Genomic DNA, 142,452 nt, shown 5'->3' on the forward strand with positions numbered 1-142,452 from the left:
ACCTTCTGGATCACACCTACACTCTCAGCAGCGTGGGCCCCCCCTTCCCACCCCTGCTCTGGGCACGGCCAGCTCCCTCCCTCGCGGGCAGCAAAGCGGGTGGGGGCAGTCACCAGTCTGCCTGGCAGGGAGCCTCCCCTACGCCCGCTTTCTCTCGGACACCCATACTACCAACTCCTCTTTCCGCAAAATGTGCTTGCAGGCGTTTCCTCTACATCGAATGGCTCAGAAGGCAAAGTTTGGCTGCAAGGGCTATGGCCGTGGGGGGGACCTGGTGAAGGAAAATGGGGTGCTCACTGGCTAACTCCTCCCTCAGCTGTCCGCTCCCAATTGCGTCTCAATGTCCACCCGGCAGATGGGGCATTTCTTGCTCATGGCGAGCCACTGATCCACGCACAGCTGATGGAACAGATGCATACAGGGTAAGCGTCTGGAAGAAAGAGGGGGGGGGGCGGTCAGAGAAGAGGCCCGGGCGGCGGGTGGGAGCTAGACTGCACTAGAGAAGGTCGGGGTGGCAAAGAGGAGGTGCTGAGGGGACCGGAACACATACATGCAAGGCCCCTGGAGGACTGACCCAAGGGCGTCTTAGGAGGAATCCTTGCGGTTGAGGTGAGAGAGGCGCAGCAAGTGGCACTCAAAGCCTTCTTCCTCCGCGGTGCCCTTTCAGACCCACCCAAAGCACTTGAGGACTTCGTCCCAGTCCCGTCCAAGGACAGCACCACACGTACCCTTGGCACCCACAACACGCCCTGGGCACCACACTCCATCCATCCCCCTTCACAGGGCAGCCAGGCAGCCCACTACTGTCCACTGGACGCACTCACACGGCCGAGCCAGCGAACGCCCGGCCTCGGTCATGGTGTGCTGATGGGCACCCACGGGCGAAGGGAGAGAGCGTTGGAGAGGCTGGGCTCCTACCTCACGTCCTCTCCATCTTCCAGCATCGACAGGCAGATGGTGCACTTCTCATCAGTGTCGTACTCCTCCCCCTCGTCCTTCCTGCCCTTGGCATCCTGGGGTCTTCGCTGCGAGGAGCAGAGAGAGGAGGGGACTCACCCCGTGGCCACTGTCTTTCATACCCAGCCTCCTGCCTCTTGGGCAGGGCCCCGGCTCCCCCGTGCGCCTGATTCTTATGTGTCCTTGACTAGAACCCAGACTCCCAGCTCAGCTGCAGGATACCTATTCCCCACCCCACCTCAGCCCCCCAAAACCCGCCAAACCCCCTGCCATTGAGGCGATCCCAACTCCCTAGCAACCCTCTAGGATAGAATCGTTCCCGAGAGTGTCCGAGACTGTAACTCTTAGGGGAACAGAGAACCCCGTCTTTCTCAGCAGATGGCAGTCCAGTGCCCAGCCAGGGCTCCCTGCTGCAGAATAGACGGGGTTAAGGTCAAGTGAGGCACCTCATTGGAGCAAGGTGAAGAAAGTAAAGTTCCTGAGCCTGGCGCTAACTCCTGCCATCTGTTCCACACTGCTATGAACTTGCTTTCGCTTATTTTCCAGAAAGTTCCTCTACCGCGGGCACCAGAGGATGCACTTGGAACCATGCGGGTGCTCTGTTTCTTCTCGCTGACCGGATTGTCCTAATGATGTGGACACCGCCAGCCTCTGAGTAGATCGCTCCACATTCTTCGACGGTGGGGACGACGGCGGACACCACACCTGGCAGGTGTGGTGCAGATCATATCGCGGGTGCCTAGTAAGCAGGCTGAGAGGACGGCATCTCACCAGAGTGGCTTCAGCCCTCCTCCGGAGCTGGCCCCTGTCTGCACGCCAGGCAGGGAAAGGCCAACTGCTGAGGATGCCGAGGGGGAAGACAGCTTCCCACCCTGGGTCCTCTCCAGGGACGAACCAGCTGAAAAGCCATTTTGCAAAGAGAAAAATCTGAAGGGTACCAAACCCAGCTCCCGGTCTCTCAATTCTGGGCCCTGCCCCTCAGCTCTGGCGTGGCCTCTAGTCTGACTTAACCCGGGGAGCCCTGTAATCTCCCAGCAATATCCTCTTGGATATTCAAGTTCACTGCTCCTGCTCTCAGCCTGACTGGCCTGGACACTGCACTGGACACCATGCAGGGCTTCGGCAATGTCTCCTTGTCAGAATCCAGGACACTAGAATCACATCCACCCAAAGGCAAAGCCTACTGCTGTCAACTCAGTCCTGACTCACAGCATCCCGCAGGCCAGAGCAGAGCTGCCCCCTCGGGTATCCAAGGCTGTAAATCTGCAGGGACGTGGACGGCCTCTTCTTTCTCCCAAAAAGCAGCTGGTGGTTCCACCACTGCTCTCGGCGATCAGCTCCCACGGTCACCACTGCGCCTTCTGAGCTCCCCAGCCCCATGTGATTGCCCCGGGGTCTGACTCTGCTGAGCGTCGTGGTAATCTGCCAAAGGAGTGGCCTCCCTCGACTGGTCCTGCTCATCCCCAGGGATGGCCAGTAAAGTGACAGCATCCGCGCTCAACTATTGCCTACTCCCCACGATGTCTTTTGCATTAGTGTTATTTTTCAATTGTGTATTTTTTTCACGATGTCTGATTTCCTGGTTATCATTAAGCATTTTAGCTTAAGAGCCTCACTTTCCTTACTATGTCTGACGTACATCTCTTTAAGCGACTCTGCCTTTTCCAACCCGCCCCTCCTCTTTCTAGTTCCTAGGTCTAAGCTGATAGGTGTTCTGACTTGTGATCTTCTCTTTTCGGGATCTGAACATGGAGCTTTCTCCAAGATCGGAGATTGGACTTGGGATCCATTACTTTCTGCTTCTTCTTCTTCTTCTTCTTTAATTAAAAGATCATTTTTGGGGGGTCCTTATAACTCTTATTACAATCCATACATCAATTGCATCAGGCATATTTGTACATATGTTGCCATCATTCTTTTCTAGACATTTACTTTCTGTTGAATCCTTGGTATCAGATCCTCTTTTTCCCCCTGCCTCCCCCACCCTCATGACCCCTTGATAGATTATAAATTATTATTATTTTCATATCTCACACCGACTGCTATCTCCCCCCCCCCCATGTTTTCTGCTGTTCTTCCCCCTGGAGGGGGTGGTGGAGGATGGTTGCGTGTCGATCATTAGGCAAGTCCTAGCTTTCTGTGCACGTGCCCTTCAGCCAGCTCCTCGGGTACCAGCAAGCCTGCACACATCATGCGTCATGTCCACGCTCACAGGTCAGTAAGCACACGCAGGAGCCCAGGCTCCCTTCCTTATCGCCCCTCTGCAGAGACAAGTGAGAAGACACGGCCCTCACCCCCACCTCACACACACACACGAAGGTATCAAAGCTTCAGAGCATCGAACTTGAGCAGAGGCTTCTAGGTTTGGGGGTAACTCTGTCTGAGAGCCAGGCCTGGGTCTTGGAGGCACCCCCCCCCACCAGGTCCCGCCTGCAGACTGACTTGCTGGCCGACTCACCTTCTTGTACTTGTGGGGGAAGGTGAACCTTTCTATGGTGTTCTGCACAGCTCCCCGAGTCACAGTCCCCAGCCGGTCCTCGAGCTGCAGAAGTTCCTGCAGAGGGACAGCGTGGGCCATGCCGGAGGGCTCCTTATGCGCACGCACATGCATGCACACAGCAGGGGTGGGGTGGGGGTGTCACGGGCAGATTCGAGCGCTGAGCATTGACAAAAGCCATCAGGAAGAACTCTCCCGATGCAGAAAGACCACAAGGCATTCTCTCCCTCAGTCTCATCCCACCACCCCACCCCGAGACCACCCACCGCTCACCCCGACCTGGCAGCAGTGAGGTGGGACAAGGTGGCCTCTCCCCCAGCCTGGTCGCTGTAGGACTGGCAGGAGGATGCCCAGACGGAGGGACGTACCTCGTAGCTCTCCCGCACGGCAGAGGCATGTCTGCTGGGGTTCAGGCCCTGGAGGGCCAGGAAGTGCAGCTGAGGGTAAGGGTAGTTGCGGATCTCGTGGACCACCTATTGGTGAGAAAAGGCCTTGGAAGGAGCTGCTCGGCGAACCCAGGGTGACCCCCCACCCACCCACGCAAGCTATAGCATGATCTTTTCCTCTTGTGTCTCTCTGTGTGCCTGGACTGGCCCGGGAAGACTAGTGGGATCAAGGAAGTCTTAACTAGCTCTGACTGGGCACTGCCTTGGTGGCAGACACCGACCGAGCTCCACACTTCCCGTGACTAATGGACTATCTCACCTGATCTACAATGGCTGTCAGGCTGATTTGCTCTCGAGGTGCCCCTGACCCATAGCAACCTTGAGTGCCAGCAGAACGAAGCTCCCGGGCCTGTCCTCCTCACAACCGCGGAGCTGTCAGAGCCCATTGGTGCAGCCCGTGGGTCATCCTGTTGCATCGAAGGCCTTGTGTTTCATGGCCCTTCAACATGATGTCATTCTCCAGCGACATGGGTCCGACCAGAACCTCCATTGGACTGGTGGGGTGGGGTGGGGGTGAGGACACAGAGGGATAAAGTAGCGGGTGTGGCATTGTGCCATCAGATGGCAGAAGCGGAATCTCAAGTCCAGGCAGTTGGACTGTCTCACCCGCGCCCCTAACCTGCCTCAGAAAGCAGCCCAGACAGAGGGCAGCCCAGACAGAGGGCAGGAGCTTGAGCCAGAAGTGGGGCAAAGAAAGTGGGATATAAAATCGAGGGGGGCACCCAAAATCTCAATCATCGAGATAAACAATCTCTCCATGTGTTTGCCCTCAACATCGAGAGGAACGAAAAATGAAACCCTCAGAACATAAAATATCCAAACGTTAAAATAAAAATAGACATTGGCTCTGTGCCTGCCATGGCCCTGCCTGGCTCCCGTCGCCTCACTGCTGCTGTGAGCAGGGGGCTTCCAATGTCCTTGTGGCCCCCAGCCGCTAACTTCACTGCTCTGACTCAGGGTACCCGTGGGTGGGGGGACACACCTTTCCTTGTAGATAACACGAGGGGCTCGTTCACATTAAGTGCTTGGAACAGTGCCTGGGGGGTAGGAACTGCTCAATCAGTGGTCGCTTCTAAGGAGGGGGGCACCGTGGTGCAGACCACAGCCCATCAGCCAAAACCAAACCAAATAAACCTAACTCCCTGCCATCCAGTCAACCCCGACCCATAGCAACCCTGTGGGATTCCAAGACTCCCAACTCTTGGAATCCCAATGCCTGGGAAGCCTCACTGTTTCTCCAGAGGAGTGGCTGGACATTTCCAACTTTTGATCATGTGACCAGCACCGAGGGTGTCACCACTCTGCCCCAGGGTTCCCGTGAGACCTTCAACGGACCTCATCCTGCATCAACGGACCTCATCCTGAATCAACGCCCCTGAATTTGCTGATCGTGAAACGGGCGGACTAGGTGGCTAAATCAGGTGAACCTCGGGTGGGCCAAGCCCCAGGGGCTTCTGGGATCTTCTTGGTCCTCATACCAGTAAGCTGCGTGAGGCTGGCATCGTCATTCCAATCTCACGAATCAATACAGCCCAAGCCCAGGTGCCAGGCCCCAGACTTGAACTAAACGAGACCGGAACCTTCCCCCACGGACCGCAGCCTGCCACACAGCCCTCCCCACGCCTCCAAGTCTGACTCCTGCTCCCTTCAGCAGTTCAGCATCGGGTGCAGCAGGTTGCCTGCCTGTCTCCCTCAAGCCAGGGTGGCAGAGGGGCTGCGAGGGGAGAGGCCATTGGCCTGCCTGGATGCCAGGGCACCAGGGAGCCACCAGGTCCCCCGTGGGCACCAGCACAGTCGGTGGCGGGCTGCTGGCCGGGCCACTCACTCACCATCTGCGTGGAGGAGGAGTTTCTGGGGAAGTGGTGCATTCGCGGCGTCGCTAGGTAATGCTGATAGTGCTGAGGGATGGGCCGCACCTGGAACTGCGCGGGGTTCAAGCCGGCGTCCACACTGAGATCCCTGCGGGACACAGCCACAGTGAGCACGGGCCTCCCTCTCCAGGCAGCCGCTGGTCGCAGGACACCACCCCGACGACGTCAAATCCCAAAGTGCTGCAGCGACCCCTGGCCATCCAGCCCCTCCCCACCTCCCTCCGGCTGCGCAAGGCTGAGAACGGGCTGCAGGAGCTAGAGGTGACTGGAGAAGACAAAACCAAAACCAAAAAGCAGTCGCCACGGGATTGCATCTAACTCGCGGAGGCGTCAGACTAGAACCGTGTGCTCCAGGCGTTTTCAGCGGCAGCGCTTTTTGTTGTTGTTGTATTTTCCCCGGAAATAACTTGGCCTTGTTTCGAGGCACCTCTCGGTGGATTCGAAACACCCACCTTTGTGCTCGAGAACCATTTGCCCCACCTCTTGAGACAAACAAATTGCTCAAGACTTAGCCCCAGAAAGTAAGGTCAAACGAAGACCCCAAGCGGAGCCGTCAGGGAAGAAGGCAAAAGGAGGAGTGGGAAGGTCACGGCAAAAGCGGAGGAGGGCAGCCAAAGAGGGGCGTCTACAGCTGCGAGGCCAGAAACGCTCCACCAGGCCGCCCCCAACTCCCGAAAGCCTAAAAGTAACCGTACTGCCATCAGCTCCATTCCGCCCGAGAGGCCAGAGTCGAGCCGCCCCCGTGGGTTTGGGGGACTGTTAGAAAACCTCATCTTTGTCCCAAGGAGTGGCTGGTGGTTTTGAACTGCTGACCATACAGTGACAGCCCAGTGAGAAAGCCACTCTGCTGCCAGGGCTCCCCTAAGTGTAGGAGCATTCACTCACTTCAAGCCAAGGGCCTGGGGCTCCTTGGAAAATGGCCAGTCTCAGGTCTGAGGCAGACAACGTGCATGTGGGTTTGAGACCTCTTGTCAGCACCCAAAAACAAGGCTGCTAATAAGAGACCCCCAAGAAGCGTGCCAAAAGACGTCTGGGCCTACCCTGACGCCACTCCCCCTGGCCAGAGTTGGCACGATTCGCCTATCAATGAGCCGTAGTGCACAACCGGAGCACATCCAACATGTTTAAACCCGTGACAGGGACATTATGCAAAAGAAAACGGGTCACTAGGAAAGGGTGCTAGGGAGCCAACTCTGTCTTTGGAAAACTACTAACCCCAGGAAAAGCAGCCAGGATTGAACGGCTCCTCCCTCTTAGGGCAGTGCCAACCCCCCCTCCCCCAGCTGCTCTGCGGGAGAAACACGGGCTCTCTGCTCCTGTGAAAAGAGGGACAGTTTCAGAAACTCGCAGGGCAGTTCGACCCTGCCCTGTAGGGGCGCTAAGAGTCGGCATTGGCTCGTGGGAGTGGGATTGGTTTGGGTTTCCCCTTATTAATGGCATTTCCAAGTACCCAATACTTTGTGAGGGGGAAGCCTCGGTTTAACATCATCCGGCTTAAAAACAAAACAACAACAAAGCAACCAAAACACCCCACTAAGAAATGAAGGGGGAGTCATGGAAATATTGGTCTCCATTCTGCATCCCAAGCAGTCCCAGCCGACCGGCTGCTCTGCAGGAGGACGTTGAGGCCGAGACCTCGGAGAGACCCACAGCCTCAGAACCCCGCGGCAGTCCTCCTCTGTCCTCCTGGGTCGCTGCGAGTTGGAAGGGGCTCATTGGCAGTGGGAGAGAGGAGATGGAATGAGGGGCATTCATGGTGGTGGAACGATTTGGAAAGGGATATCAATACTGGCTGTACAGCACGAAGAGCATAATCGATGGCCCTGAATTAGGGGTTGTTGAGTGCGTCGATGTTTTGTTGTGTATATTTTTGCCAAAATTGGAGGGGAAAATTCACACGGATAACAATGAATATTGGGGGGAGGGCGGAGAAAATGCTCTCAAATTGACTGTGGTGAAGATTGTACAGCTCCTCTTGATATGGTTGGACTATCGAACTGTATGATATGTGGATGAAGTGCCAATAGAACCGTTTCGAAATTTTTAAAATCGAGGACAAAGATCATCCAGGCAAAAATCATTCATTGCTGTCATCCTGGTATACAGGAGCCACACGGATGGTGAGGGCTTTCTGGGGGAAGAACACAAAGCCACCCAGAAAGCCTTTTTTTGGATGTCGGCAAAGGAGATACAGGAAACTGAGGCGCATGTTCAAAGATAGCATGGAGCGATTCAGCACGATCCAGATACACGCCAAGAAAAGCACGTCCGTTCCAGCCAACAAGTGGGTAGTGGTGGTGCTGGGTGACTGAACTGCACGTGAAGAAGAATGTTGACACCAGTGCTTTGTCACATATCTAGTGACACAGGAAGAAGGACAGTGCAGAACAGACATGTGGGCAATTCAAGGAAGTTTTGCTTCCAGTTGTGACAAAGTGACAGGAATCCGATCGGCTGTCACGCTGGAAGCCACAAGAAAACTGGACAAAGCACACATGCAGACTGGGGCCAAGGGAAACAGTGTGGGTGCACCCTACACCTCCCTGCTGCCCCTTTGCCTGGAGGAGTGTTCCAGGTCGTGGAACGGGGAGGGGGACACCTAGCAGGGGCCCGTGAGCTTGACAGGTTGGGGATGGAGGAAATTCAGAGACCTCGGGGGCTCCGGAGTTTGCAATTATGCTCATTGGTGTGCAGGTTGTCTGCAAAGGTTTGCAGAGGATGAAGCTACGAAGAGTGAGAGCCCCAGAAAGCTGCGAGGAACCCCCCCGGGATCTTTGCTAAATCTGCCGATGAACCTGCACAGCACAGGCCAGCAGGGAAAGCCAAGAGCTTCGGCACAACAAATGGGCTGGGGACCCACTTGTGATCATCAGGCCACCTGGCGGAGACCCTTCCAGGATGGCCCATATGCTTTATTAGGGCAAGTCTACAGTAGGCACTGCTCCAGAGACACTCAAAACCAATTGGCACCGAGCCCTTTCCAACGCATGGTGACGCCGTGAGTGTCAGGGGACAACTGGCTCAGAGATTCTCTCTAGCCCTTTGCTGTAATAACATTGGAAAGCAAATCTCAAGATCAAACGGAACTGCAAGTGGGGCTTACACATAGCAGAGCCTGAGACTGACGGAATAAGACGCTGCTTGGCAACCATGTCTGCTTCACAATGTCCACCATGCGGTGCAAACCGACCAGGCACACCAAAAGCAGGCCCGCCCGTCTCCCAGTCAGGGGGAAGATAGACTAGCCACTAAGAGATGTCAATGGCAACACTGGTGAAGACCAGCCATAACTACCCCTTGGGGGTCTCCACACTCCAGGCTGGCCCTAAAAACACCCCTGAGAGGAAGCCCAGGGCCGCTGAAGGCTCAACCTCAGATCCCGAGCGGGTGAGAGGGCAGGGACTCAGGGACTTCCCTTCCACAGCTTGCCTTGGGGAAGGCCTGACCGTGAACGCTCCAAGCCCCCACTATGTCAACTGCTACACGGGCTACTGGTCCCCACACAGACTCAGGACCATGGCTGCTCCTTATGCAGGACAATGTCCTCCTCTCAGACAATTCTGGGACAAACAAAAGCCCCACCAAGCTCACTGCCACTGAATCGACCCCAACTCAAAATGATCCTACCAAGACAGAGAAGAAGCGGCCCTGTGGGTTTCTGAGGCTGTAAATCACGACTGGAGCAGAAAGCCTCATCTCTCTCTGCGGGGCAGCTAGGGGTTTTGAACCACCGACCCTGTGATGAGCAGCTCAAGTTGTAACTCACTACGTCATCAGGCCTCCCATGCTCCGAGGGTGAAGGGCCAGTAGCTCTATCAGTCTTCCGTGGGGCCTAAACTCTGTTCCCTGAGTCAGTGGTGTTTGTGAGGTGGTGATCTAGCAGGCCTGCTGCAGGAAGGCAGGACTGGCCAGTATTCTCACAGGCTCCATGCACCCTTGTCCTCCCCTCAGCTTTCCGCACAGGCTCTCCGCACACTGCACACCATTCTCCGCATCACCTTACACACCGAGCAGCCGCAGGAGCCCCTTGCCAGAAGACCCAGATCCTGGCTGCACTTACCCCTCCTCATCTGGGCGAGGCCACCCCAGTATGCTCACCTCCTCCAGCTCTCTCTAGACCAGTGGTTCTCAACCTTCCTCATGCCGCGATCCTTTCAGACAGTTCCTCATGTGGTGGTGAGCCCCCCTCAACCATAAAATGATTTTTGTTGCTACTTCATAACTGTCATTTTGCTACTGTTATGAATCAGGTGACCCCTGTGAAAGGTTCGTTCGACCCCTAAAGGGGTGGCCACCCACAGGTTGAGAACCGCTGCTCTAAACCAGTAGGGGCAACATCTCCTTACAGCGGCGGGCGTTGGGTGGGCCAGAGGAGGAGGCCCGCACTTACAAATGCAAGGGCTAAGTCTTAGCCCAGACCCTAGCCGCGCCTCCTTTGGAGTCTGTCATTTGGAAAGGAGCTTCACCTTTGGGGTTCTTTGCACGCAAACTCAGAAACTGGCTAGTCTAGGCCTTCGTGCTTTGCAGGGCTGGCCAAGGCATGAAGATGAGCTTTGTCTTATTCAAGAGCCTTGGCCAGCAAGGTAGGGCCATCACCTTGGTTTCTGAGCCTTATCTCAGCTCACCCCACTCTGCCATGTCAGGGGAAGGAGCTCCGTGGGACACCCGCATGTGGCTGAAGCTCTGACTTCCAGCCATCCCCAGGAGCCCCAGAGGTCAAGGGCAAAAAGCGCTGCCCAGGGAATCCCATTCAAAGACAAGAAGCAAAGTTGTAGCACTGGGAGCCACCCCCACCCCAAGAATGCTAACCAGAGATGTCAATGGTATCTTGGGTCTCAGATGGGTGGGTGGTCCTCCTGGCTGAGCTTGGCTGGCCTCTGGGGTTCCCCCTATTAAGTTCCCATCAGAGAACTCAATGGGGGTACAATTCTACAGAACCCCAAGAAGTCTGGGTTGGAACTCACCCCGATAATACAGCAGCTTCTCCCACCTCCAGCCTGTGAGAACCTGGCTGAGTTTGGGTGCGGGGGCTTCCAGAACATCTCCAACAGGTTTAAAGCCTTTGTGTGGAGAGTTCACCCCAAGGGTGAGCCGGAGTGGTGTTTGGGGGATTTCCTATAGATATTGTCAGTGCCCAGTTTCCCAGGTTCTGTCAAACCGCCCAACCTTGTTTACTGCTGTCGGCATTCCTGCAGCCTGCTGCGGTCTGGCAGCTATGCATCCCCTTAACTCCTTCCCAAAGACATGGACCCCAAAGTGCCGGGTGTCATCCTGTGGGTGAGTCCAGACTTGCAGAGTGAAGGGTGTCCGCGGGGAAGGACAGCAGGGGCCTCTCATCCTCCACCCACTTTCTGTCCACAGGTGTCTAAGGCCTTGGGTGGAACCAGGGCTTCGGCTGAGCAGGGGGTCAGCGTTGGAGCCAGGATGCCAAGGTGCAGACAGAGAAGGAACATGCCAAGGACAAAGGCTGTGTGCAAGGTCTCGGGTTGTGCTATTGGACCAGAAAAGGGAAGCATTTGACATTTCACTTGTAGATCAGCTTGAGGATGGGAACTGATTATTTTTTCCATTGTCTTTTTTTGGGGGGTAGGGAGGGAATCTTTAATGCCTCTCAGCACTCTCAAAGCAGGAGGCTCAGCTGGGAGAAGCTGCTTGGGAAAGGCTGAGATAATGCCATGTAAAGCCCAGAGACCAGGGCGGTCCCCACTGGGCTAGACAAGATCTGTGACCCAATACCTGGAAGGTGCTAGGCCCCTTCTGCCAGCAGATGGGCAGCCCGGTCACTGGAATAGGAAATGTATTAGAGAAGGTCTGCTCGTACCCTCTGCGAGAAACCCCTGAGAGGGAGAAAGGGGAGGGTTGGCAGCTCTTCCCCAACCCCCACCGGAAGCCATGGAATCCTGCCCTGGCACCTTCCAGGTCCTGACTGGGTCACAGGGAGGCCTTCTCTCTCTCTCTCTCTCAAGCCCCATGTCTCATTCTGAACTGCTGCCCCCAGGTGGTCTGCGGGTGTGTCTCTCTCCCCTCTCCCCTCCCCCCTCCCTGCTTCTTGCTTGTTTCTTCTCTTTCATATCTCAGAGGGGACTGACCCAAGACACACCCCACGAATCCTGTCTCATTAACACAAGGCAGACAACCCATTTCCTAATGGGATTATGTCCTCAGGCATACAGATTAAGATTTATAATATAGCACTGGGGCGGGGGTACAACTCCATCTGTAGTGGGCAATCAACCAGAACTACCTTTTTGCATCATTCCATGAAAATTCAACCCAAATCCAAACCCACTGCCTCAAGTCCATTCAGATTCCTTGGGAATCCCTAGGGCGGGGCAGAATGGCCCCCATAGGTTTCAAGGTGGTAGCTCTTTTTTTTAAAAATCATTTTATTGGGGAACTCTTACAAATCTTCTAACAATCCATCATTCAATAGTATTAAGCACCCTTGTACATATGTTGCCATCAACACTTCCAAGGTGGTAACTCTTTATAGGAGTAGAAAGTCGCATCGTTCTCCCAAAGAGCAGCTGTGGGTTCAAACTGCTGACCTTGGAGTTAGCAACTCAACTCTGACCTTGGAGTTAGCAACTCAATTCGTCACCACTGCACTACCAGGGCTCCTCAGGTCACAAAAGGGGCTTCCAAAACAGCTGGCCTTTTAAGCAGCTGGAAAGTAACACACCTGCACATCACTCTTTCAAAATAGACTTTTTTTACTCCAATGATTTTTCTTTTTTTTTTTTTTTTTCCTCTTCAACATTCTTAAAAGCAACAACCTCAACAACCTGGTTTTGTTTTTCTTTACATAAAATTAGCAAGAAAGAACAGTGCCAAGAACCTCCAGGTTCCCTTTACCCAACCATTGCTGCCACGTCAATCCCAACCAGAGTGGCCGGAATGACGGGGTCAAACTGCCTAACAAAACTTCCAAGCTGCAGATCTTCACAGAAAGTGACCGCTGCACCATTCTCCCTCTTGAGGAGCAGCTGGTGGGTCCAAACCACCGGCCTTCTGGTTACCAGTTAACCACGGCACCCTAGGGCTCCTGACCCTTCACCCAAGTGTCCCCAAAGATTCACACATTTCTATAACCATCTCTCTCTCTCGCACTCTCTCCACACACACATGCGCACGCACAGCTACACCTCTGTAGGGATGTATATATAGCTACATAGATATTAGTTATAAATAGAGATATATTCTCAGCTATACATATTTATATTTATCAAAATGCTTTCTGAATCATTTAAAAATAAGTTGCAGATTTGATGCCCTTGACTGCCATGAACTTCCGTCAACAGTTAAGTAGTTGAGTGTCCAGCTTAGATATTAACTTAGATCATCCCTTACTGAGCTAGCTCCAGGGCGGGGGAGGACCCAAACTCCACTTAACTGCATCCCTGGCCAGCAAAGACCTCTGTCCTGAATGCAGGGGGCGAAGGGAGACTGCAGAGGGATCCCATTACCCACAAAGACACACGAGAGAATTCCCCATCTCTCTCCTGCCCATCTCGCTCCTGTCCTGGTGCTTCAGGAGTGACTTCCCAGCACTGTCTCCATGTAGCTGGGTGTTCAGGACCTCCCCATCCTGAGGGCTTGGCTGGCGTGCCCTGCCATCTCTCTGTGGCTCATCTAAAACCCATCTCCTCCAGGAAGCCTTCCCTAACCATCTAGCCCCTTGGGACTGAGCACTGAGCCCAGGTTGGGCACAAGATGGTATTCATCTGAGTTGTGGCTGGTACCAGCCCCAGAGGGAGGTACCCTAATGGGGGGATGGAGCAAAGCACAGGGCCTGGGGTCTGGGCCTCCAGCACTCTTCTGCGTGAAAGACAGAGAAGGGGTAAAGAGTCAGGTGAGGGCTTCCTCCCCAGAGACTTACCAGTCGGTGCCCTCAGCCAGATACCTGGGCTGAGGCGTCTGCAGTTGGTGGCCGAAGTCAAAGCTGGGGTGCAGGCGGTGAGGGTGGACAGACACACGCTCCTGGCTCCGCCTACACCCAGGGAATAAGGCCCGTGGTGTCAGGGGCCTCTCGGGCCAGCCCACCTCCCAGGAGTGCTAGGTACCCCCATCCAGTCTGAGGGTGCCCCTCCTGCAACCCCCCCCCCAGTCCCACAGCAATGCAGCATTGGGTTTCACCCCTCCTCCCACACCCCAACAAGGGTTTCCGAGCTGGACAACACTCTGGCCCTGCCCTCTCTCCTCCCGCTCTGTCCCAGCAGGGTGGTCTACAAGGCACCCAGGCTCACCTCCTGCTGACCCTTCCCCCTCCTGACCCTCTCTACAATCTCCCCAGGGCGCATGGGCCAGTTCAGCACCCACCTCCCCCACAAAGGCCTTCTTGATACTCTGAATCATGGTGGTCTCTTCCAGCACTCTCCTCTGTCTTCTGCACCCCAAACCCCTACAGTTGGGGTCCTCAACACATTTGACCGGCCCTGTAGGACCCCGGCCTCAGAGGCGGGTGTGCCCCTGCTCCCAGCCCCACCCAGCAGCACTCACCTGGGGTGCGAGACCAGCCTGCGGTGCTGGGCTTCCAGGAGCTGCTGCTGCAGGAGGTATTGCTGGTGCAGGGCCTGAGGTAGGAAGGAGGGGCCTGTGACATCCTGGAACTGGAGGGTGGGCAGCGGGGTCAGCGACTGGTGCAGGGCGCTGCTGTGCTGGTGGGCCGGGGCCATGTGGGCGCTGAGGCCTGGCTGGGACTGCACGGGGTGGGCCAGGGGGAAGTCGGGGGCGAGCGGCTGTGGCTGTGGGGGGCCCAGGTGGAAGTGGCGGCAGGAGGTAGCGTGAGGATGCTGAGACCTTTGGAAGGGGGCACCTGAGAAGGCAAGGACAGAGAAGACACCGTGAGACCAGCCAGGCCAGTCTGGCTCACTCTTACACACAGTGCAAAAGGTCACCTTCAGCCCATCACCTGTGTGCCACAAGGTACCTGCTGGGTGGATGATGGCGATGACCGAAATGCTGGAAGCTAGGCTCCCAGTCTTCAATTACCAGTAGGGTGGCCCGTGGTGGACAGGTGTCAAGCAGAACGTTCAGACTAAGACTGGGAAGAAAGGCCTGGTGATCTAAAAATGACAACTTCATGGGCCGCAACACAGTGTTGCAGGGTGTTATGCTGGAAGATGAGCCTCCCTCCCCCGGGGTGGGTGGCCCGCCAAACACACGCCAGTGGCCTCAACAATCGTTCCGTTGCGTGAGTCGATTGGCATGCCCAGCAGCCCTGCCCATTGGGAGTTTCGGGGCTGTGAACTTTCACACGCACATCCCCCGGTCACTCTCCCACGGGGTCCTGAGTGGGCGAGAACTGCCAACTCTTCGGCCTGTTTGCTGAGTGTCTAACCATGTCCGACACCCAGGGCCAAAGCAATGAACCAAAGATGGTGAATGCCCGCGCAGCATTGTCGTCGTCCCCCCTCCCCATGGGCTAGCGGATGGCCAGCATTCGGTAGTGCCTCAGCAGTAATGAACAACGGCCTTCCATGATGCCAAGTACCGGCTCTACCTAGGTGTGCGTGTGTTGGTGTGGGAGGAGTGTGTGCCTGAATGAGCAGGCAAGAGTCCTTAAGCAGCACGTGTGATCCCCGGGGGAGAGAGAGGTTAAAGGAGGTTTCTGGTCCTTGGCTACAGTCCGGCTTTCTTGAATTAGTTCGACCCCACCCTCCTGCGCTACCTCATCAGCCTCCCTACCCACTTCACACAGACACAAGGTAGAGAAAATGGTCTTCATTCCAGCCAAGGTTGGCATGTCTCTGAAGCTTAGGTGAGCCAGGACCCGGGCCAGAGGGAGCCCATTAATCCCAGGTTGTTTCCACACTCGGTTTTAGGAATAAAGTCAATCACACAGAAGAAGATGCCCCAGGGGATTCATTTCAGAGTAAAACATTTCCTGGTATAGCTGGACTCAGACACCACGGGCTCTGTTCTCCATCACTTTCCTAAATAAAGCTGAGCCTGAGGACAAGGGACTACCGTTCTCCACGAGCAAAGATCCAGATCTTGGCACCGGAGTCCCTCAGAGGGATGAGCCGGCCCATCAGAAAGGTCTGCAAGACATCCTGCTCCACATGTCTGCTCACCCCCTCCCCTCCCTCCCTGCCACTGAGTCTATTCTGACGCCTAGCCACCGAGGACTCCTGCAGGACCGAGTAGAACTGCCGCATGAGTTTCCTAGACTGTCACTCTTCAGGGGAGGAGAAAGTCTGGTCTTTCTCCAGCAGAGAGGCTGGTGGTTTCTAACTACGAACCGTGCAGCTAGTGCCCCCCCCCCTGTAACCACTATGTCACGAGGGCTCCCTCCTAGCCCCACTGTAACAAGAGCAAGGGGATAAGAGGAAGTAGGAACACACAAGGGTGGCGAGGAGAGGTGGCGCCAGCTGGCAACAGATGTCAGCAGATTTGGGAGAAGATGGAAGCAGATGGAGGAATTAGCAGAGCCAAGACACCTGAAACCAAGTACCTACAGAAGAGAGAGTCAACAAGCAGTGGCTAAAGCTCCCCGCATGAGGCCGCAAGGGGCAAGCATGACCGGAGCTGGAGGGAAGGCAGAGCTGTGGTGGTGGCTGTTAGCTGCCAGTGACTTGTGGCGACCCAAGGCACCATGGAATGCAAACCTGCCAGGCCTTGGGCCCTCCCCATGCCTGATTGTTGACCACTGCAATAGTTGATAGTTTGGGAATTGGGCTGTGGTGATCCACAGGGATCTCAGGGGCTCCTTTGTCCAGAAATCGATGGCCAAGCCTTTCTTCCTGGTTCATCTTGGTCTGGAAACTCTGCTCAAACCTGTTCAGCATCAGAGCAACATGGAAGCCTCCAGGGAGAGTGAGTGGTGGCTTCCTGTTGCCCACAGTCAAACCCAGGTCTCCTGTCTGGAAAACGGGAAGGTCACCCGGGGTGCACCAGGAGGAGTAGGGACTGCCAGGTCTCCTCCCCTCTCCTGGGAAGCCCACTGCCCCCCCTCTAACATTAGAGAAGGGGAGCCCTAGAGGCATCAGTGGGGGCAGTAGGTAGAAGAGGACAGGAGAGGTGGCCAATATGGATCAGCCCACTCATGGAAACTTTGGAAAGCCCATTGCTTTCTAGCCTTTGGTTCGGTGCATCCTGCTCCCGCCCCTGCCGCACTCCAATGCGGAAACGAACTGACACCAGAAAGAGCTCTGCAGATATTGCTGGATGGAAACATCCCCAATAAAAGACTGGAGTCCGCGACTGGTCACCCTATAATGAAGCCAAGATGCTGACAGATCCAGCCTCACGCATACTCTTCTGGACAGTGTGTCCTCTGTCCTACTCTGAAATCGGGGCGCCCTGGTGGAATGGACGTGGGATATCAGGCTGCTAACGGCAAGGTCAGTGGTCAGACATCACCGGCCACTCTGTGAACGAAAGATGGGGCATTCTACTCCCGTCAACAGGGCAGTTTCAGATCAGACGGCCATGAGTTGGCATCGACTCAATGGCGGTGAATGGTGACCAGTCCCACAAGGACGTTTACAGAATGAAAAGAGAAAGGAAACAGCCATAAAAATGATGCCATTTTCAATATGAGCTCTGCAGAACAGAGACAATGCAAGAAAAAATAGACTCCAAAACACTCATTAGCATCCTCCGCGAGATGAGATGTTGACTCAACCAGCCACAGGAAGCCCTGAGGGAAGGGGCGAGGGGAGGACAAGGCCCAGAGCTCGAGGAAATTAAAAATATAAGAGGTGGACTTTGAAGTTCAACAGAAGGATTGGGAAATAAAGCCCGGGGAACTTCCCAGGAAACAGCAGACATGGAGATGAGGAAGAGAGAAGAGATGCCAACAGTGGTGTTGGCATCACCGTGAGCAGGAGAAGCCCAGAGGACACAATGAGAGGAAATCAGGGTGGAAAGGGTACAAACAATGCCTTCCTGGAATTCTGTATTTCAATCTAGTTGTTTTCTATATTCTCAATCTAGTTTCTATATTTAAAAGTCTTTAGAATATCCAGTAAACTAGATGAGTTGGGGGGTGGAGGGAGAAGTTACCCACACTGCGGCATCTCACTGTGAAAAGTCAGCATGATTGGGGGATAGGGGTGGGGACGAAGGGGTGATTCTAAAACCTTCCGGAAGGAAAAGGCAAACAGGTCCCATATGAAGGATCAGGCACCGGAGCACATCTTATTCCTCACTTATCAACTGTCTCATTATCCGACATTTTGCATGTACAATAAGGATACAAATCTACAGTCCAACTACGTGGTGTGTTGACAATCTACATCTGGCACTAACTAAAGGCGAGGTGAGACAAGAAAGCAATGCTGCCATTATTCCCAATAGCAAGATGGAAGCAACCTGAGTGTCCATCGGCCAAAGAATCGATAAACGCCCTAGTGCTTGCATCCAAGGTTAAAGGACAATTATGAATCTGTGTCACATGGCATAACATGATGGCATTATGCTGAGAGGAATTAATCGATCACAAAAGGACAGGTATCATATGGCATCCCTGCTCCAAACAAGTCAAGAAAAGGTTTTGGATTAGAAGAAATATGTTTGGATGGTTACCAGGGGTTCGCGAGGAAGGGGCTTGAGGGCTAACTTGACAGGGGGGCAAAACACTGCAGGAGGGAGAGGTCTGCCAAGAATTGTGGAGACAGGAGAGACTCTGGGTGGAATGCAAGGGTTAAAGGCAGCAAAGTCAGTGTTGCTTTTTACAACCCTGCAATAGCAATGGTGAGGGAGACCTGGTGGCCTACTGGGCTAGGAGTTGGGCTGCTAACCACAAGGTCGGGAGTTCAAAGCCATCAGCCACTCCGCAGGCAACTGGTGAGGCTTTCTATTCCTATTAATACTTACAGCCTCGAAACCCACAGGGGCAGTTCTACACTGTCCTAGGGGGTCGCTATGAGTCAGAATTGACTCTGGCAGTGAATTTGTTTGGGGGGTTTTTGTTGTTGTTTGGTTTTTATTTTTTATGAGTAGATGCATGGATGGATGTGCAGGCTGATGGGAGGGCAGAGTGTGAATGCACCTAGGAATATATATTTTGTTGTTATTAGGGGCCATTGAGTCAGTTCCGAATCATAGTGGCCCTCTGCACAACAGGACAAAACACTGCAGGGGGCCTGCCCCATCCCCACCATTGTGCTTATGCCTCAGCCCATTGTTGCAGCCACTGGGTCCATCCGTCTTGTCAAGAGCCTTCCTCTTTTTCCCTGTCCCTCTTCTTTCCCAAGCATAGTGTCCTTCTCCAGAGACTGGCCTCTCCTAACAAGTCTCGCCATCCCCGCCTCTAAGGAGCATTCTGGCTGCTTGGCAGGGGGTATTTGTTAAGTGTGTTCACCTTGGCTGCAAATAAATGCACGAATGCGGTGGAGCATGAAGGGGTTGAGGTATAAAAACTTCTTAGCCATAACCAAGCCCCTTGAGGGAATGAGTGAAGACTCAGGACCATGGTCTCAGGGGACCCCAAGGTCAATGATCCCAAGACACTGTCCACTAAGACAATGTTCTACACTCTAACGTCGTGATGAAGGACTGAGATCTTAAAAGCTTGTCCGTGACCCTGCAAGGGACACCTATTGGTTTTTGCCCTTTGGGAAGAGAGAAGAAAATGGAAGACACATGGAACTAATTAGCCCAGTATGATAATGGACCACATGAACATTGGTTTCCATGACTCTGAGGCCACCACTGTGACCGACTTTAAAAGCAGTGACAAGATAAGGTCCCGGATAGAATGGAAGCAGAACTCAAACCCTATGGGGACCAAGCTTATGGTAGAACAGAGACTGATGGGACCCCCAAACTACAGCCCTCGTCACCCTGCGAGCCTGGACTGGATCTCACGGCCCTGCCTCAATATGCAGCCCAATAACAGACCTCTCTCGGGAGCGATCGCACCAGTGAGGTCCGCACACCTTAGACTAGGCAACCATTTGAGATCTCAAGGGAAGCCACGGACAAAGTTCAGATGGGATCGGAAAGGAGGAAGAATAGAAACAGGAAACACAGGGAAGGGATGGGAGAAGGGGGAGAAACGTGGGAACTGCAAGCCATGAGATGAAACAACATATGTCTGGATTAGTGAAAGGAAAACGGATGTGCCTTGTAAACCTTCACCCAGTTCAGAATAAAACATAAGGCATTATATATATATATATATATATATATATATATATATATATATATATATATATATATATATATATATATTAGTGAATGAAGGGGGAAGCGCAGAGTGGAGACCCAAAGCCCATTTGTTGGCCACTGGAGATCCCCTCACAGAGGGGTTTAGGAGAGGAGACGGGTCAGTCAGGGTGCGATGTAGTACCGATGAAGAACACAGCTTTCCCCCAGATCCTGGATGCTTCCTCCCCCCAACTACCATGATCTGAATTCTACCTTGTAGGACTGGATAGGGCAGAGGTTGTACACTGGTGCATATGGGAGCTGGAGGCACAGGGAATCCAGGGTGGATGATACCTTCAGGACCAGGGGTGTGAGGGGCGATGCTGGGAGAGTGGAAGGTGAGTGGGTTGGAAAGGGGGGACCGATTACAAGGATCCACATGTGACCTCCTCCCTGGGAGACGGATGGCAGAAAAGGGGGGGAAGGGAGACTCCGGATAGGGAAAGATATGACAAAATAACAATCTATAAATTATCAAGGGCTCATGAGGGAGGGGGGAGAGGGGAGGGAGGGGGAAAAAAGAGGACCTGATGCAAAGGGCTTAAGTGGAGAGCAAATGCTTTGAAAATGATTGGGGCAAAGAATGTACGGATGTGCTTTATACAATTGATGTATGTATGGATTGTGATAAGAGTTGTATGAGTCCCTAATAAAATGTAAAAAAGAAAAGGGGGGCGGAGAAAAGAAAGTAATGCTGGTTAAGATGGTGTGTCAACAGCTGGGCGATGTTTGTCTTGGGTTCATAATGATGTGTGATCTGGAAGTTCTGTCCCGGCCCGTCCATCCTCCACTTTGTGATGGGCTTCTTCATTTTTTGCGTAGCACTGAATCTCACCCATCAACAAGATGCCTAACCATGCCGAAGAGTGAGGCGTGGGCAAAGCACATAGATGTCTCCATGGCAAGTTCGGAAGCTTAAAGGTAATACAATAATTGTCTCCTCAAACCAAGATGCAGATTCGGGGAGCAGCCTGGTGGCATAGGGGTCACACGTTGGCCTGCTAACTGCAAGATGCAAAGATGTTGTGTTCTCCAGTTGAAGGTCACCTGTGCTGCAGAGTCGACTGTCCCCGTTGGGCTTTCTCGGCTGGAATTGTTTGAAAGCAGATCTCAGCCTTTCTCCTGGAGCACTGCTGCATGGGCTGGAACTACCAACCTTGTGGGTAGTAGTCTTGGACAAATGGCTTGTTACCCAGCGTTTCTGTCACCCCAACTGCCTTGTAGAGACTAAGAAAAACATTTGCCAATGGATGATTCCATGGCCACCCAAACTATTCATTAAAGACCAGATTAAGATAGACATTTTCAAACACGCAAGGTCAAAAAAATAAAATCAGCCATCTTAGTGAACTTTCTCACGCAGGTACTGAGGTGAGCCAAGACCGGTGAGCCAAGAAAAGGCTTTGTACCCAGAAAAGGTGGTGGTTGGGGGAGGGGAATTCCCAAGCACAGTTATGCAGGGGCGGCCATTCAGAGAGGGATGGGATTGTGGGGCTCTAAATAAGTGGGGGGACCCGGTCCCTTTTCCTCCTTGCCCCTCCACTTTCTTCCTTCCCAAGCCCAGCCCTTGGTGGCCACTGACCCCTCCCCCACCTGTTGGTGTGGTTATTCCATCTGTTAGATGTGGCTGTTTTGCGTAGCATCGTGTGCCGCCCCCGCCCCACCCCCCTATGCCCGGCCCCCCTCCCACATTAATAATTTATATATATAAATATCTAAATGATGCCCTTTAAAATGCATCCCAACCAAAACCAAACAAGCAAAAACATTCTCCCGACTCCCCAAGAACAAAAATAGTAAGTGGGGGGAAGGGAAGTGGAAAGGATAGGACTACTGGTATACTAGACCTGTGACAGTCATATGTCAGCGTTTATAGGAATTTTATCAAGAATTTAATAACTATTTGTAAAAATATCATAGAAAGAAAGACAAATCCGTCCAGTCCAGAGTGGCAAGCAGCGCTGGGTCATGACAGTGGTGGGGTGAGGAAGCCTCAAGGAACCAGAGGAATCTTGCGTGATTCGTCGATGCTCTACTGCACCCCGAGTGACTCATCCCTTCCCTGCGACCCCGCTGTGGGGGATGGTCCATTGTCTACAGATGGGCTTTGGGTCTCTGCTCAACCACCTTTGTCCTCAACAACGCATTTTTGTTTGTTTATTGTTTGTTATGAATCTTGTGATGCTTGCTACCTGGTCCTGATGACACCTCGTGATCGCACAGGCTGGTGTGCTTCTTCCATGTGGGCTTGTTGTTTCTCTGTTAGATGGCTGCTTGCTTAACTTCAAGCTTTTAAGACCCCAGACACTATATCTTTTAATAGCCGGGCACCATCCTCTGTCTTCACCACATTTGCTTATGCACCCATTTTGTCTTTAGCGATCGTGTCAGGGGTGGTGGTGAGCATCACAAATGCCATTCTTTTAGAACAAAATGTTCTTATATTGAGGGAGGGTATGAGCTGAGGCCCAAGGTCCATCCACAGTCTCAATGCTTTACCTTATAAACATATATACATAGGCCAATACCTCTATTTTTAGGGATTAATGTATTTACAGGCAAGAGATAAAGCTCATGACACACAGAGCCCAGAAGCAGGAATAGGAATAGCAATACCAAAAGGGTAGGGGGAAGGTGGGGATAGGAGGGCAGGAAGGGGGGCACCAATTGCAATGAATGGTACATAACCACACACATCCCTCCAGGGGGGAGGGGGGAACAACAGATACCAGAGGGGAAGGGAGACAGTAGTCAGCGCGAGATATGAAAATAATAACAATCTATACTCTTTCAAGAGGACACAAGGGAGGGGAGGGAAAAAAAGAGGAGCTGATCCCAAGGGCTCAATAGAAAGTAAATGTCTAGAAAAGAACGATGGCAATATATGTACAAATATGTCTGATTCAATTGATGTGTGGATTGTGACAAGAGTTGTAAGAGCCCCCAATAAAATAATATTTTTTAAAAGAAAGCAAGATAAACAAAAGCATGGAGCACTTATTACCTGCAAAAACTATCCCCCACCTGTCCCCACCCCGAAGCACACACAGGACAACCTAACGTTGTACAAGGGAGGAAGTGCAATGACTTGGCTCAACAAGGAGCCCTGGTTAGACACCGGGCTGCTGACCGAGACACCTGTGCTTGGAACACACCAGTCACTGCCAAGAAGACCGAGGAAGCTGTCTGGTTCCACAGAGACATGCAGCCTTGGGTGTCCTATGGACGAGTTCCACTTTGTCCTACAGAACCACTGAGTCAGACTCAGCACGATGGCAGTCGATTTAGCTTTAGCTATTTGGCTCAGCGGTGAATAATATATATTAACAGTAGAATAGAAAGGATCATTTCTTCCACTAAATGGATAGGTAAAAAATAGTGACAATATTTGAAAAGTCAACAGATAGCAGTACAACACTTTATTTAGAAATTGTCTTGGTTTTACACACACACACACGCACACACTCCAAGAAGGATCTACACTCAATGCTCATGAAAGCAGCAGTCAAGAGATTAAAAGACATGTTGTGTTAGATAAATCTGCTGCACAAACTCGCTGTATTGAAAAGCAAGGATGCTACTTTGAGGACTGAGGTGCGCCTGACCCCAGCCATGGTATTGTCCATTGCCTCCTATGCATGCGACAGTTGGACATTGAATAAGGAAGACTGAAGAATTCATGCATTTGGATTATGGTGCTGGAGAAGAATATTGAAAGTACCATGAACTGCTAAAAGGACAAACATCTGTTTTGGAAGAAGTATGGCCAGAGTGCTACTTAGAGGCAAGGATGGTGTGATAGGCAGGTTTATTGTGCCAACCTGGCCAATAGGAATATGTGGGATTAATCAGGTCACAGTTTGATTGGAGGGCAAAGATAAATGGCTCCGCAAGGTCTGCCCCTCTCTCTCTTGCTCTCTGGTGATTGGACCAGCGTGAGGCTGCTTTGGCTAATTCTCTGTCTCAACTTGTGAGCTACGCTACCTGTGGGACAGCCAACCCATAGGTCATGTTGCTAGAGCAGCGGTTCTCAACCTATGGGTCGCAACCCCTTTGGGGGGTCAAATGACCCTTTCACAGGGGTCGCCTGATTTATAACAGTAACAAAATTACAGTTGTGACGTAGCAATGAAAATAATTTTGTGATTAGGTGTCACCACAACATGATGAACTGAATTAAAGGGTCATGGCATTAGGAAGGTTGAGAACCACTGTGCTAGAGCTTGAAATTCCTTTGAGACCTGCTTCTCCATGCTGCGGATCCTGTCATCTTGCATTGTTTGAGTTCAATATCCCATCCAGACCTGCTTCAATAAGCTCCTGAGCTGCTGACTGTTGGTGACCTGCCCTGCTGTTTGCTGCCTGTGACAGACTGCCTGCATTGCCCTACGGAAGACTCAACTGTTGGACTCAGAAGCCCTTGTGAGTTGACAGACTTCCAGTATATTAACTGTTCCATGGAAGTGAGTTGAACTGAGCCCTCTGTACTGCTGTGTGGACTAATTAGCTGTTATATTCCTTTGAGTAGTATCTATCTATCTATCTATCTATCTATCTATCTATCTATCTATCTATCTATCTATCTATCTATCTATCTAACGTGTCCTGGTTTTGTTTCTCTAGAGAACCCTGTCTAACACAGATGGCAAGACTTTGTCTTAAATACTTTGGACGTATTGGCAGGAGAGATCAGCTCTTGGAGGAAGACCTCATCTTAGGTAAAGTAGAGGAGGAACAAAGAAGAGGATGGTCCTCAAGGAGATGGATTGCCACCACGGCTGCAGCAATGGGCTCGGGCAGAGGCACAATTGTGAAGTTGGCGCACAGGACCGGGCAGTGTTTTGTTCTGTTGTGTATGGGGTCGCGATGGGTCAGAACTGATTCAATGGCATCTGACGACGACAACAACAACAAAGAAGGAAACGCCGAAGAAAACTTAGAAGTGGTGACCTTTAAGGACTAGCCCTAGCAGGAGGGGGGCGGGGAGGGTGGTGGTGGGGGGATGTGTAGACCACTCTGTTTTTCTTGCTGGGTCGCACACTGTCCCTGGCTTTGAAAATTATGTGCATGGACTACAGTGACAGCTTTTTTCCCCTTCAATATGTATCTTCAAAGTGAAATGAAGGCAAAAAGAATTCTGACCCGACCTCCAGTGAACCTGAAAAGACTAATCTAGAATCTTAACTGCCGTGAGCATTCTGGGTAAGCCGGCTTCTCTGCCTTGTGAATTCAGGCTTTGCTGAGGTCAGAGACTTGAGGGCTGAGCCAGCTCGGGGTCCCTCCCCTCTTCCTGTATCCCGGCATGGGGCATCCTGGGCAACACAGGAGGGAGGGGCCTCGTGACTGAGGAAAGAAGAGGAAAGACAGATGGCCGCAGGGGAAGGTCCGGGTGAAAAGAGAGAAAGGGATGAAGAGTCAACCCGCGCTGTCCGAAAGAGCGATGCCGTGAGGCACGCGAGCCAATGAAACGTCCTCCCGGAGCCACACCGCGGTGAAGAGAAACAGTGACAGTAATTGTCCTAGACTCGTATAAAGCCACGCCTTGTCTGTCCGTCCGCCATACGGTGGCGGGGCGGTGTTGCAGTGAGGCGGACGGCGATGTCGTTGGTGTTTCAAATGCCAGCAGGGTCACCCCAGGCAAACAGGTGTCAGCGGAGCTTCCGGACGAAGAAGGACTCAGCTGCCGCCCTCGGAGGAAGCTTACCCATGGCCGGGCATCTTCCGACCTGGAGGGCCTAATGAAGGGAGACCCCGAGGGGCAGAAAGCCCTCGGAGTGGGACGCACAGGTTCTCAGGGGAGGGCAGTCCCTGGAGAAGGTTCTCTCGCTTGATCGAGTAGAAGGGCAGCGACAAAGAGGTCGGCCCGCAACGAGGTGGATTTGCAGTGGCTGCAGCCATGGGCTCAAGCGATGCCAGGCAGAGGGGGCACCACAGGTCGGGGTCGCCCTGCTGGCTCCTGGTGCACAGAGATTTCTGCCAAGCTTTCTAGCGGGCCTGCAATGGGAGCCCTCTAGTCTCATCTCAAAGCCCTTACTTCCTAGGTCTCCACCCAGTTAGACTGCTCCATCCCGCCACCCACGCTCCCACCGGGGCGCCTTGGCTCCTCCACCAGCTGCCTCCCCCCCTGTGAGAGGCCTACGTCACCTCTCCCAACTCCAAAAATGTCTCTCCTGCCTCTCCACCACCCACCTCCGGGCCCCCAGGGATGCGTCCCTCCTCTGAGCTCCTGTGAGCGCCCTGTCACCCCCACTCATTTGGCACAGGGCAGCGACTACCATCCAGCTGCTGCTTCACACTTGCCGCCCCCGTGGGACTGGCCCTGTGTGTGTCACGGCTTCTCGAGCAGATGCGCGGTGGCTGCCCACTCAGCGGGCTGGCTGATGGCCGGGGAGGCTGGTTGAGGGCTGACGGGTTTGGCGCCCAAGTGGGAAGGGAAGGGCAAGTAGGGTCCTGGTGAGCTCTTGGGGGTCCAAAGCTGTGGCAGGGACAGTCCTCTCCCACCTCCGGGAACTGCAGCCACCTTCTTCCCATACATCCCTCCTGCCATGAGGGCCTTCGCTGGGTAGCCTCCAGGTTACCCCAGAGTCCATGACATAGGGGACCCTCTTCTAGGGAGGTAACCAGAGAGAGCAAGACCAAAGTGGCCATGTCCCCATCGTCTTTCAGTCTCTCCTGCAAAGCCTCTCTTCCATTCTGGAGTTGGGTGTCCTCACGCCTGCCAGCCCCTCCAAGGGGGTTCATCCTGTCACCCTGCTCAGGGGGTCTCAGGAGCTAGGAGACGGCCACTCTAGAGCCCCTGGCCCTGGCCCCAGCCCCGTGAAGGCCTCAGGTAATGCCTGCTCAAGGCCCAATGCTCAGAGGAGTGTTTGGTTCACTGAAACCCAAACCCACTGCCACAGTGTCCACTCTGATTCATAACAACCCTGCATAGGGCTTCCAAGACTCTAAATCATTACGGGAGCAGGCAGCCTCATCTTTCTCCCTCAGAACAGCCAGTGGGTTTGAACCACCGCCCTTGCAGTTGCAGTCCCACGCTTACTGAACAGTACTACCAGGGCATTTAAGTTTAATGAAAAGCAAAACCAAAAATCCCACCTCACTGTCATTGAGTAGATTCTGACTCATGGTGGCTCTATGGAACGGGGTAGAACTGCCCCTGTGGGTTTCCAAGACTGTAACTCTTGACAGGAGTAGAAAGCCCCATCTTTCTCCAAGGGAGAAGCTGGTGGTTTCAAACTGTTGACCTTGCCGTTAGCAACCCAAGCTGTAACCACTCCTGCACCAGGGCTCCTGATTCAATGAAAGATCCCCCAGAAGCCTCTGAGAGACGCCCAAGGAGTGATGCCCTAAGGGTGGGATACGAGTCCAGGACAAGCCAGGCCTCAGTGATACCTGCACACTTACACCCCAGACTGCCCCCATAAGTAGACAGCCTGCACACTTATACCCCACACTGCTCCCCATAAGTAGACAGCCTGCACACTTACACCCCAACTGCCCCCATAAGTAGACAGCCTGCACACTTACACCCCAGACTGCCCCCCATAAGTAGACAGCCTACACAGCTTTCCAATAGGGGCACTCCTTTGGGTTACAAAAAAGGCGTGGTGGTGCAGTACTAAGGCACTCAGCTACTAACCAAAAGGTTGGTGGTTCACACCCACCCGCCTCTTCAGGAGAAAGAGGAGACAGACTGGGTCTGTAAAGAGTTCCAGCCTTGGGAATCCTGTGGGGGCCCTGTCTACCCTGTCCTACAGGGTTGCAGTGAGTTCGCATTACTGAGCAGCTGTGGGTTTGAGTCTGGGGTTAAACATAATCTCAGAGGTGCTTCAATCACACTATCACCTATCAAAGTTCCCCAGAGCTAGGACGCCGTAACTTGAGAGATTCGTCTGGAGCTAGCTGACATTGCTAAGGAGCGAGGAGAAGGGAAAGTTGCCTAGAAACAAAGGAGACTGAACACATTGAGTGCATTGATCATTAAGACCCGGATTCGTTTCAGAAATATCGGGGCGGGGGTGGGGGTGGGCATGTGCATCTTCGGATGCTAGGAACAGTTGCCAACTCTCCACACCTACTGACAGCTGGCAGGAACAGTACCTTGATGCCAGGGGCCAGCGCATGAGCCAGATGGGAGCAGGGCTGGGACTATGCATGGCTGGGCAGGGGAAGGCTAGCATGCTGTGGTCGCAGCAGGGGCTCTGAGGTGCCAGGGGACTGGTGGTGATGGGTGCTTATGCATCGGAAGGCTGAAAAGGCTGGCAGCTGGATAGTGGGTGGGCCAGGGCAAGGTAAGGGAGAGGCAGTGGGCTCCGGGCCAAAGGCAGTGGGGAAGGTAGAGGGGTGGAGAGAGACCAAGGTTTACAGGGGACTTTAGAGTTGCTAGAACTGTGCTGGCACAGGGTGAAGCACGCAGCAGTCAGCAGTTTGAACTCACCAGCCACAATGAGGAAGAGGCAGTTTGCTTCTGTAAACAATTGTATCTGAAGCTCTGCAGGGCCATTCGACTCTGTCTACAGAATCGCTGCGTGGAAATCAATACCACAGTAAGGGGGTTGGTGCTGGAACTGGTGGTGGTGATGATGGAGGTGGTGGTGATGGAGGTGGTGGTGATGGTGATGGTGGTGATGGTGGTGGTGGTGATGGTGGTGGTGATGGTGGTGATGGTGGTGATGGTGGTGGTGGTGATGGTGGTGGTGATGGTGGTGGTGGTGGTGATGGTGGTGATGATGGTGGTGGTGGTGGTGATGGTGGTGGTGGTGGTGGTGGTGGTGATGATGGTGGTGGTGGTGATGATGGTGGTGGTGATGGTGGTGGTGGTGATGGTGGTGGTGGTGGTGGTGGTAGAGGTGATGGTGGTTGGAGATGGTGGTGGTGGTGATGGTGGTGGTAGAGGTGATGGTGGTGGTGGTGATGTTGGAGCTGGTAGAGGTGATGATGGTGGTGGAGGTGGAATTGATGGTGGTGGTGGTGATGATGGTGATGGTGGGGGAGGTGGTAAAGGTGATGGTGATGGTGGTGATGATGGTGATGGTGGGGGAGGTGGTAAAGGTGATGGTGATGGTGGTGGAGTTGATGGTGGAGTTGGTGGAGGTGGTGGTGGTGGTGGTAGAGGTGATGATGGTGGAGGTGATTGTGGTGGAGGTGATGGTGATGGTGGTGGTGATGGTGGTGGTGGTGATGGTGGTGATGGTGGTGGTGATGGTGGTGGTGGTGATGGTGGTGATGGTGGTGGTGGTAATGGGGGTGGTGGTGATGGTGATGGTGGTGATGATGGTGGTGATGGTGGTGGTAATGGTGATGGTGGTGATGATGGTGGTGGTGATGGTGGTGGTGGTGATGATGGTGGTGATGGTGGTGGTGGTGATGATAGTGGTGGTGGTGATGATAGTGGTGGTGGTGATGGTGGTGGTGGTGATGTTGGAGCTGGTAGAGGTGATGACGGTGGTGGAGGTGGAAGTGATGGTGGTGGTGGTGGTGGTGATGGTGGTGGAGGTGGTAAAGGTGATGGTGATGGGGGTGGAGGTGATGGTGGAGTTGGTGGAGGTGGTGGTGGTGGTGGTAGAGGTGATGATGGTGGAGGTGATTGTGGTGGAGGTGATGGTGGTAGTGGTGGAGATGGTGGTGGTGGTGGAGATGGTGGTGGGAGAGATGATGGTGGTGGTGATGGTGGTGGTGGAGATGGTGGTGGGAGAGGTGATGGTGGTGGAGGTGATAGTGATGGGAGTGGTAGAGGTGATGGTGGTAGAGGTGATGGTGTTGGAGGTGGTTATGTTAAGTAGCTGCCACAGGGCCTGGGTGGTACAAGCAGTCATCATGTTCAGCTGCTAACTTTATAGTTGGAGGGTCCAATCAATACTGACGTGCCTCAGAAGATGTGCCTGGAGATCTGTCTGAGAGCCCTGTGGCATACTATCGATCTCCTCTGGCCGGCGCGGGCTTGCCAGCGTTTGGGATAGACTCCATGGAACCTGGTGTTACAGCCAACAGTCCACCTTCCAAGGATGCTCCTTTCCAAAGGCATTGTGTTTCTGGAAGATTCCTCCAAGTAAGTGCCCAGGGCACTCAACTGGTCGAGGACTGACTCGAGATTTGAACCCAGGACCTTCCTGAAAGCCAAGTGTTACGGGAAGGAGGCAGCAGAGCTCAGGGGACGGGCAGCTGGATTCAGTCAGGGGGTTGCTGCAAGGGAACTTCCAAGTGGGAGCTACTTCCCAAGGCAGAGGATCAAACTGCAGCAGGAGTCAGGACAGCTGAGAGTGAGGACACCAGGTCACAGCTGGAGGAGCCTCGGACCAGCGCCTGGGCAGGGCCACAGAGGAGTCAGTCAGGAATTAGGGCCGCCGGGGCCCTGCAGCACAAGGCTTCTCCACAGGAGGCCCTGCTCCTGAGCAGGAGGGCCCTCCATTCAACACCGACCAGCATTTTCCATTCTGACCTGAGTGGCCACCTTTCCATACAGTGGCTTGTCATCCCCAGGAGCGAGTCTGGTCTGATCGGCCCTGCTTGGCCCTGAGGAGAAGAGGGGCTGAAGAAGGGGAAGGTCAATAAGAGTGGTCACCTGACCTCTCTTCAGTCTCTCCACCCCCTGACCCGGCTCTTCCTCGTGACAGACAGTCCCTCTGTTGGTGCTTCAGACACAGGGCCTACCCAGGCCACTGGACCACTCGAGCCAAACCTCCCGCTGTCTCCTCTCAGATCAAAAATCAATGAAACTCACCATCACCAGGTCGATGCCAACTCATAGCCACCCTCAAAAAACAGGGTAGAACTGCCTCTGTGTGTTTCTGAGGTTGCCCACCTTTATTGGGACAAAAATTCTCATCTTTCTCTCAAGCAGAGGCTGGGTTTGAACCACCAACCTTGTGATGGGTGGGTAACCCACGAGGCTACCAAGGCTCCAATGAGGACAACAGATCTCAGGGGAATCAGTCATGAAGTCCCATCCTCCAGTGTCTGCCTGTCTGGTCCCTCTGCTTCCACATCCTATCACCCAGCAAAGCCCACTCCCAGGGAAGCCGTCCTGTCAGGTCAGGGAGTGTGTGAGGGGACAAGGGGACAGACCATCAGCCCAACTACACGTAGGCCTTGTTTGGACAAAGCTACCTTGACCCTGGCAGAAGGGGGTCATTCTGTCATCCAAACAGCTGCCTACCCTCCACCCCCACCCCACACACCTTCCAAAGCAGCCTGATTCCCACTGAGCATTCAGTCCAGCCCTCCAAGAGACCCCTTCCCTCCCAGCAGGGAGGAGTCCCTTCTCAGGTGAGCCACAGCAGGGCTGTCCTGCCCCACTCTCCCTCTCAGCCAGCACTCTGGCTCCACTTTCTGAATGGCAGCCAAGCCACACTCTCTCTCCCAGAGCACTGAGCTCTCCAGTGCGCAGCACCCTCCCAGCCTCTCCCAGCTCTGCCCTGTGAGACCCCTCCTTTGTGCCCTCGCAGACCAGCACTTTCCACCTAGCTGAGTACAGGTGAATGCTGCCCTCCACTTGTATTTTGTACCTGGACAAACCTTCCCTCCACCAATAACCTGGGAAGTGAGTATCTGTAGGGCCAATAGCACGGATGGAATGTCTTTTTATTCTTCAAAGGGGCTTGCAAATATTGGTGGGAGAGAAGCTGTAGAGTGGAGGGGAGAGAGAAAGGAGGAGGCAGGAGGGAGAGATGGAGAGATGGAGAGGGAGGAAGGAAAGGAGAGACAGGGAGATCTTGCATCGTGGTGGTGCCGTAGCTGGGCACTGGGCTGCAAACCGCAAGGTCAGCGGTTCAAAACCAGCAACTGCTCCGACAGAGATTGACAGGCTTTAGACTCACATCAAGAGTTACGGTCTCAGGAACTCACAGGGGCAGTTGTGTCCTGTCCTATAGGGTCACTGTGGGTCGGCATTGACTTGATGGCAGTGAGTTTGGGGTTTTGCTCCGTTTGAAGGAACTGGGATTCTTCCCACTCAGAAAGCAACCAAGCCACGAGGTTTTCAAGGTCAACAAGGCTCAACCACCAACAGTCTGAAATTGATCCCAGCTCCTGGTGACCCTGCAGGTGTTTGACCACGGCTGTGCTCCACGCCGTCTCAGAGGCTGGTTATTCAGACGCGATCCTTCACAGACCTACCTCCACCGTCTCATAGCAGCCAACAGCCCCAACTGTGTCCACCTCCCAAATGGACAAGCACCCCCAAACCACCATCATTCCATCTTTTCAGACTCATAGTGACCCCAGATTGGGTTTCTGAGTTTATAAAGCTTTATAGGAGCAGACAGCCTTAGCTTTCTCCCTCGGAGTGGCTGGGGTGTTTGAACCATTAACCTGGAGGTTAGGACCCTAATGCCTAACCCACAGTGCCACCAGGGCTCCTTGGGTACCCCCCCCCCCCAACTCCAAAACCCTCTCTGCCGTGGAGTTGATGCCAATGCACAGTGAGCCTACAGGGCTCTGAGGTTGTCGATCTATGCAGGAGCAGAAAGCTCATCCTCCTGCCTCAGCATGGCTGATGTGTTCAAACGGCTGCACTGCTGTTAGCGGCCCAACCTGTCACTCACTGAGCCAGGTGGGCTCCTCAGCCATCATTTTCACCCTCACTGCCCCTGAGTCTATTCTGACTCATCGCGACCTTATAGGGCAAGGTAGAACCTCCCTTTTGGGTTTCTGAGACTGTAGCTCTTTATAAGAGTAGAAACGCCCTGTCTTCCTCCCTCGGAGCCTCAGGTGGTTTTGAACCGCTGACCTTGCAGTTGTCAACCCAGTGTGTAACCATATGCCACCAGAGCTGCTCCCCAAACCAAACTCGCCGCCATCAAGCTGATGTCCACTTGTAGCAATCCTTCATGGGAGTAGAGAGTCCCACCTCCCTCCCACGGATCTGCCTGTGGGTTCACACTGCTGGCCTGCGTTCCTAGCCCGATGTGTGACCACTATGTCACCAGTAGTTCACAGGGCTCCCGTTTTCAATCATTTTGGTGGGGGCTGTTACAGCTCTTATCACAATCCACCCATCCATCCATCCACTGTGCCAAGCCTATTTATGCATGTGTTGCCATCATCATTTTCAAAATATTTTCTTTCTACTTGAGCCCTTAGTATCAGCTCATTTTCCCCCTCCCTCACCCTCCTTTACTTGCGAACCCTTGATAAATTATAAAATAGTATTATTTTCAGATCTTACATTGTCCGCTGTCTCCCTCCACCCATTTTTCTGTTATTCGTCCCGCTGGGAGGAGGGGGTTGTCTGTTGATCCTTGTGATCAGTTCTCCCTTTCTTCCCCCAACTTCCCCCTACCCTCCTGGTATCGCTACTCTCATTATGGGTCACAAGGCTCCTGCTGTTGTGGCTTTGGGTGCCGTTGAGTTGGTTTCGACCCATAGCAACTTTACACACACAGAAGGAAACACTGCCCCGCCCTGCACCTTCCTCACGATGTCCGAGCCCATGGAAGGCACAGTGCCCGTCCCTCTCCTGGAGGGCTTCCTCTTGTTCACCGCCCCTCCACTTTACCAACCCGCTAAATGAGCCTTGGGGCTCGTGACCCTTCATCCCACAGGAGAAGCCACCACGGCCTGAAATCAGGTGACTTGCCTGTGGGTCTGAGGCCAAGTCTGCGGCCAGGCTGGGCTACAGGCTGCAGAGTCCCAGCGCGAGGGGAGCTGAGCCCGCACCGCCTTCCCAGCCTGCAGCACATTGACACTGGCGCATCCACGGACAGACTCACGGACAAGCACGGCCCTCCACCTGGCCCGACTTGGTTGGGCCTCTGAATGGCCACGAGGTGCTTTGGGCCTGGTGATGGCACCCCCCACCCCTCCCCAAAGCTGCCCCCGGGAAAAGCATGTTTATGCCGCAGGAGACAACCTGCTGGCTTCCTTGGGGACCTATTTGGACCCTCTTCGGCAGAGCATGCTAAGGACCGCCCTTGGCGAGTGTGACCCCAAACTGACATAATCTGGTATCAATTTTGGACTTGAGAGGATTCGGGGTAAAGGGGTGGAGTCTAGTCTGTCAATTGGGTCAGAGCCAGGGAGGCCTCTGTGTGGCATGGCCTTCTCCTGAGGATTCTGGGAACTCTGGTATTTCCACACTCTCTCTGCTCACTCCCTGAGAGACGCTGTACTGACAAGACACATGATAGAGCCCGTGCCCTGGGAGCTGAAGGAACCACGTGGCGACAACCCCTGCCAGCGCCGAGATGCTCACAGCACCACTGGATCCACAAGACTTCCCACCCACCGGCCTGTGATCTTCCTGCATTCTGCATCATCGCATGTGTTTCATGAGTCTGAAGAGGACTTTATAGATTGGTATCGGACATTTGGGCTGATATCGGACTTATGGACTTGATCGGGACTGGGCTGGGATGTTTTCTCAATATTCAATTGCACTTGTATATAAAGCTCTCTCCTAGACACATATCTATGAACTTGTTTCTCTAGTCTACCCGGACTCACCCAGAGGGTGAGATCTATAAACAGGGCAACCCTGACCAGTACCCCCAAGCCTCCTCCCTGGTTCAAGACTCAGCCCAGGACAAGCCGGTGTTTCTAAAGCTAGTCAGAGTTTCTAATCCAGCCCTCTGGGTGCTTGTGTAGTGGGGCAGTTCCTACGGAGCCCTCTGGAAATTCTCCTGTGAAAGGCTTTGGACCTTCCACTGCCTGGGTCTTCGTGGGGGAAACATTTCGACCACTGGCACCAGTTCTGGGCACCTCAGGCCAGTCAAGGTAGGCCTGGTGCTAGGGAGGGAGGCTGTAAGGGCATGGGAGAATCGGGTGTGAGCAGAGCAGTCTGGGGCTGGGTAAGGAGCGACGGAGCTCTTTCTGACAGGCAGGCCTGGGTCCCCCGAGACTTGTGTCTCCCAACTGGTCACGGGGATTCGATACTGTGCGGACACAGGGGGGTCCTTTGGTCATGTTGACAAGTCATACCGGAACAGGGTGGGCCCGAAACCCTGACCACACTGCGCAGTGGTGTCCTCTGAAAAGAACAGAAGAGTGGACGCAGAGAGACGCGAGAGGAAGACAGCTGCGTCCACAGATCCAGCAATGTCAGGGAGTACCCAACGCGACACAGAACCCCCTCCTCCTCCTCGGGACTGTGGGAAGACATGGGTTTGTGCGTTCATGCCTCCTGCCGTGTGGCGGTCGGGGCCTGCAGACCCAGCCAACGGAGACGAAGACATCACTGGTCTGCATCATGGGAGACGGGGCTCAGAGGCTGCCCAACCGCCCGCAGGGAGCATCACCAGAAAGAGCCGAGCACCTCTGGGTGCCTTTCCAGCCTCCTCTGAGATGACACGCCTGGTGGTGCAGTCACGAATGTGCTCCTGCTGGCTGCTCGCCCCAAGGTGGCTGGCGGGCTCACTGGCTTGCTTGTTTGTTTGTTTGTGTCGTTTGTAATGAGAGGATGTGCACCTTTCCCATCATCGCCCTCAAACTCACTCCTGGCACCCCGTCTGCCCGCCAGTGGCCCAACTGCCAAACCAGTTAGCCATTCTGTGGGGACTGTGGGAGAAGGCGGGGCAAGGAGCCGGCAGGCCATGAGTGTCCAGGAGCCGCTGACCAGAGAGGCAAATACCGACCCACAGTCTGCTCACTCGGCCCTCCCAGAGCCTCCTCTCCCCTCTGCAGCAACAGCGCCCCAAATTCCATGTCCTGTACCTTTTGAGTTCTCCCATGGCCCCCTGGCTGCTCCAGCCTGGGAGACGTCCAAGCCCCACGTGGCTAGAAGTGCACCCTCTGTGGGTCCCTCAGATGCCAGAGGTTGAGGGGGCAGGGGAAGGGAGAGGTGGGGGGGTGAAAGGAAAGAGTGGGAGCCTCATGAACTCGCTCACTACAAACCAGGGGTGAAGGATTGGAGAAGGGGGCCATCTGTGCAGAACCCGGCTCCATCCACCGACTCTACTTCTGCTTTCCGTCCTTGTGTAAGGTGTGATGCGTTCCCTGCAGTTCACCGCGACCCTAGGCACATCCACGGAACACCGCCTGGCCCTGAGCCAGCCTCACCATTGTGACGTCTGAGCCCGTCGATGCAGCCCCCGTGTCCATCCACCTGCTTGAGGGCCTTCCTCTCTGTCACTGACTCTGTCCTTCACCCAGCAGGGTGTCCTTCTCCTGGGACTGCTCCCTGCTGATAGCTCATCCAACGTATGACACAAACGTGCTTCATCTGCTCAACCCCCAGAGGCCTGTTCCCCCGGCTCCTCCTCCTTTTCCTCTTCCTCCTCCTCTTCCACTTCCATGCTCTGGTCCCGGGCCCAGAAAGGAAGTGATATGCCCAAAGGGATTCTGGGCTAGCAGAATGCTCCCCATGGGCCAGCCTCTGCTCTAATGAAAAGCTTGGCTTCTCCAAGGAACTAAATTCCTGGCTCTCAAAATGCGGCTGGGAGGGGACCTTCCATCCCCTGCCCATGGGTACGATGCAGTGAAACCGCGAACTTCCAGCTGGACAGTCATGGTCCCTCTGAGCCCCAGCTCCCCCATGGACTGGAGAGGCGGGGCTCGGGGACAGGGGGAGCAGGCAGGGGCTGTGGGTGAGAGACAGGATGCAATGAAAGAAGCAAACCCCGGGGCGGGGCGGGGGGGGGGAGGAGGGGAATGGGAGAGGAAGCAGCAGCTTGCCAGGAGCCTTGGGAGTGTGCAAAGGGAGCCCCAGGGCCACACACAGACACACGGTGCTCAGCTGCTAACCACAAGGTTGCCTGTTGAAGTCCAACCAGAGCTCCCTCGGGGGAGAAAGCAATCTCCCAAGGACCACAAGCCACTGGAGACCCAGCGGGCCGGTGGGCCGCAGCCGTCCGTCCATCTCCCAGCATGGCGGTTCTGGGTGGACTGACAGCAGAGGCGGAGCCCTGGGCGTGTAGTGGTGCGTGTGGGGCTGCTAATCACAAGTGTGCAGATCAAAACCACCCACTGTCCTCTGGGAAGAAAGAGGAGGCTTTCTATTCCTACAAAGATGGATAGTCTCAGAAGCCCGCAGGGGCCAGCTCTACCCCGGGTACATAGGAACCCTCGATGGCAGTGAGTTTGGGGTCTTTTCAGAGCCGCACAGCACAAGCCAGTGAGCTCAGGGGAGTGCCAGGGAGAAGGCGCACAACCTGGGGCGGGCCGTGGGGGTCCACAGACAGGAGCAGCGGGGGGGGTGGGGGTTCAAGCCCGGTGTCTGCATGCTGACTTCTTTGGCTGGCTTCTGTGAACCACGAGTAGACCCTCCTGTAAGACTGGAGCTGAACCGGGAAGCCCGGCCACACTGCACCCGTCCAGAAGTGCTAGCACAGCTCCCCGCCCAGCTGCTGTGGCCTGACGTTGCCCAGCCAGGTCCCCAACCCCGCTTCTTCTGGGACGCTTCCTCCAGGCTGGGTACGCGCGTGTCCAGCCCAGGCCCAGCTGAGGAATACGATGGACAGGACTTGGGGTCACCTGGTTCCTCTGCCCTCCATTTCCCCCAGGAGAATTCCATTCTTCCGCCTGCCCCTCAGGTCTGCTCCGAGCCTGGCCCCCAGGCCAGTCCACTGTGAAGAGAATGGCCGAGCAGAGTTCAGGGTGAGTGTGTCTGGAGTGTTGCACGCGTGGCAAGTGTGTGTGTGCGCGTGAGTGGTGCGTGTGTTCTATGTGTGCATGTGGTGTGTGCAGTGAGTGTAAATGTGGAGAATGCATAGAGTGTGTGTTGAGTGTGTACAGGCAGGCCTGCAGTGTGGGAGGCTGCGTGTTATCACATGTGTGGCAGGTGTCGTCCCGTGAGTGTCATTATGGAGGGAAGTAGTGAGCATATGCACATACACACACAGGATTGCATGTGTGGTGAGTTTTGTGTGTGTGTGTGTGTGTGTGTGGCGAGTGTATGGTGTGTGTGATGCGTGGTGCATATGTATGTGTAGTGAGTGTGTTGGTGTGTGAGGTGTATAGTGTGTGTGTGGCATGTATGGTATGTGTGTGTGAGTGTGTGTACTGATGTGCGGGTGTGGTGAGGATGTGAGTGTGTGGTATATATGGTATGTGAGTATCTATGTGTGGTGAGTGCATGTACCAGTGTGAGTGAATGGTGAGGATGTATGTGTGGTAAGTGTGTGCATGTGTGTGTTGTATGTATGGTATGTGAGTATGTACGTATGGTGAGTATGTATGTGTACTGAGTGTTTATGTTGGTGTGAGTGTGTGGTGAGTATGTGCATGTGTGTGTGGTATGAATGGTATGTGAATATGGTATGTGTACTGAGTGTGTGTATGGGTGTGAGTGTATGGTGAGGATGTGAGTGTGTGGTGAGTGTGTGTGCATGTGTGTGTGTGGTATGTGAATATGTATTGTGGTGAGTGTGTGTACAGGTGTGAGTGTGTGTATGGGTATGAGTGTGTGGTGAGTGTGGCTTGGCCCGGGACTGCCCCTGCCTCCCTGTGCCCTGTGGCCTGCCCTGGGCACCTGGTCCGGCTCTGCTCATCCCAGCCCCTGGCTCTGTCCCACAAAGGCACCATCTAGACCCATGTCTCCGTGGCCAAATCTGCCTATCTCCTGCTGCCCAGGGCTGGGCTGCTCCTGGGGCGAGATCCCCAGGCCTTCCAAAGAGTGGGTGGGCACCTCTCCTCCCCTCTCTGGATCTCAGCTTCCTGATCTGCACATTGAACACACAGTTCTTCCATGCCTGCCTGGCAGGTGCTCCCTGGCAGAAGAAGACAGCACCTGTGGAAGTGCCTCCCCCAGCACCAACACTTCCCCCCACTGTCCCTCCTCCTCGCTGGGCCTGGCTCCAGACTGAGCTGCGGGGAGTGGAGTCAGGGACCTGCTTGAATGGGAGACGTGCTCACATTCCAAAAAATGCCCACCACTCCCAAGCCACCTCTCTTTCCATCAGAGCCGAGGCCTGGTCACTAGGGACACACAACCAGCCCCAACCGGGGAGAAATACCCTGCAACAGGCCGCCTGGGTCACAGCAGCACAGGCCAGATCCCATCCTCTTGATGAGCCCAGCATCCCCCCCTTATCCTCCCCCTCCCAGCAATTTCAGGTCTGAACCCAAAGCTCCCCAGGAGGGAGTCAGTGCTGTAGATTAAATTGTGCTCTCCTCCCTTCTGCTTCTCAGATGCAAACATCCCCAAGGGGGCAGCCCAGCAAGTCCCTAATGGCCAGTGTGGGCAGACTGCAAGTTTTCCTTCAAACTGGAAATAATGAAAAGCCAGGAGAGTGCTGGCTGAGGGAGGAGAGGCTTTAAGAGCAAAGGCAGGCTTACTCCCTCCGCCGCCCACCAGTGGTCCTGAGGGGGACACAAGCTCTGACCATCCGGCCAGAACCCTGTGCTCTTTTGTCTTTTTACTTTCCTGAGGTTGCTATCTCTTGTATTATATTTCTACTGACAGCTTTCAGTTCTATACCATTGGCTAATTTAACAGCACTTGTCAATAGAATTTACCTTATGCCCCAGGGGATGCTTGATAATGTTCTCCTACATAAAATACAATGATGTCTCTGAAGTGAACCAGACACACATATAAGCCATATATATATATGAATGGATTGGGGCTCGCATTTGATTCCAGCCCCATTGAAGAGCACTTAGTTCTTATGACATGGCCCTGCTGATGCTCACCATAGGAAGGGATGACTGAAGATATGGGTGCTTTAGCAAAGTGTGGTGAAGAAACCAGCTGGTTCTTTAACAGTTCCTCCCCTTACTATTATGGTCTTAGTTTGACCTCATTATTCTTGTGAGACCTGTGTAGGTTCATTTGTATAATAAAGATCATTCGATGCATGAAATCCAAGATAGATAAACCCTTCAGAAATAGTAAGGGGAGTAATGATTCCCTGAGGGTGTGGGCAGAGAGGGGGGAGGGGGAATGGATAGCAACGAGGACTATGTAACTCCACTCAAGGGAAATGAGTAACAGATGGGTAGGTGAACGGATACATTGGATGGTGTAAGACGGGCAAAAAACTGATAATATATAATATAATAACAAGTGTTCCTGGGTGGGAAGGGAGGGGGTAAAGGGGAGCTGATATTAAAGAGCTCAAGAAGAAAGAAGATGTTTTGAAAATGATGGTGGCAGCAATCGTACAATTATGCTTGATCTGCTTGAACTATGGGTTGTTATAATAGCTGTAAGAGCTCCCAGTGAAACTTCTTAATTAAAAAAATAGCTAGATGGAAAATTCATAACTGAAAAATACATTATCTTTCATATATATTGGCAAGTAGGAAACTCATTATCTCCAACTTTATTCAAGGTAGGCAGAATCCTGGGTTATTATTCCCTAGAAAGATTTTACTATGTTGAAATTCAGAATCTTTCATCTTTAGGAAATCCCTTGTTGGAGATTACATTTTCTTTTGCTGTTGAAATTTTACCTTGTGAAATTGCGAATCAAACCTGTGATCTATCATTCCTCCTGGGTTTATAACTATTTTGCCTAAGTATACTTATTGATACCATCGCAATGTCTAGAAATATTAAAATGCTTGGTCACGAAAAAAGAAAGAAACTAGGTGGTGCCCAGCTACGAGAAAGAATAGCATCTTGGGTCTTAGAGGCTAATTCTCAAACAAGCAGCCGTTTAAACGAGATGTCAACTAAATCCACACGGAAGAAGTTCACCAGCCTGTGTGCTCCAAGGATTGTAAACATCCCAGATCCAGAGGCGGGAACGGTGTCAGAGCTTCAAGTATGCACAGTCGGTGTGGAGAGGTGTGGATGACAGTGGAAGCCCCCAGTCCATCGCAGGGTCCTCACCTGGATGAAGCCTCTGGTGGATTTCCCCTGACCATCCCTGAGGGGTGTGACAGCCTGTTCTCAGCAGAGAGCATTGCAAGCCGGTTATCACAGCTGTGGTTAGGTTAGAACCGAATGCCTTTCACGTGGTTTCCCTTTCTGACTCGTTGAAAAGTCGTTTCAGGGTTGTTGGGTTGTTGGTTTGTTTTTTTTAAGGGAAGAGGAAATCCATGGGATTAAGCCTCCACGGACTCCCCTCTGACCATAGGCCAGGGGTGTGAAGAGTCCTGCTCCCATCCACAGTGCTTTGGAAGATGGAGCACTGCCTCTGCAGTCAGGTTCAAATTCAACACCTTGTCATGTAATCTCTTTTTTGACCCATTTTAACTTTGTTCTCGTTTTTAAGATTGTCTGCTTCCTTTTCCATCGAGGTTTTTCTCGGTTTGCCTTGTTATTGTCATTGCATTGTTGTTGTTTTGTATGTATATGAAATCCAGATCAGGTAAATCAGGATTAATAGCATCTTGGGGGCATGGCGGGGGAGGAGGTGTAGGTTGGGGAGAAACAGGGAGCTGATACCAGTGAGGACAAGAAAGAAGAAAATGTTCTGGGATGGATTGTGTGATGATTGCACAGTTTTTAAAATATGATTGAACTAGTGAATGGTCAGAGATGTGAATTATGGGTCAATAAAATTATCCAATAAATAAAAGTACATGTATGCCTTTTGCATTATATTCTACTGACAGTGCTGGGCTAGATAATAAGCAGATGTATAAGAAAATGTGTGGCTTGTTGAAAATAATGATGATGGGAATTGTGGAGAAATTTGAAGCAGGGGAGAGGGTGAGGGGGTGCTTTAATTTGGGGGTGTCAGGCAAGCCCTCACTGAGAAAGGAGCTTCTGTGTGAAGACATGAGGGAGGGGAGGACTGAGCATGCAGACCCCCTGGGGAAGAATTTTCCAGGCAGGTGAAAGTCCACATGCAAAGCCCTGAGGTAGGAGCCAGCCTGGTGCTGGAGAAATATCAAGGAGGCCAGTGCGGCTGGAGCAGAGTGAGCCAAGGGGAGAGTGGTAGGAGTTCAGGGTGGGCGGATATTGGCAGGTTGAGGTGGGTGGGCAGAGTGTGCAGGGCCTCCTTGGCCATGGCAGAGTGCTGGCTTTTGCTCTGAACAAGATTGAGAGTCACAGGAGGGTGTTTGAGCCGCGGAGTGACAGGATTTGACTTTGGCAGCTGGGTTGAGAACAGATTGTAAAGGGACTAGGGAAGAAGCCAGGACCAGACGGCCCAGGCATGAGATCATGGTAGCTTGGATCGGGGCTCATGAGGAGGAAGTTGGCAGAAGGAGTGGGAGGACATGGTCAGATCCTAAATATATTTCAGAGGAAGCGCTGACCAGATGTGCTGATGGATGGGCTGTGAATGTGAGAGGCAAGAGACAAGAAGGGCTCTGGAATTTTTGTCCTGGGCAACTGGAGAAGAGTGTGCTGGACAGTTTGCCAAAATGGCCCCAATTCCTCCTCTCCCTATAGGTATCCCTCATGCAGGGTGGCTTTGTAGCTCCTCCTATCAAGAGGCAGCGTCTACCTCCGCGCCCCCTGAAGGTGAGTTGGTTTCATGAATGTCCTTGGGCAATAGAACGTAGTAGGAGTGACATCACACCAGTTCTGAGCTTAGACCTTGAGACCTTCCACTCTCAACTCTTTCTTTCCAGCCCTGCCTCGACCATGTGAGCAAGCCCAGGTTAACCATCTGGAGGATGAGACACAGAGATGAACCGTCCTCGCTGCGACCACCCTACGTGAGACAGTCTCGGGTGACCCAAGAGCTGACTGCAAACGGATGAGTGGACCTCTCACTGACATCCCGTCCATGCTGGCTCACAGCGCCCCCTGTGGGTTTCCGAGACTGACTGTTTATGGGAGAAGAAAGCCCAGTCTTTCTCCCAAGGAGCTGCTGGTGGTTTTGAGGTGCTGACTATGCACGTTGCAGCCCGATACGGAACCATGACATCGCCAGGGCTCCTAGGAGTGAGAACTTTCCAGTTGGGTCCTCCCAAAATGACCAACCGATGGAGTTGTGTGCAAAGCCAATGGCTGTGTTTTAAAGATTATGTTTGGGAAATGAGGCATTGGTGATTCCCGTGCTGGAATTTTCCACGTCCCTGGAGGAGACTTCGATTCCCAGCCAATGGAGCCCACACGTAGCCACCCCCCCCCCCCCATGTCAGTGGAGGGTTGTTCGAGCCTATGATGAGCAGGTTTCAGCAAAGCTGATGGACTACAGTGGATTTGACAGTGCCCATGAAAATCTAGTGGTCCAGTCTGAATAGTCTGACCCACATCAGATCACGAGGCTGGCACAGGACTGGTGCCCTTGTGCAGGGGTTGCTGGGAGCTGACTGGATGGGAGCTAACCATAACAAGTTTTGCATACGCTAACTGATATACACGCCACCATTTATGGAGGCAGGGACATGATTTTGAGTTACTCAAGAGTGAGGGTGAACATGTAGAGGGCAACAACTCTCTTCTCACCCTGAAAATCCAAGAGCAACCTAGGACAGGGCTGGACGCAGTTTGGAGACTCAGTTAACGTGATTTGTTGGATGGATGGATGGATGGATGGATGGATGGATGGATGGATGGATGGATGGATGGATGGATGGTTGGATCATGATAGGTGGATGGAAGGAGAATGGATGGATGGATGGATGGATGGATGGATGGATGGATGGATGGATGGATGGGCAGGCAAATAATGACTTATTACTTGGCTCTCTAAGCAGGAGCCAGGTCCCTGAGTCGTCCGTGCCCTGACAAAGCCAGGGGATCTTTATCTGCCTCCTCTCTTGCTGTCTTGGGAGTTTGCAGCTAAGCCTTGACTTCCTGAAGTATTTTCCAGCGACAGCAATAGAAAATTGAAACCCACAGGTCCGTGTCTTTCCTTAAGTACTCGAAACGCTGATTCTTAGCCTCAGTTTTGACCTCCCACACCCAGCCTTTCTCCAGATGTGCTGGCAAGTAGACAAATCAATTGTTGGCGTTTTTCTTCCTCTCCACCCCCATACCGTGGTAATTAGTGGTGGAAATGCTAGGAGCTAAGTCAAGAAGGCTGAGGATAGCCCAGCTCTGAAAAGCCAGCTGGTATGGCCCTCGGCGCCCCTTCCCAAGGTTGGTTTCCATTTCCAGGGCTTCTTGCCTCTGATTGCTGCCTCTCTGCATCCCTCCTTCCCACCCTGGCCCTGAGATGACCCCGCATGTGTGGTCTGGCATCACTCTGCCTCTCCCAAAGGAAACTGGGGGGATCCGCCCCTCTGCAGAAGCTGAGACTCCAGTCTAGAAAGACCTGGCCTAGCGTCCGCAACTTTGAGCCTGCCTTTCTACTCCACATTCGTCACCGTGACAGCATCTTCTCAATGAAGGGCCCCGCTGCCCAGGACGGGGCTCCTGATGAAAATCCCGAGGCCAGGCAGGCCAGGCAGCACACATGAGGATGAGGTTCGGTGGTGGAATTCTCAGCCTGCGGTGGGAGGCCCTGGTTGGATGCCTGGCCACGTCCGTCAGTGGAGGCCTCGTGCTGCTTTGCTGCTGAGCAGGTTTCAGCAGAACTTCCAGACTGAGAGACCAGCAAGAAAGGCCCGGCACTGGCTTCCTAAAACAATGCTGTCTCGTTTTCCACCTGTACTGCCTGGCTGTGTAACTCTACGGAGGGGTTTCCAGCAATAAAATCATTAAAAAGGTAAAACTAGTCAAATGGGAAAGGCGGCCCTGCCAACTCTTCACCCCACCCCCACCCCACTGCCACCGCCCTTCTCGGCGGAGCCTGGCCTCTTCTCCACCCATTGAAGAGGTTAGTCAGCGAAGACTCGAAGGTAAATGACACTGTCGCATGGTCTGGGTCGCAGAGCTAGTGGTGGGGAGCGTGAGTTGGCTCGGGGGGAGGCCACCTGAACTGACACCGCTTCTCAAAGACAGTGAGGTGTTGTCTGAACTTGAAGGCCCCTGCTTCTTTGCATCTGAAGGCCTTGGGGATCCTATGGGTGGGGAGGGGGGCTTTGAGAGTCTGCCAGTGACTGATATTGGGGGACACGCGAGGTATTCGATGGGTAAAGCTATTAGCAGGGTCCCCTTTACAGGACCACACGAGGACCAAGCAGCAATTGCCCTTCAAGCCTTCCATGTCCCCCCGAGGGGAGACATTTTACAGACACTGGGATGGGGGCCTCCCCCAGGGCTGCAGGCTGCTGGGGACACCGGGGAGCAAAAAGAACCAAACTCAAGGGCAGTTTCACCAGCAGCGTGCCTGAGCCGCCACTTCCCGGGGCTCCTCTGCCCCGCACCCAATGGGACACAGGACGGAAGGGGGCCTGCTTTCGGCTCTGACTCAGTGTCAGCAGTAGGGAGCAATACCATGTTTGCGTTTAGGCTGAGTGGTGAGCCTCTGAGACTGCCAGGCAACCAAGAGACCAGGGCCAGAGGGGCGGGCATCTCCATCCAGGTGTAGTTCCCCCCTCACACCCCAGAGTTCACCCTACCAAAGGCCAGGCAAGTGTGTGGCTGTGGCAGGATTCATGGACAATTGCCCGGTTTGTGCACTGGATTTTGGAGGAGGAGGGTGCGGGGTTTGGGCCTCGGGTGAGGGGGCTAGGGGGAGGCCTCCAAGCTTTGATCCCTAGAGCCGGGGATGAACCTCTCTCCCACTGCGCCAAGCTCTGCACTGGGGAAGAGAGGGCGTTTAAAAATAGCAGCGACTGACTCCACACCTCTGCTCTCTGCCTGCTGCAAGTCAGATCCAATTACTCTGCTGACAAGAGGCTCTTAGCCCAGGGAGGCTGGCAGCATGGGTGCCACTCCAGGGAGCAATGCTCTGTGGTCTCCAGGCCCCTCCTCTGCCCACTGGGCAGCGCCAAGTCCAGGAGAAAGGGACAGAGGGATGGGAAGATCATAGGGACACAGAGCCCAAACCTCTGCACACCCAGATACTTGCTGAGCCCGTCGGTCCAACACCCACGTCCACGCACCAACTCTGACCCAGCTCTGAGATTCTACCCACCGATCCTTGCCTCGCTGGGATGTAAAATCTTTCTCAAAGTCCCCTGATAACATGCTCCTGCCTGAGATGGGTCCTTGGTCACGGATGGGGATACAGAGCTAGCTCTCCCAGAAGATCAACCCCAGGAGGCAAGACCCCTAGCTGTCTGCCTCTCTGACGGCACTCAACAAACGAATAAACCAAACACCCGACAATCACCCTGTAGGACAGGACAGACGATCTGCTGTGGGCTTCTGATACTGTAACTCTGCATAGCAATAGAAAGCCTCATCTTAGTCCTGGGGAACGACTGGTGGTTGGACCCGCTGACCTTGTGGGTAGCAGCCCAATGCGTAGCCACTATCCATCCGGGCTCCTCACGCTCATGGCACACAATCAGCATTACCACATGTCAAGCGAATGGATCTTTAAGCAAGAGACTTGGCATGGAGGCAAATAGCTCCAGGCAAGCCCCTCTTAACTCGAGGAATCAAAGCCAACAGCCGCCTGGGCACAGGGGATGGCACATCTCTTCAGCACAGGCCAGCCATGGTAGCCCCTAGGCCACCTCATCTCTGTCTTCCCTCCAGTCAACCCCCCCCCCCCAGCCGGGGAGCCTCTCAAACTCGCACATGCCTGTGCGGCCTTGCTTGCCTCCCCACGGGGCTGCCCCCCGTCTGCTTGGCTTCTCTCACTTCGTTAGACTCCTGGAATTATCCGATAATCAGGGGAGGCAAAGGCAGAGAGCTGTCATTAGGGAGGTGTCTGAATCCATCGGGCAGGTTTCACCTGCCTTGTTTACAGCACTTGTCACTTTCCATCCTGGCCTTTGTCCCAAGGAGCCCGCCACCTGTCTCAGCAATCTCCCCGAGGTGACAGCAGGGTCATCTGCCCCCTCCTGTGCATGGCCAGCACCTGACACTCTTGCACGAGAGAGCCTGGGTATGTCTGATTAACGGGCAGACGTGAGAACGAGAAACCTGACGCGGCTCCAGGGAAGATCTGAGGCATGACTCACTGGCCATTTCCGTTCTCCTGGACAGTGGAGGGAAAGTGGTGCGTGAAGCGAGTTTACCACTGACCATGGTGGGGAGGACCGCAGGGATCAAGCCACCCCGCCAATCACTGGGGCCAGTTCACACGTGGCCCGCTTGTCTGCAGATGGGTAGGCCCAGGGGCACCTATGGGTGACAGGTGTGAGGGGTCTTGGGCAGGGTGAGGTTGCCACCAAGTATCAGGAACCTTGCTTCGGCTAAGGAATGATGCTTCTTCCGCGGAGACAGTAAGCAGGCCCGTGGGTGTCGAGGTTGCCCACGGGCACACAACCTGAGGGGCTCTGGACTTCTGGGTAACATACAAGGCTGGTTGGCAGCCCCCTCCTGCACCCTGACTGGGAAGCCAGGGGTGTGCACAGGGAGCTGGGTGGAGGGTATTGTTGGGAGAGTAGCTAAGACATTGAGCCCCTAGAACAAGATCTCTCTCTCTCTCTCTCTCTCTCTCTCTCTCTCTCTCTCTCTCTCTCTCTCTCTCTCTCTCTCTCGTCATGGTAGCTAGAGATCAAAGAAGCTAGGGTTGGAGGGGTGTAAGGATACACACCTGACTGTGGATGCTTAGTGTCCTCAGAAGCCAGGGCAGAACGCAAAGGGCACAAACTTAGAGGTGCAAGATGCGCTGAAGGGGTCTCCCAAGACATCCCACCCACCGGCAGCCTCGTCGGCCCCGAAGTAAACAAGCCAGCAGGGCCTGCAGGGGAATGGTTGGTTGGTGCATCCTGTGGGCTGAAGGACTTGGGCATGTTCAGGAAACCCACAAACACACGCACTCCGTGAACTGGCAACTCCATATTGCATGAACTGGTTGGCACAGCTCCGTCGAGCGATTGGCACAAAGACATAGCCTGTAGCTTGGGAAGGAACTGGTTGAGACTTGGAACGAGCAGGGGGTGTGCCTGCCAGGGGTGAGGGAGCACAGAGGTTGTGTGGAAGAGAGCACAGGGTCGGAAGGCTCCCCAAAGTCTTCGCGTCGTGGCTAGAGATTGGATCTAGGAAGTCTCGTCTTGTGAATGACGTGCTTAACCGCTACATGCTCACTGCCTCGCGGTTGCCTTCATTGGTACCAGAGGTGAGCCGACTGTAGTCCGCTCCGCCTGGTGCTAATCAGCTCCGGTGCTGGATAGCACGAAGGCCCAGAGGAGAACAGGAGGGACAGAGAGCCTTCGCTCTGTGGCTCAGATACCAGGCCTAGGTTGCCTGACCCCCAGCCCAGAGTTCTCTCCACTGGCTGCAATGCCTACCCGGGATGTGTAGCCAAGACTCCACTGCCTCAGCCTCCTCCACCGCCAGGATCCAATCCAAGTTCTCCAGGCCACTAACATAGCATAGCAAGACGTGTGCCGTCACCTTACCTGCTAAACTGTCCCCAAACCTCAGTGTCCTCTGATCTGTTTTCCTGTCCTCTGTTCTGGGTCCTAGCCATTAGACAGGACTCACTCATCCGGACGGCAGCGACTGCTCCCGTGGACGGCGTCCTGTGCTGGGCAAGGTGGCTCCTATCAATGCCCCGCTCCCTTTCTCTCCACTAATAAGCTTGCTGATGACCCTTTCTCTGGGGGCAGTCGAGGACTAGTTTAGTACTCCCGGGTGCCGGGCACTTCACTTCACTCCTTTCATCCCCTGGGTCCCGCAGCCAGTGACGGTGCCTATTAAAACCACCGAGGAAGCCAGAGCCTAGGGAGGTCGAGCAAGCTGCCCCAGGACACACTTCCAGAAGGTGGCGGCGACATGGAAACTGGCCATGTGGGCAGCGAGACATTAGCTGGCCCTGCTCGTCACAAACACAGTGCCTTGACTCAGTGCCTCGACTCAGAAAGCAGAGCACCCAAGCTACCAGGTGCCTGTCATCACAGACGGCAGAAGCTCAGTGTCTCTGACACACGCTCACTCACACCGTATGTTCCGAGCTGGGCCCCAGACACACTGGCCTCGCAGGAGTCCCATCGAGGCGTGTGTGTCCGATAGATAAGGATGTTCCACGACCTCCCAGTTTACAAACACTGACCAAGACCGGGCTGTAACTCACTTCAGCCACAAGTCCAGCTACCCGAGTCCCCCGAGGGGAATGTTCTTCCTCGTCCCAGCAAGCTAAGAGCCCCCAGATGGGTGTACGTTCCTGGTGGTCCTGGCTGGTGGGCTTTCATACGATAGGCCTGGTCATTGAACCTAGGAAGTCTGGCCCTGTTGGCAGAGGTCAGTGAGATCAGCTCTTGTGATGGTGAGGGAGGGTGTCAACTAGAAACTTCTGGGTCAGAGTAGGAGCAGAGACCAAGCTGTCGATCGGGTCATGGCTTTCTGACAGCTCCTTGGCGTCTTAAGTCTTTTTTGTATAAGAGAGAGAGGCCAAGCAGAGTCTACTCCTTGTTAGCCCTTTGCCTTCTGCCAGACGGGGATTTTATGTCTGGTTCCAATCTGCTATTATACAGCCTACCGATCCCAGTAGCTGTCAGCTGACGACTCACGGAGGATGCATTCAGCCAACTCCGGACCTCTGCATCCACCAACCTCCACTCCCTGCAGTCTCTACTCCATCATCCTGCTTCCTGCTCATCAGCTTCCATGAGTCAGGAGAAGCCTGACTTGAACCACACTGGACTTCCCTATTTCTACAACCGTGTAAGCCATTTCTTGATACAATTCTCTTTTGATCTACAAACCCAAACGTGCGTCTCTGGAGAAGTCAGCCTGACACAGTCCTGGTACCAGGCAGCAGGGAGATGGGGCCAAGAGGTGGCAAGACACGGGCTGCTTGTTGGAAGATCCCTAAACCAGGATTCCTCTCCACACCTTCCCTGACCTTTGTGGATGCGGCCTGTGTCCACTCCCTCCACAGTGCTCTACTTCCTCCAGGTCAGACCTCTGAGCAGAGTGATCTCAACCCTTCACTGTCCAAAGCCCACCACCTCTTTCTGCTGGAGCTACTTCCAAGCCCCTTGACACTCCAGAACCTTCCCTCCACATCCCCAAATCTCTCCTGAGCTCTTTTTTTTAGTCTGTAACCTCCCACCTGCCTTCCCAAGCCTGATCCAGTCATCAGAACTCAGCCACTATCACACCTCCCGCAGGCAGCTTCCCCAGCCCTCACAGACCTCGGCCACCCTGGATTCCAAGAGAAACTACTCCGTGCTGTCTTCTCAAGAGGCAACTCACCCCTGCCCAAGCAGCCATGTGCCAGACCCGTGATGTCCCCTAACTTTGTACAGGGCCGCTCATGTCATCCAAACCGGAAATGTAAGCTCCTCAGAGGCAGGAGTCACCTGACATGCCCTGATGCCTCTCACCTGGTGCCAGCTACAGGCAAGAGCTGCCCTTGATTTGTAAATCCCACCTAGGAGTAGCAGCTGGCATCCATTTCGCCCAGGCAAGCCCTGCTGTAGCCGCGGGGTTGAGAGAGGATTTACCTCCAATTTTGAAAGTCCGACCCTCAACAGGACATCTCCTGCATGAGGGCCTAGAAGGGAGGACACCCACAGATTCCGGTGGTCCTGTCGGGCGATGGGGGTCAGAATGAGGTCGCTCTGGGTTCTTGCTGTGGGATACAGCACTGGGAAGAAGCAAAGGGGCCCAGGCCGGCGAGCAACACGGTGGAAAGTGACATCGGGAGACCTGGTGCCGGCTGTTGTGGGGTGACTGCAAAGGGCTGGGAAGTCCTATGCCAGAACTGGTCTCCCTCCCTGGGGCGGGATAGGGTGGGGTGGTGGGGAAGGGGCCGCACGAGTCCTGGGAAGGGAACAGCGGTAGCCCTTGTCACTGCTCGCAGGCACTTCAAATAGACCTCAAACACAGAGCACTTCAAGACAAATCAAAGGAGGTCCGACTGCAGGCGGTGGGGTGCAATTTATAGCACAGTACCCGCTTCATCCCAAGAGGGGGTGGTGGCGGGGGCAAAAGTCAGGTCCCAGAAGGTCTTAGATAACTCTTAAATAACAGCTCCAGAAATAGGCTTTTTAAAAGAGAAAGACTGCTTAGGGACCTAATGAAGGTGGTGTCAGGACAGACACCCCTGCTTTTGTGTGTCCCCATCACGGTCTGGATTGGCAGTTAGGGGGTTCTGCTCCTGGGCTGCCTGCCACCTGTCCTCATGACCATTACTGCCCCCTGGGAGGACAGCTTCCTTTAGGACAGGCCAAGGGGTGCAAGGGGCTCCAACAGTCAAATGTCTGGCTCCCCTGCTCCCTGTAGGAGCCCCAGTGGAGCTGTCCGATAAGCATTGGACTGTTAACTACAAGGTTGGCGATTCAAACCTAACGGCTGCTCCTTGGGAGATGGTTGAGGCTGTCTGTGCCCATAGAAAGGGACCCTCTACAGGTCACTCTGAGTCGGAGTCAACTCGATGGCCATGGAATTGGGTTTGGTACCTAAACTCTAACCCTTGCCCCACATCTGGACCCCTGTGGCCAAAGTTGTTAGAGGAGGCACACTGGGAACCTGCTGTCCCCCAGCTAGAAGCAGCCAGGGGTTCTAGTCCCAGGCCTGTCATCGAACGCTGTGTGACCCTGCGTCCTCATCTAGACAATGGGCCAGGTGAGGGACTTTCTGGTTGTCTAATTCCTGTCCAAGGACTCCCTGGGCCTGGACCTTGAATGGCCAGAAGGGTTCATGTCCCTCGGAGATTCAGCTCCAGCCAGCCAGCATCTGCAGGGTCGGTGCAAAGGGCAGTAGGGAGCCATCCGGTGGGGGTGGCCAGAGTGTGGAACTGTGAACACCTGTGGCACTTGGCCCCCTGCTCATGCACTTTCATGGGAGGCCACGCAGGGGCTGTCTGCTCATGGCTGGAGCCGTGTGAGTGTCAGTGGGGTTGTGTGACGGTGTGTTCCCATACAGGTACATGAGTGTGTATGTGAGAATCACAAAGAGAATGCAAGTGGAGGAGTCCTCGTGACACAGTAGTTATGTGTTAGGCTGCTAGCCACAAGGCCAGCAGTTTGAAACCACCAGCCGTCCCATGGGAGAAAGATGGGACTTTCTACTTGTGTCTAGAGTTACGGTCTTGGGGCAGTTCTACCCTGGCTGTGGGTCAGCATCGACTCGATGTGTGTTTGGGAGTCTGAGTGAAAGTGAGAGTAAGTGTGTTTGGGCATGTGAGACATGAATATGCACATGCGTGTATGAATGTGAGAGATGTGTACGTGTGCGTGAATATGAGTGGGAGAGTGCATGAACCAGTAAGGGCACATGTGTGTGGAGTGCACATGGGACGGTGTGTGTTTGGATGTGGGAGCTTATAGATGGGTGGGAGGGCAAGAGTATGAGTAGGCATCTTGGAGTGTGAGTGGCGTGGATAAGGGTGTACCAATGTGTGTAGGTGGGTGTGTGGTTCCTGCTGGGCAGAGAGTTTTGTGGGCATGTGTGGAGGTGGGTGAATGTCTCCGTGTTTGTTACATAATCTGTTGTCTATTTGAGACTTCAGAGTGAAGGGGTGGAGTTTAACCTGTCAATCAGGTCGCAGCTTGATGACCTCATTTGGAGGCGCTAAGAAGATAAATCGCTCACTGGAGGCGGGACACACACTCACTCCCTGTGAGGCATTCCTGTTAAGATGACACGTGGAGACTCCTGCCAGCGCTGAGATGCTTACACGGCCACTGGATCCACAAGACTTCCCACCCACTGGCCTGCGATCTTCCTGCACTCAGCACCATTGCATGTGTTGCATACATCTGAAGAGGAATTTATGGACTAGTATTGACATAGATGGGCTAATATCAGACTTATGGACTTGATCTGGACTGGCCTGGGATGTTTTCTTAATGTACAATTACCCTTCTTATATAAAGCGTTCTCTAATACACATACATGAGTCTCTATGAATCTGTTTCTCCAGTCTACCCGGACTAACCCAGGCTCCCACTTAGTGGAGCGTTTTGTGGGCGTGAGTGTAGGTGGGTGAATGGCTCCTAGCTTGCGGAGCGTTTTGTGGGCGTGAGTGTAGGTGGGTGAATGGCTCCTAGCTTGCGGAGTGTTTTGTTGGCGTGAGTGTAGGTGGGTGAATGGCTCCTAGCTTGCGGAGTGTTTTGTTGGCGTGAGGTTGGAAATGATGAGCACTAAACGCAATGAGTGTTGGACACGAAATCAGTGTCTGCCGTGCGTTTTCCTCCTGCTCTGACCTCCACCCATCCACATGGCTCCGTGAGACTTCATTAGACAACATGAATGAGAGGCAGAGGGCTACGGGGTACAATGGACCCCCCCCCCACTTCCAAAGATGTGGAATCCCAGTACCTCATGGGGGAGGGGGGTGCTGGGTGACCCTGGAGGGGCTGGGAGCCGCATAGAGGTGTCAGTGTTTCGGTCCCTAAGTTGTACTTGAAGTTCCACTTCCAGGAAACCCCGTTTTCCTGTGGAGCTTAGAATGGTGTGTGATCATTCGAGGGGGATTGGGCTCAGAAGGGGAGCAGTCATCCAGCTTGCTGTCCTACAGAATGAGCCTAAGTAGGGGGACCTCATTAAAAAGTACAAACTTCTGGTCACCAGAAGACCTCCCAAGAGGGGATCTGGCAACCTACCAACAGCTGACTCACAGAGACCCCACAGGACAGGGTGGAACTCCCTCTGTGCGGGTCCAAGACGAGAACTCTTGACAGGAAAGAAAGCCTCGTCTTTCTCCCATGGGGGCTGGTGGTTTCAAACGTCTAACTTTGCGCCTAGCCGGCCAATGGGCCACCGCTGTCACCAGGGCTCCTACCAACAGGGAGATCTTAGGGCATCATGCAGGTAGACAGCTCATCATTGTGTAGGCATTCAGAATCTAATACCCAATATAGAGCCATCTAGAGCTAAAACTTGGGAAACTTCTCAGCAAAAAAGACAAATAACTGCATTATCCAGGGAGAAAAGGTCTTGAATCAGTATTACACACACACATTCACTCACTGCCATCGAGCTGACGCTGACTCAGGACGGGGTCACTGGCACGACCCCTGTGGGTCTGCGAGGCTGTAACTGTTTATGGGGTAGAAAGCCCCTCATTTCCCAGACCTACTGCAGACCTTTCAAATGACAGCCCAACGAGTAAGCACTGAGCTGCCCCTCAAGGGGCCGCCAGGCCCGTGAGACATGGCATGGAAAGGAACAGGCAGTGTGGAGGGCCCGGCCATGTGCTCAGGGGCCAAGGCGCAGAGGACGGGGTTGGTGGGAAGGAGGTGTCATGGGGGTCTGGGGCATCCAGATAACACGTAGACAGACCTCAGAGCTGGGGCTGAAGAAGGAGACCTGGACCCTCACCCCCACCCACCAACCCCACAACGAAGGTGACAACGTAAGGCTGGCCGAGGGAGAGAGAGAGAGGAGGGGAGCGCCCCCGGAGCATCTGCGGTCGACCCACCGAGTCTTTGGGTCCGGCCCTGCCAGCCCCTCGCCAACCCTGAGCCTCAGTTTCTGTGTCTGTAAAGTGGAGGGGGGTTGCTTCCCCTGACCACCTTGCTGGGCCTTGTGACCTCACATGATGCTTTAGAAAAGCCCCACAGTGCAGAACGGGAGGGGCTGTCTGTCCTTGGGATGCACAGGGAACCTCACAAGACAGAGAATTGGGGAGAACAGATCCCAGGTGAAGAAATCCAGAAGGGAGCTGGGGGACAGAACCAAAGGTGGGGTGCTGCGCCGATGGAGAGCAGTGGGTCTGGCCTTGAGGTGGTGGGGAAAGAGTGACATGGGACCCCCAGCCAGTCCAGCATCAGAGGTAGGCCACCAGGGACCCGGTTGTGGTGAGGTGAAGAGTGCATGGAGGGTGACCGTCCTGGGACAGCAAGAACAGGTCTCTGGGGCCCCTTGATTGGGATGGAACGGAGAGAGAGGGCAGTGGCCAGAGACGTCGAGGGTCACGGAGTGCTTTAGGGGCCGGGTGGCTGTGACTGGAAGCTCACTGAGCCTTTAGAGCAGTGATTCTCAATCTTCCTCATGCCGCGACCCTTTAATACAGCTCCTCATGCGGTGACCCTGCCCCCCAACCATAAAATTATTTTCATTGCTACTTCATCACTGTCATTTTGCTACCGTTATGAATCAGGCGATCCCTGTGAAAGGAACATTCGACCCCCAAAGGGGTCGCGACCCACAGGTTGAGAACCGCTGCTGTAGCTGCTGCAAATGGCACAGCTGGCGCCATGCTGCCTGTGGCCACCGCCTGCAGGCCCCTGTGCCTGGGACCTTCCTCGGGGGCTGCCCAGGCTCCCCCAAGCACTTGGACGTGACTTTGCCTCCTCCTGTCTGTCCACCAGGTCTGCAAACCCAGGGAGAAATAGCTCAGGCAACTAGAGATCTGTGTCCTGGGGCGCTGGTAGGTTTGGTCACGGGGGGCGGGGTGGGGTAGGGGTGCACAACATGGGTCTGTGCTGTACAGAGGACCTTCCGAAGGGCCCCCGGGCCCCCGGCCCTCAGCCCCAGCCCATCACTCCCCTAGAGGGCCAATACAGGAGCTAAATGGGACAGCCCAAGCCTGCCTGGTATACTCAATGGCAGGGGAGGCAGGGGGTCAAGGAGGGGCCCCCAGAGCGATTTAGAGTGGGGCTGGGGTGGAAACAGGAAGGGTTCAGTGACCAAAGGGGGCAGAAGCTATGGAGGTGGGGAGGGTCGAGAAGGAGGTGGCAGCAAAGACAAACGTTTCCCATTTCAAACCCCTGGGTTGCTTCTGAGTCCTGGTGAGACCGGAACTGTGTATGTGAACCAAACGGAGCTCTGTGGCTTTGCAGGGGCTGGTTTGGGGAAGCAGGTCGCCAAGCCTTTCCTCCGTCTACCTCACTAACCTCCCAGACCAGGCTTCTGTTCTGCAGGGCAATCCTGGTCCTCCGTGGGTGAGGAAACCTCTCTGATCTCGCTTCCTCGCTTGTGAGCTCAGGACCAGGCCTCCCTCCCAGAGCCGCCGGGCCAAAAAGCACATTGGCGCTTCATGCTGTCGAACCTGAAACGCAGACTCTGAGCCCTGACCCGACTCTCAGTGAGTGGCATGGCCTTGAGAGATGCATGTCCCCTCTGGAGATCTGGGTCCACCCGCCTAGGAGGTGAAACGCCTCCCGTTTTAACAGCCTAAGTTTCCAACAGCTGCGGGCTCTCCTCCCAGCAGTAAGACAGACAGGAGAACCAGGCAGCCCTGAACACTGTCCCTTCCTCCATCCCCTTGCTCTCTCCTTCCTATGCCCCAGTGCCCTGACTCTTCTCTGGCACCAGTCGGTAACCATGGCAACACATGCTGACCCTGGAGACTCATGTGCCTTCAAAATAGACCTTGCCGTCAGGTCAGCTCCAACTTAGGGCGACCCCACGTTTGCCGCCCACGTTTGCCGGAGCACAGCTGGGGTTCAAAGGGTCTTCAGTGGCTGATTTTGCTAATTTAGGTCTCCATATCTTTCTTCAGTGGCTCCGCTAGGTGCATTCAAAGCTCTCAACCTTTCGGTTAGCAGCTGAGCATGATGACCATTTGCACAACCCAGCGGCTCCTTGGACTGGTTCAAAAGCACGTTTTCCCTGGACACTCCTTCCCAGTCTGGGGCGGGGGTCGGGGGGGTGGTGGAGGCGGCGCAGAGGAGGAGGTTAGTCCCAGCACCCACCCCTGGGTCACATGCAGTCTGTTTACTCTGCCCCTGCACCAGGCTGGTAACTCCTGCCCAAACCCAGGCTCTGCCCAGGTGCCAGGAGTCCTCAGCTCTACCACGTGCTCACTGCCTGTGTGGCCCTGGGCTAGGCCCTCTGCTTGAAGGTGGCTCTGTTCTCAGAGAGAAAGTGGCCGTGCCTGCCTCTGCTTGGCTGACCTCCCGACTGAAGGGGTTTTCACCAGCATCATAAGACACACAGGCTGTTTCTCAAGGCCCCAGGGACCTTGTTAGGCTGAAGAGTCCTGGGTTCTGGGGTGGTGCACCAAAGCCATGGTCCTACCCAGGGTCTGCTCCCCAACTTGCTCCCAGGGACACTTTTGCACATAGTCCAGAGCCACCTTCCCCCACGTGTCCCATGGGGACTATAGAGACGGGGACAAGAAAAGGAAGGGTGGAAGCCAGAGGGAAGGGGGCAGGGGGACTTGGAGATGTGGCCTCTCAGTCACCAGCGTCACGCTGACATGTCAGCAGATGTGAGCCGCCATCTCCACAGAGTCCCTGGGGACTGAGCCCCACACACTCAACTTCACAGCAGGTGAGCCACGCAGGACCCTCGCAGTTCAAACCCTGCTCTTCTTCACACTTGCCCTGACCTCCCCACTGTCCTCCTCTGTGCCTAAAGTCCCGGCCACGCCATCTGACGTTTCACGCGGCGTCACACAGCATGGCTGGCCAGTGCACTCACTAAGGTCAGATTGTGTCCCTGTGGTCAGCAGACACCTCAGAGACAAGGAGGCAGGGGCTGATGACTCTCCTGGACCAACCACAGCTTCTGGCAAAGGCTCAGGTCGCCTAAGACACCCTCGCCATCAACTAGCTGAACAGCAAGTTTGTGCGCTTCCTGCCTGCCTCCTCTTACAGCCCTTCCACCTCAGTGCAACCACACACACTCACCTGCATGCACACACTCACAAATACACATTCTAACACTCACCTGCATATGCACACTCTCACAAGCACACACTCACACACACCTGCATGCACACACCCTCACAAACACACCCACCTGCATGCACACACCCTCACAAACACACACTCACACACACTGGTACACGGGCACTCTCATTCACACACACTCACACACCATCATACACACAATCACACACACACACACACACTCCCTTCCCAATGCCCTTTGGCCCTCACTGAGAGACCCCAGCACACTGGAATCTCCTGACCTGGAAGGAACCCCCGCTTCACCTCCTGACCCATGGCAAGGCTGCGAGGACTGGAGGGAGCTTCCTGGATGCCTCCTTCAAGGCCCAGTGGGGGTGACAGGAAGCAGGGAGGCCTCTGGGGTGCCCCCCCACACACACACACACAAGCTAGGCCGGCCACAGAAAGCCCTACTCAAGGTCCCCCTGGGGAGGTGACTCTCAGGGCTTCCAGAGGAGCAGCTTCCGGTTTCTAAGACTTTGGGTCTTTGAAGGGCCCACAGCCACCCCTCCCCATCCCCATCCCCTCACCCCCATCCCTCCCACCGCTGCAACAAACAGCAGGTGCAGCAGGCGGCCCTGGAGCTGGCCGAGTTTCCCTTGGGAGCACGCAGGCTCCACTCAGAAGGGCAGCCAGCAGGCCGCCAGGCCACCTGCTGCCTGTGGCTGTGTTGAGCCCGTTGGAAAGCCAGCGGCAAGTCCACCCTGTCCACGTTGGGAGCACCTGGGAAGAGCCCCGCCTGTCCTAGGATGGTTCCAGGGATGCTGGTTTTGCCAGGCGAGCACTCACTCCGCAAATGGTTTGAATACTCTCGTTAGCCTCCGGTGCGTCAAGCCTGAACCAAGCTTTGTATTCGAGCTTCAAGTCTGAGCAGCCTGGTTTGCAAAAGGCTAGGGATGGCAGTGACAGGCCACATCCATGTGCAGAGTCCCCACACAGAGTAAACCTCCATCGAACGCCTTCTGCTCAGTAACTGAGGCTGCGGGTAATCTTGCCCTCCCTCGGGCAGCGTGCCTCCAGCCTTCTCTGGCCAGCCCTGGGTGAGGCAGTCTCTCTCTCAGGGGCCTGCCTAGCTGTGCCCTTGGTGGAGGCCCCCATACTGGGTCCCATCGTCCTGAGCCCTGCCCTGACTGCCTTAGTGGGAAGGCCCCGGGCCAGTCTTGTAACCCTTCTCTCTAACGATGCGTGTGTCCTGGTCACGGTCCCACGCCCGCTTCTGGCCTCCCGCCTGTAACTGTGATTTACTGATCTGTCACCAATCAGGCTCTGTGAGTTTCCTTTGCCCACCCTTACCCCCTTTTAAAGCCTGTTACCTCCACAAGCCCTGGATGCCATTTCAACCTTGCGTTGGTGGTCTTCCTCATCCGGATGATCTGTTTGTGTCTTTGTCTTTTTCAAGACTGAATGAATGCTCCTTTTAAAATATGTGAGACAGGGTCTTGCTGGTGCCTCAAACAGACTCCGGTCCTGACTTCAAGCTGACAGCACATTGAGGACCTCGAGCTTTCTTGCAACTACTGGATATGGTGGCCCAGCCCTGGTGGCTTCATGGTTACGAGTTGGGCTGCTCACCGCCAGGTCAGCAGTTCAAAACCACCTGCCTCTCTGAAGGAGAAAGTTGAGACTACCTACTCTTGAAAAGAATTATGGTCTGGGAAACCCACAGGGGCCATTCTCCCCTGTCCTGCCAGGTGGCTATGGACCGGGATCCACTCGATGGCAGTGAGATAGGCTGCGTGTATTCATGGGGACAGCAGCCAGTCAGGAGACCAAAGGACGAGTTGAGTCAGGCAAATCTGCATGTGGCACAACCCCGACCTCTTTAAAGAATTGAAGAGCAACGAGGTCACGTTGAGGACAAAAGTGGCCTGGCCCTAGCCAGGGCATTTCCAATTGCCTCCTGTGCATGTGAAAGTTGGACAGTGACTAAGGAAAAGAAATTTGCGCAGTTAGATGTTGGCGTTGGTGCAGAACCCTGGATCACGGCAGCTGGTCCTGCAGCTGATCGGGGCCACGGTCTGCACTCAGCAGCATTTTATTCCACCGTGCATGGAGCCAATCCGAGCATGGATTGAATGCATTCCATGTTTTACAATTATTAGCTGAGTGCCTGCTCAGGGACTCCTCACAAGCTGGGTTCTTAGGATCCAGGGGTAAAGACTCCCCATTTTGGGAGGGGACCGGAGAATTGCTCTGTGGCTGGGCAACTGGGATATCTCTGCAGACACCAGTTAGATCCTGTTACCATTACCCTACCCACACTCTCTGCATGGCTCTGGGCTCCTAGTGCCTGGGCTGGAGGCCACAGGGGCACTAGGAGACACCAGACCCAAAGGGTTCTCCAAGCTCCCTCCCACATCACTCCCCTGTAAGTTGAGAGGTGGATCTATTTCCCCATCTCCCAAATCTGAACTGGCCTGCTTAGACCAGAGGCAAGGAATGTCCAGCCCAAGGACTGTGTAGGGGCCATGAAATCAGTAACAGCTCACACCACAGGCCTCACCAAAGAGAAGCTGTCCCAGCCATCATGTGAAGAGTTCATTAGCTGTTTGGACAAATACCGAAGGCTGAATTTTAAGTGATGGTTTTCCATGTTCTGAGAATGGTGTTCTCAATATCTAAATGGCCCTTGTCAGAGAAAGCTTCCACACCCTTGTTTGAGACAATAGAAGTGACAGTGTCCCCATACCCGGCCATGGTCTCAGGGGCCCTTCACCTTCCTGTCTTTCTCATTCAGACTGCAGGACCCCCCACCCCCCCCCCCGAGGTGAACAAGCTCAAGGTAACCTTCTGGAGGATGAGAGACCATACGGTACATAGCCAAGTTGGAGCAGCTGTCCCAGCCACGCCCACAGATGTGGGAGATCCCAGACAAACCCAAGTGCACGCGTGAGTCCGCTGCGTTCGCACGAGACAGGATGCGCTCTCCCAAAGCCTACCAGCCTGCAGACTTGTCACTAAACAGTTTCCGACCATCTTCTCCAGGCCCCAGAAAAGCCAGGAAAAAAGAGAATTCTCTGGGTGGGGGCTTTCTATGAACACTGTTATGGATTAAATTGGCCACCCCCACCGTCCACAAAAACTCAAACATATGCGATGTTCTGACATCTGCACCTGGGGAGGTGACCTGGTCTGGAAGGTGGCCGCTTCTTTGAAGATGTTTTCTGTTAGGTTAACGGGGTGATGATGGCATAAGGGTACTCTTAGCCCTCTGATTTTCCAGGAAGGGGGGTGGGGTGGAGAGAAGTAGTGGGAGGAGGTGTGGTGCTGAAACCAGCTGTCCTCCTGCCACCCCAGAGTCTCTCTACCTCATACATGCCTTCTGAGGGGTGCCTCATATTGAAGGGGGACAGGACAGAGTCACACAAGAGGAGAAGTCATATGAAGTGCATCTAAGAACTGAGAAACCAGGGCCGGCCAGAGTCTGCATGAGTCAAGGTGGGCTCTTTGCCCAGCAGAGAGCTTGCCCCCTCTGACACACTGCAGACAGACGCTCCACCTCCACGGCTGTGGGCCGATAACGAAACCACCCACTTTGGGCTCTTGTGTTCAGGCAGCCCAATGACACCCGGGCAGCTGCCTGCTGGCGCTGTGCTGCCGCGCCCAGGCTGAAGCCTTTCCCAGGCAAACACTGGCGGAGGTGCTGGGCTCCCCGGGCAGTTCTCAGCCCATACAATCTTCCAGGAATCATGGTTAAAATTGTGCGCCTTGGCATCAGATTTGAGTTCTAGTCCTTCCTTGGATATAAGTTAACTACAGACAAGTGACTCGGCCTCCCTCCGCCCCCACGATTCATCTGTAAAGTGGGGATGAGAGTAAGTACTGATTGCTCAAAGGGGACCTGTTTACAAACAAAAAGCAAAAAACAAACTCACTGTCACTAAGTCGATTTTGACTCATAGTGACCCTAGAGGATAGGGTAGAACTGCCTTTGTAAGTTTCCAAGACTATGATTCTTTACAGAAATAGAAAGCTTCTTCCTTTTCCCATGGGGTCACTGGTGGTTTTGAACTGCCGACCTTGTGGTCAGCAACCCAAGGCCTAACCCACAATGCCACCAGGGCTCCAAGGACCCCTGTAAGGGTTGTATAAGATGATACATATAAAGCAGTGGTTGTTGACTAGGAGCTATTTGACCCCACAGGGGGCACTCAGTCCTGCCTAAGGATGTGTTTTGTGATTGAAAATATGAGCCCCTAATAAAATGTAAAAAAAGAAAAGAAAAAAAAAGAAAATGATTAGGGCAAAGAATGTACAGATGTGCTTTATACAACTGATGTATGTATATGCATGGATTGTGATAAGAGTTGTATGAGCCCCTAATAAAATGTTTTTTTAAAATGTGTATATTTATATGCGAGATTGAGGTAGCAGATTGCTACTGGAATCATAGACAGAGGCATGGCTCTGTAACTAACCATCCTACAACGCACAGAGCAGAGTCCACAGCCAAGAAGCAGCTGGCCGCAGACGGCAGTAGTGCTGCCCTGGAGAAGCGGCACTCACGGCCCCTGCGCCATGAGCCCATGGGAAGGTACGAAGACAAGGAGTGAGAGGATCCCTGATGCCCAGCCAGCCGCCTTCCTCCCTGAGCCTCTCCACCCTATAGACCAGCTCGTGGTGACCCCATGCTTGTCAGACTAGACCTGGGCTCCCTAGGCTTCCCAAGGTTTAATTTCTAGGTAGATTACCAGGCCTTTCTTCTGAGGTACCTCTGAATGGACTCAAACTTCCAGCCTCTTCATTAGCAGCCAAGTACAGTAATGGTCTATGTGAGTACTATAGAGCAGCCCTGATGGCGTAGTGGCTATGAACTGCAAGTCCCGCAGTTCGAAACCACCAGGTGATCCACAGAATAAAGAAAAGGCTTTCCACTCCCGGGAGGAGGTACAGACAGGGAAACCCACAGGGGTCGTTCTACCCTGTCCTGCAGGGTGGCTATGAGTCAAAACCAACTTGATGGCAGTGTTGAGTTGAGCGAGTGGAGGTGAATTGAGGGCGTAGGAGGACAGCCCCATAGATTTAAATCAAGGAGTTCACCTGTACAGAAGCAGACTGCCGTATCGCTCACCCAGAGCACTTAGTGGATGCCAACCACCACCCTGAGATTAGCAGCCAAGGCTCTAGCCACCTTATCAACTCTGGAGGGGAGTGGAAAGCCTTGTTGTTCTCCCTGGGACAGCTGGTGGATTTGAACTGCTGACCTGGTGGTGAGCAGCCCAATGGCTAAATAATATACCACCAGAGCCCATAAAAATGGGAGCATCCCCTGGTCTGGACTGCCTAAGCTTGCATCTCAGCAGGGGGTGGACCCCACGCTAAGTCTGGGTTTCTAGCAGCCTCTGGGTTTCTAGCAGCCCCTGGGTTTCTAGCAGCCCAGAGGGGTCGAAAGGCAGCCGGTGGCAAGGTCTGTAACTCCTACAGAAACAGAATGGACAGTTGGCCTTGCCCAAGGCTGGGGAAGGAAAGAAGACCTGGCCTGGATTTCCAGCTCGTTTGGATTGGAGCTGGCGGACTGAGAGCTCTCTGAGCAAGCGCTGGAGAAAATCACCAGGGCCCTGGCTCCATCCAATCAACCGCCTGGGGGTGCGGTAGCCGCATCACTGGTGAGCGGAGCGCAAAGGCAGGTCCTGGCTGTGGTGAAGTGGGAGTGGGAGGGGGCCACCGGCACACAGCGTCTCTCCTAGGACCATGAGGGCATGGGAGAGTTTGGGAGGTAGGAAGGAGGCATAACATTCCCAGGCATGAACCTTCACAGTGCCATGTCAGGAATACTTGGCGTCTAGAACCAGGGATGTGGGGTGGGGGGTTATCCCAGTCCTGGGCTGAGGACGGGCCGCAGTGCACAGTGGGCTGGTGCTGGGCTGGGACACAACTCCGGGCTCAGAAAGGTGCTGCTTCCATGAGGACTGGTGGTGGTTTGGTTTTCACCCTGGTTCAAGTCTAGCGCGCACTGGGCCGTTAACCCCAAGGCCAGCAGTTGGAAACCATCAGCCTCTCCTCAGGAGAGAGCCGGGGCTCCCTACATCTGTAAAGGGTTATTCTCTGAAGCTCACGTGGGCAGTGCTACCCGGTCGTTTAGGGTCACTATGAGTGGGCCTCGGCTCGGTGACAGTGAGTTTGGTTTGGGTTTAACGTCTCCGAAGGGAGAAGCAGGTTCTGGAGGAAGGACCATCGTGAGGCTGGCTTGCTGCAGGGCAGTCATAACCAAGGGCAGCAGGAAGCTAGAGGGGCGGGCTGGGGACACCACGGGCAAGCCCTGTGCCATGTCCATTGCCTTGGAGCCTCCCAGGCCCTGCCCGGCAGGTTGAAGGAAGGTGGGAGGACCTGGCGACTCCAAGGACTCTGTCCCCACAAGGGCCAGCCCCACAGAGACCCGGAGTCCCAGGCCTGCCCAGAGCAGAGATGGGGGAAGACCGAGCTGGTCCCCACGCCTCTGGACAAGGTGGAAACTTACAGTGAAACGGGAGCCTCAGCGTCGGCGTTGCCCTTTCTACCTTTCACCAGGCCTCACCTCGAATTCGCCCACCCGTGGCATTATTCCCATTGCGCACACACAGAGAGAGGGACCCACCGGGAGTCGATCAAATGCACTTGCTGTGGGTCACACACTACACACGGTGAGCGTGGGCCCCAGTCTCCCTCCCAGAGGCTACATGAACTGACTCCTATGTGACAGGAGCATCCATGAGTGCGAGCTCCCAAGTCACAGGTTGGAATCAGCGCACCGAGCAGTGGCGGTTCCCAGGTGTGGAGCAATTACAGGTACCAGTTTGTTCCCTGTCCGGTGAGGTGGGCACTCTCAGCCAGCACCACTTGGCGGCCAAAAACTGAGCCAGCAATTCAAGCCCCGTTGGTACCCCCAGGCCAGGGGGCCCAACTCTGAAGGTGGGATACAAAGAGACTGTTCCCCAACTCACTCCCCAAAATATATATGTTAGTCTTAGGACACTGCTTGCAACTAATGGTAAATGATTGTCAAGTTATCTCCCTGAAGACTCCAGCCATCCAGAGCAAGCAGACACCATTGTTTCTCCCACAATAGGTAGGGCTCTCTCCCTGGTGTTAGGGACAGTGGATTGCTTCCCCTGAAAGCTTAAGCTAAATAGTCTCCAGCTCCAGGGCAATCAAGACTAGGCTGCCATCCTGAATCGAGGATCTGCCCATATTGTCACATGTGTACCGCCAATCCCTCCCCTTCCTATTGTGTGTACACCCCTAGATTATCCCCTTCCCATTACTGTAGTACCTATAGCACTACCCCTTCCTGTGGCGATGTCTTTACCTGTAATGAGGAGGATTGCACATCCCGCAAAAGGTATATAAATCTTGGTTAGTAATATCTCTCTCTTTCTCTCTCACCCTGTACCAAGAGGAGCAGAGGTGAGCATGCTACCATGAGCTGTGTCTGACTCCTTCGTTTTACTCTCTCTCCTAGCTCTCATGCTCTCTATGACTCTACTACAATCTTTACATATTATCGCTGCACAATTGTGCCTACTGGACCTGTGATGATTGGTTAGGGGTGGGCTCCCCTGTTTTCCAGACTTCCAAGGACCAGCGCCCCTTGGGTGGAGTAAGGGCTCCAGGTTTCTTTAGGGCTTTCTAAGCAATTTGTACGATCCCCTTTGATCCTCACAGATCTCTTAATATCCTCACAAGTGAGGGGACTGAAGTACCCCCAGGCCAGGGGGGCCAGCTCAGAAGAGTGCCACTGGAACAGCCTGAAGGACTGAATGGACATGCCCTGCCTGTCCTCCTGTCCCTTGGCCTGGCATGCCAGCACCTCCCCTCCCCCAACCGTAAACTTGTGACGGGGGTGGGGGGACTGAGAGTTTAACTGATCTACAGAAAAACTAGTAAGAGAGGAAATCGGCCTCTTTACATCTCCCCAAGAAGGGGAGCGCTCTGACAGTTAGCTGGGACTCCGTGAAGCTGCAACCTCCAGATCCACTGGAATAAATGCATCTATACGCCAGGGCCACTGTGAAATCAGCCAGGACACTTGAGGACACGGGAGCAATGACCCATCTCCGAGCACTGTCCTTTTCCTCCCTGCTGCAGGGCCAATGAGGACTGAGAGCCCCACCCTGCTTCATTGCCCACAAGCCTCTATTCTGGGCCCGCTCCACCAGGAAGGTGCTGTGGAAGACCCCAGGGTTCAGAGCGTGTAGGGGATTCCAGGAGACTGGGGAGGGGGGACAAAGGCTCAGGTCAGGGGGAGCCAGCTGGGCAGGTGGGGTAAGAGTCAAGAGCAGGGCTGAACAGTTCCCACAGGTCAGCAGGTCACAGGGCGGGGTCCACGGGAGTCATGTTGGCCAGGGGCAGAGACAGGGAGAAATGGGGAGCAGCAAGCTCCCTGGTTGGAAACAGCCCTTGTGCTTCTTGGGAAGAATGATATGGTCTGAGTAAGTCTAAAGGAGATTCATAAAGGGCCCCTGGGTGAGCCCCTACTCCCAGCCTCTGGGTGGAAGGGCTCTGAGGGGCAGGTGTAATAGTCTGACCCCACTGTTGCCCTCCCTGCCATGGAGTCAATTTCAACCCATGGCAACCCTATAGGACAGGGTAGAACTGCCCTTTGGGTTCTGAGACTCTAACTCTTTATCTTTCTCCCACAGAGCGGCTGGTGGGTTCAAACTGCCGACTTTGTGGATGGCAGTCCAATGCATAGCCCACTGCACCACCAGGATTTCTGTAGACAATAGTAGCAAATGATAGGTCAGGAGTGAGACAACCTGCCTGCCCCAATCAAGCTGGGCCTTTAGCTGGTAGTGGGGGTGTGGGGAGCACCCTCCAACCCCATGACGTATCCTGCTGCTTCTACAAAATGAGGAGCTTCAACCAAGTGTGGCTAATCCTTTGTCTCCCACAATGTATTGTGTGTTTTCTGGCGAAATGGCCCAGAGGGTGACGGGGGTCCTGTACCAGCAGGGCTGGGCATGACTCACCTAAGGGAAAGACTCCCCCTAGAAGAAACCTACCCGTTTCTTCACCAGCTCCACCTCGTCTGGAAACCTTCCCTATATACTCACACACCCTCCCAACTCCCGAGACAGGGGTCTTGGTTACCATCCTGAATTACCCCTCTTCTCCGTTATTACATCTCTGTCCCCAGGCCGGCCAGCCCTTCCAGCTCACATTGGCCGTCTCCCACCTGTAACCTGCCAGAACTCTGCACATGAAGAGTCACCATGAGGAGGGGAACTCTTACTGGCTGTAGGGGTTCACCAGACCGGGCTGCTAATGGAAGGGTTGGGAGTGCATCCACCCTGAGGCACCTCAGAAGAAAGGCCTGGTGATCTTTTCTTGAAAAGTCACCCACTGGTGACCCGATGGAGCATAATTCGACTCTGACGCACACAGGGTCACGATGAGCCAGAGCCAGCTCACCAACACTGGGCAGAGGGTATAAACCACGGGGGTGGGGGGACCACGAGGAAACTGTGCCACAGGATGAAGTGAATGAGGCTCATGGCAACAATGTCAATGTGTCTAGCCTTCCCCTCACCCTCAGTTACACCAGCATCCTTAGCTCTGTTTCTGACTCCGCACTGCGCTGACCACAGGAAAGCATTTCAAAACCACTAGCCACTCCACAGGGGACAAACGAGGCTTTCTGCGCCTGTAAAGAGCTGCAGTCCCAGAAAACCACAGGAGCGATTCTACCTGGTCACTAGGAGTCAACCTTCACTCGGTGGCAGTGACTTTGGTTGGAAGAGGGGTGTGGGTCTCACATGTGTCCCTCACACCCACCTCTCCACACCTTACCTCCCACGGTGGTGTTCTCGGGTGACTGCTCATTCTGGGAAGCGGACTGTTTGATGTGGCCTAACAGTGAGAGTCCTGGTTAACAGCCCTGGTTCAGGCACTTGGCTGCTAACCAAAAGGTCGTCAGACTCACCAGCCCCTGCGAGGGAGAGGGATGTGACACTCGCCATCCCTGAAGGTTCATTTGTACTCTGACCTGTAGGGTCACTGAGTCGGAATTGACTCCCTGGCAGTGGGTATCCAAAAATAACCTTTCCCAGAGAGCCGATTTTTCCCATTGACTGTGATGGGGCGAGCTGGCCCACCATCCCCACCCCCTCCCACTTATGAGAGCTAAGCCTACTAGCAGAAAGGTCAATGACTTGGAAGATTTTCAACTCAGCTCCCTGGGAGCTTCTGGTCCCTGGACCATGGCTGGGGGCCGCCCTGGAAGCAGCAGGGACTCGCTCTAATCTCCTTCTGCCCAACTGGCCGGTTTCACCATGCGTTGCAGGGACAAATTGTTCAATGAGACCAGACAAGGCCGTGAGAGTCTGGGGACCAGATGCCTTAGGAAGCACCAGTCACCTAGTGGGTCATACATTGAACTGTTAATCACAAGGTTGGCAGTTTGAAACTGCCAGTCACTGTGTAGGGAGAAAGAGGAGGCTTTCTACTCCGGTAAAGAGTTACGGTCTCAGAAACCCACGGGGACAGTTCTACTCCGCTCTATAGGGTCACTGTGAATTGGGATGGACTTGTTGCCAATGAGCTGAGAATTTTTTGGCTCTCTGGGCTACAGATCTTCAAGATAAGAAAAATGTTACAAACCAGATTTCTCACCCTTAGCTAGCCAGGGAGCCCAAGCTACCCCCTGAGAACACTGTAGGACTAGGGGGCTCTCTCCTTTCTGGATACCTGAATGGCTGGAGGTCTGAGTCCCCCAGAGGCACCTTAGAAGAAGCGACGACTATCCTTCTCTGAAACACCTGTCTTTGAGGAAACTGTGGGGCACAGTAACACCGCCGACACACCTGGACGCCTAGAGTCGGAATGGACTGGACAAGGAACTGTTTGCTTCTTATTCCTAATTGTTTTAATTTCCTTTCACCTCCTAGCCCTACTGCTAAAGAACCACGGCCTTGAGCAAGCCACTTTGCCCTCTTGGGGCCCTGGTCCCATCCAGTATCACCTTGCTCAGTTCCAGACCTCCTCGTTTCTTCTCCCCTTCCAGACCTGCATTCCCGTGGTGTGAGGATGGGAGCTTCCACGTCTCTCCCAGCTCCCGGGGCTTCCGGGGGAATTGGGCACCCACGTTGGGGCACGTTTCTCCCTTCCAAGCCCAAGAATATTGCAAGTTCTGAAGCAGTTCAGAGACCCCAGGGCTAAATGCTGCCGTGGTACAGACGTACTGCATGTACCCAAAGGCCTCCGAGTCCCTTCAGGGTGGCCCACTGTGCACTGCACCAGACTCCCTGGGGGAGAGAGGACTTGTTTTAACACAGATTCCCACCCCCCACCCGGCGTGCTGAACCAGACCTTCTGCAGGGGGAGTCTGTTGGCCATACTTCCTCACTCAGTCTCGGTTGTATCCTCAAGCTTCAGCACTATGGGATGGAAGAGCCAAACTCCCTCAGCGTGTGTCTGCTAACATGGAGGGCCTGGACCCCATGCTGACACACCCATCAGGAGGTCACTACCGTGAACCGCCAGAATTGCTGCTGCCAGTCTGACTCCCTTCCCCAGGGGCCTCCTCACTCCCCTGCTGCCCACTGCCCCTCAGGAATCAATCCTGAGGTGTGTTGGCAAAGTGCCTCAGGGAGCACCTACACCCAGAAGTGTCTTTTTCGTTTCTCTGCTACCATTTAGCCTCTCCTCCACCCACCTATATATAGCCTGCTCACCATGCCACAGGTTCCCCAGATCAGAACATGGGGGGCTCTCCAACTGGCCTGAAATCGAATCTCTGCTGCAGGCAGAAGCAAGGAGGAAGTGATGGGAAACGACCACAGGGGCTCTTCCCAGAGCTCCCAGGCCAGGCTTCCTACTACACACACCCGTGGCTTTTCCTGCTTACGGAGCGAGCACCGCTTCTGGGAAGAGAAGCTGACAGCTCACTGGACAGCTGCTGGGGCAGGGATGGGCCCATGTTTGTTCACCCCCTCATCCCTGCCCGCATGCCTGCCATGAAATAGGGACTTGATAATTATCTGTTGGATGGATGCATGCATGGATGGATGGATGGATGGATGGACTGATGGATGGACAGACGGATGGATCTGGGTTGGGGCATGTTGCTGTTAGCTTTGTAAAGTCTACCCTCCCTCCCCTATTCATGGCAACCCCAGGCACAATACCGTCACCAGCTGTCAGTGATTTATAGTTTCTATTGGCTGGCTTTCCAAAGTTGATCACCAGGCCTTCATAGCTAGTCTATCAGAGTCTAAAACCTCCACTGAAATGCACATGGGGGGGTGGGGCGCGGGGGAGGGCTGCATCTAAGGCACATTGGCTGGAAACTGTACCAACCAGCCATCAGCGGCCTCTGGTCAAGGGCTGCGAGGCCAGAGGAAGAGATCCATATTCTAGGGAGCCAGGACTTCCTGGGCTTAGAAAAGAGGTGTGTCTCACATAGGATGACTGTGGCAGTGCTGGTGCTTGGTAAGCCTTTGCGGTGTGAATTGAAGATGATGGTGATGCTGACGACAATATTAGTGGGTAAAGAGGTTGGAGGGCCAGGTCCTGCTACCTGGGTGGGAAGAAGCATTCCCTTCACCTGTCTCTCCACGGAAGTAGTGCTGCTAAGCCCTGCGGACATGCCCGAGGTAGGGGTTTGGGCCTTTTGCCGCCAAGGCTTTGTGAAGCTGTGGGTGAACCCCAACCTCTCCTCCCTGGCAGCACCCAGAGGGGCCAGCAGATGGTCTGAAATCAACTTCCTCCTGCGGATGTGGGCACAGTTCACCTCGAGGTCATGTGCTGGCTCCCTTCGCTCTCCCAGGCAGTATCACAGCCTTCTTGGCACATGTCATAAAAGCCCCAGACGCCTCACTTATCACTTAGAGAGGGAAAATAAAATCACTTTCCAAGAGGGCGGCGAGCACTGATTTATTCATTAATTGCCTCCAGGGGGTCCTTCCAAAATTGTTGGAAGGAGCCATGCGCTGGGGGTGTGGCCCATGGCCCAGGAGCAAAGGAAGGAGCTTTGGGGGGCAAGCAGCCTGTGGGCTCTGGGGCAGGGGCACTGGGAGGGACTTGGCGTGGCTGGGGAACCCTGAGAGGTGGCAGGGGGCAAGTTCAATGAGTGATGGGCGGGGCCCAGAATCCTGATAGCCCCAGGGTGAGGGTGAGCGGTGAAGCTATGGGGTGGATGCAGGGCTCAGGGCTGGTGGTTGGATCTTCCATAAGCATATTAAAACAAGGCTTAGCCCTCTTCCCATCTGTCAGCAGAGAGGCGCAGAGGAGGGCATGGGCAGGGAGGGAGGCCTCCAGAGACGGGGCTGCTGCCAGCTAGCCTGCAGTCCTTCGGTCTCAGGTCCGCTTCCCGCACACGCACATGCGCGCGCACGCACGCACCATTTCTATATGGCCAATACAAGGCCCCTCTCTCTCCCCAGAGACCTTTCCAGCGGCATTCTGTTTCTGCACTCTGATTTGGAGGCCCAGAGCAGCGCTGTCTTGGTGGGGCAGAAGGGGCTTCCCCGTGGCCCCTGGCATCATACTATCATCCCAAGAGACCAGAGCGAACATGTCTGGTCAATGTCGAATTCCGCAGTCAGCAAGGGCTACCTGGGTGGACTGATCTGCAGGGAAGAAGTTCACTTTCTCACCACATCTATGCTTCTGCTTCTGGGTCAGGCTGGCCTGAAACACCTTCCTACAGAATCGAAACCTCTTCTCAGATTCACAGACCCTGAGAGGGATGGAATGAATCCCCAGGAAACAAAGTAAGCAGGGGTTTGCTTGTGCTTGCTTCTCTGTAGTGAACACGTTCACATGAAACCCATGTGAAATTTCACTACACATAAGCAAGTAAGCACAAATAAGCCTGTGCTTACCTTGCTTCCTGGGTAACCTGCCCTTGGTTGGACTCTCATCCAAGCGGACTTCAGAAAGGTTGGTCAAGGTAGACAGTGAAGGGACCCCTGGGTTACGGGTTGGCAGCCTTGAGGAGATCGAAGTGTGTACCTGTGCCAGGCACCAAGACACCAGTAAGGGGCACGTGGGGCTGAGCCAGCCACATGTGAGGAAAACAGGAACTTGGTCATTGCTTGGGGGGCTGGGGGTTCAGGGAAAGAAGGGGTATGGAGATCAGTGTGTGACCTCAAGCAGGTCACGTACCCCTTCTGGGCTTGTTTCCTCATCTGTAAATGGAACCCAGAAAGTAGGGGCACCTGGTGGCTTAATCATTTATGTGTTGAGCTACAAGGTCAGAAGTTTGCGTCCATCAGCCATTCCTCAGGAGGAAAATGAGGCTGTCTGCACTCATAAAGACTTAGAGTCTCTGATACCAAGGGCTCAAGTAGAGAGAAAATGTTTTGGAAATGATGGTGGCAACATATGTATAAGTGTGCTAGATACAATTGAATTATGTATTGTTCAAAGATCTGTAAGAGCTCCCCAGTAAAATGATGATGATGATGATGAGAGAGAGAGAGAGAGAGAGAGAGAGAGAGAGAGAGAGAGAGAGAGAGAGAGAGAGAGACTCAGAAACCCACAGGGCATTGACTCGGTGGCAGTGAGTTTAGAAGTGAGGGGACTCTCAGCATTTTCAGGCCCTGAAAAGAAGCCCTGTGCTTTGTTCTGAGTCAACTTGTCCTTGTAACATGCAGGTTTGGAGGCAAGGATTTGTGTTTGTCAAGGAGGATGAATGCTGTCAACACCCCCATAACCAAAGGGCTAAATAAACACCCAGCAGTGAGTGAAGAGGGTCTCTCCGAGTGAATGGCCAGACAGGACAATAAGTTTCCCAGCTCCTCTCTTCTTTCATGGGGTACATCGAGGGGAAGGGGTAATTGGAGGCCCAGCAGAGGCAAGGAGGCCCCATAATTGTCCCTTCCCTATGCTGCCTGGTCCACACCCACACGTCCTGGAGACCAGATGCCTTGTGCTGTCCCTCACGCCGTCACCGCTAATTGGAATCAGGTGAATCCAACAAGAGGCGCTGGGGTCACCCACATCGACATATGGCTAGCTTCAGCTGCTTACTCATCTGAACCTGGCAAGGGGACTGGCGTTAGAGACAGTCAGAAGCAAAGACTCAGAGCTTCACCCCGCGTTCCTCAAGCCCTTTCCAGATTCAGGGCATGGCCCCTCCCAGAGTGTGCTTTGCGGGATACGTGCCCGAGAGGATGAGCCCCAGGGCCCTGACATCTAGCCCTTGGCATTCAGCACCCAGTCAGCCTCCATGGTTTCATCTGTCGTGATTGGCTGACCTCAAGTCGGCCCCAAATCATGGTGGCTCCGTGCACCTCAGAAGTGAGCGTGGCCCGGCCCAGCACCGTCCTCAGGATCGGTGGTTGAGCCAACCATTGTGAGCCACAGGGTTTTCTTGGCTGATTTTCAGGAGCTTGCCAGGTCTTTCTTCCTAGTCTACCTGAGTTCAGAAACGTCGCTGAAAATGCTTCAGCACCCTTGCAACACGTGAGCCTCCACTGACAGACAGAGGTGGACTGTGCATGAGGTACACTGGCCAGGAATTGAACTCGGGTCTCCTGTATGGAAGGTTGAGGTCTACCCCTCAACCACCACAGCCTCATGTCCTCATCTTTATATGGATGGGGGCGGGGGGTGGTCACGGAGGGGGCGCTTTCTATGTGCTGTGCAGACTCAGGGGCCCCACACCCTCAGGCTTGCTCCCCTAACACAACTTGATATATAAATCACTCTTCATTTGGGTCTGGCAGAGCAGGTCGCAAACCTCAGGGCCAACTGTCACTGGCTTCTAACTACCACATTGATCAATTGCCAAGACTTGCCCACCTCTTCCCAAGTGCTTCTTGAGCCCACTCTTTCTCTCTATTCCTGTGTCACCTCCCTCGAGCAGGCCACCATCACAACTAGTAGTCCTCTGACCCCAGAGCAATTTTCTCAGACCCAAGCCCCATGTCCCTGTCCCAACATCTCTGATAAGAGCCCACCTCCCACCATCATGTGTCCTTGGTACTGTGAATGGAACCTTCCACCCAGAATAAACCGGACACTGCCCGGTTCATGTTGCTCCCTCTGCCCCAGAATGCCGTCAATCTGCTTTGCTTATCAAACTCCTATGCATCCCACAAAGCCCCAGTGAAATACTCACTGCTCCCTGAATCCTTTGCCTATCCTGCATGCCTCTGTCCTCAGCAAAATTAATAGTATCCTTCTCCATCACGATCTGCGGGGTTTGGCTACAGGCAGCTTTTAGACATACCCTTCTCCCACCTGGCCCCCTGGCACAGCTCCCTTCCTCCACTCTGTGTCCTTCTCATGCCCCCATCCACCCACCGCCCCGTGGTTCTTCAGCCTCCAGCCCTTCCCTGCCCCAGCCTGGGTGGAGAGCCTTCCTATGGTTCTGTGACATCTCTTCCTGTCCAACATGTTAGTCTCTCATCAAACCGAGAGCCCTGAACACAATGGCTGGCACATAATACCAAACCAAGCCCATCAAGTCAATGCCAACTGAGAGCCACCCTGCTGGTCAGTGTCGGACTGCCTGCCTCTGTGTATTTTTGGGACTGTAACTGCTTACAGGAGTGGAAAGCCCTGTCTTTCTCCCTCAGAACCGCTCGTGGTCTTGAACTTCGGACCTTTACGATCACAGCCCATCAGCAACTACACCACCACCAGGGGTCTTTGACACATAACAGGTTCCAGTGAGTGTTTTTTGAAAGGAGGGAGGAGGGAAGGAAAGAAAGGGGGGTATGGAAAAGGAGAAGGGGGGTGAAGGAAGAAAGAAAGGAGGAGGAGGACTACAGAGAAAGGGAGGGGGTGGGCGGCGGAAAGGGAAGATCCAAGGAGGACAGAGTGACATTAACTCCACATCTCAGACTTTAGCTCCTGTTGGATGAAACATGATTCTTTTCATTAAAGGCTATTTACTCAAGATGCAATTAAATGTGATATATTTTATACCAGCTTAAGACCTTTCCTTGATCCACAATTTTGAATAATCCCTGGCCAGCCCCTGTGCTGGTTTGGAGGTGTGATAGAACCTCTCTTGGTGCATGGCTAATGTCTGCCGCCTCCTCCCAGCAGCCTGAGGCCTCCCTGGGGACAGCTGGCTTTCTGGTCTCTCTTCGCTCTCCATTCCCCCAGTGCTTGCTGGGTGCTCTTCAAAGGAACCGCTTGGAGCACACACCCCCTTTCCTGCCCAGCTCGAGTCATAATTTGCCTCACCCCACAGCTAACCTACCAGCTCACTGTACAGTTGAGGTCTGCGCTCCCCTCCAACAAGCTTCCTCCCGAGGGGCTCTGCTTCCGTCTCCTGTAAGCCTGCTCTCTGCCCTCTCACCCACCAGGAGCACAGCAGACTCACACTGGGCAAACCAGGGCAGGCGGTGGCAGCGACCCTGTCCTGGCCATGCTGTTCAGGGTGTGTTTCTTAACCACCTTGAGCCTCAGTGTCCGTGTCTGTAGGGCATAGTGGATGGGCTGCTAACCTCAAGGTCAGAAGTTCTAAACCAGCCAATCATTCCATGAGAAAAGATGAGGCTTTCTGCTCCTGTACTGAGTTACTGTCTCAGAAACCCACCAGGGAGGTTCCGCCCTGTCTTATGATGGCAGTGAGTTTTAACACATACTTCTCAGAGACTCTTAACACAGAGATGGTGCCCGGTGAAGACTGACTCCTTTCTTGCCATGTGTTGACTTTAAAATTGAAGGCTCCCTCCGAACGGGTGGTGGCATAATCTTTAGCTAGCAGGGCTCCACGTTAAGATCTCAGAAAGGTCAAATTCTCATGGGCTCCTGACATTTTAGAGGCCTAGTGACTGTGTGAGTCTACCACCTCTGAAGCCATCACCCTAAGATGGTCTTTAAAAAGCAACCCAAAACATTGCCCGAAGTCTTCTTAAACCTAAGAGAGCATTTACCTTAGCCCGTAAAAATTCTAATCCTTGAGCAGTGTACTCTTTTAGGAACTGTCTGTGTGGGATCAATGTGAGAGATGAACTAGGAACCTCGTTAGATTAACTAGGACTAGTGAGTCTCTGCTGATCAGGGAGAGGCAGGTCCAGAAAGGAGGTGGGAATGATTATTTACGCAGAGGATGTGACCACGTGCCGTGATTTGCATGTGCAGGCGCTCTTGAATTGGTGGGTGTTCTGGTGTATGGTGTATGTTCTCAACAACAACAAAATAAAATATTTTTTTTAAATAAACTAAAATTGAGGGTTTAATCTGTTTTACTTTGTTAGTGTTGCTTATTTTTAAATGCTTTTCTGTATGAAATCCAGGATAGGTAAATCTATCGAGACAGTGCCTGAATGAATGGTCCCTGGGGGAAGTTTAGGAGCAGCAGGGAGCTAATAACAATGAGTACAAGAATGAGGAAGATAGAACACTGAGGAGAGAGAGCAGAAGGGAGGCGAAAGAGAGCCATTTACACGGAGCATTTAACAGCACATTGTTGGTGGTGTAATTCCTCGAGATGTGTAAATATAGGCGGTATATTTCTTTTAAAACAAACAAACATCCCTCCAGACCCCTTGTCCCTCCACCTAAATAGTGGTCAGAGCGGCTACAAGAAAAGGAGGCGGAAAGGTGAAACGGAAATGGGCTTGGGGTCTTTAGTGACAAACAAGTTCATCTCAGAAAAGAAAACTAAATAAAGGGAAGGAGTGTTCTGATGCCGATTGTGATGGTGGTTGTACAACTCTTCTTGCTGTGGCTGAGCTATGGAACGGTACGATGTGTGGATGCTCGGCGAATGAAACTGCTTTGTTGCTGCTACAACCCCACGCGTGGAGAGGAGCCTGCGGGTCTCCAGCCGCAGATGAGGCCCCACTCGGGAGGCACTGAGCGCAGCCCCAAGCCCCATCTCACCGACACCGTGAGAAGACAACTCTCTCCTTTGACAGATGGAGATTCAGAACCTTGGCCAACGACACACCATCTCTCGGGGCAGGGATAGGGCCTGCTTCATTTTAGGCTCAACACTTAGCCTGGGCCTGGCACCTGGTAGGTGGTCCACACCCTCAGAGCCAAACACTGCCATCAAGTCGATTCCAGCTCATAGCGGCCCTTTAAGGACAGAGTAGGACTGCCATAGTGGGTTTCCAAGCCTGTGACTCTAGAAGGGAGTCGAAAGCCGCATCTTTCTCCAACGGAGCAGCTGATGGTTTCGAACTGCTGACCTTGTGGTTAGCAGCCCAATGCAAAATCCACTATGCCACCAGGGCTCCTTGGTTAACAAACGGTTGTTGGATATTAGCAAACTCAGTGCCATGGTGACGGATTTTGGAGACACCCCAAAGCTACTGGTTGTGAGGCCCCCATGCCCGAGTCTCTCCCCCACCCTGCCTGTCATGGGCCTGAACTCCACGCGTGTGTGAGACCTTCCCATCAGCCTGTAAGGCAGAGCCGTGTGGTGTGAACACAGACCTCCCAGGGTGGGTAAACTGCAGGGCACATTATACTCAATAGGAAAATGGAAGTGGAATTGGGGGCAAGCGATTTCCGATGAAAGGAAAAATCTTGAGCCTAGATACAGATGAGACCAGTGGGAAAAGCAGAGGGGGCCCTGATCCACTGAGCTGGGGGCTCAGTAAGCAGAGGAGAATCGGGGTGGCAGGGAGGGGCCCAGGGGGCACTGGCAGACAGATCTGGATAAAGATAAGCCAGCATGGGAAATATTTACAAGAAGAAACTCCTAGCAAAACCTCCCGCAAAGCAAGTTTGTGACTTTCTCTGAATTTCCACTTGTATGACAAGAACGTGGGGGGTTCCGCTGGGTTCCCAAGAGCTCCCAGAGATGGATCTCTGGGGAAGCAAAGGACAGTATGTGGGGCCCCAGTCCCCCACCTCTTCAGCTGGAGGCCCGCTGCTAAGTTTGCTTTATTGACTGGGCCTCCAGGTAAGATTTTGTCTGGGGGGGAAAATAGGGGGAGGGGAGGGAATCCATTGCTTGTTTGTTTTTAAGTTTAAAAGCCAAAGAAGCGCTGAAGAGTAGGCAGACAGCAGCTGCCGGGTCCCTGAGCCTCTTGCTGTCGGCTGGGCCTTCTGGTGTGTGAGGAGAGCTTCCTCAGGGGACACTGGGAGTGGGGGGTGGGGGGACAGGGGGCGGAGGCGACGACAGGCCAAAGCACAAGAGAAAAGAACACCAGGAGCAATTAGAAGCTGAGGGGCCCGGGTTTGCCGTGGGAACTCCGCCAGTCCCCACACATCCCCTTTGTCCAAGCCACTGTCCATCTGCTCCTGGGGACACGGGCAGCTGCCGAGGGCGGAAGGGCATGGGGCCCGGGCTCTGGGGGCAGGCAGCTCAGCCTCACTCCCCCTCCACCACCCCTCACTCCCTGCCTCCAGCTGAGGGTCCTGGCTCAACACTGAGCCGCTCTGGAGCTCGGAATCTCTCACGTGCGCCCGGAGAGAGCAGGACCTCCCTGGGGCCCAGGGGAGGAAGGGAAAGGACTATGAACCGTCTGTCCTCAGGTGTCTAGGGCACTGGACTGAGCCCTGTTCCCTCTTGCTGCCACATGACTTTCAATTGGGTCATCCTTGCAAGGAACCCAACTGCAGTGACCAGCTCTGGAGGATGTGTGTGGCTAGGCCTGCGCTTCTGCCCCTGGACACAGGAGGCGACACCGGGGTGAGGAAGGCTGGGAGAGCTCACCCCTGGCTGGGCGAGTCTAACACACACACACACACACACACACACACACACCTGTAGGTCTTGTTTTCTCCATCTGACCACCAGCACTTTCACGGGCTGGTTGTCAGCAGAAAAGATCATTACGGGGGGACCTGAGGGATGAGTCCTAACTCTTGGCTGGCTTTGCCATTCCCCAAAAGCCAGGCAGTAGTCACGCTAGCCTAAGAGTCCAGGGGTCAAGCACAATTCCCTGGAGGCCCCCGAGGAGATGACATTCTCGCAGGGCCTGGGTAAACGGGGCGGAAGAGGTTCATTCAGGGGCCCCCAGTGTATGGGGTGAGAGGAGGGAAGACCCCTCTGCTGTGTGTCACCTTTTTTGAGTTCTAAGCTAACCCTGTCGATTTCTCTGGGCACCGTCACGCACTCTGCGTGTACACACACACACACACACACACACACACACACACCTTCCCCCTCCCTCTCCCTGGGGAGGAGGGCCTGAGGAGACCTTGGGAAAGAAGGATCAGTGGGACTGGACGGGCTGGAGGTGAGAAGGCTGGACATGGTAACTGTGCCTCCCGAGGCTTCTGGCCCCTCGCAGCCCTTATATAACAGCACCGCAGTGGGTTGACTATAAAGGAACGTATGGATTTTGTCCCTTTCAAAGGGGACCGGGCTTGGAAAGTATGGATTAAATCATCTGGCCAAAGGCAACAGCCACTTTGTGTTCCGAAGCAAGGGGAGGCTCAGTTCCCGAGCCCTGCCCCCACTCCTCTGAGGCTTCACGGACCCCTCAAGAAACAGAAGAACCCCCCAGCCCCTCAAGTCAGTCCTGCCCTGCTCTGCCCCCTTTCCAGGCCCCTCCATTCACTCTCCTGTTACCGTGGTAACATGGGCTGCAGCCCCACACCAAGTGTTCCCCACTTCCAGCCCCGGAAGAAGCCAGCGTTTGAACCAAGCTGGGATGGGCAGTAAGGGATGGCACAGGTGGCATTGAGGCACACGGCAGACCACTTGGCCATTGGCACCTCACCCCGGCCTCTGGGAGGTGGTGCTCCCAGCTGAGGCGGTGAAGCGGAGTCAGGAAGATGCGATGCGGAGCATGGCGAGTGAGAGGCCGGGCAGCGCTGAAACGTAATGTCCACATTCTCACGCGGGACTCTCGCCAACAACTAGGCTGCCTGCTCTGACCGCAGGACCGGATGTGGAGCCCACAGAGTGCCCTGCGTGTGGTGCTCCTGACCATGGCCCACAAGGCACTTCTGTGTGGTCACCGGCCCCTTCTTCCTACCCTACCGGCTCCTGGAGGAGAGGCACACCACCTCGCCTCCAGACGCGCCCATCAGGACTTGACCCTGAGAATGGGGCATGGCCCCTGCCGGATCCACTGTGAAAACTCGGTCAACTGATGTTGGTGGAGAGGATCGAATCCAACAGATGAACGAACGGTGACCCAAACTGTCTCCCAACACCCCTTGGAATTGCAAGGATGCAGGGCTTGCCAGCAAGGGCACTGAGCTTAGGTGGGCCCCTGCCACCCTTCTTGCTGTCTGCTCTGGGCCTCTTCAAGCCTGTTTCCTCCTCTGCCAGACAGGGAAGTAAAACCTACAGAGGAGCTCAGACACTGCTTCAGGGTTATAAGCACTGATGCTACTCCAAGCTGGTGGAGGGCTTAGCTGCCCATTATCTCAGGTACAAATGCCCAGAGAAGACCGTGCGTAACACTAACAGTTGCTGACTGCTGCCTCTCGGGACTGGGCGGGCTTCTAACCACGGCATCACCCAACCCTGACAAAGACCCTAGGTGTTTGATCCCCCCCCCCCCAAGGAACTCTCAATCCTTCTTTTGGTTGGAAGTTGTTCCAAAATGTGTGACCTCCCTGAACCCCTGTTCCCTTAACCAGAACACGCCCTCAAAGCTTCCTTGGAGTCAGAAAGCACACTAGGGCATCACTCAGATGGAGTTTCATGGTCCTGCAGGAGGTCCCAGTTTGCCTCTCTGGCTCTGAGTGGGCCCTCTCCATGGCCAAGGGCAGGCGACATCAATTCTTGTCTTCCTAATCCCTTCCCCCCTTCCTGTACCCAATTCCCATGTCTCCCTTAAAGTTGGCTACTGCGATCCCTATCTCCAACCACCAGTGGGCTGGTGGCCTCCTGGGTCTACCCAGAGTGTCACTCTGCCACATCTGGGCCTCTATCACTTCACCTTTGTCCAGTGGGTTGTGCTTCCTGGAGGGTAGCTTGAAAGAGAAAGGACAGAAGCTGTCCCTTCCTGCTCCTACATCTTGCTTGGCACCTGACAGGGTGGGAGGTTCTGGGGAAGCCTTACCCACACCTCCAGTTGTTGTCCAGGGTCAGAGATGGAGAACGGGTGGCAGGTAGAAATACCTGCATTCAGAGACCAAACACACCTTGGATCCCAACTCTTCCCATGACGCTTCCCTTACAGCTGAGCACACAAAGGTATTCCTGGCTGGGGACTGGCCTCCATGAACCTCAGCCACCAGGAAACTGGTGGAGAGCCTGAGTCTGCTGCCTGACTTCCTGGATCCCCAGCTGCCTTCCGAGTCTCAGTGCTCTTTATCCGCACATGGGGAATGAGGGTGCTCCTACGGGGACCCTTAGCACGAGGCTCTGCTCATGAGAATCGCCAGAGTTTTCAAACTTATTTGAGTCCTCCCTCTGGCAGAGCAAGAGAGGACCTGGGAACCCAGCAGTGAGGTGACTCTGGGGAGGGACCCTAGGGTAACAATGACACGGTCTTTCGGAGTTCTTCACCTGAATCGGACAGGGAGCAGCAGGGCAAGGACAATAACCCCCCACTCCAGGGGGTCTCCAGAGTCATCGCCCAGTCCGAGGGAGGCATATGTGTGGAGGCGGGGCTCCCGTTCTGGCCTCGGGGTGTGTGCTTTGAAAATGACTAGGGCAAAGAATGTATGGATGTGCTTTATACAATTGATGTATGTATATGTATGGTTTGTGATAAGAGTTGTATGAGCCCCTAATAAAATGTTTTTTAAAAAATGAGCTGGTACCAGGGGCTCAAGTGGAAAGCAAATGTTTTGAGAATGATGATGGCAACAAATGTACAAATGTGCTTGATAAAATGGATGTATGTATAGATTGTGGTAAGAATTGTACGAGTCCCTGATAAAATGATAAAAAAACGAAAGAAAATGTTTAGAAAATGATGATGGCAACTTATGTACAAATGTGCTCGATACAATTGATATATGCATTGTTATAAGAGATATAAGAGCCCCCAATAAAATGATCTCTGACCAAAAAAAAAAAAAGAGGCGGCAAGGATCCTGCTCTGTAAATATCAAGCCACGCCCTACGTCCCAGCAGAGGACTGCTGACGACATGGTCATTGACCCCACCCCCACCCTCGCTTCAGCCCTAGGCCTTCAGCCTCCCTGGAATCTGCCCTATCTCACCCCCTTCCTCCGCCCACGCCTGCCTCCACACACCTAGTGCTGCCCTGTGCTCTCCCACCTGCAATGCCCACACCCACCTTCTTCTTCTTGCTGGTCTCGCAGCCCCTTCTCCCATCCCCAAGCCCACCTTCCTCCTGCCCCTGGCTCCGTCCAGCCCTCTCTGGTTGGCTCGAATGTCTTTCAGCAACATGTGCTGCCTGAAAAGCTCTCCCTGGTTTTCCACAGAGGACTCGCTGGCCCATTGGAAAGAACAGGCAGGAATTGGCTTGCCATTTATGCGCTGTGCGGTCCTGGGCGAATCGTTTTAATTCTCAGGATCACGGGTTATCTCAAGACAATACCACTTAAACTTCCCATATAAATGATAGCAAAGAACCCAATAAGTACTCAATCAGGGCCGGACACAGACTTAAGTGGCTGTTGTTACGTGTCATTGAGTCGGTTCCAGCTTGTGGCGACTGTTTGCACAACGGAACAAACACCGGCTGGGGCCCTTGGCGTCCTCGCGATTGTTGCTGGGGTGTAGCCCCTGTGTCAAGCCGTCTCCTGGAAGCTCCTCCCTCTACTTTACAAGCACAATGTCCTCCAGGGATTGGTCCCTCCTCAGAGGTGGGGTTCAGCCGGTCCCCACCGCTTCGGCAGAACCGATATCTAATTTTTGGTTGAGCTCATTGAACCAGTGGTCCCAATGGCATGGTGATCCGGGTTCTCTCTAAGGTGCATGGAAACCACACAATTACCTTCCTGACTCCTTTAATGTTCCTTTGTGCAACTTTCTTATAATCAAGTTTTGTGTACCTCTTTTATGATTCTGAGTAGGCATATGTAATAATAACTATATAAAATAATAAACTACTTTTTGGTATATGTTTTTATATACTTAAAATGATCGTTCACGAACCAGGTGTTAAATTATTTGAAGCCTCCCACTAATAACAAGTCCAAAGTAGGTAAGACCCATTCTCGCTGCCCTCGCTTGATTGAAGGGGCATTTGGGGTGTACTTCTTCTAAGATACATGCGTCCCTTCTTCTAACGGCCCGTCGTCTATACGTGGACTCAAGCTTCTTCACCGCTGCCACAATTCCACAGCATCGGCCCTTCTCTGCTCTTCCTGCTTTGTTGCCCGGCGGTCTCATACATCTGGGGCGACTGGCGATGCCACGTCTTCCTCGTCAAGGTGGCACTTTGGGGAGCTCTTTTGCAGCAGATTTGGCATTTGATTTCGTGACTGCTGTTTCCATGGGTGTTGATGACGCATGACATGAAATCCTTGCCACTTTCAGCCTCCCCCAATCGTCCAGGATGATGCTTGTTGGTCCAGTAGGGAGGGTTCTGGTTCCTTAACATTGAGTGGTCATCCATACTGAGGACCGGTGGCTTTGATCTTCACCAAGAAGTGCTTCAAGCCCTCTTCACTTTCAGCCAGCAAGGTCGTGTCGCCTGCAGACAGCACGTTGCGAACGAATCTTCCACCAATGCCGCTGCTGCTGCTACTTCACAGAGTCTGGCATCTCGGGTGATGTGCTCGACACACGGCTTGAAAAAGCCTGGTGAACGATGCTGACACACGTCTTTCTTGTTCTGTTGAAAAGGCCGCCTCGTGCTCTACACTGGGTTCCACACAAGCCCAAGTAAGTGTTCTGGAATGCCACCCTTGATCATGCTGCCCGTGACTCGTTATGACCTGCAATGTTCAATGCCTTTGGCGTCAATGAAACATAGGTCAGCATCTTTCTTGTATGCTCTACTTTTGGCCGGATCCATCCAATATCAATTTGATATCGCTCACATACTCTTCGGAATCGGACTCTGCACCTGCTCGTTGAAACATCTCCATCGGGAGTCCGCGCATCCCTGGTGCCTGCTTTTTCACCAATGCCTTCAGAACAGCTGGGACTCCTTCCTTCAGCATCGTGACTTCTTGAACTTATGCTACCTCCTGAACGGGTTGAAGTCCAATCAATTCTTTGGGGTACAGTAATTCTGTGTGCTCCTTGTGTCTTCTTTCGATGCTTCCTGTATCGTTCAGTATTTTCCCCATAGAATCTTTCAGTATAGAAACTTGAGGTTTGATATTTTTTTCACTCCTTTCAGCTTGCCTTTCTAACTCGAGGTCTCTGCACATTTCATTATAACACTTTATCTATGTAGGAGTCCTTTGAAGTGCTGCTAGTGAACATTCACTAAGAACCACGTGGCATGCACTGTTCTAAATCCTACCTGGATTAATTCACTTAAGTTCTTCCTGTGAGGTAGGCACGACCATCCTCCCCATTTAAAATATGAGGATCCCCACACAGTGCCCTTGAGTCGCATAACAACTCATAGAGACCCGGTAGGACAGAGTAGAACTGCCCCTGTCGGTTTCAGAGACTGCCCAGCTCTGCTGGAGGAGAAAGCCTCGTCTCCCTCCCTTGGAGAAGCTAGGGGTTTTGGAACTGCTGGCCTCGCAATTAACACCTCAACTTGAAACCCACCAGAGCAGCAGGACTCTTTAACCAGGAGGACACTGTGGTTCAAATACATTAAGTGAATTGCCTAAGGTCACAGAAGTAATGAGCCAGGGAGTCTCACTCCAGGCTCCAGGCTCCAGGCTCCTGGCCCCCAACCACCAGGCTAGACTCTGAGTCTGTGATGGGCATTCCTTATTTGCTACCAGGTCTCGGTAGATAGTACGTGCTTCACGACCCCTGTGGAACTGAACAAAACTCATCTCCACGAGTTGACCTGCAGATAACAGAGCTGAATTGCTTCATAAGAATGATCTTTGCAATGAAATTGCCTGACTATGAGGACACTGGGCAATGAGTCCAATCTCATTCACTCACTGCCATCGAGTCGATGCTGACTCACAGGACAGGTTAGAACTGCCCCTGTGGCTTCCTGAGACTACAACTCTTTATGGTCGTGGAAAGCAGCTGGTGCTTTCGAACTGCTGACGTTGTGGATCACAGCCCAATGGGTACCCACTAAGCCCCCAGTGCCCCTCCATGAGTCCAATACACGGGCTGAAGTAATCACTCAAAGGCCAACGTCGCCCAGCTTCAGCCTGGCAGCACAAGGCTTCAGCACAGACGCGTGGAACCAGCACCATTTTCCTTCCAACCAAGACCCCGCTTCCTTTCTAGGCCATGGCTATGGACAATTTGTCCCCCACCACCCACACTGGCCATCAATGCCGTCCTTCTCTGAACTGAGCCAGAAAACAAAGACTCCACACTCACGGTCATCGAGTCCACCCCCCATTCCCACTCACAGAGACCCGCTAGCACAGAGCAGAACTGTCTCAGTGGGGTTCTGAGATGGCAACTTTTTGTAATAGGAGAAAGCCTCATCTTTCTCCTGCAGAGCAGCTGGTGGTTTTGAACTGCTGACCTTGCGGTTGGTTAGCAGCCTAATGCATAATCCACTACACCATGAGGGCTTCTCAGTCTAAACTCAGATCCTAGATGATCCAGATGGTGCTCTCAGAGGCTACTGGTCAATCTGACATCTGAAGAGGCAGAGAGAGGAGCCAGAATGGAAGAGGAGCCAGGACTGAGCCAGCTGAGTAGGAACTCAAATCCCATAAGGCCTTTGGAAACCCCCTCCCCCACCTTGTTTTGTAAGAGGAGACCTGCATCCCCAGCAGATGAGTAGCTCAGAGGGCGGGGCAGGGGGCAGAGACTTTCCTCCACCAGCCAGTCCCAGGGTCCTCCTGTCACGTGGGCTTTATGAGATCACGGTGCTAGTTTGCTTAGTGATTTATTTGCTTTTTCTTGGAAATTAAATATATGATTAATTTCCTTTTGGTGTGAATCCCAGAAGCCCAACCAGAGGACTGGGCCCGGAGCCAGTGTCAGAAACTCATTCTTTGCAGTGGGGCCCAGAAAGTCTTTTTGCTAGCCATGGATTTTCACCGCCCAATCTGTGCTCCATCTGCCTGCCATTGCCTCCCTAGGGCCTGGAGCAGCGGCTGGCAAAGGGCCAGCAGTCCGACCCCCTTGAGGGTTGAGTTCATCACCAGGGAATGATGGGTTTCTTCTCTCAGGACTAGGGAAGGTAGTGAGAGGTCTCACGTTAGAGCTATCGTTAAGTCATCTTAGAAAGGGATGCCTTGCTCCCAATTTAGAAGGTTTCAAAGACCAAAGTCGTGGCTCCGGCATTTAGTAGCCACCGTGGCTTCAAGGAGCCCTGGTGGCATGTGGCCTAGGCGTCGTGCTGCTAAGCCACAGAGTTGGGGTTCAAACACGCCCCCAGCCACCCCACAAGAGAAAGGCTGTCTGCTCCAGCAATGACTTACAGCCGCAGAAACCTCCTCCTGGGTCGCTAGGAGTGGAGAGAGACTTGGTGGTGGGGAGTGCACATTATCAAGAGGAGCCCTGGTGGCAGTGCAAGGTCAGCCGATCAACCTACCAGCCACTCTGGGAGAGAAAGACGTGGCCATGTGCGTCCATGAAGATGTCAAGCCTTGGAAGGCCTATGGGGGCCGTCCTGCTTTGCCCTGATCGGTCCCACGAATCAGAAGAATCAACCTGACCGCACCGGGTTTAGTGTTATCAAGGGAGTTGCTGGCTGGTACCAGTGGTTCATACAGTTGGCTGCTAACCACGTGTTGGGGCTTCTGCCCGCCCCCCACCCAGAGGAGGCTCGGCATAAAGGCCTGGTGATCTGCCTGTGAAACTCAGCCCTTGAAACCCTAAGGAGTATCCTTGCACTCTGACACACCCGGAGTCCCCTGACAGAATTAGGAGAGCTCGTCACCAGGGTCACGTGCCCGCAGGGTGGCGGGCAGAGAGCCAAGTAGATCCAGGACTGGTTGTCATGCTCATTCGACAGACACAAGCGGGGCTTGTGTCCTCGGGAAAATGCCATTCTGGGTGCAGTCTGAACGTTTAGAAGCCCCCTCAGTGGGTCTGCAGAGCCCACGGCAAGCCACCTGGTGGCACACAAGGCTAGTGCTCCACCACGAACTAAACGGTTGGCTGTCAGAAGCCACTGCACGCTACCTCCAAAGAAAAGCCGGGCGGCCTGCATCTGGCTGTCAGTCACTGGCCGGCTCTGGAGCGCCATTCCCGTGCTGACACATGGGCTGCCAGGAGGTGGAACTGACTTGACAGCAGTGGTGTGGCCTCATGGTCATTTGGGGGAGGAAGGGCTGGGGGCTACTCTGCTGCACTGGGTGGGAGTTGGGAGGGGGACACAGCAGAAACAAACAGGAAGTGCCTGCCCGAGCCAGTGCCGGCGCCAGAGGCCGGGGTTGACGCTGCAGTTTCCTTGTAGGCATGGGAGGCGCTCTGTGACTCTCTGTCTCACCGTTTGCCGCAAGCCCGTTATGTGATTTCCCCCCTTCTGGTCTCAGTTTCCACCTCTTCAAAATGGACAAGGCTCCTTTAGGCTCCAGTGTGAGGGGCTTCTGGGATGCAAAGAGAAGGGTAGGAGGGGACGGCTGACACAGAAAGGTCAATAATCACCCTGAACGCATCTGTTGGGCTTGTTGTTCTTGCTGTTGGGTGCCTTTGAGCCAATCAAAACTCACAGCGAACCCATGAGACCGAGTCAAGTGGCCCCTGAGGGTGTTCTTGCCTGCCTTCCTTAGGAAGTAGAGAATCAGGTCTTTCTCTATGGGAGTCCCTGGGTGGGTTCGAACAGCCAAACTTGTGGCTAGCAACTGAGCAAACGTTTAACCATTGCATCATCTAGCCTCCCTCCCCGGATGCTGCAGCTCACTTCCATTTGTTCCCCAAGGCAGGCTCCCAACGTTTCCTAGGCACGGCTGAGTTTCCCAGCATCTATCTGCCAACGGCAAAGCCTGAAGGGTTCCGTAAGACCGAAGGAGTGAGGCCCCGTCCCTCCACCATCTGTGTGGGTGCCGTGAGCAGGCAGGAGCAGAAAATGAGTCACCAGCCTGATACCCAAGACGGGATCCCAGGCTTTGCTGAGGAGCAAGCGGGCCATCCCTGGCCCTCATCTGCCTGACTTCTCCAGCACCATCATCACCCCCATACCAGCACCTGTCCAGCAGCACCTGAGAAATGGGCTGTTATTCCTTTCAGAGGTGTCTGGGGACTCACCCACTGGCTCTAAGGCAGTTTGCCCAGGTCTAAGGAATCTTGGATAGAAACCAATCTTGAGCACTCCTGAGGGATTCAGTTAAGAAGGTGAGGGATAGCTTCTGAATTGAGAACATAAGACTGGACTGTGGTGGAAGAGCCACTGCCTTTGACCTCCTCGTCCCCATGGACTAGCCCCCCACAAACCCAGAACACTCCGCATTTCGGTGGGGCTGGGGGTTGCCTTTGGTAAGCCAGTGGCAGCTCTATCCAGGTTCCATTTTGCTTGCAACCGATAAATGCCTTTGAAACCTTGGGAGGGCGAAACTGAGCTGGGTACTGCAACACTGCCGGACTCCCCAGTTTCTTGAAGGGAGGAAACGGGGCATGAAGTAGGTAATAGGATCATGGAAACTAGAGCTCAAAGGGATCTTCTTCGAGCGCATGATGCTCAGCACCCATCCTTCAGAGCATTAGAGACCGAGGGGAAGGGAGGGTCAGAGATGCACCCAAGAGCACATAGCCAGCAGAGGTGAAGGTGAGAAGAAAACAAACCACCTAGTTTATGCCCTGCTGGGGGACCAGCCTCAACCCTAGGCCACGATCCCACAGGCTCAGTGGGACAGGCTCCTCCTCGGGCCCGTGTGCTGGCCACCGTCACTAATAACCATGGGGAGACGGCTCAAAAGGAACAGGAAGATCACATAGGAGGATGGAGACCATCTGAGAGAGTCCAGATGGGGCTGCAGAGGGGCATGGGGTGACTGGGTCAAGGGGAGGGCAGGAAGCCTTGCTGTGCTGTGTCTGTGCCTGTCACCTAGTCAGATTTACACTTACACACACACACACACACACACACACACAAAGATCATAGTACAGAGAGGAGCCCTGGTGGGGGAGTGGGGCCGTGCTCAGCTCTGAACCAAAAGGTTGGAGGTTCGAACCCACCCAGGGGCTTCGAGGCGCAGAAGCTGACCATCTGTCCCCATCAAGGTGGCAGCCTAGGAAACCCCCAGGGGCGGTTTGGGGCTACAGGAGCTGGAAATCGACCCCTCACCCAAAAGAGGCCTCTCGTGTACACCACACATGTCTTCTCCCTAGTGTTTAAAGGGACTAGGGTCACAGGGATGGAGCTGGGATCTCACTGGACGAACCAGAATGAGAGCTCGCTGAGCTTGCACCAGTGCTAAGGAGATCAAGAACTGTGAGGCAGGGGGCGGGGGCGCATCAGGGAGTGGTGTGGCCCTAACCCCTTCACATGGGGCGTCAGGAGACACGGGTTTGCAGAGGGATGGTCACTGTGTGGCCGTGGACAGGGAGCTCTCTGGGCTTATATGCTCCCAGCCTTTCCCAAAGGCTTGGGGGGGGGGGGGGAGTAGTGTCTCCGAGGGCTATCTTCATTGGAGTACTCTGTACGAGCCCACTCTCAGAGCCTCCAGTGGGGAAAAAGCGCTGCTCCTCATCACTGCCACAGCCCCAGATCTCTGCTTCCAGGGGTCCCCCAAGAGCAGCTCAAATACCCCTAGGCTGAATGCATTTAGCTCTGTCCAGCCGCAGCCCCTGGGGACCACCTGCACCTTGTCTGCAGGCTTCTTGCCCTGGAGAGACCCGTGGTGGATGCTGGCCTTGCGGGCAGGGCAAGCTCCCATGCCACTTCCACCTCCCAGGCAAACTCACAGCCTTTCCTGATGCAGGGATCTTTGGCTGGGTACTCCCAGCCAAGCAGAAGAGAGGATAGAGGAGGGCAGGCTGGCAGGCAAGGTTGCCATGGAAATGCCTTTACGGGGGGGGGGGGGGGGGAGCGGGGAAGGACAGGACAACCTGGGTCTCCAATGCTTGCTTGTAAATGAGGCATTTTGAATTCCAAACACATTTCCCTCCCTACTCCCCCGTGAAGCCTGGGGGTTCTCAGGTTAGCCCTCAGAAGTAGTAACCGTGGTTTCCCAGCTGGTCCTGACCCCCAGTTTAGTCCACTGTCCATAGTGGACCACCCTCTGGACTCCCGTCCTCAGCATGGAGAACACGCTCATCTATTCTCACTCAAGCAGCGAGAGTGAGGAGGGGCCCTCGGCTTGCTCAGTGCCAGTCGTGCAGAGAGGAGGGTGGACCTTGAAAGAACCCATGGGAGGAGGGAAGAGAGAGGCAGAAGCCCCTCTGGTCTGGGACATGGTCGGCTCCGGTGTCCTGACCGAGCTTGCCCCTCATCAGAGGAAATCTTAGCTGGCACTTGGCTCTGGATTAAGACTCTTCCCTGGCTTCGCGTGCAGCTAAGTGTGACCGTGTGACTTAAAACGTGTCCAGCAGGACTGAAGTGAAACCAGGTCTGCACCAGAGAAGACGCTTGCTGCCCCTCATGCTGTTTGCCGGTGTGGACACAGGGCTGTTGCTTTAGGCTGCGTCTTGGGCCGTGAGGGACTCGAAGGTGGAATCCAGGAATGGCTGAGGGTTAAGTAGCAGGGGCTGGGGTCCTGGATACCCTGAGACCACCCCCAGCCCTCTTCCTATTCCGGCAAGAGAGGCAAACTGTAAGCTTTAGAACCGAGCTAAAATCCTAGACTAACTTCAGAGGGAGTCTGGGCGTCCCGCCTCTGCCAGAGGAAACCAGCCTCCCACAACCGAAGGGCCGGAAGGCACCATTGTACGGCGATGATCTATGAAGAGCATAGTAAAGTCACAGAGGATAAGAAAGGTAGGAGAGAGAGAGAGAGAGTAAAATAAAGGAGTCAGACACGTTTTATGGACGCGTGCTCACCTCAGCCCCGCTTGATGGTCCACTCCGGAACGGGGAGGAGAGCCTTTACTCTCTTGGGTCATTTATAGGTAGCCATGAGACCTGCATGTTCAGTAGTTACATGCGTCACGAGGTGGGTAGTGTCTACTAAAGGTACCTGAGCTCACTGGTAAGGAAACCTAATGCCTGCATTGGGGGGAAGGGACAAGGGGGGTTGGGTGTCACAGCGGGAAGAGAGATTTAAGGCAGCAAACCTGTTAGGGGAGAATCTGTGGGAACGCTATTGAAAGCAGGATCATGAACTTGGACTTTACCTCTAACTTCCCGAAGTGGAGGCTCTCCTACGGTGGAAGACCAGCTTTCTAGATCCCCTCTGTGAGATGTGAGGGGATATAGTGCCCACCCTATTCCCCTCACTGCTCATTTCCCACAGGCCTCCATGCTCACCGCCTCCTCCCTCTTGGCGTTCCAGTCCCACCAGACTGCTCTGTTTCTTGGACGGCCAGTGAGCTCCAGCCTCCAGGAAGCTGTTCCGTCTGCAGGCAATCCTTCTCCTGACCTTTGCCGGGCCAATGCCTCCCAACCAGCCCCATCCCCGCTGACACGCCGTCTCCCCGGGGCCAGCTGAAGCTTGCCTGCTTCTACCTCTGGAGAGCTGCCCGCCCTCCCTCAGCAGAGCATTCACCTTTTTACGACTGCCAGGTTTGTTGTGGCGAGAGATACACAAGGAGACGCCATTGCTCAGCAGCGCCCATAGGTAGGATGAGGTCCGCCTTTTCCAAATGATTCTACCACCACAAATAGAAGCTCGGTGCCCCCAAAGTAAAACCACCCCATGCCCTTTGCTCCTCGGCCCTGGTAGCTGCTAACGATCTCTGGTCTCTATGGGTTTGCTGAGAGCGTGTGCGTGGGGTCGTGCCCCATCCGTCCTTTGGGGACTGGCTTCTGTGGTCCCCGTTAGCTTTTCTAGGCTCCTCCCGTGCGGCATGTGCCAAGGCTGCACTTCTCCCCCGCTGTGTTCCCAACTCCCAGCCCACGGGCCAGCCCATAGTGCCCCCTCCCCCACAGCAGGAACCACTCCTGTCTTGCTCACCCCGGGTCCCCAGGGCCCAGCATAGAGCTCAGTGTTTCGGGGACCTCAGACTGTGAGATGGAGTTGGACTGCCTCTTGACGACTTGGGCACTTGACCGGATGCGTGTGCCCTGAGAGGAGGGAATCACTGCCTGGCCCTCGGTGGAAAAAGCAGCTGACTCCCAGGAAGAGGGAGGGAGTGGCCGGCCCAAGCTTTTGTGTCCATGCACAGCCCAGACCCCTCACCATGGTGGTGCGGACGAAGGGGTGTGGGGCCTGGGCACTGCAGGGACAAGATTCAGGGTGTGACTGGCAGGTGTCACCTTCACTCCCAGTGGAGAGCTGGGGGAATGTGGTTGTCCCCCAGAGTGCATGGGAAGGGGAGGGGTGGGAGGAGCAGGGGTGGGGACAAGGAGGGGAGGGAGAGAGGTCCTGGGCATTTGGATCGTGTCTTCAAGAGGCAGGGACTCAGGGTCTGATGTAAAACTGAAGGGAGCTGTGGGTCAGTTCATCCCAAGAGCCCAAGTGGCGGTCACTCCTTCTGCTCCGCAGTCACCCTACCTGAAGGCGAGAGCCGGCAAGAGCCCGAAGGGCCACCAGGAAGGCTGAGCCCCAGGGCATCCCCCATTGCTGCCTTTGGGAGAGGAGCAAGTGGATGGGAACCTCTAGGGTGTTCTACCAGGTGGAAGGCTCCCTAGACCGCTCGCTCGGTGCCCCAAAAGGAGGAGTGTTAGAGTTGTGTGAGGTGGCCCTGAGGAAGTCCCACAGCTGGGGCTGCTTTGTGCTCCTGTCTTCCTGCTGTTCACGCGCTCACTCACTCACTCGCACACTGCCTCCTCTCCTGGGCCTGGAGCTTCCCTCAGCCCCTTCCCTCTTGAAAGGCCACCTGCCCCACCTGCCAGCCCTCACATCTGTCCCACTCCTGGGGGAGGGGGGGCAGCATCTTGATCCTATACCCGCCACTGATCCATCTCCTAATGCAAGGTGACCAACCGCCTCAGGAAGGGCCTTCCCTCTGGGTCCCAGCACCTGGCCCAGCGCCCCCATGGGGAAGAGAGAAGAGGACCCACAGTTTCACCCAGGGTCCTGGTATCCGGCTCCCTCAGCATCTCCCAACCACTGCACTGCCATCGAGCCGGTCCTGACGCTAGTGACCCCAGAGGACAGGGTAGAGCTGCCCTTCTGGGTACCGAAGACTGTAACACTTTACAGGGGCAGAAAGTCTCCTCTTCTGAAGGGCCCTCCCCCACCCCCACCCTCCAAGCAGTTGCAAATGGCCAACTGCATAGGGAGCAGCCCAGCCCGTCACCCATGGCTCTGGGCATCACCGGACAGCTCTGCACAGTGACTTCCTGGCAGGAAGGCGAGACCCGCTTTGACTGCTCACCTCCACCTCCTCAGCACAAAGCCTGTGACACACCAACCAAGGCCAGGGGTCAACGGATTCTGACTCTCAGCAACCCCAGCAGAGAAGGGTCCCATAGGCTTTCCCAGGCTGTCGATCTTCACCCAGAAGCAGCCATCTTATCTTCCTCCTATGGAGTGGCCACTGGGCTCAGACACTGACCTACAGGTTGGCCACCACCCTCCCCCGCACAGCCACCGAAATTCTGTTGTCCCTGCTGCCTCCCTCCTGTGCCCAGCCCTTTCACCCCCTGGTCCCGATGACCCTGCTCAGAGATGGCTGTATGGGGCCCTCAGCCCCCTCCACTAGACCAGAAGCCCCATTCGGGACCATGGGGGCTGCCTTCATTCATGCTTGCATGGTCTCCCGCGCCTGCACCAGGACTTAAGAAATTACGTGGATGAACAAGGGCTACCTCTGGGGAAGCATTTACAGTTCATGAAGACCTGAAGCACAGGTTGCTACCGCAGAGACCGATTTCATGTGGGACTGGGAATGCAGGTGTTTGCAGCTCCCCGGGTCATCCTAATGACAGGCGTGGGGGGACAAAGCCAAGTACCCCAACCAGCTCCTTCGGTGGCTCCAGACACAGACGGACCTCTGCCTCTCCAGCCAGGGCCCGCTGGCCTGGAGGAAAGCCCGTGACCCTGTGGAGTCCCCGTCTCCCTGAGTGAGAAATCTCCGCCACTGCCCCAGCCAGATGTCACCCAGGTCGACACGAGGCAACAGTGTGAGGCAGCAGATGGCCAGGCCCAGGAGGAGGATGTGGGGATGAAGAGCTGACAGACTCCCACTGTGGGCACCAGCTCCCCTCAACGGCCTGTCTTCTGGCTTGATTTCCTCGAATCTTTGAGGAAATCTGACTCTTCCTTCCTTCTGCATGGTGTGCAAGAGCAGATGCACACGTGTGCACACCATGCACACAGGCACACGCATGCGCATGCAGACGGCCCACACATCTGCCCAGCCTGTGTCCTGCCACCCATCCCCCTTCCCTGTTAACGCCCCAGCCACCTGCCCTGAAGAAATTAGGCAAAGGGAGCGGGAAGGAGGGGAGGAGGCAAATCCTGGAGCAAGTCAGCAACCTCCCTGGGTCTGTCTGTGTCCTCATCTGCAAAGTGAAGCCGGCAGGAAAGGGGCATGAAAGGAGGCTGTGGATGCTGGGCCAGCTAGCCCTGCCCTGATGGGCGCAGATGGGGGAGCGGGCCAGATTCTGGGGACCCCCTGCCTAGGTCTGAAGCCTGGCTCTGCTCCCCCCAGAAGGCCCTTTGGTGGCTGTTTCGTGCCGCCACCTCCTTACGGGTGAAAGGGGACGATCATCATATGGGGCTCAGTGGGTCAGTGCTGGAGATGAGGGTGCTAGGGGGAGGCAGCTCCCCTCAGTGGTCTAAGGGGCCAGAGTCCTGGTCTGTCACCTGCCGACAACGTGTATCTCCTTGGCCATGTGGCTTCAGCTCTCTGATTCTCAGAGTAGGCGCGCACACACACACACACACACACACACACACACATACTTCCCAGTCACCAGCATCTGTAGAGGGACGAGTCGGGGCCAAGGGCTCTTAGTGGTGCTTTACCTTTACCAAAGGTGGCATATGAGACAGGAGCAAAGCAGCGTTCAGTGAGGACCCATTGTTTGTCAGGCTCGGGGGGGGGGGGGGGTGGGGGCGGGGGGCTGTTGGGTGTGATGGTGTCAGTTCCAATTCAAGGGACAAAGTAGAACTGCCCCAGGGTCTCCGGTGGTCTTTGTGGGAACATATTGGCCCCTCTATGCTCCCGTGGAGTCACAGGGTGGCTTCCTGTTTATTCTCCTTTTTAATCTGTTATATGTGTGATAGGCTGGATGGTCTAGAGCAGCAGTTCTCAACCTGTGGGGCACAACCCCTTTGAGGGTTGAGCAACCCTTTCATAGGGGTCACCCGATTCATAACAGTAGCAAAATGATAGTGATGAAGTAGCAACGAAAATAATGTTATGGTTGTGGGGGGGTCACCACCACATGAGGAACTGTCTGAAAGGGTCAAGGCATGAGGAAGGTTGAGAACCACTGACATAAACCAAAAGTCTGTTTTTGCCAGTGCGGAATAATTATTATTTACTGAAAGGGGGAACAGTAAGCCGAATAAGTTTGAGGATCTATGGGATAGACGATCCCTGGGAAGTTCTGAAGTCTTGTTGGTCCAGAGCCCCCAACAAAAAATATATAGCCATGCTTAGGAAGACAGCAAGCAGCCCCGGTGGCTGCTCACTGCAAGGAGAGGTTCGAGCCTGCCTCAGGAGCAAGAGAAGGCTGCGTGCCCCTGCAGAGACTAAACGTCTCAGAAACTCATTGGAGTAGTCCTACTCTGTCCCATAGGGTGGCTGTCAGTCGGAATTCACTCAATGGCAGTGGGCTTGGTCGGTTTGAGGAACAAAAGCAAAGGGTCTGGTAGTGCAACAGTTAAGCACTTGGCCACTAACTAAAAGGTTGGCAGTTTGAATCCATCCAGAGGCTTATAGGAGAACAAACTGGGAAAATCTGCTCCTTAAAGATTATAGACTCTCAAAACAACATTTTTATGCCAAAAACAAAAACAGGATTTCAGACTCTCATGACACTCCTGGGGTCATCACAAGGTTATTTGACTTAAACAGCTCAAGAACAAGAGGAAGACCACTTCGGTGCATGGGAGAAGAGACCTCCTTAGTTTCTGCCTCAGCTGGGACTCCCTGCTGAAGGCTTGGATGTCTGGGTGGGGTCAGAATTGGGGCCCTGCGCTCCAGGTGGTAGACTGCTGCAGGTCGTGACAGAGGCATGGATTTCAACCCCAGCTTCTGTCTCAAAGAGACAGTCTATAGGAGCCCCAGTGGCTTAGTGGGCTACCAGCCTTAAAGTCAGAAGTTCAAAACCACCAGCCACTTTATGGGAGAAAGATGAGGCTTTGTGCTCTCATAGAGTTACAGTCTCATAAACCCACAGGGGCAGTTAGTTCTACCCTGTTCTATATGGTCGCCATGGGTTGGCCTCGACTTGATGGCAGGGGGAATTCAGTCTCAAGGCCAGGTTAGGAAGTGAATTGCGTCCCCCAAACTATGCCTGTACTGTGAACCCCAGCCCCTGCCCGGGATTACGCTGCATGGGCAATGGGCTTCCTGTGAACGCTGACCAGCCAGCATCCCTGCAGGACCTGTGCTGAGTCCACCGTGTCTGAGGTCTACAGAGGGTTGAAGCTGAGATGGGGAAGAGAGATGTCACATCACAGGAAGGCCACCCAGGAGAAGCTCAGAAGCCTTCCCCTGGAGCTGGTGCCCTGAAATCAGAGTTCTGGCCTCCGAGAAACTGTGAGAAGACAAAGGCCTGCTGGCGAAAGCCACTCACTGGTTTTTCCCACACAGCAGTCTCATACACCTACGGCCAGCGCCTCTCCCCGCGCCCAGGTTTTCTTCTCTCTCAGGGGGGCTGGGGGAAAGGCGCAAGGTGCTGTGAAGATCACCGCATGCGGACAAGCTCTAGCCTGCTCTCCTGATGGGTGGGAGGGGCTGGGGACCAGCTGCGGGGTGACGGCACTGGGTGACTTGGTGAGTGGGAGGGAATGAGCCTTTGCAAACCCCTCGCCTTTTGCGCTGGCCTCTATTTTGAGCCCTTTCTTCTCCCCTCCCCCCGTTCTCTGCAGCTACTCCGTGGGGAAAGGCCTGCCTCTCGAGCCCAGAACCTGGAGGACACCACCAGGGCCTGTCCTGCAGCCCAGCCCCACGGCCCTTCACAAGCTGAGAGCCAGAAGGCACGGAGGTACCCAGCAGGACCTCCTTGGAGAATCCTCCAGACTCAGTCCTCAGAGGGAAAGGGGGTCTTGAAGAGCAGAGGAAACTCTAAGACACACACACACACACACCCACGGCAGCCTGTGGCACAGCTGGAGGGAAGAAGAGTATGAGACAATTGACCATGAACCCTGGACATGTGAGCTCTCAGGGCTTCCCGTCCTGAGGGAGAGACCAAGGGTCAAGGTCGACCCCAAGGACCTTCACTCTGCCTGGAAGCACTGATGCCCTGTAAGGGCCACCACACTCGGCTTCTCCTGGACCCTCAAGGTCTTCAGACATGGGTGAGAAGGGACTGTGGGTGCCGGGCCCTGTTGGACCTCCCGACACGCCCCCTCCCTAGGCCAGGACTGCCTCCTCTTTCTCTGTCCCCCTCCTCACCTGAGAGACAGCCTTCAGTCCTCTCAACCTTCCCGTTTGCCTCCCATCCCTGAGGGATCGCTTCCTGTTCCCTGGGAACCTCGTCTCCACTCTTGACCGGAAGGGTTGGTTTCAGCAGTGCCAGCCTCTCCAAGAGCACTCTTCCGCAGTCTCAGAGTTTAGTGTGCTTGTCTGTGCTCATCCTCACATCTGGATTCCTTACACGACTCATGAGCACCCACTAGGACCCCGGGCGTCCCTGGGGTGGTGCAAATGGCTGATACGCTCGGCTGTTAACTGAAAAGATTGGAGGTTCAATCCGTACAGAGGCATCTTGGGGGGACGGGGCATGGGAGAAAGCCTGGTGATCTACTTTGCATAAAAGTCAGCCACAGAAAACCTGTGGAGCTCATTGCTACTTGGACACAGCCGGCTCCCCCAGGAGTCAGAATCGGCTCATTGGCATCTGGTCCCTGGCTGCCACTCATCCAACGTGGTGCTGCTGCTTGGTGGGACGTGTCCGCTTGACTCAGCCGCTGATGAACAGACAAGGGCGCTGAGGTCCTCTGGGCTTCGCTGCCCTTCCAGGAGGGAGAAGGACATTTCTCAGGGCAGAGCAGTTAGCAAACAGCCCACCAGCCCCCCTGGCTGGTGTGCTCCCAGGCGAGCAGTGGCCCCCGGGGCAGGCCCGAGGAGGCTTCCTGTCATAGCGCCGTCCTGCCTGGGACTGCAGAGCCATTGCTGTCGATGGCTCAGCATCAGTAAGCACCACAGCTGTCAAGCTCCGGAAGCAGACTGCCTCATCTTTCTCCCAAGGAGCAGCTGGTGGTTCGAACTGCCAGCCCTTCAGTTACCAACCAAGCACTTCACCACGGCACCCTTGGAGCCCCTGGCACATAATTATTGTTTTATAAATATCTGAGGGTTGACGGACCCTGAGGGCCACCCAAAATTATGCTGCATTGGCTTCATCAGCTCGGGGCGAGGGGCACAGTCCAGCTTCTGATACTGTCCTGGACAAAGGCCTCCCTCTCCTTGTTGGGATATTTATTGAGTGGATTCAATGGGGTGGGGACCACGGGGGCAGGTGGACAGATGACATGTATAGTAGTTATATAATGTTATGGTAACTTGATATATAAACATGTAGGGGTGGAGTCTAGCCTGTCAATCAGGTCACGGGCTGATGGTACCTCCTTGTGGGCGTGGCCTTCTCATAAGTGAGTTCCTGAGAACCTCCCCCTCTTTCTTGGCCTTCACCTTCCTGAGGACTCACCCTGCTGCTACCGGAGCCCCGTGATGCCACCACCGCCATTGGATCCACACGACTCTGTACCCACTGGCCTGTGCTCTCCCTTCAGTCTGCATCGCGGCATGTGGCTGTGTGAATCTGAAGAGGGATTATGGACTAGTGTCGGATTTATGGGCTTGAGTTGGACTGGGCTGAGATGTCTTCGTGATATATAATAACCTCTTGGGAGAAAGCTGTCCTATACATGTATGAGTGTCACGGGATGTGTTTTCCGAGTCAACCCGACCTAACACAACGGGTCAGAGAGGAGGGAAAGACTTGCTCATGTCTGCAGGGGTCATGGGGCGGGGGGGCAGGTGCGGGTGCACACACAGTTGGGCAGTGAGTGGTGAGTCTGCACTAGCTTGTCCATGTGAACTGCCTGAATATCCTCTGCCGTCCCTGTGGGCTTCTGTCTACTCGGGCCCTCTTTGATCATTGGAGGAGGCCTGGTAGCAGAGTAGGTTACACGCTAGGCAGCTAACCACAAAGCCAGCAGTTCAAAGACAGCAGCCGTTCTGAGGGAGAGCGGTGAGGCTGTCTGCTCTCACACAGATTTCCAGCCTTAGAACCCATCGAATTGCTGGATCCCACAGGACAACTCTCTTCTGTAGGGTCGTGATGAGTCAGAATTGACTTGATGGCAGTGAGTTTCTGACGGTTGTCTGGGTCCTCCCAGGATAGCTGGTCCCTTAAACCTTGCTCTTCAAAAGGCTAATGAATTTTCCCTTCCTGCTTCTCCTTCTGAGAGGACCTAGGGCGGGGGCTGGACGGAGGTCCAGTGGGATAAGGTGTCGTGAGAGGAAGGAGAAGGGAGGAAGCCGTGTGTTCTGGACAGAATGGTGTCCCCCTAAATGTGTGTTGCAATTCTCACCCTCATGCCTATAGATGTGACCCCAAGTAGGAACGGGGTCAGGTTGGGGTAGGTGTGTCTTAAACCGATGACCTTTGACATAGAAAGGGAGCTGATTGGACACAGAAGCTGTGGCAGTTTCATAATCTGTCAACTTGCGAAGGGATGGAGTCTAGCCTGTCAGCAGGTCACAGCCAATGGGGCCTCTGTGTGGGCATGGCATTCTCCTAAGGATTCTGGGAACTCCTGTCTTCCTCCCTAGAGGGGGACACATGCTCTCTGCTACACATTCCTGTTGACAAGCCACATGGAGTGGCCCTGATGCAAGCCGAGTCCTGGAGCTGGAGGAGCCACATAGAGACCCACACCAGTGCTGAGATGCTTCCACCATCACTGGATCCACAAGACTTTCCACCCACTGGCCTGTGATCTTCCTGCATTCAGCAGCATTGCATGTGTTTCATGAGTCTGAAGAGGAATTTATAGATGGGTATGGGACATATGGGCTAATCTCGGACTTATGGACTGGATCTGGACTGGACTGGGATGTTTTCTTAATATACAATTACTCTTTGATACAAAGCTCTCTCTTACACATATACGAGTGTCTCTGGATTTGGTTCTCTAGTCGACCCAGACTCACACAGAAGCCAATAACAGAGATGGAAGAAACCAATAGCAACCAACACATGGAAGCCAGAAGCAAGCTGAAAAGGAGACAGGGACCTTCCAATGGAGAGAGAAGGCCTTCCGCCTCGCCCCACCCCCCCACCCCGAGATCCAGTAACCAAACCCAAACTCATTGTTTTCGAGTCATTCTGACTCACCCACAGGACGGAGTAGAATGGACCCACGTGGAACTGTCCCTGTGAGGTTCTGAGACTGTAACTCTTCACAGGAGTGGAAAGCTTCGTCTTTCCCCCTGGGAGCAGCTGGTTGTTTCAAGCCCCAGAGCTAGCACAGAAAAGCCTGTTTGTTCACTGCCACCACCACAGCGGGACTAGATCACTAGTACTCTCCCTGAGTGAAGGAGACCAGCAGGACACGGGACCCCAGCTGCGGTCTGACCCCACCCCCGCCCTGCTCCAACCTGGTGTGTCCAGGGAAGCCCTGCCCCCACGCCTTCTCCAGGCCTCAGCCTCCTTATCAATAACACCTGCATGTGGCAGCAGATCACCCACGAGCCCCAGACTTGCCTGCGCAGCGACTCTTTCCAATGTGCAGAGCCCCAAGTCCCACCCGGAGGTGCCACTCTGTGGGTCTGGGGTTGAGACCAGGAAGCTGGGGATGACTAATGAGTCCTGGGCATCACGGTCACTAAGTGTTGACCTGAGGATGTAACAGTACGGCCAGGGGACCGTCCAGGGCCTCTCTGCCTCCCGCCCCTGCGGCGTGGAGCCCCAGGCCTGGCCCAGCTGCCCCTCATGCTCCCTGGTCATGACTCCCACCCTCGCTGCAGGGGCGGGAAGCCTGGGCACTTTGCCAAGGAGAGACAGGCATGTCCTCCAGGTGCTGGGCTCAGCTGAGGAAGGACGAGCGGACTCACGGGCACCCTCAAATCATCTGCACGTGGAGAAATGACACCAGCTGCAATTCAGCCCGAGGGCCCCGAGCTGGCCGGTGTGTTAGGGTCCTTCATCAAACTAAGCAGCAAAGGCAAGACCTGCAGGTCCTTAACTCTCCCGGCTACCCCGGTGGGGGTAGGTGGGGGAGCGCAGTAGCCGGGGCTAGCTAAGGGGGAGCAGGCAGAAACCCAGCAGGAGTGGGATGTCTGTCAGTCGCCTTCTAGCCCTGCCGCCTCTTCCCCCACTTCGGCCCAAAGTGTTCTCAGGACATGGGGAGGATCCTTCACGGTGTGGGGGTGGGGTGGCTCACCAGTCCCATGCCCTGCTCCCCATGGCCCTTATGCCACTGCCCTGTCTCCATGCCCAACCGACAGGGGACCCCCTACTCCCAGCCCAAGAGCCACTGCCTCCAGGAAGCCCTACCGACCACATAGCTTCCAGTGGGGGCTTTTGATGTTGCTTTATCCAGGCCGCTGGGAGGGGACCCTAGCCAGTCAGCTGTACCGCCCTCCTGGCCTTCAGCTGGGGCCAGTGGGGACAGTGGAGTCCTGAGGACAGTGGAAAGGTGAGCTGTAGGCTACCCCGGTCCATACCTCGGCCTGCCTGGCTGGGCCATGGGACTCGCTCAGGTCGGGTGCTGTCCTGTGTGAAGGCCTGCCTCTCCTTGCTGGAGGAATACGTATTGTGTGAATTCAGTGGGATAGGGACCGCGTGGAGGGACAGGTGATTTGCCCAAGAGAGGAAGATAAAGGGGCTGATCTGGAGACACCTGAGCTGGCATTCCTGTGAGGTCACGTGTGGACACCTGAGCTGGTACTCCTGTGAGATCACGTGTGGACACCTGAGCTGGTACTCCTGTGAGGTCACATGTGGACACCTGAGCTGGCATTCCTGTGAGATCATGTGTGGACCCCTGGGCTGGTACTCGTGTGAGATCATGGGTGGATACCTGAGCTGGTACTCCTGAGAGATCAAGTGTGGACCCCTGGGCTGGTACTCGTGTGAGATCACGTGTGGCATGGGGGTGGAGATCACGAGGTGGAGGTGTGGCATGTGTACGTGGGCAGTGAGGGATGAAAGCCTGGACATTGATTTATAAGTGCTGATGGGCATGCGTGGCTCATGTGATGACCATGCGTGAACCGGACAGCTGCCAGGGAGGCCATTCTGACTCACAGTGACCCTCTGGGATAGCACAGGCTGAATCTGCATGGGGGACATAGCCTCCTCTTCCTCCCGCAGTGACCTGGATAACAACGTCAAGCCACGCTCACTGCCATCGAGCCTATTCCAACTCACAGCCGCCCCAGAGGGCAGGGCACAACTGACCTTGGGGTTCTGGAACCTTAAATCCTTCCGGGAGTCGGAAGCCCAAATGGATTCCGACTCATAGTGACCTTAGTGAACAGGTTAGAGCTGCTGACACGGGCCAGCAGCGGGTGCTGTCGTGTGAACAGCGAGGGCTATGCGGATTGTGTGCTGTGTGTTCAGGGACGCTAAGAGGCAGGAGACTGACAGCTGAGCAGGGGAGAAAGCCGGGCAAAGACTCCGAGCTTGGGAGCAGGGCCACCCCCTGACTTCATCCCGTGGGCTCCCTACCCTCGGGCAGAGCTCCCTGAGCCACCCTGGGCCCCCACTCTAGAGTTCTCTCATTAAGCAGGTGGAGAGAGTGCACTTGGAAGCAGGTGTGAGGGGACTTAAGTTGGCAGTGCCCAAGTGACAAGCCACCTTGCTCCGTGGCCTCTTAGTGCCCCTTGACCAGAAGAAGGAGATGCTTGGGGCCAGATGACCCAGCTCCCCAGCTAGTGACTCTCAAACTGCTGCAGGCAGCAGTGTCAATCCTAACTGTTGCTGGAATGCCTGCGTGTGCACAGGCACACACACACACACACACACACACACACACACACACACAGTTCTGGGGTCAGAGAGTTCGGGGAAATGCTACTGAAGCGAAACCCAGGTCTTTTCCTCACTATGAAGCTGGGCAATGCCTTGAACCTCCAACCATACATCCCCAAGAACAATCAAACCAGGAGCCCTTTTCAGAAATAATTTTGACTGGCTCCTGGGGTCTGGGTGGACCATGTTTGATGGGACCATGTGGGAGGGGTCAGCCAACACCCCCACTTCTCCCTGGCGGAGATTCTCCCGCCCCTCGGGTCAGTACCCAGATGACCCCTTTATCAAGGTAGCTCCTGCCTGATCGTCCTTCCAGGCTCCCGCCTGGCTCGCCTGATCTCCTGGTGGACCCTCAGCCCAGGGCAACAGAGACTCTGTGTAGATGGGATACATTAACAAAAGCCGTTCTGCTCCAGCAGTGCCGGTCTGCGGGCCAGGCTGCCCCATGGCCCACTCTTGTGTGCCTGATGACTCCTCCCGTGACCTCCTATGGGCCCATTCCCACCCCCACCTCTGATCCAGACCACCCTGAAAGATTCAACCTGGAGTTCCACCTCCAGGAGTCCCCTTCCAGGAGGGCTTTCCCCAGGCCCTCCCCGAATGGCACGGTGCGTCAGTGGCCCCCAAGACTGTTGTGGCAGGCCAGGCCGAGCAGTTGGCAGGGAATCAGTGCTGCCTAAGCAGCTGCTATTGTCCTCTGTGCCCAGTGGCTGGCACAGAGCCCAGCTGGAGCAGGTGCCCCAGGCCCGTCTGAACTGCACTGGACAGACCCCTAGGAAAGGCAGCGAGGAGGGCAGGGTTGTTGCCATTTTACGGACGTGAACACGGAGGCTCAGAGCAGCTTCCCTCTGGCCCCAGGAACCCTTCGGCAAATCCAAGATATCTCCTGGGAGCCACAGGGGCATGCGGGGTCAGTAGCTCCCTAGTCGCTACCAAAGAACCAATTACTGTCAAGTCAGCCCGATGCCTGGCAGCCCCCTGCCCATGTGTGTCACACCACAGAGGCCTCCTTCTCTGTGCCAGGCACTGTGGTGGAGGCATCCTGCCACCGCAGAGCAGGGGGGCTCCGGGCAGCCCTGGCAGGTGTGTCTATTCTGCAAAGGGTAGAGCCAAATCCCTGAGGAATGACCCCCGTCTCCTCTCTGCAGCTGAACCCCCTTCATGTGGCTGTCCTACAAGGGACAGCTGCCTACTCGCCAAGCAGAGGGTGGGCAAGGGGGCAGGGACTTATAGGGGAGTTGCCAGGTGGGAAGGAGGGCTGGAATGAGGGATGACGATGAAACAGGAGGGCTCAGTGCTCCAGGACATTCACCTCTTGGATCAGATCTGATCCTACAAGGATATAGGGGTAGAGGGGTTACAGCTCTCCCTCCTCAGGGGCAGCTCTGGCCACACCTCCTCCAGGAGGTCCACCTGGCTTCCCCAGGCCTCAGGGACCTTAATTGTCCAGGTGGGGCCCCACGTTTTGGTCACTGTGATCACCAGCCGGGCCCTCTGTGTGGCAGGTGGGTGTGTTTCCCACCCACTTCCCGGGTAGACCAGAAGCTGTCTGCGCCTCTGTTGCCCAGAGCCCGCAGGAGCTGCTCGGTGACTGACTTGTGAAGGTCCACACCATTCCAGGGAAGCATGTGTGGCCCTGTCCTGCCCTCTGTCCCAGGATCCCCTTTGTGCTCAGGTCTCCTTCGCTGGTCCCAAACCCAATAAGCAGTGGGGGGAGGGTCTTTTGTTGGCTCTTTCTAGGGCTTTGTGTGCCCCGTACTTCAGATGGCCCCATCACCCCCTCCCCTCCACGACACTGAGGCTATCGCCAACGCGCAGCCAGACACACACAGCCCCGGCTTGTTGAGAAAGCCAGGAGCCAGACTCAGCCCTGTGCTGTCTACCTTCACTCCCTCAAGCAGCCCTGGCAAAGACAGCCTTGCCCTGCCTGGGCACAAGCCCCAAGGTGCAGAATGCCCTTCAGGACAGGACAACCTGCCCTGGATGCCCCCACAGAGGGCCTCCTCATACCCTCCATCACCTGAGCTCCCCACTGGGACTCCCTCTCAGACCAGCGGGGAGTGAAAGAGCCTCACCCTGAAGTGCTCCCTTCTCCCCGCTGCCCAGTCTCACCCCGCTCGGTGGTCCCCCCCAAGCGGCCCTCATGGCCTGGCTGCAGCTGCTGCTGCTTCCCGAGGGCCTTGAGCTAGGACCCAAGATGCTCTCACAGGCCCTTGGGGTACAGAGCCCTGGATTCTGAACCAGAGAGAACTTTCCAGAACTGGCTTGGCTTGGGTTTCCCATTCAGTAGTGCTTCTCCAACTCGTCCCCAGCAGCTCCTCACTGCCCAAGGAATGTCCTAGGAGGCCAGCAGGCAGGGACACATGTGTCATGGCACTTCTGTTAAGGGTTCTCACACAATGCCATGCAGAATCTGCAACCAGCTGCCCCTGACCAGAAAGCACTGAGGGGTGGCCAGGGGGGCGGAGAGCACTGCGCTTCTTGTGGACAGGGTTTCCCTTTGAAGGGAATGTTCCGGAACAAGATGGAGGGGGTGAGGGCGAGCAACGCCTAACGTACTGAAGGCCACTGGAGACCGTTGAGAAGGAGCCCTTGGGCAGCTTAGCATGAGCGTCACTCAGCCCTGTAGGCGTGGCCTGTGGTCACCCTTGCCCAAGGCTGGAAACGGCCAGAGGGATACTTAACCACCTCCCAGTGAAGTGGAGAGTAAGGAGGCCGCACCCTGCAAAGGTGGGGCACTGAGGCAGCCCTGTGACGTCTCACCATCCTGTGTCCCCCCCCCGGGGGGGGGGGCGGTCTGACTTCCCCTGCCGGCCTGCCGACCGCATGGATGAGGAGGGCTCAGCCGCCCAGGTGAGAGGGGAGCAGTCCTCTGGCTCCATCACCTTCCGGTCACCTGCCCTCCTGTCCCCCACCTCTCCTGGGGGAAGTGTCACCTTGCCAGGGCCCCCTTCAGGAGGAACGGGACAGAGCAGAAACCACATCCCAGCTTCCTCCTCCACTTACCCTTCACTTTCCCACCCTAACTGCTCAGTCAGGTGAAGCTGAAGGCTGGTGGACTCTACTCCTCTGCCCCAGATGGCCTCTCTTCGCATGGCCCCATCTTCCTGGGGCTGGGGAGGGCTGGGTGCCTGGGGCTCTGCTCCTCCAGCCCCCCAGCCCTGCAGCAGCCCCAGGGTCATACTTCAGGCCAGGGAGTGGGGCAGGGCAGCTTGCAGGCATAGCTCCTCTCCTGACCCAGCCCTAATGGGCCTCCTCAGCCTGACTCCCCCGAAACCCTCAGCCACGTGATCGATCCCCTGAGAGGGGAGGCCAAGCCCACACACTCTGGTTTCCAAAGGGCCAGGGATGAAGCTCTGTGCCAGCCTCCTCGAGACATAGAGTTGAGTACATAGGGTGGTTGTTAGGGCAAGGGAGACTTGTAGAAAGGTCAGGTCCCATGGGCTGGCTGCCCCACACAATACTGCCTCATCTTCTTCTTCTTAAAAAAAATAAAATAAACCTAAACAAAAACTAGATCCACTTCCGCTGAGCCCAGCCCAATTCATGTCAACCCTATAGGACAAAGCAGAGCAGCTCCATGAGGTTTCCGAGACTGTAAATCTTTGAGAAAGTAGACCACCTCATCCTTCTCCGATGGAATGGCTGATGCGTAGAACCGCCAATCCAACCTTCCAACGCCTAACCACTGTGCCACGTGGCCCCTTTCTCCTTCCCAGGGTCAGCTTAATCAGCTGTGGTCAGCAGAATGAAGGGGCGGAGAGGGGCAAGCCTCTGGGTCCAAGCCATTCTCGCCCCCCAGAGTTGGGGCCTGATAGCCCAGAGGGGGCTCCTGAGCCATGGGACCCTGGCAGTTGGAGAGGCAGACGCCCCAGGGCCAAGCCTGCTGTCGCAGGGAGACTCGTGTCTGGGGAGACACTCGTGTGTCTGGGGGCACACTGGTGTGTCTGGGGGAACATTCGTGTGTTGGGGGGGACTCGTGTGTCTGCAGACAGAAGCGGAGCGTGCCTCCACCCCTTCCCTCCCACTCCCAGGCCCAGATGGGGGGCAACAGCTGTTCAGGGTTGCCTGCCCTTCCAGCCAACAGGTGTTGGCAGCAGTCTCCCTTCCTCCAGCCCCCGAGCCTCCCCCACCTCCTGGCAGGCAGGCTGCAGCTGACTCAGCAGCCACTCGGTCCTCTCCTAGCTCTTGCTGAGGTCACCTGGGGGTGTGGCTGCGGCTGAGACCCAGGCGACAGTTACCACCTTCCTGGAGGACCCCTCCACATGGCACCTCCACCGACTTTGGAAATGTTCAAGGGACAGCGCAGCAACAGCTGAGAGGGGGTACCTTGGGCCAAGAGCCCTGCTCCCACCCACCTTGGTCTCACGCCTACTGAGCTGGAGGGTGTGTAGCTCCTGCGGAGGAAAAGCCAAGGAGAGAACGGAGATGCAGGCTGTCATTGCAGGAGGGAGCTCCATGTCTTAGAGCAGGAAGGGGCAATCAGGCCAACTATCTCCCTTGGCAGATGAGGACAGGAAGGCGCAGGGCAGCTTGGTCTGCCCTCACGTCACACACGTGTCCCTGAGAGTGGGCCTCGAAGCCAGGTCTCAGGGAAGCGGATCTGGGTTCCTTCCACTGCTCATCACGGCCTGCTCAGGGCCCACAGCACCCCTAGAGCTACAAGTTCTTCCTGCCACTGCCCTAGCTGGCATCGCCCTCTATTTCACAGGGAGTCCTGCTGGCACAGAGGTTACACGTTGGGCCACTAGCTACAAGGTCAGCAGTTTGAAGCCACCAGATGCTGGCAGGGAGGAGGAAGCTTTCTACCCCCAAAAAGAGTTACAGTCTCGGAAACCTGCGGGAGCAGTTCTACCCTGTCCTACAGGGTCGCTGTGGGTGACCTCCACTTGGTGGCTGGGAGATTTCACAGGGCGAGACACACGTTTGATGAACTGGGGAAACTGAGGCTTGGGAAAGGAAGCTGCTCCCCTCAGAGCACAGCGTAAGTCTGTGACAGTGCCAGGATCAGAGCCCAGGTCTCGGAACAGTTTATCCCAATTTGATTTCTTCCCCAGCCCCCCTCACACACACACACACCTGTTGATGGTGGCAGGGAGGCTTGAGGACCACCTGGCCCATCTACCAACCATCTCTTCCCCCCAACATGCTAAACAGCGGCCCAGCTCAGATGGCCCCGTAGCTCACTGGAGAGTAAGTCCATCAGAATCTGTCACACTTTGTGGGTCTAGCAGTCGGCAGAATGGAATAGTATGCAGCTCTCAAAAAGCATGCTTGGGAAAACCATGTTGCAAAATGTGAGCCTGCTTGCAATTCAGTGGCACATCACAAAACACAGGGGTGGCGGGTGTAGGAGTGCTTCGTTCACAGCGCTGCAACCAAACCACAGGCATGCGGATGGCGGTGCCGAAGGCATGTCCCTCACATGGTCATCGGGGTGCTCCCGCCTCTGGTCTGTTTTCTAAAGGTTCCAAACTGTGAACCTACTACCCATGCTGTGACACAGACATCACTCGTGAAGGTATCGGTGATCTAGCTGAGAGAGGACACAGACGTGGGAGCCCTGCCTCAGTCTCCCCTCGCTGGCTAGGACTCCTTGAGCAGTATTACCCAGCTCACTTGCTGGTGGGGGGAATCCGTGCCTAGGGCCCATCGTGCACCCTCCTCTAGGCCCTCAGACTCGCCCTGCAGAAGGTGAGGGGTTCAAGGATGGGGTTCCCCACCCTGAAGCTTGGCAGACATGAGTGGAAAGAGGTCCTTGCTGGTGGCAGTAAGGAATCCACTGGGACCCCAGGTTCAGAGGGAAAGCTTGGGTTCTTTCCTCATCCTTGTCTTGGACTTGGCAGTGATCCTGGTGGTGGTGCTGGTGGTGGTAATGAGGGGCAGGGGATGCAGGGGGCTGTGGCTGGGTACCCAGATACCTGGGTCCAGTTGTGCCCAGTCATACACTAGCTTGGGAGAGGGGGAGGACATGCATTTCACCATTATTGACCTCAATTTCCTCTCTGGTCCCCAATACCTCCTCACAGCCTGGGCCAGGGAGACAGAGAGATAGATCACAGAGGGGGAAGAGCTTGGAAAGGGGGTCTGTCCCTCTCGGCAGACCTTTCCCCAATTTCACCCTTAGTCCCTCGGTGCCCTCAACTCTGCCCTCGATCCCCCTCCAGCCTGCCCTCTTCTCCATAGTCAAGGCCTCTACGCAAGGCTGGAGAGCAATACTCAGTGGCGCTGGCCCATCCTAGGGGCCTTGCCACCCACCAAAGGCACAGTGGCACCAGCTTTGCTCCCCCAGCAATGGCGGAGGCACAACTCGGACCCAGCACACTGGAGGCTGGGATGGTCACTGAGATTTTTCTCCGAGACTGATACGTGTGAATCACCAAATAGGGGGCTGTGGCAGGGAGAGGGGCTTTAATGAGAAGAATGGATGCAAATATGAAGAACTTTGATGGTGAATGGCCCGCTGCAATGGGGACTCTCCATCTCAAAGAACTATAATCTCAACTCCAAAGTCATGGCCACAGTCCCCTTCCCACGGACTCAAATTCTGAAGGTGGAACGAAACCCCGAACAAGTGTCTCCCCAAACTGCTGGTCCCCTCATCTTCTCTGTCCCCATGCACCCCAAGACCTCCGTGCCCTCAGCCTCCTTCTACACCTCAATACTGTTTCTTGTCCCTCCCAGTCAGGTCCCCAGGATGCCTTCCCCGGCCCCTGGTCCGGGCCCCCATTGTCCCTGAAAGGGTGCCTGGCCTCCTCCCTGACCACAGCCCCTAAACTCACTCTCCGCCAACAGCTTCCAGAGGATGTCCTTGAATCAACTCTCCAGAGAGTTCCCAATGGCTCAAGGACCAAGTCTGCATTCTGCCTGGGCTTCTGGAGGCTTCCAATGCTCTTCCCACTTCCTCTCCCCCACTCTCAGCCTGCACAAGTCAGAGCCGTCCAACCCGGGACAAGGAGCCCAGTGCCGCTTGAGCTGCATGGGAGGCGGGAGGCCTGCACAGACACGCACACACACCTCCCCGCAGTACTCCTGTCCTCACCAAGGCTGCAGAGCCCCCGGCCCCAGCTCGAGTCGCATCCGTTCGTCCTGCCCGCGCCCTCCCTGCAACTTCCAGCCTCTTCCTCAGCTCTTCCACACACCACCCTTTGAGCACACCAACCCCACCTGTTCAGGAAGGTTGTCATTGGTTTCAGGTGATCACTTGAACTATAAACTCCTGGCCGCTGTGAAGGGGAGCGGCAGCCACCTAACACGCGCGTGCTAGGCAGCTGCTTTGTGGTAAAAGCTGAGACCTCGTCCATCAGGTGGGTAGATGTAATGATGGTCATGGTACAGATGAGGCTCAGAGCAGTGTGGCCTAGCTTCTGGTAAAGACAAGGCTAGGATTCAACCCCTGAATGTTCCAAGCTCTGTGTCACCAGCCAGGACCCTGTGGCACTCATCTGGATGGGTTTGTGGACCCTCGGCATTTGCCTGGGGGAGCATTTCTCTCCTCACCGCCCCCACCAGGGTGAGCCCTTAGAGGGCAGAGTCAGGCCCGCTTGACCCGAAGTGATGTTCAACCCACTCCTTATGAAGCAATGGAGCCAGTGAGTGGGTGAGCAAGGGAGTGAACCAACCAAAGTCAGTACAAGCACGGAGAAAGGCCACACTGCTGGGGTCTGGGTGTACTTTCCTGGTTCAAACGGTCCTGTCAGGTGAGCCCCTATTTCCCTCTTCTCTTGGAAATACGTTGGTTCATCTATGGCCAAACCAGATCCGAAACTCATGAATATTCATACACATTCAAACGACATAAAACCAGGCTTTGGGCCAAAGCTATTTAGATCCAGATGGAAACAAAGGCACACGTGTCTTGCACGGTTACCTGACAAAGGTCGGTAGGCATGAGGCAAACCAAGGCCATGCCCTGAATCAGGGTCAAAGGCCCACTATCCCCACAGGCCTGTCCCTGGGAGAGGGTGACCACACAGAGTCATGGCTTCCTCCACCTGGAAAAGCTCTCTCTGCTCGCCAAGGCAAAACTGTGTGTGGGGGGGGCGGGGGGTGCACATTTAAGGAAGGCGAGCACAGGAGCAGGTGGGCAGGAAGTGAGCAAAATGCAAGCAGGGCAGTGGCCCGGATGCTACCCTCTGCATAGGAGGGCGGGACTCTGGGTGGCCGTGCCCTCTGATGTTGAGTGGTTGAAGCGATGCCCTGGTTCGTGGAAGGTTACTGCTGCAGAGAACACATGGATTTCGCAGGCCTTCTCTGGTGCGGGTTTCACACACGGGCCTGGGGATCAAAGCCCTGTCCCATCTGATTTCAGTCTGTGGTAGAGGGTCGACCGAACAGACGGCCCTCCCCAAATCCTGGAGTCAAAGTGAGGAAAGTGGGTACACATCAGAAGCTCCCAAGGGGAAAGGTCTCCTTCCTGGGACTGTGTTCCAGCTCTAAACAACCTCAAAACTCAGGCCGCTAAGCATGGCTCCCCATTCAGCCAGGAGGTTTCTATCTTCTTAGGTCACCAAACAAACTAGCCTCAGAATGTACTGGTCGAACAATTCTGACCCACAGGCAGTCCTAGGCTGCATACACGATCCCGTCTCAGGTGTGTCTCCTGGGTGGACTTTGTAGCTAAGTCGGAATAGGTGCACCCAGTGCTGGTGTAGCCTTGTGTCAGTGCGGGGAAACGAGGCCTTTGCCATGATTTAAATGGTGCCCCTGCAGCAGGCGAAGGTGATGAAGAAGTCGCTGTGCCCCTGGCTTAGTTCAAAGTGAGGACAATTTTACATGATATTGAAGAGTATCGACTAGCCTCTCCCCCCGGGAGAACACCGGGGCTGTCTGTTCCTGTGAAAGTTAGTCTCAGAAACCCACAGGGGCAGTTCTACCCTGTCCTGTAGGCTCGCTGTGAGTCAGCATCGACTCGATGGCAGTGAGTTTGCTCTTAAGTTTGGAAGTATAAGTTGCCTGTTGTTGGGTGTGTGTAACCCAGACATGGCCTGCACGGGACAGCTAATTTGGACCAAAGACAACCTTGGTGTTGGTGGATGGCGATCGTAGGAGCCTTCTCTGCTCTCTCTAGGACAGCGTGAAGGAGGTCCATGGATCTGGGGGTCCTTCTATGATTGTTGAGGTTGGGATGTTGGGGAGTCAGGTTCTGCTTTTCAAAACTAGAAACAAACTGAAAAGTTGCCACGTGTAAAAAGAGAGAGAAGAGGACGAGGAAGAAACAAAGAAATGAAACCTTAGAAGGACCAGCCTTGTGGTCATGCGTATCTACTCCCATGCAGAGGACAGTCCGAGCCTCCCCTGGGAACGGCCCTGTGTGTCCGCGTGTCACCGTGAATCAGCTCAGCTTTCCTACCTGGGCTGGGGAGAACTGGAGAACAAAGGGCCCCGAGCAGAGAGGGCAGTCACAGGCGGGAGAAGACCGTCGTCGCAGGAAGTCACAAAGAAGGATGTGCAGTGGTCAGGCAGGGGTGCCTGTGAGGGGCAGGGAGACGGAGGGGAGCCCCTCCCAACCCCGCCCCCCAAGGGAGCAAGGAGTAGGCACCACACAGTAGTAGAGGCTGCACCCAAAAAAACCCAAACCGACAACCCTTTCAAGAAACCCTGCATTCCTTTAATCCACAGATTTCCTGAGTCTCAAGTACCTCCTTTGGGGAGGCTGGTCCTGGGCTGAAACTGAATGGGTGTCGTTGAGAAATGCTTGAATTGGGGTTGCGGTGGGATCTGGCACATGTGAAGGGCTCTTCCTCTTATCCCATTTGGGGGTGGGTCCTGACACCACCTCCACCACCACCACCAGCCCCCCACTCCTGGCCCCCTCTCCCCAGGTGAAGCTGAGGCAGCTGTTGGGGCAGGAGGCTGTGCTCTGCTTGAAGCGGCCCTGAGCAGGTGAGAGAGAGCCAGACCTCACTCCTGCAGGGGCAGGTCCTGCTGTGGGCCTGGGGAGGGCACAGTCTGAGTTTCTCTTGCAAACAGAGTTGAGATCTCAATCAGATGACCTTGCAGGTCCCCAAAGCACTCATATATGCAGAGAGAAGAAGGGCCCTTCAGATCCCAGATAAGGGCTTCAACTCTGTGTAACCTGTCAGCCCCGCATGATTTAAGAGGACAGTAAACCAATGAGACAGGAAAAGGCAAAGTTAAAACAACTCAAAATGGGTGAGTCTGAAATGCTACAAGGCTGCTAGTTAAGAACAGTATCCCTTCTCTCACGCTAAGTGCCTCTTCCCTTCCTCGCCAGGCACCACAGGCAGCTTGTCCATGTCATGTGCAAACCAGGAATGGAATGGGTGGGCTGAGTACACAGGTGGCCAGAAATGGGGGGGGGGGGTTCCCTCTATGCAGTTGAGCTGTTGCAGTGTGACATCACCCCAGACATCTATTGTCAAAAGATATGGATCAGATGAGACTCAAGTCACCATATCTGTACCACCAAAAAAAAAAGAAAGAAAGAAAAGGCATTCACTCGAATCTTACAATGGGCGGTGGGGTGGTGGGTGGGTGGGTGAGGGTGGGGTAGAAAAGCAAGGGCAGGGGATCTAAACAGCAGGAGACGACAATAAATGGGGAAACAGCAAGAGAAAAAGCACACTAGGTTAATATAGGAAAACTAGTTCTTTATTGAGAGATTGTATATTAGTATTAGTGGATTCTGTGTGTAACAATGTCATCATGCACACGATACAAAAATAAATAAATAAATAAAAAGGCTGGGCCCACCATGCTTCGGAAGGGCAACAGAACAAAGCAGCGTACAATGAGCAGATGGCCGGGCTACACCACCACAGTACACTTCAGCAGGGCAACGTCTCTAACCGAGAGCTGTACATTGTCAACTGGGGGATGTAAAAAAATACAGATCATGCTTTAGTTTTAGTACAAGAAAAGGTGAAAAAGATACACAACCAAAAGGATATTTGATACAGAAAAAATTACCCACAAAATAACAGGAAGTAGTTCAGCACAGCAGAACACGCTATCCCTGTTTAATGGAAAACCATTTTGCGGAGGGTGGGGGGGGCGGTCTTTTTCCTTCTTCTCTCTCTCTCTCTCTCTCTCTCTCTCTCTCTCTCTCTCTCTCTCTCTCTCTCTCTCTCTCTCTCTCTCTCGTTTTCTTTTCAGATTGCCAAATGGCAGTCTGGGGAGGCTACTGGGAGCTTTCCGTGTAGAAGGGCCCTTGGAGAAGTCAGGGCCTTCTTTCAGAATCTCGGCCGTTTTGTGTCCATGTTCAAGCAGGTCTGGCTGGGGAGGCAGCAGAAGGGAGCCTGCTGTTAAAGGGCCAGGGCGGATGTCCAAAGATACTCGACATTGTGCAATTAAACAATTAAGACACTACAGCCGTGGCCCCCCCTTAAGCCATGGACCGTGTTTTGTTTTTTGGTTTTCTTTTTTTTTTGGGGGGGGGGGGTGCCAAATTGTGAACAGCTATGGAATAGCCACAACTGTCATTTCTCCAAAGATTGGCTTTTTTGCATCTAGAGATGTAATTTAAAGAGAGATTTTTTTTTTTTTTTTTTGGCCTCCGACTCCATGTAATGTCTTCTGTGATGCCTGGGTGCTGCCAGGAACTGATGGCCACCCAGATAACGGGAACGGGGGTGCAGCAGCCTCCAAGCCCAGGCAAAAGGAATCCACTTAACAGGGATTTACAGTGCAATGTACTCAGCTAAACAAGATGAAGATACAAAAATGGTTATTACTCTATAGCTATTCTGAAATGGCCTACATCCTAAACTACTACAATGGAAGCTAAAAAGAACAGGTTTAAGCTGGCAGACTGTCTACAGTTTTACAAGAAGACTGTGGTTTAGGACCTTGTTGGGTTAAGCATTAGTATCCTCTATCGAAAGGTCATGGGTTCTTGTCACATTGTTGTTACATTTGACCCTAGCCCAAATCACCCCTCAGCCGATGGATTTCCTGTGGGTGTGTTTGCCATGAAAGTAAAACTTTACCTGAAGGTCAGAATTTGTTTTGTTGTTGTTGTTGGGGGTGGAGGAGGATTGGTATTAAAAATAAAATTTAAAGGCAGCTGAGCAATTTGAATTTCAAAACATGGAATCGACATCCTGCAATGGTATTTAGAGATCGGTGGTATTAATGAGCATGATAATGATTTAATCAGGATAATTATCCTTTCAGGCTCAACATCCTTCTTAATCATTTTTGAATTTCTGCCTAGTATAATGTTCCACACCCGTTTTAAGAGGAAATGCCAAGTAATAAGAGATAATTGCGTATTGGGGGAAGGGGCTGGTATTTCCAAGGGAGGTTTCATGCAAGCCTCCCCCATCCCCTCTCCCAGCACCCCAACAGCCCCCGACTCCCAGTGTCCCCTGTTTGGCTAGGCTGGCCTGAGATAGGGGATACTGCCGCTTAAATAGCAATGCCTTCCTCAGATGGAGACAGGAAATGGTTAAAAGGGGTGTCACAATACAGCTAAATGCGGAGGCAGAAGGGTCACAGCGCACACAGCAGCGAGTTGACCATTCACTGAGCTACACAATGAAGAAAAAAAAAGATTTGATAAATGCAGAATGTCATCATTCTACCATCACACACAAAAAACTGCGGTTCAAACAGGCCTCAGGGGGTCCACCATGCCTTTTAGGTTCCGGGGAGAGGCGTGGGGCTGGGGACAGCTGGGCTGGAAGACAGCGGGCCGGCCTTCCCTCCGCTGGCCCAATCGGCCCCCTGGGGCGCACTAACGCGCTGGCCCGGCGACCCCACCCCCCTCTCGGACTTGGTGGAGGCGCCCTGCTCAGCGGTGGGAAGACATCATTCCGTGTGTGCTCCTGAGGGGTGGGGGTGGGGGGGCTCCGACAGCGGGAGGGAAGCAGATGCGGAGTGGGGGAGGACAGAAAAGCATTTCCAAGAAGAGAAACGTGAGTCCAGAGGCAAAACACAAAAAGGAGGGGGGGGGGGTCTAAATGCATCTTGGATTTGCTTGGGAAGGTGAGGGGTTTTGATTAAAAGAAAATGGAAGAAATGTGGGGGAGGTGTCATGGGAGAATTAATCTATTGTTGTAAGTAGAATGTAGGGAAAAGGGGTGTGGGGAAAGGGGCCCGGCCAAACACACCTCAGAGATCACAGTGGGAAACAACGCCCGCCGCCCGCCCGCCCGCCTGCAGCTTTGTCCATGCCTGCCGGGCAAGGGGCTGGCAGGGCAGCTGCCACCGGGGCTCGCACTCCGTGCAGCACCCCAGGGCCACACAGCCCACTCTGGCCAGGCCCAGGGGTGCACAGCAGTGCAGGTCTGACTATCAGAGGCGCGCGCGCACACTGGCAAACACACACGCACACTCCACACACACATCTTCAGCCCCTGTGCGCAACTGTCATACAAAGACAATTGCTGAGGGCCGGGAGACACAAAAAGGGTGACGGGGGGTGGGGGGGCACAGGATATCAGGCAAGCGCCCACGAGGGGGTAGGGGGACAGCGTAAGGCTCAGGTCCCCAGGTCCCCACTCCCTAGTCATCGGTTCCAATGACCAAAAAAAAGGGGGGGGGGGAAGAAATGCAAAGACAAAGAATACAACACACATATACCTCAAAAAGCTGGCGACCCACAGAACCCCAAGCATGCTAGCACACGCGCGCGCACACAGACATCGTTCTCCTCCCTTCGATCACACGGGGCTAGGTCTTAGAGGCAGGGGCTGTGATTTGGGGGAACTTCGTCCGCCGCAAAAAAATGAAAAATAGGAGGGCTGGGGAGGGAGGGTCCCATTTGCCAAACTTCACTACCAAAGCTCCCAGGAGGGCCGCCACCCCCAAGATTCGGGGTCTTCCTGAAAGGAGGTGGGGAGAAGCCACCGCTCGCCCTAGGTCCCCGCGGGTGCGCCCCGAGTCCCCCGCCGCCCGCGGCGCCCGCCCCCACCCCGGTGTCTGCGGCGACCCCCGCTCCGAAGCCGACCCCGAAAGGAAAAAGCGATACCTCTGTTTCGCACAGAGCCAAACACTGGAAGCACCAGATAGCCGACGTGGACCAGGACCATCCTGGCTCCTCGCGCGGCGGCGGCGGCGGCTGCGCGCGGGCCCTTTGTGGCGCGGCTCCGGGGCGAGGACGCGGGCGGCGGCGAGGATGCGGGAACCGCCGGGGCGGGAGGCGGAGCGCGGGGCGCAGGCGGCGGCGGGGCGGCGGCTGGCGGGGAGACAGATGGCCCATGGAAAGGCTCCCTTCCCGGCCCCTCTCGACATTCAAAGGCGCTGGGGCCGCAGCTGCCGCCACACAAAGGCGTGCGCAGCCAATGGGATCGGAGCGCAGCGCGGCGCGGCCTCGCCGGAACCGCGGGGGACAGCGGGGACCGCGGGCGCGCGGGTGGCAGGGAGGAGGGGGGCGGGAGTGACGGCGAGGAGGGAGCGGGCGGCCAATCGCGGCGGCCCGCGGCCGGGCGGGGGGTGGGTCAGCCCTGCGGGGGCGCGAGGAGCCGGGCACCCGGCCCGGCCGGGTCGCTAGCCGACAGAGCGCGCGCGCACGCGCGCTAGGCGGCCCTGCACACGGAGCTGGGCGGGCGGCGAGCACACGGAACGTGCACACACGGGGAGGGACGTGCACCCAGACACGTGGAGGTGCGTTCGTGCGTGCATCGAGGCGGGCACGAGCGCACGGAGTGCACACGACCCGGAGGGCCCTGCACGCAGCGCACGGGTCACTCGGGGACGTGCGCTGGGAGGCTGGCGCACGTGCAGAGCCTGACTGACTGCAGGCAGCCGTGAAGCTGGGGAGCGAGGAAAGCGCCGCAAACAGGACCCAGGCACACTAGCACAGGCGTGCTCACACTGAGAGCCTTGCGAACACAGGACACGTGCCAAGAAACGCATCCCCAAAACCACAGAGGGGGGACACTCAGAGCCGATGCAGGTAAGGCGTGCACGCTCAGCCTGCTGCCTGCCCGCCCTTCCATTGGATCTTGCCAAGCCCAAAGCTGGCAGTCACCATCTGCCGAACTGCAGCCCGCTCACCCGCCGGGATATGTGCACACATACCGCACAAAGAGAGACAGCGTCGCCCGGAAAATCCAGGACCCCAGGGCCCTGTCCGCCCCCCTGACACCGTCACACCCAGCCATGTGCACAGACACGCCCACTTCCACAGCGCCGGCCAGAGCTGTGTGGCCTCGAAGTTCCAGCCTCCTGCGGAGTCCAGGTGGAGGTGCGGCCGCGGTTTCAGGTGTGGCCTGTGGCAGAGTACAATCAAGGTGGAAGCAAGGCGCCTCTGCGCCCAGCGAACCTACTAGAGAACTCCCACACCGGTTCACACAGCCATCTCCCCAAAAACCACAAAAAACTCACTTGCACTGAGTCGATCATAGGGACCCTATGTAGGACAGAGAACTGCCTCGGGGTTTTGAGACTGAAACTCTTTATGGGAGTAGAAAGCCTCATCTTTCCCCCACGGAGCAGTCGGTGGTATTCAAACTTAGAGCCTAGTGGTTAGCAACCTTGAGAGTGTAACTTTCCATGGGAGTAGACAGCTTTCTCTCTGCCCATGGGAAGCTGGTGGCTTCAAACTGTTGGGCTTGCAGTTGGCAGCCCAAATACTTTACACACCGTGCCCCCAGGACTGTTTCGGTTGGCCTCATCAAATCGCTGTAGGCCCCCGTTTTAGGGATCAGGACAAGGAGGCCCCTTCCTTTAGTACACATTATGCTTGCGTGTCAAGGGACCCTGGTGATGTAGTGGTTACATGTTGGGCTGCTAACTGCAAGGTCAGAAATTTGAAACCAGAAAAAAAAGATTTTTGGAAAAGACTGCTTTCTACTCCCATGAAGAGTGACAGTCTGAAAAACTCATGAGGCAGTTTGACCTTCCCCCTCTAGGGTCGCTATGAGTCATCATCAACTCAGTGACAGTGAGTTTGGATCAGGGTTCGGTACTTGAATGGGGGGAAGCCCCTGCAGAGTGCTCAGAGGTCCCATGCCTGGCTTGACATGAAAGGGTGGTGAATCTCCGCAGAGACTTCTCTGAAGAAACGCCTTGGCAGGCTGCTTCCGACAGGTCAGCCTTGAAAGTCCTCGGGAGCCCAGGTCTGCTCAGACAGGAGTGAGGCTGCCATCAATCCGTCAACTCCTTGGCAACTGGCTTGGCTTTGGGGGGCGTTTGATGCTCCAGTCAGGGCACTCAGAGCCTCCAAAAGCCAGCCCCCGGAAATACAAGGGGATCTCAGAAGCAGGCAATCACCATAGAGCCTGGGGGGCGGGGCATGGAGTGAGGGTCAGCATAGGCTGCTGGGGGCAGAGGGACACTTAATCCCGTGGGTGGGGCTGTGGGAAGGCTGTGGGGGCTGACTCCCAGGATGTGTGAAGCATGGAAGGAGTGATGTGATGGAAAAGTTAAAAAATGAATAAATAAAAATAACTCACTGCCAGTGAGTCAATTCTGACTTGTAGAGACCCTATCGGGCAGGACAGAACTGCCCCCTTTGGGTTTCTGAGGCTTTACAGGAGCAGAAGGCCTCGTCTTACTTCCTCTGAGCAGCTGGTGGGTGTGAGCTCCTGACCTTGCGGTGAGCCGCCCTAAGCCAGCGAGCTCCTTGAACTACAAGGCAGAGAACAAACGGATCATTCTGACAAAAGAGAGCACCGTAGCCTGACTTTGCCATATTCCCAGAGGCTACGGTGGGACAGGACACCATGCAGTCTCTCCGTGCATGCACACATGCGTGTGTATGTGTGTGAGAAAGGTCCCAATGAGTCGCCAGCTCCTCTCCACCTCAAACATCTCTGGCCATCTGAGAGTTCAGGGATAAGTCAGAGGCCGTTTGTGGAGAACCTACCAACAGTCCCAAGCTTCATTCATAATGACCCCAATCCATTTCTGCCACAAGCCTTTTCCTTTCCAAGTTAATCTGTCAAATACATATCATACCACCACAAATTAGAACATATGATAGGAAACGTCTACCCACTAGAATCATCATTCCCGTCCTATCCCAGGCTTTGATCCACAGGCCTGGCGCGTGGAGCTGTCCTCTCCATCTGCCACGATTTGGATCCTGCTCTGCAAAGTGAGCATTCTGTGGGAAACATTCCCCTCCTCCTTCAGAGACCTCACAGTCATTCTCAGTGTTTTTGTAGCATTTCCACAAGTGACTATACTGTGAAATGACTTAATCAGACTTATTCATGGGCGCTTAATTTGCTCCCTGTTTTGTGTTATTGCAGATCACACCACAAAGTCCTTCATACGCGGAGCACCCCTCTCTCTTGTTGAGCTGGAAGCTGGGATTGGCATTGCTCAGTCCAAAAAAAATGGGAAACTTTAGAATCTTCCCACATATTGCTTGATAAGAAGATCAAGCTGATTGTCAATGCCACCACCAGAATATGGTATGCTGCAACTTTGTTCACTCTGGGTAAACATATTTATTCTCTCTCTCTCTCTCTCTCTCTCTCTCTCTCTCTCTCTCTCTCTCTCTCTCTCTCTCTCTCTCCTTCCCTCCCTCCCTTTCTCTCATCTACAGGAGCCTTGGAGGCATAGTGGTTACATATTAGACTTTGATGTGCAAGGTCAAAGACAGGGCTCTTTCCATAACTCACAGGGGCAGTTCTGTAGGACAGGGCCTGTCCTATAGGGTCGTTATGAGTTGACATCAACTCAATGGCAATGAGTTTGGGGTTGAGGGGAGGTGTGTGAAGGGAGGTTCTCTCATCTATTTCACACCAGACTCCTGACCGCTCCATCCAACTTTCACAGCACTGAAGTTAGGACATAAGGTCCAAAGTCAGATGGTCTGGCTTCCTATGCTGACTCTGCCACGTATAAGCTTGGGCAAGTTATTTAACATCTTCGGGCCTCAGTTTCCACATCAGTAAAATGAGAATGACTGTAGTCGTCTTCCTCATGGAATTAATGTGAGAACCAAATGAGTAGAGACTTGTACACACAACAGTGCCTGGCTGTTTGTGGGTTCTTGGGTGTTATGGATTGGCTGCTAACTGCAAGGTTAGCCCTTGAAACCACCTGCTGGGGGAAAGATGAAGCTCTCTGCCCCCATAAAGATTTGCAGCCTCAAAATCCCATCCGGGTCGTTCTACTCAGTCCTGTAGGAATCAGCTCAATGGCCGTAGGTTTGGGGGGTTAGGGTTCCCTTTTCTTGGTTGTCTTTCTCTGCCCACCTCCCCCTGCTCTCCTGTCACCCTTGACAGGAGGCTGACCCACAATTCCTCAGCCCAAAAGTAAAAACATCACCCTGCTAGGTAGAGTTATGGCTCCCAGTTAGTTCAGCAGTTAAAACCCTCACCTGCTAACCAAAGAGTTTGGTGGCTTGAACCAAAAAGATATAGCCATCTGCTTCCCCCAAAATTACAGCCTGGGTAGCCCAGGGGGACAGCTCTACCCTTGTCTTAGCGTCATTGTGTGTGTTCGTTCAGGTCGACTAGAGATGCAAATCCATAGACACTCATATGTGTGTAAGAGAGAACTTTATATAAAAAATATTAAGAAACATTCCGACCCAGTCCAGATCAAGTCCTTAAGTTCGATATTACCCCATGTTTTGATACTAGTCCATAAATTCCTCTTCAGACTCATGCAGCCATGCAATGACACTGAATGCAGGAAGATCACAGGCCAGTGGGTGGAAAGTCTTGTGGATCCAGTGGTGGTGGAAGCATCTCAGTGCTGGCAGGGGTCTCCATGTGGCTCCTCCAGCTCCCGGGCTCTGGCTGCATCAGCTTAGCTCCATATGGCTTGTCAACAGGAATGTCTCCCAGGGAGAGTACCAGTGTCCAGCCTCCAGCGAGCTATTTATCTCCATAGCACCTCCAAATGAGGTCATCAAGGTGCAACCTGACTGACAGGCTAAACTCCACCGCTTTGCAAGTTGACAGGAGATTATGTTACTGCCACACAAGATGTTGGCATCTACTTGGTGACACAGTGGGCTGGGTTTTGTTAGTTGGTGTCAGCAGTACCCTCAGCCCTAGTCCCTGACCCACAGCAGCGGTTGGCTTTCTCCCATTGGGGCACCTGCAGAAAGGGTTCCATAGAGCCTCAGGTTCTAAGCCCCCGAAGGATCTGTTCTGAAAACAACTCCTTTGGAGCCCAACAACCGGAAACAAGTCAGCCACCTCCATCCTGCGGGCACAGAGCATTTCCAAGACAGGCGACAGAATCCCTGCTTCCTCCAGGTTGTGTTGGCGTCAGGGAGACACAGCTTTTGAAAACTGTGCAAACCAGCTGCGCTTCAATCAACGCACCTACTGTGACTGGCGTCACAACAGCCCTGTGCTAAGCGTGGTGGGCGTTCTAGATGCAGCCTGGGGAAGCTGCACGGCCCAGGCCCTAACAGGCCACTGGAAGTCCGAGCATAAACACCAGGAAAGACAAGACTGCCCCTGGAGGGCTGCCCATCGCCACGGAGGATGATGGACCCTGAGCCTCGCTGGGCAGCCGCAAGTCTCAGGGGCCCAGTGTACTCAAGAAAGCCTTCAGGACTGAGCATTGCAGAGAGAACCTAAAAGGTGGGTCCCTGCTGAGACTGAGAGTCACCTAGTCAAAGAAGCATGGAGGAGGAGGAGGAGGAGGAGAGACAAGAATCCCAGCGGAGCAAGGCCACACCAGATGGAGCTGAGTGTCCCTGGGCTGCACTGGGACCGGCAGGAGCAGTGGGGACTGCTGTTAATCGGTCCTCCGATAACCAGTCACTGAGTGGAGCCGTGTGCCTGGAACTGCAAGGGAACAAGGTCCGTGGAGTCATCTCAGCCCTCAAGCAGGTTCCTGGCCAACAGGAAACTTTCTCCCAGGTAACTGTGAATTTATATAAACACCTGTCGATCCAGGTTACAGGCTGAATGTCCCCGGCTGCCTGGCAGTGAGGCGGGGCCATGCCAGTAAGTTACGGGCAAAGGGAGGGATGCCAGACTGTTGTGAGGTGACTTCCTTAGAGAGCTGGTTTTGGGGGATACTAGGAGCCAAGCTGGCCCAATGGTTAAGTGCTCCACTGCCAACCAAAAGGCCAGGGTTTTGATTCTGTCTGGGAAATAACTTGGCAATCTGCTGCCATAAAGATTCAACACCAAACACCAACCACACTGCCATCCGGTCCATTGCCAACTCCTAACAGCCAAAGGACAGAGTAGGACTGCTCCTGCAGGTTTCTGAGACTCGAACTCTGAAGGGTGGTAGAAAGCCTCGTGTGTTAGTCTGGGTAGACTAGAGAAACAAGTCTATAGAAACTCCTATGTGTACAAGAGAGAGTTTTATATAAGGGGTAATTGTACATTAAGAAAGCATTCCATCCCAGTCTAAGCCCATAAGTCCAATATTAGCCCATATGTCCGACACCAACCTATAAAGTCCTCTTCAGACTCATGGAACACATGCCATGACGCCGAGTGTAGGACGATCAGAGGCCAGTGGGTAGAAAGTCTTTGGATCCAGTGGTATTGGAAGCATCTCACTGCCGGCAGTAGGTACAAGAAGCAAGAAAAGGCTCCCAAGTTGACTGTAGTGATGATTGCCAACCCTTTTTGATATGGATGAACAGTTTTAATCAAATGGTATGTTAATCATAGCTCAATTAAAATTTTAATCATGTTATTGGGGGGGTCTTACAGCTCTTATCACAATTCATTGTGTCAAGCATATGTACATATGTTGCCATAATCACTTTAAAAACATTTTATCACTACTTGAACCCTTGGTATCAGCTCATTTCCCCCCTCCCCTATCCTCCCTCCCTCATGAACCCTTGATAAATTATCTTTTTTTTTCATGTCTTACACCCACCACTGCCTCCCTTCACCCACTTTTCTTCAATAAAAAATTTTAAAAGATTAATTGGATATTCAAGATATTAAGATTGCACAACTCTTTTTAATGGGGCATGAATTGCAGATCAATAAAAAAATTTAAGAACAAAAAACGATATGGGTTTTTTGTGGGGGCTAAAGGTAAAGAAGTTAGATTTACACAAAAGAATGCTTATCTTTACAGATAAGCAAGCAGTCAGTGGGCAGAAGGAGCTAGACTGGCATTGAACTGATCTCTCTGTAAGGGGAGTACACGAAAACTTAAGAGCGCATTGCCCGTGAGTCGATTCCGGATCCCAATGGCCCCACGGCCCAGAGCAGAATGGTCTCTAGGCTCTGGAGGGCTGTGTATCTTGATGGGGACAGACAGCCTCATCTTCCTCCCGACACGCACCTGGTGGGTGTGAACTGCAACCTTGCCGTGAGGTAGCAGCAAAACCCATAACCCGCTGGGCCACCAGGTCTCCGAAGAGATGCCAGAGCTCATTACAGTAGTCTCTCTTCTTCTGTGTCGATTTGAAATTTTTCAAAATTAAAAGTAATATCAAACTCTGAGCTGAAATAACTCCCTGGAGCCATCTTTAAACAAAACGGTTTAACTAAACTCGTTTCTTAAAAAAAAAAAAAAAAAAAAAAGTTAAGTGTTCGTCGGGCTTGTCTCCAGGAAAGTTCGCCGTGGAGATGAAATGATGAGCAGCGGCTCCGCGGCGAGATGAGACCTTCGGGGCCACGGCAGGACAGGCTGGCAGCAGCGTTCCTGAGCTGGACGGGCGTGCAGAAACGGGTGCTGCATCTGTGCTGCAGCGCACCCTTTTGACCCAAACGGAACATGGTTTTCAATAAACGAAGGGAAGGGAGGCGGCCAGCACCCAGCCTTGCTCTCGGCGGGCCCTCCCAGGGCCGGGTCCTCCGAGCGAGCGAGCGGAGAAGCTGGACAGCGGCGAGCTTCCTGGGCTTAGGGCTGCCTCTGCCCCGCCCGCGGGGTCCGCGGGAGGAGGCTCCAGGGCGCCCCCGGCGGCGGCTGTGGGCGCTGTCCCTGCTCGAAGCCATCCTGGGACCCGGGAACCAACCTCTTTCCAGCTTTCCACCTCTGTTACTTCGAGTTTCCGTCTGCGCACTCAAACCTCGCCCTGACAAGAAAGGAAAGGGCAATGTGTGCAGAAGAGACGCGCTGAAAGTACGTGCTTCCCGGGAGCAAAGAGCACCTCTGGTTGGCGGTTAGAACCCAGCCAGGCTCACCTCGCAGGAAAAGGCCTGGCTGTCTGTTCCCTGGGAGACGTTAGCCACCCACAACGACCCTGGCACAACAGAGCAAACTACTGCCTGATCGGGGTCAGTCCTCACAACGGTACCTATGCTCCAGCCCACGGCGTCCATCCATTTCCCTGACGGCCCCAAACATGACGTCCTTCTCCAGGACAGGTCTCTCCTGATACCATGTCCAAAGCACATGAGACAAAGTCTCCCCATCCTTGCCTCGAGGGGTCACTCCAGCCGGACTTCTTCCAAGTCACATCTGCTTGTCCTTTTGGCCGTCTACGGTCCTTGGTCATGGCAGCAGTCGGATCCCATGACCCAGGAGGTTGCCCTGTGTCAAGGGTCAATGGCATGGTAGAGAACACCCACCACTACCGCCCGCCTGGGTTAGCTATGGAGACTTGTAAATTACATAATCAGTCCTGACGGGGTCACAGTGACAGCCAGCAGGGTTCCGTGGGCTGGCGGGAGGAAGGGGACGGGCTCTGCAGGGCCAGCTCCCGCGTCAGAGGCAGCTGTGGCAGGTCTGTTTCTCACAGCAGGTCTGTGGGTTGCTGGTGGCTCTGCTCCACACGTCTTCCCTCCTCACACCCCCGCAGCCAGCCAGCACAGGCTCTTCTTCAGCATTGGCAGGGGGAACTGCCAACCCTCTTGGGCAGGTCAGCAGGGGCTACAGCCCGAGCAGGGACCCGGGAGGCCAAGGCACAACGTGGGTCAGGGACACTGATTGGTTTTGTGGAATGGTGAGAGAGAGAGAGAGAGAGAGAGAGAGAGAGAGAGAGAGAGGCATGTGGGCATGAACAAGCCTAGTTTAATTGGGAGTGTACTTGGCAGGTGGTGGCGAGCGCTGGAACGTTCCAAGGAGAGACCAGGGAGCTGCAGGAATGAATGAGCAGGGGAGAAACAGGTAGACCCCAGGGGCTGGGAAACCCGGGTTGCGGAACTGGTTTGGGAATGGGGTGCAGCAGGGTCGTGGGAAGCAGGAGGCAGCCTGACGCTGATCTCCAGGCCGAGGACGGGCCTGCAACACACTCTCACCTGGTGCAGCTGGACATGTCTAAGGAAGCCCACCAGAAGGCCTCTCATGTAGCACTCACCTCGGACCGTGGATGCCTCCCTGTCCTCTTTGCCATCACCTGCTGCCCACGTTACGGGCTCGCCCACATTTCCCCCAGGCTTTGCTCTTAGTTCACTACATGCATTTCTTTGAAAAGCAGCTGTCATTGAGTCGTTCTGATCCACGATGACCCCGCGTCAGAGTAGAGCTCTGTCCCATACGCTTGCCAATGGCGGTGGGGTTTTTAGAAGCTGATGGTCAGGTTTTTCCTCCAAGGTGCCTCTGGGTAGACGTTCACACCTCATAGCTTCTGGCCAGCAGCTGAACACACCTCCCAAAACCTCCAAACTCACTGTCCATGAGTCCGTCCCTCCTCCTAGTGACCCCAGCAAACAAAGTGGAACCTCCCCGGTGGGTTTCTAAGACTGTGACTCTTGACAAGAGTAGAAAGCCTCGGCTTCCTCCTGCGGAGCACCTAGTGATCTCGAACTGCTGAACTTTCCATCAGCAGCCCAGCGCATAAACCTCTATTCCCCCGGGGCTCAGGGATACCAACTGTCTGGGACTGAGGGAGACGGAGTGGAGGTGCTGAGCATGCTGGCCACACCCAGTACCTGTTCTCCCCTTTTCCCTCGAGACGATGCAGCCTCTGGCTGGTGGTTGGACACAGGGTCACCCTGAATAAAGACCACATTGCCCAGGTCCCCTGGCAGCCAGGGGTGGTGGCATGACTCAGAGCTGATGGCTCGTGTGGTGTGTGACTCAGTCAGTGTGCTTCACAGCGAGGGGACATTCCTTTCTACTCCTTGTCATTTCTGCTCACTGGATGGTAGCTGCGAGGGCTGGCGTTGGAGCAGCCTCCACGGGCCATAAAGGGGAACACACACACAGAAGTGGGGAGAAGTTTGTTTGAAAGAGGCTGGGTACTGATCGAGCTCACGAAACCACTCTCTGGGCCCCAGGCTAGCCCCCTTCTGACTCCTTTAATATAGGGGGAAAATAAACGCGGACAGATTTCAGAGTTCAACCATTGTAATTTTGCGAGCGTCCACACTTCCAGCTAGAGTTCCCAGCTGCAGCGTCCTCCTTGCGTCAGTACTAGACCCTGTATCGGTGCTCAACAGACGTGACGCGGCTTGGCTCCCATGTCACGCTTTGTTTGGGTCTCTCCAGGGCCACCGGGAGCCGTAATGGACTCACTGGCGCGCGCGCGCACACACACACACACACACACACACACACACACCACCACCACCACAACAACAACAACGTGGGAAATGGTGAGTGGAAAGCCTGTCCATCCTTGATGCACATCAAGAGGCATTCAGGAAGGGGCAGTCGGCACAAAGCTGCCTGAATGCACACCCTGAGTCGGAGTGCCCAGATGTAGCGATGCATCCTTACCTCGCAGATGGTGGACCTTGTGGTTCCTCTCCGTGCCTCCATTTCCTCATTTGCCCTCGGTGACTTTCTCCTGGGTTAGGGGGAGTAGCTGAGGAGAGGAAATCCTTGCGAAAGTTCCCAGGAGGCCCCAGCTTCACCGTCCTTAAGGGTTGGTCCTCACACTTGAGTGTGAGTGGAGACCTTTTTCTTTCTTTTCTTTTTCTTTCTTTTTTTTTTTTTTTTGAGTGTGTGTGCGCACGGAGACCTTTTTCAGCTCTCAGTTCCCGCTCCCTGGGAGGAAAGTGAGGCTGTCTGCTCATGTAAAGATGGGCAGTTTCAGACACCCCCTTACTGAAGGGTTGTGGGGAGGAGATGAGCCAGTCTGGGTGCAGGGTAGCAACGATGAAACATATAACTTTCCTCTAGTTCCTAAATGCTTCCTCCACCCCCCCCCTACCATCACGATCCCAATTCTACCTTACAAGTCTGGCTAGACCAAAGGACGTACACTGGTACAGATAGGAACTGGAAACACAGGGAATCTAGGACAGATGACTCCTCCAGGACCAGTGGTGAGAGTGGCGATGCCTGGAGGGTGGAGAGAATCTGGGGTGGAAAGGGGGAACTGATTACAAGAATCTACATATAGCCTCCTCCCTGGGGGAGGGACAGCAGAGAAGAAGGCAAGGGGAGACGTCAGACAGTGTAATATATGACAAAATAATAATTTGTGAATGATGAAGGGTTCATGAGGTAGGGGGAGTGGGGAGGGAGAGGGAAAATGAGTAGCAGATATTAAGGGCTCAAGTAGAAGGCAAATGTTTTGAGATGATGATAGCAACAAATGTACATATGTTCTTGACACAATGGATGTATGTATGGATTGTGATAAGAATTGTACAAGCCCTCAATAAAATGATTTTTTAAAAGATGGGCAGTTTCTAAAACCCCCATCAGTCAGCAGTGACTACGCAGCAATTCCTTGGGAGAGTTGGGTGGGCACACTGCTGCTCCCCCCCCCCCATCCCATGGCTGCTCTGGACCTATTGACGAACAATGGGGAGACACTGTGTGTTCTTGAGCAGGAGAGGACTTAAAAATCCCTCCACTTGCCACACTGTGCTGGCTGCTGAGGTTGGAGCTGAGGGGCTTGGGTGACTGTTTAACTTTTAATTGTGAATGTGGTGGGGTTCGCACGTCAGATGGTCACTTTTGCATTCAACCGTGGAAACAACTTACAGAACCCGGGGTATTTGGTGTTTGTTCTCTTTTTAAAAAATAAAACAGTTCTCAAGTCAACATTTTGATCCTGCTCTGGCTCAACCGACTTGCTGACTTCGAAGTTGGTGCCCTACTGGCCCACAAGGACCTCGGCGCCTTCCGGCTCGGTGACTGGCCCTTTGAGACAGGTGGGCCTGAGAAAAGGTTGGGGGAAGAGACGGGCATGGATGGGAAGAGAAGCTTGGGGGCCTCAGCCCTGAGTTTGGAAGGCATGTCAACTCACATGGGCGCCCTCACCCCTTCTCAGTTTGTGCTCCTCACCACCCCTCCATGCAGTGGGTACCTGATTGTCCCCATTTCACAGCTGAGAAAACTGAGACTCCAGTAGGAACACATCCATGAGTGCCTTGTCACCTGACTGCTCTCCTGTGTGGCACTGGTGGTCCCTCTCCGTCCAGACCCTGTGGAATCAACAGCCACCGGACCTGCAGAAGCAACACTCGCTTTACATCAGCCAGTGTGATCACGAGGTGTCCACCGGAGCAGGTATCAGGCATCAGAAGACCCAAAACAAGCAATTGTATCAATGTGAACAATGGGGGCCGGATTGGAGACACAAAGCCCATCTGTAGATAATTGGACATCCCCTCAAAGAAGGGTCAAAGGAAGGGACAAGTCAGCCAGTTGCAGTGTAGCATCGACGAAACACACATTCTCTAGTTCTTCAATGCTTCCTCCCTCCCCCTCACCATCATGACCCCAGTTCTACCTTACAGATCCTGCTGGACTGGAGCATGTTCACTGGTACAGATAAGAGCTCTCAACACATGGAATCCAGGACAGACAAACCCCTCAGAACCAAAATGAGAGTAGCAATACCATGAGGGTAGAGGGAAGGTGGGGAAGATAGGGGGAACCTATCGCAATGATCAATGTCTAACCCCCCCACCCCCATGGAGGGAGACGAACAACAGAAACATGGGTGAAGGGAGACAGTGGATGGTGTAAGATATGAAAATAATAATAATTTATCAAGGGGTCACGAGAGTAGGAGGGTGGGGGTAGAGGGAAAAAACAGGAGCTGATAGCAAGGGTTCAAGTAGAAAGAAAATGCTTTGAAAATGATGATGACAACATATGCAAAAATGTGATTGGTACAATGGATGTATGGATTGTTATAAAATCTGTAAGAGCCCCCCAATAAAACGATTTATTAAAATCTTAAAAAGACTGACTTTACAATGGGACTGCAGGAGCCCAAGATTCCCACCTTCCCACTCAATGTTTCTCCCCAAATTTCTCACACACAGAAACCCACACCCACTGTCAATTGTGTCATTTCCTACTCACATCAGTCCTATACAGGATTTCTGAGATTGAAGTCCTGTGGGAACAGACAGCCTCATCTTTCACCTACCTTGTGGATGGTGGGTTTGAACTGCCAACCTTATGATTGGTGGTCCAACATGTGTTAGTCTGGGTAGACTAGAGAAGCAAACTCATAGAAACTCATAAGTGTATAAGAGGTTTATGTACAAGTGCAATTGAATATTGAGAAAACATCCCAGCCTGTCCAACTCAAGTCCATAAGTCCAATGTTAGCCCATTGATCCGATACAAATCTATAAAGTCCTCTTCAGACTCACGAAACACATGCAATGACACCAAATGCAGGAAGATCACAGGCCAGTGAGTGGGAAGTCTTGTGGATCCAGTGGCGTTGCAAGCATCTCAGTGCTGGCAGGGTCTCCACGTGGCTCCAGCTCAGGGCACTAGCATAGTTCCATGTGTCTTGTCAGCTGTCTCCCAGGGTGAGAGCAGAGAGAATCTCCCTCCTCCAAGGAGGAAAATACCAGAGTTCCCAGAATCCTCAGGAGAAGACCATGCCCACACAGAGGTCTCATTGGCTACCTCCCATTGATAGGCCAGAATCCACCCCTACACTCTTAATCCTCATAGCGACACCAGATTATGTAACTACCCAACAGCACCTTTCCACCATCTTTAACTCCTTTTGGTGAAGGGATTCTTTCTTTTAACTCTAAGGCTTGGGCTTCCCACAGCTCAGCCCTCTTCCACCCAGTTACCAATTCACACGGGCTTGACCTCCGGAGGCTTCATCTCCCTGTCCCTTCTTCTGGCTGTCCTGTTCCCAATATGTCGCTGAAATCTGACACAATTGCTTCTCTGCATAGCCAACAACCCTCGGGTCAAACACATCAGACTCCAGAGATACAGTTTCTGGGCAGAGTGGGGTCAGGGAGAGGGGTGGGCTTGAGGGGGGTAGCAATGCTGATAGCTAAACCCGGCCCTCGGAACAGTGAAAGAGAACATGCGTGGGCCCACAGGGAGTGGTGGAAGGACAGAGGGCAGCTGGACTTCCTGGAGGCATCCCCTGCCAGGCAAGCGAGGCCCAGACTTCACCCCACAATGTGTTCAGCTTGCATCATTAGGGACAAATTGCTCTGAAGCACAGCCAGATGGGAACGTTAGAGCTTAATGAAAAGTGAACGAGCCATGGTCCACAGAGAAGGTCTTTGTGGGAGGTCTTGGCTCAGGGTCTCAGAACCAGGAAAGACTGTTGATGAAAGTCAGTACACTCAAGACCCCCGGTGAACTCTTTAAGGCAGCAGCACCTGCGAGTGCCCACCTGGCCACTGGAGGAAAACCTCTAGCGACAAGGTCTCAGGACCTCCCAGGAATGCCCTTCTGTGTTTGGCTGTAAGTCCAGAGTCATCCACGGGCTCTCCTGAGCCCTGGCCTGCTCCAATGTCCCCAGATCCTTGGATCCAAACATCCAGAGGACATGGCTTTACCTGTGGTCACAATCAGATGATGGTCTTTGTGTTTGTGTTAATCCGGGTAGACTAGAGAAACAAATTCATAGAAACTCTTATGTGTATAAGAGAGAGTTTTATAGAGAGGGTAAGTGTACATTAAGAAAGCATTCCATCCCAGTCCAGTACAAGCCCAAAGTCTGATACTAGCCCATATGTCCAATACCGATGACTCCGAATGCAGGACAATTACAGGCCAGTGGGTAGAACGTCTCTGGATCTAGTGGCATTGTAAGCAGCTCGGCAATGATAGGGGTCTCTACGTGGTTTCTCAGAGGTCTGGTTGCATCAGGACGGTAGGTCTATGTGGCTTCTCCAACTCAGGGCTCTAGCATTGTTCCATGTGTCTTATCAGCTGCAACGTCTCCAAGAGAGTCAACAGAGAGAGAGAAGTGTCTCCCGCCTCCACGGAGGAAATCAGATTTCCCAGAATCCTTAGGGGAAGGTCATGGCCACACTGAAGCCTCATTGGCTATGACCCGATTGACAGACTAGATGCCACCCCTTCACTCATCATCTCTCAAATTGACAAATTATACAACTACCACAGTGTTACTCCGGGTAGACTAGAGAAACAAATTCATAGCTACTCATATGTGTGTAAGAGAGAACTATATATCACAGAGTAGTTGTATATTAAGAAAACATCCCAGCCCAATCCAGATCAAATCCCCAAGTCCAATATTAGCCCATATGTTCGATACCAGCCTATAAAGTCAGTGGAAAGTCTTGTGGATCCAGTGTTGTGGATCCAGTGACAGTGGAAGTTTTTCAGCATGTGGGTCTCCACGTGGCTCTTCCAGCTCCAGGGCTCTGGCTCCATCAGCATAGCTCCATGTGGCTTGTCAGCAAGAATGTCTCACAGGGAACAAGTCCATCGTGCCTCCAATGGGCTATTTATCTCCATCATGCCTCTAATTGAGGTCATCAAGCTGCGACCTGATTGACAGGCTAGACTCCACCCATTAACAGCCAGTCTTCGTTCTAGATGATCCCAAACAAGGCTGGCATCGGCTGGGGTGCCAAGTGATCCCAAGATGCCTGGATGCACACATACACACCCCTGGGTGGGAGGACCAAGGACAGGCAGCCATGCCCAGGCGTAGAGTGTTGGGTCACCACCTGGTGGCACAGGTTGCACAAGGCAGTGAAGTGGGGACTTGGTGTGACTATGTCACCAGTAGAGGAGTACCAGCTTCACTCCCTGTTATCTGACTCCCTACGGAGGGTCCCACCCCTCTTTGCATTGCCTGCCTGCCCTGACTGCGTTTGAATGTACGTTTTCTGAACAGGAGTCCAGTGGACTGTGACCTACACAAACACCAGTCTCCACAACTCTGAGACCAGAGAAATAAGGCAGTACCCAATACTTCTACCAAGGGGTGGGGGGTGGGGTGTGTGTGTGTGTGTTGAGGTGCGGGAGGTGGGTGGAGGGCTATAGATGTATCCGTGAATGTGGTGGATCCTATACGGGGGAAACGGTGGAAACTGCTTATAAATAACCAAACACCTTGAAGGAATGCCTCACTTGCAATGAGAGCTCCAAGGCCCTCGTGTCAAGGAAAACCAGGGTCAAAGGGCAAGACACAATCTACAAAGACAATGTGCTACCTCCGATGTTGGGGAGGAGCAACGGGACTTCCATGCTGGTGAGCAGCCACTTTAGTTACACCCGTTGGTTTCTCCCTGTCCTGAGGAAAGAAGAGGGATGAAAATGGAAAGACACCTGGAGATACTTGGTCTGATGGGTGAATGGGCCAGGCAAAGGTCAAGTCTCCACCACCCTGAGACCAGAAGCACTAGATGGTGCCCGAATGCCACTGTCAACTGCTCTGAAAGGATCGGATTAGAACATCCCAGATACAGTGGATGGAAAATGTGGAACCAAGTCCCAAATCATGAAAGAGACCAGGCTTCCTGGTCCAAGAGAGACATAGGGGCTCTGAGCCTGTGTCACTTAGTCTCCCTCCAGATCCGGAGCTGAATGTCCCCCTGTGTTGGAACAACCAACCATTTAAGATCAAATGGGCAACACTCACCCAAGGACAAAGCTCAGAGGGGTGGGAACGCAGGAGGCGTGGAGATTCCCAGATCGCATGGGATCAGGCATAGTAGTAGTACACCAGCCTGGGGGTGGGGAGTGGCCAAGGACGCCTTCAAACAAAATGCATATAGACTGTCAGATGTAAAACTGATGAGCTGCTCTGTAAACCTTCACCTCATTCACAATCAAAAGCTTTTTAAATATATAAAAGAGCAGTCCTGCTTAGACTCTTTCTGATCAATGTCTCCCACAACCCAGCACTGAAACCAGTACCTGACACCTCGTAGGCATACTGAATGAATAGATAATCTACTGTATCTTCAACGCCAGTCGGGCGAAGCTTTATGCCCAGGTATCCAAAGCATCTGAGGCCAGGCACCTGGTTCCCGTGTTGGGAGTGACGTCTGCCTTCAGTTGTGATGAGCCGAGGCCTTATTAAAGGCGGCTTGATCACACATTCACTTGGTTGACTTGGAAATCCCACGGTGGGGATGGGTGTGGCATCAGCAGATGTGGGCTCAGAGGTAGAAGGAATATGCTTACATACATTTTCTGTTTCATCATGACCATTCTCTTATGGAAAGCAACACTGTTGTTAGGTCCCGGCAAGTCAGTGCCAGCCCATAGGCCCCTCGTGTCCAGAGCACATCTGCTCCCACGGGTTTTCCATGTCTTTTTTTTTTGTAATTCATTTTATTGGGGGCTCATACAACTCTTATCCATACATACATCCGCTATGTCAAGCACATTTGTACATTTGTGGTTCTCATCATTCTCAAAATATTTGCTTTCTACTTGAGCCCTTGGTATCAGCTCCTCGTTTTCCCTCCCTCCCCGCTCCCCCTTCCCTCATGAACCCTTGATAATTTATGAATTATTTTGTCATGTATTACACTGTCCGATGTCTCCCTTCACCCACTTTTCTGTTGTCTGTCCCCCAGAGAGGAGGTTATTTGCAGATGCTTGTAATCGGTCCCCCTTTATACCTCCCCCTCCCAGTGTCACCACGTGTCTTTATTTTTAATGTTTTGTTGTGACTTTGGGTGAAGGTTGGCGGAGCAGATCATCCATGCTATGTTCACAGTCTGTACCTGTTCAGTCTCAGCTCTACCCCTGGGATGACGACCTGACCTTCTTTCCCCTTTCTCTCCCTCTCCATCAGTTCTTTGATCCTGAGGAGGGAGCAAATCCCCCTCCCCGTGCTTCTATGGATGCCGTTTGCTCCCTGCATTTCCTGTTTCCATTCCTCCTGCCTTCCTACTCATTCCAAACTTGGTAATATCCTTAAAGAACATTAATGTCCCCAGAGAATAAGAGAAGACGTTGCAAAGCCAGAACAGAATGCTATTTGAACAAGAACATCCGGAGAACAAACACAGGATTCTTGGAAAGGAAAGACACGGGAGCAGACACCGCCACACTTGGAGCAGGGCCGCAAGATCAGCTCTCTGGACAAGCTCCCAGAAGGAGAAGGGGGGACAGGAAAGTGTGGAGAACCCCAAGCTCCAGCGCCGGGGCAACACCACGGAGATGGGGCAGCCATCCTCCTTAGATTTCCGGAGAAGCCCCCTGGTCAGGACGGACGTGTGTTATGCAACTGTTGGGGGGAAATAAAACAGGTCCTTCTAGGCTCTTTCCTCCGCACCAAGCCCGAAGGGAATGTTCGCAGCTTCTCAGAGTGTGTGCTGAAGACAGTCTCGACTGGAGACAGAGGAAGGGTCAGGCCAGGGCCGGTAAGAAGAGACTTGAAGGCAGCCCTGAAGTCCCATCATTCCACAGCCAAACAGGCTGCTGGGACACGGGGTGGCTGTGGTTCCAGTGGGGGTGGGACCCCATCCTTACATCGTACTCCCTCCTATAGGCAATTGGAGGGAAGTCCCCTGGACGAGGAGGAGATAGGATGGCAAGGCCCTGGCATTTGGGGACCTTGGAGCCTGTGGCGTTTGTAGGCGCACCATCAACCCCCTTCTAGGGAGGGAGAGGAAGGATGATGCTGGCCCTGTGGGAAGCTGAACTTGGGTGTCACACCTCCTGCTGGGAAAGGAGTCGCAGCCCAGTTGGCTTCTGGCCAGAGCACGCTCCCAGGATCACTCTCAAACACTTCCGCTCACAGCACCAGAAAGACTGAGCTTAGAACTCAAAGCCAAGCACAGCTCTGGGAACTTCCAGAACAGTGTAGACAGAGATCTTCTCTAGCCCACTGTCCAAATTCTGGAGACAGCTACCTGGACTCTGCTTCCCTCCATTACCCTTGATGTGCAGAGGCTGCTGCTGGGTGGTTGACCAGAAGCCTGCATCTGAGCTCACTCACTCGGACCTGATCCAGAACCAAGTAGGATGTTGAGTGTGTGCAGACACCATGACATGTGACCACCAGTAAGACTGGGGAGGCTTCCTTCCTCAGCCCTATCTCACCATGGGGCCTTTGTTCCCCAATTCAGAAGCTCTGGGGCGTGAAGCCCTTTGTCCACGCTGGAGGAGAAAGGAGTTCTAGATACCTGTCACTTACTGTCCCCAAGGACCCTCTACCCGCCATGCCTCTGAGAAGTGAGATGGCTATCTGTACTCCAGTCATCACCTGGAGTGCATTTTCCCAATCAGCCAGACTATAAATGGTGACCAAGCACATTAGCATTCACTGTTAACGATAAACTTCAGGGACATGATAAGCGAAACAAGTTTTCTGGACTGGCCTGAAAACTCAGTCACCATTTATAACTTGGTTTCTATGGGGAAATGCCTTTGAGTTCCAAACAACTGGCTCACAGAGAATTCTGGAACGCAGCCTGGTCACAACGTTGGGAACTGGAGGCGGCTTCTCAGTATATGCCCAATCACCGTGGCTCTGGTGGGTGGAGCCCTGGGGCACAGTGGTCCTGTGCTGTGCTGCTACTTGTAAAGACAGCAGTTCAAAACCACTGGCCACTCTGCAGGAGAAAGAGGGGCTTTCTACTCCCATAAAGAGGTACATCTCCTACAAAGAGTTACGGTCTTGTAAACTCAGGGGGGCAGACCCTGTCCTATGGGGCCATGATGAGTCAGCATTGTCTCCATGGTGATGAGTTTTGTTTTGTTTTTAGGAGGAGCTCTCGCTTCAGGCTCAGGGGTCCCTAAAGGAAGGCGTAGGACACTCTGGACAAGTAGATACCCTCCACCACCACCCCCAACCCACCTTCTAGGTGTTGGAAGGGTCCTTACTCTAGGTCCATTGTCCTCCTAGGTCAACTAGGACAGCGTGTGATACAAACCCAAAAGCCACTCCTGTGGCTGCAGAGTTGATGCCAATTCATGGCAACCCTGTGTCACAGACGCTAGGTAGCTAGATCTAGGGACAGGCGTGTCCTTCCCATGCCTGCAATGGCCCCCACAGAGGAGGTTGGAAGGAAATCAGGTGACCATCAGATGCCTATGAATTCCCCTAACTGAGCATGCTCCAAGACCCAGGCTTATGACATCACCCAGCCAATGGGGTTAACCAATACCATCCACCATACCTCACCAGCCAGAGACTTGAAATATCCTGGCTTCGCAAGAAGGCGGCCCTCTTTTTAATCCTCCTCCTGGTCAGACGCGGGTCAGAGGGTGGGGGAGCACAGGAGCCTCCAGGATGTGCCCTCTCGGGCTGCTCCGGGGCCGTGTGCCGCCCCCGGGCCTACTGGGGCCCACAGGCTCTTGGCCCACATGTCCTAAGTCTCCAGGGCTCTTGGGCTTCTAGCCTCTCGGGACAGCCCATCCCCCCCACCCTCATTCCACAGCTTGGGTGCCCTCTTCCACGTGGTTGCTCATGTCCAGTTGGGAACTTCTGGCAGCTTGGCACACTGCACTGAAAGAGCGTGGACCCTTCTGAGACTAAAACCCGAAATGTATCCTGCCCTCCATCAAACCCCACCTGGCTTGCAAAACAGCTTCAACATGAGTGCTTTCATCGCGAGAAGCCAAGAACGGAGCTAATTCCCACTCGAGAAACCTTACTGAACTACTGCAGAGAGCTTTCGGGCTGAAATCTTTATGGAAGCAAATCGCCAGGCCTTTCTTCTGTGGCACCACCGGTTGGGGTAAGGGCAAACAATGAGTGCCATCCAGGGAGCCTTCTATACCTGCTTACATGCTTCCGAAGCCAGGGAGCTCACTGACTCACAAACAGACGACCGGGTATTGGGCAGTTGTCCTTGTCCAGCAAGTATTTCCTATGTCAAACTGAACTTCTCGCCCCTCTCCCTCCCTCTTCCCAATCCACCTCCACCAGGGAAATTTCTACTCAAGTATCAGCTTCTCTGTGAAGCTCGACCTCGCCCGCCACCCTCCGCCTGAGTAGGGCTAGCTGCTATGAGAAATCACATGGAAATTTCAGAATCGATCGCTCCTTTTCAGGTAGTGGGTACTTCCAGTTGTCGGTGGTGAATTAGGGTCCCGGGTTCCTGCCGGCATGCCAATATTTCTAGGAGAGCAGGAAGAAGGCATGTCTGCTTTTCAGCAGCCCTGTCTTGGAAGCAGACAGCTTTGATGTCACCGCTAACCTCAAGGTCAGCCGTTCAAACCCACCCACCTTCCACTCGGTGGGAGAAAGATGAGGCTGCCTGCTCCCCTAGAGTCATGGCCTCCGGAACTCTACGCAGCAGTTCTGCTCTGTCCTGAGGTTGCGTCCTGTGACATACGCCGGAATGAAATTTAAGTTACACTTAAATCACCACGTGGACGAGTCTGAAAAGCTAAGTGAAGAAAGGCTCCATTGAGTGGCTCCATCCACTTACACAACATCCCGGAAAACAGAGAGTGGAGCAGTGGTTGCTGGGAAGTGACCGGAGGCTTCCTCTGCTGAGAGGGGGCAGGTGGGTGCTGGGCTTGTATCATGTCTGTGGTGGTGGAGATAAGACATCTGCCCAAACTGCATATGTCCCAGAGACTGTTGTATGTTAAAAAAGCAGAGAGAAAGGTGGGAGGGGGGAATTGTTCTTCCTTACCTCGGTTCTCTAAGGAACCCTGCTGGCCAAGTGGCTAAGGTGACTGCTCACTGGAAGGTCAGGGCCCAAACCCACCAGCCACTCTGGTACGGCCGGCCTTCTCCTTCTCGAAAGAAGCCCACTCGGGCAATTCTGCCCGGTTCTGAGGGCTGCGGGGAGTCTTCCTTGTGGACCAGCGGTGCTGCAGCATCAGCAACAGCGCCAGCCAGTACTAAAGACGCCCCCGCCCCGCCCCCCGCCCCCCCCCCCCCGTCCCCACCGCCTCACAGGCTGCTGTGCGTTTCTTTTTCTCATGGCTTTTGCTTTGGGTTTCTTTTCCATTTTTCCAAGCTAGTTAAACTCCCCGTTGTTCATTGTCACAAAAGAAAATGACATTGCAGTCGTACGACAGAGGAAAGAAAGAGAGAAAGATCACAAGTAGGAGGCTTTCAAAAACACGTCTACTTGCTCACAGGCAGGAAGTGAGAAGTCCAAATTCACGGTGGTAGCTAAGAAGGCAGGTGTCCTTCCTCTGCCAGTGCAGGGAAGGTCCTGTTAGGCAGCTTAGCCTAGGGAATTGGGAAGTCCATTTACACATGCCCAGGAGAGCCAGCATGGGACAAAGCTGGATTTTCCCGCCCGTGGGCTGGGATGGGCATTACACCTGGAGCAGCCCACCTGGGCCAGGTGATTGCAATTCAGCCAATGGGATCAACCTGGGGTCGTTCACCACACCTCCCCCGGAACCCTTGAAAAGGCAGGGACCGGAAGGGAGAGGGGCTGGTCTGGTCATCTTCGTGGGAGGAGAGAGATCCTTGCGTGACCTGGGGCAGTCTCTGCCAGGCCTCATGGTCAAAGGAATCCTATGGGTGCCGCGTAAAACCTGAAGCTTCTTTTAACTCTCATTAGATTCACTTGGATCACAAGCCCGGCTTCGGCGTGAAATCTTTCCCGCACGGAGCCAAGGACTGAGGTTGGGATCTAGCCAGGAGAGAGAGACCTTACAGTCCCGTCTCTTCTGCTCGATTTCCTGTCCCTGGGGATCTCCCGGTGGGGTGGGGGTCTCTTCTTCACACACACACACACACACACACCCCACACACACACCCGTGGCTGGCTTGCTCTACTCCTCTTAGACAGGGTAGGAGTTGGATTCAGAATTCACTCCACCAAAGGAATCCTGCCTCATCAACACAACAAAGCAAACCAATTCCAAGTGGAATTGTAACCACCGGCCTTGAGGGCAGGGTTTGGGACATTCCTTAGGGGTGGGGGCTTAGGGTCCTCAATTCAATCTCTAACACTCCTGTTAGGCGTTTCTCTGAGAAGGGGCCTGGTATCTCCCAGGGACCTATCTACTCCAGGTCCCTGTGCTGAGTGGCCGACAAAGGAATGGAGACATGGAGAGCTCTAGCACTTTGTCCAAGGGCGTGGAGTTGGAATTTGAAGCCAAGTGTTTGGTTTTTTTTTAATAGTTACTAATTTGTGGGAAACAGAACGGGAAAGGAGTCTGGGAGGCCAAGGGTCCCGTGGAGGGAACCTTCACGTCCATGGGTTGGAGATGCGCCCCACTCACATTCTCCTAAGTAAAAGTTATTCCCCACGAAGTCCCCCATAAGAGTGGCAAGTCTAAGGTGCTGCCTGCAAACACTGACTATAAGGCCATTTGCCTGAAGGTTGTCAGCCATCTAGAGCACTCAGACCCTATTGTCTGTCCCACCCCAGTAGGACCCACGCCCTCCTGATAAGGATAATGGGTGGTTTCCCGGAAGGAGAGCCCAAAGACACCTAAGGTCGAGCCAACTCAGAGGACCAAGGTGAGGCTGCCATCTTGACCCTGAAGTCCACCCATCTTCTTACCTATGTGCCTTCCTGTCACATGTGTGCCCCTGGTGCCTCCCCTTTCTATTGCATGTACCCCTGGCTTGTCCCCCTCCTGTTACATGTACGCCTATTGTACAACCCCTTCCTGTTAAGTATGTGCTTACCATGGCCTGTGTGCCCGAGATTCCATTACGTCTCTCTCTCTGTATGGACCTGACTCATGAAATCATGACTGCGAAGGTGAGCCCTTGCATGCTTTATCTTGTCTCATGTCTCTCTAGTTTTACCCCTCAATTACACAACTGCCCCTGAGACCCATTCGATTGTGGGGCTGGCACCCCACACTGATTTAATAAAATGCACCTTATAAATGATAACATAGGCTTGGCCCACTGTCCCAAGAAGCAAAAAAAAGCTGGACAAAGCTGGGCAGCTACTCCTGGAGAATGGCATCAGTGGAGTCCAGGGCTGTGGGGGTGACCAGTGTGGTCCAGCACCACCCCTTCCGGGACAGCCGCAGAGGTTTATGGGCTGGTGGCCATGCACGGGACCAAAGTGGGAGCAAAGGTCAGCTCCCATGTGCTGCGGGTGGGGTCCCTCACCTACAGATACCAGGTAACTTGATGCCACGTTCCCATCCCCTAATGGACCGCTCTGAGGGGTGCTCCTGGCAGGTCAAGGTGCTCAATCAATAGTTAGAATTTAACAGGATGGAGAACACCGAACCCCGGATCAAAGAGCCCCCCATCAAGTCTTAGACCCCCAGGCCCTTGCGCTGCTTTTCTTACAGAAGCAGGACACCGGCACCGCGTTACCGGAACCTGTCGGCTCCCATAGAGCCTCGCCCCCCTGCGTGTACATCTTAGACCGCAAATTTCACTGCCACGGCTTGCTACCCGCAGGGAGCTGAGAAGGCCTCTGGAAGATGGCCCTGGGCTTCAGCCAGCATCGTCCTGCCCTGGGCAGGTGTTGAGGAAGCTTAGTGCCATACCCTGCTTGGGAGTCGCCTCCAAGGAGTAGCCAGCTCACACAGAACCCCTAACTTCACCCGGATGGTCTTGACAAGGCTTGTCCCCTCCATGGCATCTTCTCACGGCACTGCCAGGACCACCCGACTTGGGGGCTGCAATGGTGTGAGCTCAGCACAGCCCCACGGACACGTCTTTTCTCTGTAATCATTCCCATGCCCGAGGGATCCGGATGGCGGGAGGAGGGGAACACCAGAAGCTGCTTTTACATCCTGCTGTGCAAATACGCTTGGACACCATTCATCAAAAGGCTGCAAGAAGACAGGCCGGCAGGTCGAGTTTGGGAAAAGTAGCCATGTGAAACCCCTGTGGAACGTGGTTCGACTTGGACGCACATGGGGCCATCGTGAGTTGTAAACGACTAGATGAAAACTGGCTTAAATATATATATATATATATTCCAGAGTAGAGTCCTAGGAGCCGATCATAATCAACACCTGCACATCTGGTCCTTGATTGGGTCCTAGGTACAATTCTAAGCATTCAGCAGGCATTATCGCATTTAATCTTCTCAGGAAATTTGTGGCTGGGCCTCTCATTCCCACTGCACAGATGGGGCTCAGGGCTCAGGGGCTGCCTACCTTGCCTTTGGTCACACAGCTCAAAGGTGATGGAGCTGAGGTTTCTCCAGGTGGAATATAGGAGGGGTGTCAGAAGAGGAAGACTAGGAAGGGTGGGGAAAGGAGAAGCCCCTGGAAACATGAACCCCAATCCTTCACTCTTCTTTGGGCTGTCCCTGTGTCTGGTACCAACCAGGCCGGGCCCAGGTACAGTGTGGAAGGAAATGAAATTTGGCTGGGGAGGGGCGGGGGTGGGGGATTCCTGCTCTTCATCCTCTCTTCCTTCCTTCCAGAACTCACCAGGAGACCCTTGCACAAGTTCTCGGGGCTTCCTTTTATGGGAATTGGTGTCTTTAACGTTATGACAGTAATTGACCACAGCCACTTGTAAGGATTCGAAAGGAGCCTCAGAAGGCAGTGAGCTGATGCCGATGGTGGAAGGCAGGGAACACTCTGCCAGGGCCGGGGAGCAGGCTTGCCTGATACAGACGTGAAATTCGGACAATAAATCAGGAAGACTGAATAAGAATCGGTCGGTGCCTTTGGGTTCCGGCCGTGGTGAAGATGGTTGGGAGTACCGTGGACTGCCGGAAGAACCAATAAATCTGTCTTGGAAGAATTACAGCCAGAATAAAGCTCCTTAGAAGAGAGGATGGCGAGAGTTCATGTCACGTCCCTTGGGCCTGTGGCCAGCAGAGGCCATGCCCTGGGAAAGGGCATCCTGCTCGGTCAGTTCAGTGAGGACGAGGAAGGCCCTCAATGAGCTGGACGGACGTCTCGGAGGCTGACACACGGACTCCACCAGGCCACCAACTGTGAGGCAGGAGCAGGGGGAGATCCTTCCTGCTGAACACAGAGTCGCCGAGAGATGGAACTGAGTCGACGGCGCCCAGTAACAACAGATGTGCAGGGGGTTATGGTTTGTAGTAGGAGCCCTGGGGACATCATGGCTACCCGCTGGGCTGCAAGCCCCAGAGTCAGCAGTTTGAAACCACCAGCTGGTCCTCGGGAGAAAGACATGGCTTTCTACTCTCTTTAAAGAGTTACAGTCTATAGGGTCTTATGGATCGGACTTAACTTGATAGCAGGGAGCTTGGTTTGCGTACCCAAGGAAGACCGAGTGAACCTTGTCCATCAAAATCTGCCCCGCCCCGCCCCCAAGTGACTGGCCAAGGGGTGTTCGTGAGCTAGCTTGCGGGAGGGAACATCCTGGGGCAGCCTGAGCCTCAGACGGGTCTCTCTGTCTGGGGGTGGGGGTGAGTCCACTTTCCAGCTGTGGGTCTCGTCGGTCAGCTTGGTCCTTCACATGGGGGTGAGCTCATGTTTATTTT

General features: G+C 54.2%; 1 protein-coding gene across 1 annotated transcript; it reads right to left on the minus strand.

Moving 5' to 3' along the window:
• Positions 1 to 312: 312 nt before the first annotated feature.
• On the minus strand, positions 313 to 116,211 carry ARK2C (arkadia (RNF111) C-terminal like ring finger ubiquitin ligase 2C). The gene is made up of 8 exons (XM_075533245.1): positions 116,151 to 116,211; positions 14,271 to 14,586; positions 13,651 to 13,761; positions 5,730 to 5,859; positions 3,823 to 3,927; positions 3,416 to 3,511; positions 919 to 1,025; positions 313 to 430 (listed from the first exon to the last, which is right to left on the minus strand). The coding sequence occupies exons 1-8, from the start codon at positions 116,209 to 116,211 to the stop codon at positions 313 to 315; spliced, it is 1,044 nt and encodes a 347-aa protein (XP_075389360.1).
• Positions 116,212 to 142,452: the final 26,241 nt, after the last annotated feature.

The sequence above is a fragment of the Tenrec ecaudatus genome, chromosome 15 (genome assembly GCF_050624435.1).
Source record: "Tenrec ecaudatus isolate mTenEca1 chromosome 15, mTenEca1.hap1, whole genome shotgun sequence".
Classification (NCBI taxonomy): Eukaryota; Metazoa; Chordata; class Mammalia; order Afrosoricida; family Tenrecidae; genus Tenrec; species Tenrec ecaudatus.

Bases quoted from the DNA above. Each gene is read 5' to 3' on its own strand.
- ARK2C (XM_075533245.1), bottom strand. From the start codon at position 116,211: ATGGTCCTGGTCCACGTCGGCTATCTGGTGCTTCCAGTGTTTGGCTCT. The intron at 3,928-5,729 runs GTGAGTGAGTGG...TCTCACCAATAG, and splicing joins ACTCCTCCTCCACGCAGATG to GTGGTCCACGAGATCCGCAA. The intron at 1,026-3,415 runs GTGAGTCGGCCA...TGCTCCTCGCAG, and splicing joins TCCCCCACAAGTACAAGAAG to CGAAGACCCCAGGATGCCAA.